Below are 140,597 nucleotides of genomic sequence, written 5' to 3'. Positions count from 1 at the left end.
CTAGACCGCGGATATAAGTCGATCGGTTTTCTGCTGTACGGTGCCCTCTACCGGAGTGGCGGCTAGGGTGTTCGTAATTATAATATTGATCTCTTTCTATAGAGCGTTTTTTAGCAGGAGTCGTTCCGGATACTTTAGGGGCGACTATAGGGTATCGAATACGGTCTCGATAGTGTAGTGATCCGACCTATACTCTATCCTAAGTATAGTATACTTAACTATAGAGTCTGCTAGGTTTTCCGAGGCTAGGACGAGGTCGATCGTAGACTCGTAATCCCTACTCTATCCTGCGCTATGCTATATCTTTATACCTCGTTTAAGTAGACTACTAAGTGTAAATATATTCATGAACTCGATAATTAGGTCCGCTTTACCCTACCTTACTAAAGATACGTCGTCTCCTCCCTAGAGTTAATCATAACGGTTGAAATCTCCTATAATTATGATCTCTAACGCTATACCTATATCCCGCCGTACCTCTGTGATCGCTTTGCGTAGGTAATCGTATATTTCGAGTAATGCCGTGGTATCTCCTCCCTCTACGTAGACTGATACTATAAATATTAGGCGCTCGGGGAGGCGGATAACCGCCGTGGTTAGATCCGGCGACTGGATCGATACTTACCCCGCTTCTATATCCCTATTAATCTAAAGTATACTTCGAATTACCTATCGGCCTTCCCTCTAGGTAGAGGGGACTAATTTTATCTATTTATGATATCCTATCGGGGTTATTAAAAGCCGGCCTTAGATTCTCCTCGCTTAGGGGTCTTAAATCGCTAGAGCTACTGCCCCCTAGGTTTCTTCGTCGTTTATTAAGCTATTATATACCGCGCCCTATTTCCTTATATTTAGTTAGACTATTCGGAGGGTTTTATTTATAACGTGACGGATAGAGTTTCCGGTAGTTTTTGCTATACGATTTATGTAGGCCTCTGTATAGGACGTACTTAAGAACCGCTTAGTCGTAGGTACTATAGCGATGGCCCTCCGTGGCGTATCTTGCGTACTTCTGGACGTTCTTATACTAGAACGCCTTATAGCTAATCTCCTAGTATTTATAGTATTATATCGGTCGTGGTCGATATTCGAAGGTGCTAGTTACGCTAGACTCTCCTCTAGCGTGAAAGAACCCGTCGGCTAGGAGCCTCCGTGCGTTAGTACCTTTAGTAAGGTAAACGACTATTGATCTATAGGCCTTCGCACTCTCCTTGCTACTAAGCTATACGATCTTAGCCACGGTAGCTTCGTTCTCCTCGCTAAAGGCTACCGTAGCTCCGGCTCGGATCTTATTATCTTTATCTAGTACTACGGCTTTGTTAACGCTATCGACTTTAATCGGGTAGAGCTTGTCCCGAAGTACCTGGGCTCCCGCACCGATCTTTGCTTCCGCCACTTTCTTGACTAACTGGTGTTCGGCTTTATCGCGATACGCTATTCTGATCCGGTTCGTGTTCTTCGGGTCTATAGTGACGGCGCGATAACGCTAGTGTATGTAGTCTTCTATCTTCCGGATCTCTGTCTCGATCGTCGCCCGGATTGGGCCTGCGGATATCCTCTCGTTTCTATTTTCTGTTATCCTCGAGGTATCAATTGTGTAATATAATGTGTCGGTGAACGTGGTCGGTGTTATGTTTAACGTTAAGAGCGTCCGTATGTTACTAGGGTGACTAAGTAGAGGAGTACGGGCGATATCTATATAGGACGGGGAACTAGTAGGAATAGAAGGGCTAATAGCATCGCGTAGGGATTGAATCTCGCGGAGGATCTTATCGTGGTTGTTCTGAGCGTATATCTCGGCGTGGGATTACGGTGTTAGGGGCCTATCCGTTAGGGTCTATAGCTCGTGTCGAACTTCGGTAAGGGCGGCGCTAAATTCATCTTTAACCTTTTAAAGCTCTTCCTTGTGTAATTCATCGCGTCGCCTGATCTCTCGCCTAAGTTTAATGAGTTCTTTCACGAGTGTGGCGGTGTTGAGGTCCTCACTCTCCGTCGCGGAGTCATCCGAAGTAACCGCGTTACGTTGAGTTGCTGGCTTGTCTTGCGTTTTCTTCCTCAGTTAAGAGCGTGTCGCTCTCTGGCCATTATCGATCTCTTGATCCCGAGCATAGTTACTCGGTGGTCTGGTAGTGCGTCTCGGCCTCGATAATCTTGGCGGTGACTCTTCGTGTTCGTCGCGGTCGGGCGGTTCAGGGGTTCGCGTTGCGGTCCGTCCCGCTATTATGCACAATCGATTCCGTCGCCACGTGGCACCGGTTTCGTATCTCCAAGTCGATCTTTAATGGCAGTACAGTCACGTTTGTTTACCGTATGTTGTACCAAAGATGGATACCTAGTATTATATAGTGTGTCCCGAAACTGGTATCACCACCTTTACTCTTTGATTGTTTCTCGAATCTTAATTACTGAGCTCCACTAATCCCAATTGGGAATTATTCCGAGTATCCTTGGCACTGGGGTCTGTATTGTTTCTTACACACCGTATCTACGATATGGTGGGGCCGTATACGCCCGTACTTTATTACGTCCGACAACTTTTTCCCCCCCCTCAAGAAGATGATCTCCTGGTACACGGAGACCTCAACCATCATTCTTAGTGGCCACGTCGGGATGGCACCAAACCTTGCCCCGTCAAAGCATGAGCTTATCTCTGATATAATCCGCAGTGGAGAGCTGTCTGTATCGCACATGGCACGGGCTGCTGGTTGCAACAGGAGAACCATCCCGAGAATCTCCTCTAATATAAGAATATTCGGCAGCGTCAAAGCCCCACCTAATAAGGGAGGTCGACCACGAAGTGTCACACCAGTTATGCTGGAAGCTCTATGTGAGCAACCTGATCGAGAAGCCTAACCGTTATCTCCATGAGATGGCAATCATTCTCTGGGACGAATTCGCTATCCAAGCAGCAACGTCGAGTATCAGCCGCGCTCTTGCGTCTAAAGGCTGGTCCAAAAAGAAGGCCCGAGAACGCAATAAAGATCTACGCGATGAATATTGTCACTTTATCTCCGATTTCCAATCGTACCATCTTGTCTATGTGGATGAGTCAGGCTGTGATAAATGAATAGGTTTTACTGTAGCCCAGTCAACGTCATCCATCACTCTGCTCCTCTCTTTCCTTGCCGCAGCTTCCATGTCACTCCTGACCGCTCCGTGGCGTCCTCAAAACGCTCCCAGAGTATGAGTTTCAGTCAAAAGCTTTGTTCCCACGCATCCTGCCTTGTGCGAAAAAGTGCAGTGGAAAACAAAGCTTGCTAGAAACCGGGGCGGGTCTGAATTAATCAGTGTTTCTTGGCGTCAGTGTTTCTTGGCGTCAGTGTTTCTTGGCGTCAGTGTTTCTTGGTATATGGTCCCAGATACAATGAAAGTGTGGGTGGTGACATCGACTATCATCTGACCGTACGCTAAATGTGAGGATTCAGATCAATTGAAATCATTATAGCTGTTTCTAGCCAGCTGGTGGCCCGCAGTTAGTGGTCATCCAGCACGTCAACATAATCTGAGACTGTTGAAGAGGATGAAGGTCTGGACCCGTATACAGCCAGATTTACATATTTGCCTCCGATGTCGTAACTAATCTAGAACAGCATAGCCAACATGAAGCCAAGTATTGATGTCACAATGACCGTCCTCTAGCCCCCAGCTACGGGGTAGTTTTGAACCAACACGTCACGGCTGGCAACCCGCTAGGCTATCTAGATGATGTAGAGCTCCTACCTTAAGGTTATATAAACTATTCACAATCACCCGGGATTCCACCAAAAAATTGAAACACCACAACAATATTAAAGTATAACAAGCCTCCACGGATTGAAACCAACCTTTTTCCCAACAAAACAGAAACAAAAATAATACGACGAACACCAAAGGAAACACAGTCAAATAATATTTTGAACTACACCCATCACTCGATCATCCTAGTACGATAAAAGGCACCCTGCACGTTGGCAACATGCATCCACTACGTCTTACGGTTCTGTTGATATATTTGGGAACCGTCATCGCTACACCGGTTAGTGAGGATCAAATTAATTGCAGTGAGGCTTTCCCAGAGGAATGGGAGCAGTGCCACAGAAAAAAGGTGGCAGATTTTGAGAATTGCGTTCACGGGACTGGTGGATGCTTCCCAATATGCCTGGAATGCACGAATGACCCTTCAGGTGAAACATGCCGCGATGTAACGAGCGGGGCATGTAGAGACGAGATGATACGGTGCATTGATAAGTGCAGTAGAAGGCAAATGAGGCAGCATGAATGCTGTGGCGAACATTATTCACGTCCAGACTCCACTATTACATGCCCATCCAACACAGCGGAGCAATGCTGCAAAAGGCGCTTTGAGCGTTGTCAACGTCTCTGATTCAAAGTCTCCGAAGTCATGGGAATGTGTCAGCTTCGAATACAGCTAATGCTGTCTCTGTTCATTGCATTTATCGGCAAATTCAACATTGCCGCCCCTACACAACAAAAAGTACGGCTCTCTAATTTGTCTCTTTTCATATTATGCACAATTTCTGTATTTAACCCAAACTGCTGAGTATCGTGGAAATTCAGAGTCAAGAATCCAATTGGTTGTTGCATTGTATAGGTCTTCGGTTATCCCTCGTCCACATTTACGGCCGTGGACTGAATAGGTGCGAGCCTAACTTCATTCTTCAAAGTCGCCCTCCACTTAATTAAATGGTGAGCAAGTGATGCCCTCTATTCTAGCTGAAGAGCCGTAGGTTCGTTTGCTGTTCCCGTTAACTCAGAATTCCTGGGGTAGCGACAAAAGATATCCCTTAAAATGAAGCACATAAGTCTGACCTTAAATCTAGCAAGTCTATGAACATAGGTGGATACCACTAGCTATTAATATCATCCTCAAAAGGTGGCTTTGAGGGCCTTCGTTGCTTGTTATTCGTGGAAGGCGACCAACTACAGGGGCACAGCCCGCTGATGGACCGCCCATACAGTAACAAAACCAATAGAACGTATTATAATCTGGGTATTATATGTATCACATTGTAATCTTGAAAGGTACAGGAAGATCAATAGTCCGGATATATTCCTAATATAGACTAGTGTGCTTAACTAATAGAGTTTGAGAAACAGTTAGTGAAAGTGGTGGCACCAATTTCGGGACCGACTCCGATAATCAGCAATGGACACCGAACTTGGAAGCTGTGCGAGCCTCAATACGATTCGCAATCACCACGGGCCGAGTTGACGCCACGTAACCACGTCGACCAACACAACGACACCCTCCCCCTCATCAACCTGCACCTACCACCTTGTGCCACAAATGGTGGACGCGCTTCAACTGCCGAAGATAGGATGTTGAACACTTGAAGAAGCGCCTTCAAGCCAGTCTACTAACCAAATCACTAACCCACCAGGATCCGTATGATATTGACAGCTGAGAGAGGACATATGTTGCAAGCATCCATGTATGGGCTCGAAGGAGACACGGCATATATATATTGGGATATGTATTGATAGATCAGTTTCAGTTGCCCTTTCGGCCTAGCCGCCGGGCGTTAATGAATTGTGTGTGTGTGTGTGTGTGTGTACTGGAGGGCTCATCACCTGTAGAATACGGCGTAAATAATAGACACCTAAGCTCCTTTTGTATTGATATTGGGCGAATGTAGTGGGTGTCTGGTAGAGACTCCGGTGTTCAAATTTGAATCCAAGGCACCCACTCCCGATTGCCGGATTAAAGCATGTTTCATTCGTCTGTTATCAGAGCAAGTCGTTCTCGCTCGCTGGCTGCAGCAAACGTTTTAACGGAGGCAAAGCTGTCGGGGCTGACAGATATCGAATTGATGCCAGCATTCACAAGGAATTTCGCAAACTCAGGATGGTCACTCGGTGCCTGTCCGCAGATGCCGATCGTGCAACCTCTCTTCCGAGCCACTGAGATGACCTGCGCGACCATCCATTTAACAGCCGCGTCTTGGTCGTTAAATAGGTCTGCCAGCTCCTCAGAGTCACGGTCAACACCAAGAGTTAACTGCGTCAAATCATTGGAGCCAATCGAGAAACCATCGAAGTACCGGGAAAACTCAGTAGCCAGGATGACGTTGGACGGAATCTCGCACATAACATAGACTTGCAGGCCGTTTTCACCACGCTTGAGCCCGTTGTCGGCCATAGTGCTAAGTACCTTTTCAGCCTCACCAATTGTCCGGCAGAAAGGAATCATTGGGATCGCATTATCGAAGCCCATATCCTCACGTAACCGCTTGATCGCGCGGCACTCTAGCGCGAAGCCCGCCTTGTACAGTGGTGAATAGTACCGAGATGCTCCACGAAAGCCAAGCATAGGGTTCTCCTCCTTTGGCTCGAACTCAAAGCCACCAATGAGACCGGAGTACTCGTTTGTCTTGAAGTCACTCATGCGGATGATAGCCGGCTTAGGGTAGACAGTGGCGCAAAGGGCCGCAAAACCGTGTGCCAGCTTGTCGACAAAGTAGTCAGGCTTGTGATTGTATCCAGCCGTCAATCTCATAATTTTCTCCTTGGCCTTTACATCCTTTAACCGATCAAAATGGACGAGCGCCATGGGGTGGACCTGGATAGCGTTGGTAACGACAAATTCCATACGAGCAAGTCCGATGCCATCTGCTGGAAGTCGCCACCAGCGGTAGGCCGCTGCTGGGTTGGAGAGATTGATCATGATTTTTGTATTGATCAACGGCAGCCCAGTAAGATCCAATGTCTGGGTAGTAATATTGGAGATGCCTTCGTAGACGAAGCCGTTATCACCCTCTGCACAGGAAACAGTTACGTCCTGACCGGTGTGTAGAATGTAGGTTGCATTGCCAGTGCCTACTACGGCAGGGAGGCCAAGTTCGCGGCTAACTATGGCAGCATGCGAAGTGCGCCCGCCGTGGTCGGTGACAATCGCCGCGGCCCGCTTCATGAGAGGTACCCAATCTGGGTCGGTCACTTTCGCCACTAAGATCGAACCGTCGATAAAATTGTCGATATCTTTTGCTGTTTCAATAATGCAGAGACGGCCTGAGACTGCCGCATCCCCGATCGAAAGGCCGGTGGTCAGGAGGCGGCCCTTCTTTCCAACCCTGTAAGTCTTCAAGGCACCCGCATCACGGCGTGAGTGTACGGTTTCCGGCCGAGCCTGGACGATGAACAGTTCATCCGTGATTCCATCCTTTGCCCATTCCATGTCCATGGGATAACCATAATGCTTTTCAATTATGCAGGCCCAGCGGCTTAGCTGGAGTATTTCCTGATCATCCAGCACAAATGCATCTCGCTCCGCTTTTGAGGTAGGTATGTTGCGCGTTGGCATATTTTCATCGCCATACACCATCTTCATTGACTTATCACCGCGCCTTTTCTCTATGATTGGGACCAGATTGATATCGTCCAGTAGAGGCTTGAAAATTTGGTATTCGTCAGGGTTGACAGTTCCTTGTACTACATTCTCCCCGAGCCCCCACGCTGCGTTGATGAGCACAACCTTGTCGAAGCCGCTTTCGGTATCAATGGAGAACATAACACCAGACCCGCTGGCATCGGAGCGGACCATATGCTGTACTCCAATCGAGAGTGCGACGCTCATGTGATCGAATCCTTTGGTCTGGCGATAGCTGATGGCACGGTCGGTGAAAAGAGAGGCATAACAACGCCGGCAAGCATTCAGAAGTGCATCAAACCCCGTGATGTTCAGAAAAGACTCCTGTTGGCCAGCAAAACTCGCATCAGGTAAGTCCTCTGCCGTCGCGCTCGAACGCACTGCAACGCTCAGGTCCTTGATTCCCACTTTGCCCGACAGCTCGCGATAGGCTCTTCCGATAGCAGTCGAGATATCGGCGGGCCAACTACCACGAAGGAATAAACTGCGCACTGCATGGCCAGTCTCAACCAAGGTCACCTTACCTGATTGCCATTCAGCAATCAACATGGCCACCTTGTCCCGGATCTCGTTGCTGTCAACGTATTGCCAATAAGCGTGCGAGGTGGTCGCAAAACCAGGTGGTACCGGGATCCCCTTCGTCCCAAGGGCACCGATCATCTCCCCAATGGAGGAGTTTTTGCCGCCAACCAAGGCAATATCATTGCTCCTAAGATGCTCGAACGGAAGGACCAGGTCCCCAGCACTAGCCTCACCTTTGATCTTTCCAACCTCAGCCATGGGTGTATTCAATGGCAAAGAGCCTATTTTGTGTATGGATAATGTTGGCAATGTTAAAAAGCATATGAATCAAGGGTGTTGTGCAAAATCAATTCATTCAGAAATAGCAAGAGCTATAAAGAAGGATCAGTGACGTCAGACGATGAGCATTTGAGACAAAGCAATGGTATTCATGAACTGTGGAGATGTTGAAATATGCGTTCAGTTGAAATGGAAGTGTGGCGGGTGCTCCATATATCTGAAGCTCCCACAAGTCCAAAGAGGTCTGATCTAGCCCACGATCCGACGACTCCGGGTGGCGACTTAGGTCAGATCATTATCACGAGACAGCGGAGACCACGCTGAGGTCGGTTCCTCCTGATCAAATGATCAAATACCGTACGATATATGGGATCTTATTTGGTTGGCGTTCATGGAATGAACCAGTAATTTGTCAAGTGGTGACAAGAAATTCCATGAAGATCGATGGCCGCGCACCTAAGTGATGTGATGACCGCCGGACATTGACCGTTTGGTCTCGGCCCGCTCCCTTTCAGTCTGTCTCGATCTCAATCACGGTAAAAAACTCCGATCGTCATGGTGGCAGGGTTCTTTGGTCGATCGTCGCTAATTCGTCGAGATCATTGCAAGTTCATGGTCTTCAAGACCCGCGAGAGAAAACCGAGAGTAGGGCCCGGTATTGCTCCTACGTTTCCGGGCCCGAAGAAGTACACTCGGTAAAGTGTGGTCAGCGAGAGAGCTTGCGAAGCATCTTAATGGTATGCTGGACACGGTGGCAGAGACGGACGTGCGTTGGGAATGCATGTGCTTAGACTTCTAATATTGTGGTTACCACTAGACATTGACATCTCCCATGGGACTAGTAAAAATTTAGTCCCACTCCCACGGGACCATGACCTTAGTCCCATCAATCCCACGGGACAAAGTCTCTTAGTTCGCCCATGGGAGTCCCGTGGGACTCCCATGAGTCCCGCCAAGCTTATATTTTTGCATAATTTTCCGGAATAGGATGGATAAAATGATGATTCATCCGAATTTTCACTGTTATTAAACAGTGTTTTAGTATACTACTTTAATATCTCCCTAAACTTAGCTATATTCCTAGGAAATTTTATGAAATCTAATTGTATATAGCTAATTAGGTATTAGAAATTAAAGATTCCTATCTTTTTTAAAATAATTTAATTACCGGATGGTTATTTTAGAAGATATAGCGGTAGATGAAGTATATGGAGTAGGAAATATATATTCTATGTAAGTACCGTAGCACTATCCCTAACGAGATCTCTTTATTTAATACGAATGCTGCTCTATTTAAAAAAAGCTAGCTAATTAGAAGTGTTTATAGTTATATACGCTATCTAATCTCTATCTTATATTTAAAACTAGTAGGTATATAATATAAGAGGGTGTAGAAATAGCAGTTTGAAATATAGGTGAAATATTTTTTATCTAATTTGAAAGTCGGGGGGCGTGGTCTGACCGAAAATCGATGGGACTATAAGGTCCTATAGGATTTCCTATGGAAGTATGGGAGTTTCCTACGGGATTAACTAATCGGAAGAGTGCCTACTATGGGTCTCCTTATCAACTATAATAGATTAACTGTATCTTTTAGCTGAATTTACCCTAGTTATTATTGAATTCCTCCGGTCGTAACTACTAATTCGCTATATAGTAAGTCCTTTCTCTTTCGATTCCCCTAGCTATACACTCTACTCTTCTTTAACTATGTCTTAATTTAGCTAATTTTCTAACGCTAGGCCTTCCTCTCTCTATTAGAGTGATCCTATAGACCCCCTTACCGATATCGAATTAGATAATAGCTCTTTTATAGTAAGGAGCTTATCTTATTAACGAACTTAATATCCTACGCTATCCTCTGAGTTTACACCTCCTCTTACTCTTCCTTCTACCCTTAAGCGGTTTGGTTCTGATTAGAAGAAGTCCTAGGTAAAATATACCGAAATAAATAAAAACGACTTTGTGATCTAGTAGTTATAGACTAAGGCTACGATAACGATAGGATCACGTTAAAAGAAGATGCGATAGGATACAAAGTACTCCGCTAAGATCTAGTAGCATTTTGACTAAGTAGCTAACTATATCACCGGCGAGGTAATAGTTATATACCGAAGATATAGAAAAACCATTCCACACCTAGGGCGAACTACGAACGGGACTAATTCTATAAATCGCTACTTTATAGCTAGAATATACATTTAAGCTATAAATAATATAGTAAGGTAGAAGATACTACACTAATCAATCGAATATATAGTAATACAAATATTCTACTAGTTAACTCTAGTAAACTAATAATCTACTCTTCTAATCTAGGCCGAAAATATATCACGTTCGAAGCTATCTTTTAGTGAGGAGTAATAGAAACGATATTAGGTTAGATTTATTACTAAATTAAACCTTCCTTTTTAAATCCTTACGCATAAAGGCCTTACCGACCTTATATTAATAGCTCGGCTAGCCACGTTAAACCCTACACTCCTTACCCCTCGAACTGCTCGACGTCGTCTTCGAAAGATCGTGTAAGAAGATTAGCATCGTATCCTATTAGACCTCCTACTAAATATAAAGCTTTTAATTACTCTTGATTATTAGATATCTCCCTTTTAATAGGCCTTTATGGCAATTACTGGTTACTTCCTCGACTAAAACTAGAAGTACCGGGAGATCCTTCTTAGCTTTGAACCCTTATATAGAAAGTACTCCGGTATTAATCTAAGCTAGGTTCTATTCGACTATCTATAAGAGTATTAGATTATAGATCGGGTGCTTACTATTACGACTAATAACGTATTGATTAACGACACTCTAGTTAGTAGTATATAGACGTTAATATAAGCCCTAGATCTTCTAAACTATATACTAATTATCCGAATTCCTTACTTAGCGTATATTATCTAACTTAGCCTAAAGGATCTCCTCACGATAATAAAGCTTAACCTAAAGAACGATAGTATAGATCGGTAGTGGTTAGCTAAACAGGATACGTCCCTAAAATACCTTCGAAAGCGAGGTATTATCTATACTCTTGTAAAAGTAAGTCTTACCTTATATCTATCAGTTAATCTTATCTTATAGAGATCTATCTACTTATTAATATTAGGTCCGTGGCCTAGCTATAGGTGTTAACGCTAGTTCTTAGCGCCGAGAAGCGTTTTTGAACCTTTAAAGTAAAGAACTAAAGCTTCTCCCTATCTAGGATATTAAAACGCGGTGGAATTTAACATTCCTTATACTTTAGCGCGCTAAGCGGCTCTTAAAGGCGTATGATAAGTACTATAGTGAGTATAACTATCCTTAGTTTAAACTAAACACGGAAGAGTGGCGGTAAGTTGACTACCTTCTTTGTATCACTCAACCCTTTTATTAGTAGATCACGGCTATCTCTAAGATCAAAGATATTATAATCTATTAGATCTTTAGAATCTACAATAAGCTGTTTGACTATTTTGACTTTTCTATCAGCTAACTAAAGCGGAAACGGGTTCCTTAGAAGGTAACTATGCGTGGGGCGCTCGAAGTAGGCCGTTAAAAGCTCTCTGACTATTATAGCCAGACTAACGCTTATAGTAATCTCTATGTAATTGGCACTATCCTTGCGCCGCGGTATAAGCTATAATTCTTCTCGAAGCGTGAATAGTCCGATAATAACTACTAATAGCGTAAGACCTACCGAGGCTATATGGAAAAATACCTCGAGCCCTACTAATAGCGCCAAAAGGAGATAGAGTAGTTATAGTTCAGCCGACCCTCTATCTAGCAGAAGGATGATATTGAACTGCTCTTAGATGATGATAACCCTTCCTGTTACGGTCAAGCGAAAAGATTATGAATCAATTCGGTACTGTTTAAACGAGGCAACTAAATCTAGAGAAAGAAGAAGAGAAGGAAGATTCTAATCCACCCAAAGGGATTGCCTTTATAGGGCCCTCCCTTTTCGGCAACTCCCATGCAAACACTTCTCGCCAGTTCGTTCGCAAGACTTTCCGCATCTACGAATCGTAACATTGCCCCCTTGTTTAAAAGGACCTGGCCCTCCAGGTCACGTGCATTCGGGTCTTCCTTTCTGAATCGACCAATCAGATCGCTTTGTTGTCATCTGGGTGATCTGGCTCAAAGCGATCGTTTAATGCAGCTTCAATCCATGCAGTCAATCGTACTGGCGGACCTGGCAGATCTGGGTACTTTCGGTGAAACTCCATCAGCTTTTCAGGCGCATTCTTGTAATCGCGCGCGTAGTACCAATTGTCATCGTCGTTGCCGATCCACTTCGCCTTGTACTGAAGCTTTCGGTAGTGTAGGCGCACTGCCACGATCTCATCGACTTCCCATTCAGGCTCGTCGTCAACGACTTCCGGGGGTTTCGGGTCTTGTAGTTGCCCAGGCAACGGTTCTGTTCGTGCCGCTAATCGGAGTTTCTCTGCCGAAAAAACTGGGTGCACACGAATCGATTCTGGGAGGTCTAGCTTGTACGCATTACCAACCTTCTCCACGATCATGTAAGGTCCACTCGCTTGGTCTGCAAGTTTCCTACCTGGTCGGTCTAGTTTCCAGTGCCTTGTCGTCACAAATACTCGGTCACCAACACCGAAATCCTCTGCCCTACGGTGCCGATTCGCCTGTTGACGCTGACGTTCCTGCGCATGTGTAGCTTTTCTCTGCGTATCTTCCCATATTTCCTGCATCCTGTTGGTGTAATCGCTTGCTTCTTCGTTCTGCGACTCGTTCCTTTGTCGAGGTACAATTTGACTAAGCCAGTCCAAGGCTTCCGCCGGTTTCCAATCAAAGGACACCCGGGGTTCATACCCTCGTTCAACAAAGAAGGGTGAGACTCCCGTCGTTTCCTGGGGTAAAGCTGCGAAAGCGAAGTCTATCATTGCAAGATAGTCTGACCAGTCGTCTTGGTAGTAACTCACGAAAGGTCGTAGTCGCTGTGCCATATACTGATTCACAATCTCGCTTTGACCGTCCGTCTGGGGGTGATGAGAAGTTGATAGTTTTCTTTCAATTCCGAGGATTCGACAGAACTCCTTCCAGAATCCTGATACAAACTGAGGCCCTCGGTCGGAAACAATCGACTCTGGCAATCCTACCCATCGATAGACATGGTCCACGAATAACCGGGCTGTTTCCTTTGCATCAACATCTTCGTGACAAGGTATCGAAATTGGCCGTTTGCTCAGTCTGTCCACAAAAACGCAGACGGTATCATATCCTCTGCGGTCTTTCGGGAACGAGCGGAAATCCATCGTGAGATGTTGCCACGGTCTTCCAGGGATCGGTAGGGGTTGTAGTAATCCTGGGGTTCGGTCTCTCCATGCCTTCGTCCGCTTACAGATTTGGCAGTTATCCACATATCGTTTCACGTCGTTAATCATCTCTGGCCAGTGGTATCTGGCTGTAAGCATACGCTTCGTCTTTTCGATTCCGGGATGAGCGATTGACGGTTGTCGGTGGATTTCATCTAGTAATCGTGCGCGTAGGTCGCCTTCGTCGGGAACTACAAGCTTCCCTTCATACAGCAGTAGTCCTTCTTCTATCGTCCATTTCTGATCAGAATGCACTAAGTCACGATATTCGAGAAGACTCTCGCTTGTGCGGTTCGCTGATATCACCCTTTCGACCACCGGGGATAACACCGTTCTTTTCAAAATCTCGGTGTGTCTCGGAGTCGCTGGACTAGCTCCGTTAGGAGCAAATGATCCCGTAAGTCCGCAGGAGACGGGGGTGAGCTCCACGGGCAGTGGATCATCTGGATGGGTACCCTGCTCTAGTACTTCTCGGGGTAACAGGATCTGTTCGGCTCGCTGGCCGGTCGGTCGGTCCTTTCGAGACAGTGCGTCGGCCACCACATTGCCCTTCCCTGGGCGGTAGCGGATTTGGAAGTGAAACCGTGAGAGGGACTCTCCCCAGCGTACTTGTCTTGCGTTCAGCATTCGAGTAGTCATAAAATACTGGAGGGATTGGTGATCAGTCCAGATATTAAATCGATCTGTACGTTGTAAGCCCTCCAGTTCGGCTCGCCACTCTTCCAGTGCGCGGATAATCGCCAGCATCTCCTTATCGTGGGTGTAGTAGCTCTGCTCCGTAGGATTCATGGTTTTTGAGAAATACGCCACTGGATGCCAACCGTCGTTCGCTCCCTTCTGCGAAAGAACAGCGCCTAAACAACCATCCGAGGCGTCGGTTTCGATCTGCGTGAGTGCGTAAGGGTCATAGTGTGCCAGTACGGGCGTGGTCGTCAGCATGTGCTTTAGCTTCTGAAAGGCTGCTTGGCACGCGTCGTCCCATTTAAACTGCACTTCCTTCCTGGTTAATCGGTGTAAAGGCCTGGAAATCTTACTGTAGTCCTTGATGAATCGACGGTAGAAGTTGCACATTCCTAAGAACGATTGCACGCCTCTGACTGTACTCGGCGACTGCCATGCGTCGATCACTTCAATCTTGGCAGGGTCCACGCGAATGCCGCTCGTTCCGATAATAAAGCCTAAGAACTTCGTCTCCATAGTGTGGAACTCACACTTCTGGATAGCTACCTGTAGGCCTGCAGCTCGCAATCTGGTTAGGACCTTTCTAACGTGCTCAACGTGCTGCTGCTCGTCACCCTCTGTGTAGATCAAGATATCATCGATAAACGCGGTGCAGAAGTCGTCCAGATAATCTCCGAGGGCATGGTTTATGTATCGTTGGAAGGTCGCGGGTCCATTCGTCAATCCGAAAGGCATCACTTTGTATTTATACGAACCATATCGAGTGCGGAAGGTCGTCAAATCTTCGGATTCCGGGTGCATCCGAATTCTGTGGAAACCCTGCTGGATATCCAACTTGGTAAACCGCTTTGCCCTCCCTACTCTTTGTAGTAGTTCGTCAATCAAAGGGATAGGGTAACGGTCTTTCCTAGTCAGTTCGTTTAACTTCCGGTAGTCCACGCAGAATCGGAGGCCTCCACCTGGTTTCATGGCCATTAGGATTGGTGAGGCGTACGGTGCTGTGGAGGGTACTATAAACCCTTTCGCGAGGTTTTGCGTGATGTAATCCTTAGCAAAGCGTAGTTCTTCTTCACTCATTTTGTACAAGGGACAGTAATTCAAGTAGACAGATCCGTCGAGTTCAATCCTGTGATCGGGACTACCTCTCAGTGGTGGCAAAGTATTTGAATCGATCTTAGAAAAGACATCGATAAACTGATGATAGGCAGTTGGGACACGCGCACGAATCTCCTCAGCTTCTAGTGCATGTTCTGGGCTCTGCTTCTCTTCGAGAATTCGATCAATCTGGGCTATCGAGGTTACGAACGTCTCTGTTCCTTCACGTTGCATATGACGGTGGAAGCCGACTCCTCCGATCGCTGCAATCTCGATACCTTTCCGGGGAAGATCGTCGACCTCAAGTCTCTTCTTCTGGGAAATAACTAACTCGTCTCGGAGAGATCGGTTCATCTTGCCCACTGAGTCTTCTTGGTGGGAGGCTCCATAGGTTGTTCGAATCGTTCTTCGGGATTCCTTCACGATCTGGGCTTCTATTAACTGGTCTCTCCGGTCTGCGTCCTTCTGGTGGAGATCGTTGACTAGTGGTCGCTTCAGGATCTGTCTCGGGATAGGTTTCACCATGCCAGTTTTTACCTGGTCTTGTAGCGAGGGCTGGTCTGGCCACAAAAGCCTTCGGTTCTTGCAATCAGGAAGTATCCCATAGGTTTCGAACCATATCCTTCCGAGAATCAGGTCATGGTTTCCAAGATCCGTCACCAACATGGTCTGACGTTGTTGTACGCGCTCATCAATCATCAACGAGAGTTTCACTGCGTGGGTAATCGGTTCTCGTAAGGATCCGTCAAACCCAGTGATCGGACACTCTCGGGGGAGTCTTCTGGTCCGTAGGCCTAGGCCATTAATCATTGTTTTCACAAGGTCGTAGTCGATAAAGATATACCCATCTGCTCCGGTATCTGCAAGGCAAGAAACGCTCACTGTTCGTCCATTGATAGCTACTCTAGCTTGAAAGGTTAAACTATCTTCTGCAGAGGACAACAGTTTCCGTAAATCCACCTTTGACACCATCGAACCTGGGATGGAGACTTGCCCCAGGTTTACTCTTTTCCCGAATCGCTATCGTTCTCTTCCGCGGCTTTCAGGTCGTCCGTCTTCTTCAAATTCGAATCCTTTCGCTTCGGTTCGGCGGCGGCGGCAGCAATTGTGGGGGTGGACTTCTTGGTGGGGCAGTTTCGAGAGATATGGCCCTGTTCGCGGCACACAAAGCAACGTCCTTCCTTTAGGAGGGTAGCCTTCTCCTTGTCATCAGGGCGGTTTGAGGGTTTCGAGTTCTGTGGGTCGCTTGAAGTACGATTCGAAGGGTTCGTACGGTTCGGGTTACGGTTACTTGCACGATTGGCGATCTGCTGCGAAATTAAACGGGCAGCAATCTGACACTTCTGCACGAACTCTTCAAGGGTAACAGAGCCTTGACCTGCATCAATCATCACCTGGTTCTGGAGGAGGGCAGGAAGCTTCCGGTACAGATCACGCTTTCGAAGATCCACAGGCTGTTCGGCCTCCTCCGCAAGGTAGGTAAATTCGGCCAGGAAATCACCGAAATCCTGCTTAGGCTCCATCTTTAGGGCGAGGTAATCGTCACGGGCAACTTGCTGATGGTTCGGGTCGTGGAAGACACTCTGTAGGTGGTCGAAAACGTCCTGCGCAGTTCGGTACGCGGCGGTAGCGTCTTCTTGCATTCGGGGGTTGATGTGTCGGAGTGCCTTTCCTTCGCAGCGACTACTCACGTACGCGAGCTGGTGGGCAGAAGTTGGATAGTGGTCCTCGTTCAATAGAAGCTTACGCTTCATCTCGGTCTTCCAATCCTTGAACTTCACATCCTTTCCGTCGTTGAACATGGGAGGATCAGGCATCTTGGTCGACTTCCTGTTACCAGCAGTAGAAGGGGTCACCGAGGCTTCTCGCAACACACGGTTATCGTCGGTTCGCATCATATTCATCACGGTCAACAGGCTATCACGCTCCTTCCGGAGGGTTTCAGTTTCAGTTCGCATTCGGGCGTACTCCTCCTCCACCTGCTGGTCACGGGCAACGGAATCCTCTCGTTCGGTCATTGAGACAATCTGCTCACGGAGGTCGACGATCTCTTCTTGGTGGTCGGCGGTCAGGGCAGCAATCTGGCCTTTCAGGTCTTCGATATCCTTCATGCGGTTGCACAAGACCTTCCATGCGGTCTCGGGGTCTTTCTGGATCCAACGGATCAGCTCGTCGGTATCGGTCACCTCGATCTTCTCAGCGTCGGGCTGCTCATCGAGGGTCAGGGATCTTCTGCCACCACGGCGGGGGCGTTCGGTCACGTTGCTAGCCATCTTGGTGCAACGGTTCTTCGTAGGTTCGTTCGGTTGAGTGGTGTAGTCACTAGGTAGCTAGAGAGCACGTATGTACGCGTCTCTTCGCTCAGCCAGTGACTAGAAGGAAAGATAAAGGGTGAGATTTAGTTGTATGTTACGGTCAAGCGAAAAGATTATGAATCAATTCGGTACTGTTTAAACGAGGCAACTAAATCTAGAGAAAGAAGAAGAGAAGGAAGATTCTAATCCACCCAAAGGGATTGCCTTTATAGGGCCCTCCCTTTTCGGCAACTCCCATGCAAACACTTCTCGCCAGTTCGTTCGCAAGACTTTCCGCATCTACGAATCGTAACACTTCCGAGCCCTCTTAGTCCTAAGAGAAACGGACTAGCCCTGTATTTAACAATAAGCTTATATATTATCTTAATAGTAGTATATTTCTTCCATTCGAATATCCGCTGATTTTTTATTCTAACGTTTCTTTAATAGGTATATTAAACAAGAATCCCTGTGATTTCTGGCGGGAGCATAAGCATTAATATCCTATACTCGTAAGTATGGCACGCGATATATTTACTATCCCTACTAGCGGGGCTAGTGTGGAGCGTCTTTTTAACTCTGCTCGCGACGTGTGCCACTATCGACGGGGTCGTCTTAGCGAGACCGCTATATAAGACCTTATGATATATCGCTATATCTCCGAATTTGATCTTGATATAATAGATCTTATAGGTGAATCCGATAAGGAGGAAGAGCCTACCGCCGAAGAGAGATAGTAAGTAGCGCTACGAAGAGAGGCAAAACTAGGCTAGTTTACCCCGGTTCTAATTAGTGATAATAAAGAGGATGAGGATGAAGACGAAGATGAAGACGAAGATAAAGATGAAGCTGAAGGTAAAGATGAGAGTGAAGATAAGATATATAAGGTAAACTCCGTTCCTTTCGACGCCTATATACTATCCGCTATATCCTAACGTAGCTAGCGAGCTCTGGGAAGGAGACGAAAGAGTGTGGATTCCTATAGGGAAGAAGATAAGACTGAACCTCAACTACCCCCTTTGCCATAGGATAAGGAGGGCTATAGTTAAATGCGGACGTCTGGAAGGACAAGGAAACGTCCAAGAAATTTAGATAACTACGACGTAATATACGAATAAACTTACATTTCCTATCTTTTATTGAATCTCTATCGAGGATCTATAGAGCTATCTAGAGTAATATAGTAAGTGCAATACTTAAAAATACTAGGAAAAGCGCACAATTTATGCAAGTGGCAGGATTTTAACTGTTTGCACTGTTTACAGTCCCGTGGGAAGTCCCATACTCCCATGGGAGTCCCACGGCCCTTCTAGTCCCGCCCATGGGACTAAAGCTTAGTCCCAACTCCCGTCCACGGCGGGAAGTCCCAGGTCCCACGGTGGGAGTCCCGTGGGAGATGTCAATGTCTAGTTACCACCAACCTAAAGACCGAGAGGACACGGATCAGCATGGTCTGCACATCATACTTATCTCCTCTGGCATTGCACGGGGTTCTAGGCAATAGTAAAGAGTTATCAAGGTCGGCATCAGGAAAGCCGATGGGAACGAGACACATACCTGCGACATGGCCGGTCCCCTTTTTGCATCGTTAAAATGGAGGGCAGGTTTCCACGGCGAGGGGCTCGTATCGGCTGGGCAGCGATAAGATCCCTATGGAATGGCGTTTTCTTCAATGAGCCTGAACGTCTTGTCATTTGGTTTGAGCTTGCTAAGCATGACAACGCAAGACTGGAATGGAATGAGCAATCAAGAGGAGGAGGGTTTCTTCCTACGGTGGTTTCACGGGTTTCAACTGTTACATATCGGTCAACGAGGTGCTCTGTCTGCCGTCCGCACAAAGGAAATTGGGGATTGATGAAAGAGGAAGAAAATTTTGATAATTTTAATAGGGGTCTTCAGATAGCGTCTGGCCCTGTCTAGTTCAGTCTTGTTCAGCGGAGGCTGAGAATTCCTGGCCTCATGAACCAGAATAATGCCTACTCAGGCCTGGCAAATCCTTGCGATAAGCTAGATGAGCAAAAGGTCTTGGGGTAGTAGAGATTATTTATAGACTTCTCGACCTGTCATGTCGCTCACATGCTTCGGTTGGCACCGATTTGACTGTCATGGCACTGGCGAATATTGAAATCTAATTGTGAGTGCGGCTGCCCAAACCTGAGGCCCGTTGGAAGTCATATTTCTGTTCAAATTCTACCAGGCTGAGCAACAGCTGAAATGCAAATTTTAGTTGGTCACGATAGTCACCGAGGGAGACTAAGACCATGCTGAGATAGTGATGTTGAGTCTTCGGCGACGGCACCATTTAAATCACTTCAAGGAGTGTTGAATGACGAAAAAGATTTTTCGTAGGCTTTTTATCTGAGACTTCAAAGTGCAACAAGATCTATTCAAACAACAATAGAATCCTCGGGGCTTCAGGCGTTATACCGTGATTTCTGTTCACGATTCCACGTTGACTCAACGATTACACGTCCGTGCACCGCAATTTGATCACTAAAATCACGGGATGGATCTGTCGACCTATCAGCGCGAATGTACGCACTTGTTGAGATTGACAGTGGAGCTGGAAACCTTGGCTGACCGAATCAACTTATGGAGGGTAGGTACTTGTGTTGGCCTTTTGAGTCCGCCTGAACTGTGGACCTATATCACGTTCAACTCATCACCAACACCACCACATACCTGGTGTAACCAACAAAGGGTTCCAGACCTCCAATATTTTGAGAAGATATTTTGGTTCGCGTTCCACTGCGCAGGCCGGCATCGTTGGAGCTTATGACTGTTGAGCCTGGTCAACAACGACGACCTAGAATTTCCAGATTTGTGTGTGGTCAAAATGGAACCAAAGAACACAAATGGAAGAATAAACTCCAAGCCGTCAAGGGCTCAGTTCTGAATGCCACTACTGGTCTCTAAATTGCCACAGTTTTCCCTACTAGTCAGAACCCGCCCTTTCTCACTACCATGATGAGCAAAGGCACTAGGTGCCGTGTGGGAACGGGCGATGGTATGGAGAAAGTGTCTGGGGAAAGTGTCTGGAGTAAGTTTTTGGAGTAAAGACTCGCCGCGATGTGTGGATTGAGCACTCCTTTATCAATCAGCCTCTGCTTCTGTACTAGTATGGACTTTTGTTCTTGCGGTATTTAGGCCTCGGAGCGCCCCTTAACGCTTCTTGTTGACGGTCGGGTTTACAACGACCGTGGACACACACAAACCCTTTACGATGAATACACACTCTGTTTGATTCTCTGTCCCTGATGACTTTTCTTTCTTCTGCGGTTTCTCAATACGATCTCTCGGTGTAGTGGTGATTACCCTCTCCTATCTCAACCCATCTCCTTGGTCAAGACTGTCGTCTGCCGCCTCCCTAGGCGGTGAGGACCGTGAATTTTCGCTAGATCAACCAACACCGACAATGCTGTAATGATCTCATCACAGGAAAGATAGGTGTTAGCACATAGGGCTTCCAGTGCACTGTTTATACGATTTCCTTCCTCTGCATACGAGATAGTCACAATGGTGGTTGGCAATATGGGTATAACCATGGATAATGGGGAGGATTTTATCGTGGGAAGTTTTGTTCATTGGAAGGTGGACCACCCTAACCCCGGGAGGGGGTAGGGTGGCGGCGTGGTCAGTGCCACGGGTAACTCCGTAATGGTTAAAATAATACACTAATTGAAACCACGCTAGTTGTCCAGAGGGACGGACGAGGATAGGTCAGATCCTGGTCACTATGCCTCCGCAAGAATCGTTGACGTCAACTCTCTGGTATCAAGGATGATAAATTGCAGAATGATGGGACAATTCTGACATCAAGCGACCTCGAGAATTACAAATTCATTTTCGTTGCAGTTTTGACTTAAGTGTGCGGATACTTCATACGATCGCAGCGAAACTTCTTTGCAGTCACAATGTTCCATGACCCCTATTCATTTCGTTGTCATGTCTCGCAAGCTCAGAAAAATCGTTTATTACCTCATGTGAACGGGAATCGTTGGTCCGGGCCTGTTTTCAGAGTAAGGATGCTACTTGTATAGATTCAGCGCATATTCTTCTTTTGTTCTATTGAAGTATAGGCACCAGAATACATATGCGGGGATTTCGGTTTACATCCCGACGGAGTCTGAGGCGCGAGTTGCAATCGCTCTTCGTGATGAGACATATCTGCTCGATTTTATTGAAAACACTTTTGATTCACCGGCGTCTCATACTTGTCAACAAATCATAGCTGGATTGAAAAAGTATAGCGATGTCCACTCGGAAAAGATTCTCGGGGCCGCACTTTCACGGTCCCTACATCAACGGATGCCTGCATTGTGCCGACAACTCTGGGCAGAGTTGGACATCATCCCTATCATTCTTGATGAAGAACCAGATATTAACGCTACCGCTAAGAGCATGACTCGAATTCACTTTGAAAGAAAACCTATTGATGAGCAAGCGGAGTCGCTTTCTAGAAAGTGCATCAGGTACGTATCTGACATTAGGCCTCGTTGGTCTCTTCGCAATTTCCAACATTGTATCAAGTTGACTAAAGAGCTACAGGTTTTTTGGACCAAACAATTTGCCATTGCTACATGTGGGCTTCCGCGGTAGAGTCGAAGTGGATTCTGATTTCCATATCCAACTAGCAGATAGAAATTCATTTCGGCGGACCGTTCGTCCCAAGACTTGGGCAGCGATCGACCATTACACCTCAGACCTGAAGCGTCGTGGTGTAAAAATAGCTTTTTTCAGTGCAACATCCCAAGGGGGTGGTGTTTCGCTCATGCGTCATGCACTTCTCCGTCTGGCACACGAACTGGAAATCGATATCAAGTGGTAGGGTTGAGCATGAAATGTTCGGGCGCAAGAAACTTATTAATGGACTTAGGTATGTTCCGAAGCCACGACCAGACGTTTTCCGCATCACGAAGGAGGACCAATCACAATATCTTACAAGGAGTCACTGCCCCGGATGAACGATTGAGTCGCGACAATCAGCAGCACTTGGTCAACTGGATCCAAGACAACGCTGAAAGATATTGGCTACAACGCGAGGGCCCCCTATGTCGGCCTTTAGATGGCGGTGCTGATGTCATCATCATTGATGATCCTCAGATGCCTGGTCTATTTCCAATTGCAAAGGGTATTGATCCACAGCGCCCGGTCATCTATCGAAGCCATATTCAAATGCGAAGCGATCTTATCGCAATTACGGGAGGGCCGCAGGCAGAAGTTTGGAACTATCTCTGGGAACAAATTCATGCTGCTGATATCTTCATAAGTCATCCTGTGGCCGACTTTGTGCCTAAAAATATCCCATCACACCGGGTTGGTTATATGCCTGCATGTACTGATTGGTAATCAAGGCTCTATATCCCCTGTTTAGATAACTTACTAATGTAAGAATAAGGCTTGATGGTCTCAACAAACAGATGCGAGATTGGGACGCCGCATTCTATGGGTGTCTGTTCAATCAATCATGCAGAGATGCGGAAATGCTTGTCATTGATTACCCTGCTGGTAAGTTATCGATGCTAGAGATGTAGGCAAAACTCTGCTGATAGTTTTACGGAGCAATACATCGTGCAGATTGATCCCGCCAAAGGGATAGTGGATGCCCTCGTGGCCTATGAGAAATTCTATAGCCAGATCTCTACTTTGCATCCCGAGATGAAGATTCCGAAGCTTGTGATATGTGGTCACGGGTCTATAGACGACCCCAACGGCTCTATAGTATATGATGCTGTTCTTCGGCATATGGAAAACTTTATGCCGCATCTCACGGCCATGATATGTGTTCTGCGATTAGGTCCCTCTGACTAGATATTGAATGCTCTTTTATCTAAGTCACGTATTGTGTTGCAACTATCATCACGAGAGGGTTTCGAGGTGACAGTTTCAGAAGCAGTGCACAAAGGCAAACCTATCATTGCTACTTGGGCAGGTGGGATCCCCCTACAGATCGATCATGAACGAAACCGGTAACTACCGTTGTTGGAGCATTCCCAAGGTATCGACCCCGTTAATTTCCTGTCTCTCGTTTCCTCTTGAATGATCGATATACTCATTTTGTGTCCGATATCAATATCCTCATTTTATTCCGTTGCTCTGATCTGCCCGTTCAGTCCTGGTATTTCAGTCCTCTCTGTCAGGTAATCTCTGTCTAGGGGTGGGAGTAACTGTGAATCCTACTCTGCCCCGGGAAATCCAACATGAGGCTGTTCCAACATCCAATACAGGACACTCACTCTAGCCGCACTCCTCAGTCTACAAATTGTCGCAACTGTTAGGCTAGAAAGTCGATCAAATATGTGTAGCTCAGCAATACGGTCGGAAGAGGAGCACAAGCATTGACCCAGGCTAGAGATGCGCGGTCTGCAAATTTTGTTAGTCAAAGATGATGCGACTTGCTACCAGATTGGCCGCAAATTTCTATATTCATTCTCTTGTGTTTTTGACACCTCTGTGGGTTTTCTCTCACCATCCTAGAAATCCACTCTTCAGGTCCGACTCGTACAAAATCCAGTTCTTTCTGCGTTGAGGTCCCACACGTCTTAGCGTCGCCGGAGGTCTTCTAGCGGTTATGTCGTAGCTCTCGCGGGATCCAGTGAAAGGCTGCAGGCTGTCTTAGCATACCCGGGGGGAGTCTCGCGATAGTCAGGGACACGAAGGAGGGATTTGTTCTCATACAGAATGTTGAATGTCCGAGTCCAAGAATGCGCCAGACGATGGCTCAATGGAGAGCAGAGGACTGTAAATCTGATGCATTGACCGCCATGATGAGGAAGAAGACGCAATTTTGATGGTTCGTGCCATCAGAGTTGAAAATGAATTTCTTCAATCTCGATTGCTTGAACGTGCATTTTGTTGGTACCCAAAACCCAACCTAGCCCAATCCAAAACCCGCGCGACTTTATTGGCGCTGAGAACATCGTTAATCGCTGATTTACTTTGTCAAATTTTCTTGATACAGCACAGTAAACTTGTGTCGGAACAATAAACGCCCGTATAGACTAAGATTGAAGCCCATGGAGAATGTTTGGTCGAGCGGTACTACCACCGGAAAGGGGACACGCCAAAAGGTGTTGCGCCGGCGAGTCCAAGATGACCATGAGGCGGTGTACGCGGAAGGTGCTGCATAATACTAGTTTTCATGCAGATGGCCGCAAAGTCCTTCAGTTCTGGGTCTGGGGCATGGGCAAGTATCATCTACGGTGGGAATGTCTCTTTATTCAATCCTCAGCCTCCCCTGCATCTGGTACATGGGTACTAGAAGGATAGGAGCTGGACCAGATTCGCCTCCGAACAATCTTCGAAACACGGGTTCTCGTTGATCGACCACGTATACGATGCATAGGGGGAATCCTATTAAGTACGCTGATAACACTCGGCCGGTCAAAAGCTCTGGGGAAATAGGTCGATAATTCATTCGCTAAAAGCTACTATTTGCATCATACTATCAGAAATTTTGAGCGATGATGATATGCGCGACTAATCAACCATGGACCGTTCATCCGGCCGACTAGGAAACACCATAGGTTCAATGGGACAATCCTCGGGTGGTTCGGGTGGGCGGAACGAGATTTTAACAGAACCGTTCAGAGCATGACTGAGGCTGCTAAAGGCCGAGACGAAGCTACGGAGGCAACCACATGGTAGGCGCGATCGCAGGGAGAATACGCCGTGTCAGTCCTGACGGATTCAATTTCCAGGTGGCCTATTATAGTTTGCCATCACCGCAAGTCTTCTGTGACCGAGGGATTCATTGGGCGGAAGGTTTTGGCGGTCTGGAACTGTTGGAAGGGAAAATGACCGATTCTCCTTAGAGGCCAATCTCACGGGGTTTACGCGGGGTGTGACGCCAAATGCGCGAACCTACGTCCGCAGTTGGAGCTTGCTCTCACCATATTCCTCAATGGATCAGACCATATCGTTTGCTGAATCGACGGGGTGCCGCCTAATATTACCCCGGCTTATGTGACTGGACAGGAAAGTAGCTTCATCCACAATGGTCTCGGGGAGTAAAAAAGAGGTCGCCATGTGATCGCACCTGCGGCTGGGAGACTAGGTCGGTCCGCGGCCTAGACCCCTACGGCGGACTATAGGGGTTACCCTGCCATAACTCCTAAATCGTCTTAGTCAGAAATTTTAAACCGGCAGAATCTCGATTTCGGCTATGCTTTACCACACACAATCTACCATACAGCCTTTCCCCTTCCTACATACACTCTAGAAAGCGATTTCCCCCTCTTAAGAACGATTGAAATTGATTCAAATTAACTGACCAATGAAATTACTAGAACCGAAATAGATACAATTTGCCGTTGAATTTGATGTTGAATTTGATGTTGAATCCTCCGAATCCTACCACTCAATCCTGCGACCGTGACCAAGATGGAGGGGTTGGTCCCGATGTCTACATACGCTCATGATCCTGCGATTTCAATTGATACCGCATTCGAGTCCTCGGCGGTGATACTATTGAACTAGTAGTCGAAGCAACTCGCCGGCGGCGGCGATTAATGGGTATAGCCTCATGGTTATCCTTATAGCCGTCTCGGCCAACTTCCTGGTTAACTTCCTGGTCAACTTCCTAGTCAACTTCCTGGTCAACTTCCTGGTCAACTTCCTAGCCAACTTCCTAGCCAGGTTCCTGGCTAGCTTCCTGGCTGATATCGTATGATTGTGACCGAAATCGAAAGAGCTCTGACGGAGAAGGAAGGTCAAAATCGTTAATACCTTCTTCTTTAACTCGCTGAGAACCCTGATAGGAAGGGCCTTGTGCTTCTTCTTTAATATGTACTCGATGAATCTTTGGCCGCCGAGGCTTACGGGTCTTTGGCTTTTGATCTTGCTTTATAGCTTGTTTAGGCTTCACAGTTTGTTCAGATCGTACGATGATAACGTTGACTTGGTGCTTAATCCCCTTTACTGCGAAACGCTTTATGATATCTTTACTATCCTGGCGGCTAGTATCATCATATAAGAAGAGAATCGGGCGCTGTTTCTTGATTAAGGTCATAAGCCTAAACTGATCGCTTTCCTGCCTCCGAAATGAGCAGATACTGAGGTTAAGGGCAGGAAGAAGGTCCTTCTCAATAAAATCCTCGAGACTCGGGATCGTACGTGGTATGAATATATGCGAAGCCGAGTGTAATTCCTTAAGGTTTTTTACCTCCGAGTAGTGCTAAATATAGAATGTAATCTCCACGAAGATTTGAGCTTCACTAATTAGGCGATTCTGCGAAGTACTAGTATGCGAAGATACCTTTGCCTTTGGCCAAGACCTAATTCGCTGTTGACTAGGTAAAATACCCTGAATTCGCTGCGTGCGGACTTCGCTAGTTGCCCCGGAAATACTAGTAAGTGCGCGAGAGCTCTTATTATCGTATTGATTTAGCTGTGGCTTTCTATGGACCTCGCTGAGGATGCTTAATGTGCGCTGTATCCTCTGGCTACTCGTCTGCCTACTCTGGAAGTAAGCAATCTGCGTATCTTAGAACCGGGAGGATTGTGTATACTGTGCTATTGAAGATTGAGTAATAGAAGAAGATTGAGAAGCTAGGGGGGATGGAGGTGGAGATAAACCTATTATATCGATAATCTCGATATATCCTCGAGGATATAAGGAAGGTATGATGAGTAGAGATATCAATTAAATTTAAGAGGGTTTTATATCTCTTTTATAATCGTTTTATAAGAGTATGCGGTAAAGAGAATTCCTCGTATCATTTTAATTTAGACTACTACCTAATTAGTATATATATCAGAAATACGAATCACACTACAGTAAACTCCCGTTTTCGGCACGGGCCTCCGTGCAACAGAATTCCGATGTGCCTAATGAAAGTGTGCCACTAATATCGCGCTAAACCTCATCTAGTAAGAACTAGTCTGTTTTTGGTCTAAAGTAGTCATCCACCCTTCTCTGCGTCCTCCCATTGATCTCGAATCGAGAAAAAAGATGAGCGATCCTCTCTATATCACGTAGATCTCTCTTAGTAATTCCCTCTTGGTGCTGGGCAAATTGAAGAGCTTTATGCATATATTTAATAGCTTCAACACGCGAGAGGATATCCAGCGGTGGTCCGAATATATATTCGTCCTGGTCGTCCTCGCTATCCTGAACCCTATTATCCCTACCTGTATTTTCTTCTGAAAAATGAACGATAATATTAGATAAATCAGGCTCTTCCACGTCGATGTTTTCTCCTGGAGGGTCTAGAAATTTATCTAATGCTATAACCTCTGTACCAGGAAGCCGGTCGGTCACCTCTGCGTATAAATTACCTAGTTGAAGGTCCTCAGACGGAGACGTATTCATCTTATTAGTGCTAGGACTAATAAGCGTGCTCTTGATAAAGCACTTCTGAATAGTCTTATCTAGAACGTCACGTCTCTAAGCCTAGGTGATCTAATGTAGTGTGTAATAGAGGCTTATTCTCTACGTAGGATCGACGCCACGGTCTATTATATTAACCATCTATGTTAACCATTTCTTCCGATAATGGTGCTTAAGGTTTCTGATGATACCCTGGTCTAATGGCTGGTAAACCGAGGTCGCGTTTGGTGGCAAAAAAACGACTTTAATATTAGACGGCGGTGGCGTATGTTTAAGCGCAGAGAGATACGCGCTAAAGTTATCGAGTAATAGCACGACTCGTCTTTGTGTGCTAATATGCCTATAAAACGAGCGGAACCATTCTTGCATAATATTACCGCGTATCTATGCGTTCTTGTTCTATCGCCAGATATATCTAAGTGCTAGGATATTGAGTTTTCGTAGAGCACGAGGCATCTTCGCAGTGCCTATTAACTATAGAGGCATTCGATCTAAACTAGTAGTATTGGTCGTTACTACGAGAGTAATCCTGGTCTTGTCTTTTTTATAACCAGGACTACCCTTACTCGATAGACCCCTATTTAGCATTCGACGCTAGAATAGACCTGTTTTATCTATATTATAGACATCGTTTAGCTGATATTAGTCGCAGATAGCCCGAATAGCTTCCATATCGGAATACATCGAAGCCGGAACCGATATAGATTCGCTATAGGAGGTATGATATCGGATCGAATAGCGCTGTTTGAACCGTGATAGCCACCCTTCAGAGAAAAGTGGCGGGTCGAGATCTTTATACTAGGGTATTTTCTTCTAATATTCGACGGCTTTGCTCTGAATTAATGGGCCTGTTATAGGAAAACCGGCATTCTCGTAACGCTACTGCTAGATATATAGGGCCTTATCTAATAGAGGCTGTCAACATGTGGATGTTGTGGGGTCACATGACGAAGGACCCACTCATATAACCCCTCTCTACATATAGATCTTCTTCTATAAAGATCTAACAGATTGATCCTCAACGATCTCGCATATGATTGCCTACCTAAGCAAGAGACTCTCAACACTCTGATTCTGTTGATTTATCATGTGATCCTTTGCTATGTTTCTTGTGATATAAATACTGCTATGTTTCCTAGTTAAATTGAATCAAGTTTATCATCCTTTGTGATCTCTCTTCTAGATCGGTGGTACTCTTCCATAATCGTGGTACTTCTCCTCCTTCATAGAAGTGCGCACGACCGATAGACTCATAACCGTGTATTCAGACACTACGTTGAGTATTTACCCTTATGCACACTCTCGTCTTGTGTGTATAATCACGACTTTATGGTCACCGCCTAGAGTCCGACAGAGGCCACCGAGATGCTAACGGGCGTTTATTCTGACCAGCTAAACTAGTATCAAGGTACTCGTATTTAGATAAAAGAATCTTAGAGACGGTCGCACGGTTAATATGACGATTAAATTAAGATAAAAACTACTTAGCGCATTCTCTCTAAGTAGGTTTAGGGCGTGTCTCCGATGCATAGATACGTAATGCTTTTTTCTGAGCATCGGATATGCCTTTGTTAGGTTGTTTTGGTATAGCTAGTTAAGCTAAAAGAGCGACCGAAGAAGGGGTAGAAGGGTTAGAAGGGGAAAAATCCTGCATTCTGATTGGTCGGTTTATATGACTAAGCAAAAATTGAAGAGAATTTTGTGTGCCAGACAAAAAGGTATGCCGGTTGGCCTCTTATATATAGGAAAACTCTAAGAAGTGGGTCCATCCAACAGATTTTGGTGCCTAATAAAAATATGTGCCTAACCTGGGAGTGCCGAAAACGGGAGTTTACTGTATATTATATACTATCTTACTATATACTATGTCGGACTCTAGGCGGTGACCATAAAGTCGTGATTATACACACAAGACGATAGTGTGCATAAGGATTGGTAAATACTCAATGTGGTATCTGAATACACGGTTATGAGTCTATCGGTCGTGCGTACTAGCAGAAGTACCACGATTGTGGAAGAGTATCACCGATCTAGAAGAGAGATCAAAAGGGATGATAAACTTGATTCAATTTAACTAGGAAACATAGCAGTATTTATATCACAAGAAACATAGCAAAGGATCACATGATAAATCAACAGAATCAGAGTGTTGAGAGTCTCTTGCTTAGGTAGGCAATCATATGCGAGATCGTTGAGGATCAATCTGTTAGATCTTGTCAAGATATGTAGGATTGGTATAGACTAGTATGCATATGGACGAATGAGAACTATCGGAATCATACAGAGAAGGTTGATTGATTGAAGAAAGGAAAAGGACTCGAACGAATGGGAAAAGGGGCAGGTTGAGCTGTCCCATGGCGGTGTAACCAGGTATTCAAGTGACCATACCGATGGTCAAGGGTTACCCGCATATTACATACAAATACATAGGAAATCTGGGATGGAAGTGACCAATCCGAGGTTACTATAATGAATCTCTCCACTTTTCCACGACACACCCCCTCAGCGGAAATCCCTTTGGAGTTTCGCTGGACCATCAGTTCAATCTCTCTAAGAGATATCCAATGTCCTCTATGCCTAGTTACCTCACAAATCTAGCATGCTTTTGACGAGGAAGAAGTTTGGTAAGACCGTCTACATCCATCTCTGCAGTAGGGACCCAATCCACTGGGATCCTACCGGCTTACACTTCTTGCCGAAGCCAATACTAATAGATGTCGATATGTCGAAGCTTAGTGCGTAGATGAGGTGCTTCCTTAGTCAATAAGGTGATCGTCTACTTGTTGTCACATTAAATTGAGACAGGGTGACCCGGGTTGAACATAACCCTCTAGAAAATCCGCTCCCACATACGCATGGATTTGCCAGCTTCGGAGATAGCCAGCAATTTAGCTTCGGTGGTACTCGTTGTAACGGTCTTTTGCTTCGCTGCCTTCTAATCCACCGGTCCGCCGAAGACTTTGCAAAGATATCCACCAGAGCTCTTTCGATCGTGATTATCCCCGAACGAGGCATCGCTGCAGAACTGTATACTAGGCAAATCACTAGTGCTTCTGCGAAAGTAGATAGCGCGGTCTCTAGTCTGGTACATAAAGGCGATCACCTATAAGATCGTATGTAGGTGGTCCGGCGAAGGATTAGATAGGAATTAAGCCAGATAGGAGGTTGCCTTAGTAACGTCCGGTCTGGTGATAGTGGTGGTATACTGCGCAGATCCTACCTTAGAGGAGTACTCTAATCGGTGTTCGTTGGTGGCTATTCCATTAAAGGGCTTAAGATTAGCGATATTAACCGGAGGAGCTTCGAGTCTTCTTTCTCTAGTTAGATAGTACTTATGCGTAATTACTAATAGGTAGGCATCCTGATATAGCCAAATTGCACCTATTTAACGGTCTCGGAGGATGCGGATACCAAGAAACCACTAAGCTTCGCCCATTGATCGAAGTTCCTACGCCTTATTAAGCCTTTTAGAGACTTCCGCTGCCTCTTTTCTCTGCGAAGCGTGGTTAAACATAATCAAATCGTCCACATAGAAGATTATAATAATCCCCTCTCTCACGAATAGGTATATATCCTTATATACTACCTAGAAGCCCAGTGTAGTGAGGACCCTCGAGGCTTCCTGTTGCTAGAGCCTCGGTGATTTGCGAAGACCGTACAGTGCTTTGAAAAGCTTCCAACACCTTGTTCTCCGGTTTTACGAGAATATCCTAGGAGGCAGTTCCACATACACTTTATTAGGAAGTTAGCTGTTTAAGAATATATTGACTGTATCCTATTAAGCAGTATCGAGGTTGAAGTGGGCAGCGAGGGCGAATACGAATCGAGCTGTTCGTATAGCCAGGGTTACTAAGTACTTCTCATCCAGAGAGACCCTCTCGAGGTCCCCTCTCACGCAGATTCGGGCCTTATGTTTAGAAAGAAGTCCATCACTGTTGAACTTATAGTTAAAGACCTATTTTAACGGTAAAATCTGCACTGATTGGTCCGTTAGTTTGTTAACTTCGACAAAGGCTTCCTTCTTACGTAGGGTCTCGATTTCTAACTCCGCAGCTTTCACAAAACTCTCGCAGTGCGGATGGTTTATTATCTCTGACCAGTGCTTTGGTTCTAGTGGTAGATCGTCCCTAGAAGACACTTCTTGAGACCTAGAGGAGCCTATTATAGTGTAAAACGCTAATAAAACGCCTTCATGAGTATCTTCTTCCTATCCACTATGTACCACGGCTGCTATTGTAGCGAGATGGGAGGTTCTCTTGCGAGCACGCTTGCTAGTGAGGATATTACTTTTAGAGAAATCTGCGTTAATATCTCTAGGTACGAGGTCGCCCCTCGCCCGGTAACCTGGCGGTGGTAGTGAATCAGTATCTAAATCGTCTTCAAGTTAACACTCTAGTTCAGAGCGTAGTTGATCCTTAGGACTCATCCTTGACAAATCCACCCCCTCAGCTAGGGTCTGAACGGCTATACCCCCTGACTCCGCCTCCCCCGGGAACGCTCCGGGGACCCCTTCAACATTCGATATAGGCTGAAATCCGCGTGCAGGCGATAACGCCGGCGTCGGTAGTTGTGGTATATTAAGTTTCAGAGAGGAGAGGGGTGCGCTTAGCGCCTCCCCTAGTCCCTGAATCTGGGGTCTTTCTGTCGTTCCTGTGTCGGTTACCACGGGTAACGGTTCCTCGTCTTCGGAGCTTTCAGTCTCGACTTTACCTCCCATGCCCACCCCCCAAGGGTCTATCTCGGGGATTTGAGCTATTTGAACAGGCGGTAATCCTTAGCCGTTATGGCGAATAGTCTCGTCGAATACTATATCTCTCTCTTCGCGTACTACGCCGATAGTTAGGAACCAGATCTGCCAGATATTGCTAGCTACATAACCAACCAGGTATCCCAATTAAGCCCGAGGCTCTATCTTATCCTTATGAGGGATCTTTCGCATACGTACCTATACGCCGTAACCGTATATACGGAGATTCGTAAGGTTTAGGCGTACTGGTGGCTCAGGATTCTTCGCTGATATTGCTTCTGACTAGGGTACCACAAGGTTGCCGTTCTGTAGTATCGTGGGTGTCCGATTCAAGATATACGCTACTGCCCGGATTACCCAGGGCTATAGTGTTTTCGGCAAATTAGTATCCGCAAGTAACGCCCTTGCGACAAGGATAATAACACCTCCCGCTCTCTCGATGAACCCGTTCTGTTCAGGAGTGCCCGCAACGCTTCGTTCCCATATAATCCCTTCTTGCGCGATGTAATCAACGAAGGCTTAATCTAGCGCCTTCTCTCTATCGCTTTTGAAGACTCGAATATCTATACCGAATTGGTTTCTGCAGAGGGCAAGGGCTTCTCGGATAGCCTTCACACAACCGTTCTTGTTCTTATGCGTGTGGGTTATATGAAAACGAATACCCTCGAGGTAGAGATGCGATAGCCACTTATCCCTATTAGAGGCTTCGTCTAACTGAATAAGGTCGAAGTGAATACGGCCAAACTTGCTATATATCTTCGATCTTTCTGCAGGACGACGGGAGACTTGCCTCTTTGCTTTAGTGGCGTGATAGGTAGCACACAATTCAGGATTTGATAGTGCGTTTTCCTTGGTAGCTTCCTGGATTTCAATGCTATCCACCATCTCTGTAAGCTTCTCTATACGCCTCTCGGCGATATGGCCAAATCTCCGGTGCTAGACCTTAGTCGTTGCGGTCTCACTTAGGGCTTTACCGGTAAAGGAGACCCCTTAGGTGGTAGAAGGGGCTGCCGCCCTCGCATCCTCTAAGATATAGAGATCGAGGAGTCTTATGTATCTTGCAATCTCCTTCCTACCCTTCATAACCCCTGGTAAGGCACTATTAAAGAAGAACCCTCTCTTAGCGATATCTGACACGGAAACTAGGTTAGTCTGGAAATTAGGCGTATACCAAACCTCTGGTAGAATTGCCCAGACAGATTGGCCAGTTTTCGCGGTCAAAAGGACCTTTGCCCTTCTAAATCTAATAGCGGGTGCGCTACCCTTACTTAATCTAATGAGTCGATGTGCTGGTTGGTAGGTCTCGAATCTCGTGCGGTTATTCGTGACGTTCACATTCGATCCAGAATCTAATATCTAACTATTCCTTAATAGATACGTGATAGCTACGTTTACTACTGCTAGAGAGACCGTAGCGGTATAGAAGGATATCGTCTCTATAGGGAGATCTGTATCGCCGCTAATAGCGAGATTGGCTGCACTACTAAACTCCGAGGCTCTCTGCTTCAGTTTCTCTAAGATATTATCCCTCTTAGACTGCGGAAGCTTCTGGACCCTGTTTCGAATAGCATCTAGGGTCTCTTGCTTAACTAGGTATCTCCACTTCCTTATAAGGATCTAATAGGTCTTTGGACCGTGACCTGCCTTCTGGCAGACTACGCAAGGCTTTCTTTTGGCTAATTGCCCTACTTGCGCTTGTGGTATATCGGCCTTTTTACCGTTAAGAGTGGCGTTGAAAGAGACACCGCTAGATTATACCTTCTCTTCCGGCCGATGGGCCCTATACTCGTTAAGGATACCCATAAAGGTGATTTCGAGCTCATGAGACCTAAGCTTGTTCTTCTAAAGGTCATAGAAGAATAGGTCGTTATCCCTAACAGAGCGTAAGAAGTCCTAAATAGGTGCCCGGTCCTTCTTGTATCGATCTGATTAATAATAGACGTCCGGTACGCCTGCTTCTCGAGCCTTATAGTATAATTTTGACCAGGTTGAGAGCTATTTAGCCTGGTCTATATTACCCTTCGGTTCGGTAATTATAGATCTCCAGGTCTCTCTCAATCTTAACTAACGGTCTTCCTCTCTAGTGGCAAATCGGCCCTTAAGAAGCTTTAATTACTCTCGAGGACTGCTGATACCGAGTATTAGTTTATTAACGTCCCGGTTAACTCGCTGGATAATTAATTAGTTGATTTTAGCTAGCCTTTCTTTGACCTTATCCCACTGCTTTTGCTTCTTCTTATACGCCGATACTAGGTAGGTTAGATGTGCCCTCTCGTCTGCCGAGAGGTCTAGCTAATTAGCTATACTTGGCCTTACCGTTTGGATATCCGGCGGTTAAAGCCCCTTTGGGATTGTTGATATCTCTTGATCTGAGAGGTCGGGGTCTATATACTGCCAGACTTCTTGAGCCTTAGCTGTAGCTTTTATATAACCCTTCTATACTCTCCATTGATCCTTGTGGCGGAGCTTGAGATCCTACTCCGTCCCGGTTAACGACAGTTTCTTGTCTTCCATGTTGGTCTTCCTAATATAACTACACGATCCTTCCGTCTTCTCGAGGGTCTTAGGGCGATTGAACGGTGCGGCCGACGGTTAATCTTGTAGGGGTCCTCGGGGGTTCGAAGAGGCAAGCTTGAGGAAGCGAATCGATAGATACTAGAGTAATTGGAATTGTTGATATCTGATTTAACCCAATCGTGCGATCGGGCTCATAACTGTTAAGATATGTAGGATTGGTATAGACTAGTATGTATATGGACGAATGAGAACTATCGGAATCATACAGAGAAGGTTGATTGATTGAAGAAAGGAAAAGGACTCGAACGAATGGGAAAAGGGGCAGGTTGAGCTGTCCTATGGCGGTGTAACCAGGTATTCAAGTGACTATACCGATGGTCAAGGGTTACCCGCATATTATATATAAATACATAGGAAATCTGGGATGGAAGTGACCAATCCGAGGTCACTGTAATGAATCTCTCCACTTTTCCACGACAGATCTTTATAGAAGAAGATCTATATGTAGAGAGGGGTTATATAAGTGGGTCCTTCGTCATGTGACCCCACAACATCCATATGTTGACACACCCCCTTAGTTCTCGATGTGAGAGCGGAATGAGAGTAAAGTGAGAACTGAATAAGAGAAAGGAGAAACAGAATAACTAGATAGGAGGTGGTATCTCCATATCTAGTTATCTGATGAATTTAGTATGCTGCTGCCTAGGTAGTAGGCCTCTGCATGGTGCGGTCTTGGTCCTTAGGTCGAGGACCGCGGACCGGACCGCACGGTCTTGCGGTCTCGAATTCGGGGGTTGAGACCGCACCATAGTGAACCGCGGTCCCTTGCGGTCTTCACCACGGTGAACCGCAATTGCATAATTCTACCAAGACCTTCTCTTTTCGGCTACATAAATTGATGATTCATCCCATTTAATTACTGTTATTAAACACTGTTTTGGTCCCTTCATAAACATTTACTGTATTTCAGCATCAGCCACTATGAAAACAGATGAAATATACTCGTATATAGAAAATCTACTATTTAAAATACCTAGACCTGCCAGTACTAGTATATTTCTAAGTTCTAATAGAGAGGTTTAGTAATAATTATTGCTGGCTAGGTGTATGAGGTAAGAAATATATATTTCGATATCAGTACCTGACCCTATCTTCATCTGAGACTTCTTCGTTGAGTGTACATAACCCCCTACATACAGCTAAAATAGGTATTAAGGGTATTATCAGAGAGCTTAGATTCTCTAGTTAACTATTTATCTTGAAATTCTATATTCTACTACTAATATATCATAATAATCTCTTTTCAAAATTGGTTTCTCTGATATGAAGTGTAGACTTAGAAAGAAAAGGAGGATTATACTATTATATGGGCCTTCTAGCGGTCCTTTTCGGTCCTGTGCGGTCCTCCTCATGGTTCTCTGCGGTCCTCTGCGGTCAATCATAGTATTTCCTACTAGCTGTCTATGCGGTCTTCTGCGGTCTTTGCAGCCCTCTATGCGGTCTATCGCGGTTTTTCCTGCGGTTCTATACGGTCTTCTGCGGTCTTCGTAGCCCTTATCCTATCGGATTGTAGTAAAGTGGAGCCTACTGCCTAATCACTATTACAATTCAATTTGATCTATCTAAATCATGCCTATAGCTTTCTCCTAGAGAAAATCCTTTATTTAGCTTTTTCTAGTAGACGGAAATATTTTAGCAGGTATCTCCTTAAGTCCTTTACCTCCCCCGTCCTATCCTATACTCATTTCGTCAAAATGTTACAGAGTCAGGCCTCCTCTCAGTTCTCTGATCAGTATCCCTCATCGGCTTTTGAGGATAATCCACGAGATACTTTCTCCTTCTTCACATCTGATGGGCTGTTTAACCTCGACGGGCGCGAAACGCCAACTTCTACTCCTAACGTGAACTTACTCCGACCGGCGATTCCTCCTGTTATCCCAGAAACACTCGAACGCGTTGGTCCTCCTAAAAGGAAAAACTATATCCTCTGGACAGAAATGGCGAATGAGGATTTCATCGTCTGGTGGTTAAAGACGGAGTATGGAAGTAAGATGAAACGGAATATCTTTGAGGGTAGACGCAATGCAGAATGTTGGGACCACTTCTACCAGGTCGCTACTATCCAGGATGGGTCTCCTAAGGTAATATGCAAGAATTGCGACCATATCCTTGCCCATCCTGCCGATAAGCGCCGGGGAACATCTACTATGAATAGGCATTATTCGCAAGTAGGTGCCTGTCGGAGAGGACCGACTCAGTCGCAAGATATTAGGAAGGCTATCAAGAACGGGGTATGGATAATCAGTCTACCTTTTTCTAATTATTACTAATCTTATAAAATACCCCTTCTAGGCATATCTATCGTCTCGTAAAGCATCATTTACGCCGCAAGCTTGGATGGAAAGGTTAATTACCTTTATTGCTGCCTCGCGGCTACCCTTCCAGCTTATTGAGCATCCTGAATTTCGCGCCCTTCTTGAGATGGCCCGGCTTGCTCCCTGCTTCCCCGAAATCCCAACTGCAACCACAGTCCGCCGTCATCTTCAAGAGATCGTGGAAGAACGCCAGTATACTCTTCTACAGAAGCTTCCTAATAGTGCTAAGCTCTCTATTGCATTAGATTGCTGGACCTCACCATTTCGCCAAGCTTTTATGGCAATAACGGGCTATTTCATTGACCAAGAGTGGAATTACCGAGAGCTCTTGCTTGGCTTTGAACCTCTACAGGGCTCACATACGGGGGCCTATCTAAGCACTGTCCTGCTTGACCTTCTTGAGAAGCATCGGATTACTGAGAGGGTGTTAACTATTACTACTGATAACGCATCTAATAACGGAACATTACTCGGTAGCCTTCAAGAGGTCGTCGAATCCCTACAGCTACCTAGTAGTATACCGGTTATTCGTATACCATGTATTGCACATGTTATACAGCTCAGTTTGAAGGAGCTCCTTGGTCAGATGGACGCGAACCCAGGAAACGAGAGGGAAGAGATTGAATGGACCGAGAAAGGGCATATAGCTCGGCAAGAGAATAGAAAGATCGTGGATACTCTGAACAAGGTCTAGCTCTCTCTAATCTCTTACTATTATCTCTCTTTCTTTACTAACTCGCACTATATTCTAGGTTCGGAAGGTAGCAGTCTACATCAACAAAAGTCCCCAGCGCCGCGAGAGCTTCATAAGGCTTCAGACGAAAGAGCCTAAGCTTATGCCTATACAAGATGTTCGGACACGATGGAATTCGACGTTCCTCATGCTCAGGCGTGCCCGGCGATTGCAGTCTGCCTTTGATGACTTCTGTGTCCAATTCAACCTCGCTGATGTAAAGATAGACAGAGATGAATGGCGACAAGTTGACTATCTTCTGTCAATCACTTATCCCTTCTTCAAATTCACTTCGTCTCTTTCGGCAACTACAGACGTGACTATCCATAACGTCTTTGGTATCTATAACGCCCTATTCACACATATTGATAAGGCGAAAGTGCAGCTAGCGCGAAAGAAGGTTGGTTGGAAGAGAGTGATGAAGTCCGCGCTTGACCGTGCGCGCGATAAGCTTACAGAGTATTATGGAAAGACTGATGATATTCCTGGTGATCTCTATGCAATTGCGACTATCCTAGGACCACGGAACAAGCTAGAGTTCTTCACAACATCTGAATGGGAACCTCACTGGGGGCCTCGCTATAAGCAGTCGCTAGAGGCTTACATTCAGCCTTACCGGCAGCGCTACGAAGAGGCACAGTCTACATCAACTCTCCAGCCCACAATTCAAGACGTCTCTGACATTGATATCCTTCTGAGACCTACTGTATCTCTTCAGTCAAACGTGACGGCTCCAGATGAGCTTACACGGTATCTTAGAAGTAGTAAGTTAATCTATATACCTCTTCTTATATACTCCTTCTCTTATACCACCCTCACTAGGTACTGTCGAAGCAACCCCTCTCGTTTTCTGGAAAGAACACCAAAATGAATATCCTATTCTGGCAAGCCTTGCTCGAGACATCCTTACAACACCAGCCAGTGGTTCTGGCGTTGAGCGGTTATTTAACTCTGCGCGTGATATCTGCCATTATCGCCGGGGCTCACTGAAACCGCAGACAATCAAGGAATTGATGTTGTTTATGTGTACAACAAAATTTGACGTGGAGTCAGAGCAGCTTGCCCTAGTTGATGAGTATCTTTCTACGCAAGAGAAGCAAGCAAAGAAAGAGCAGAAGGACGCCCAGAAGAAAGAGGAACAATTTGATCCAATTAGTGATAACGAGGAAGACCTATCCACTACTGAAGATTCTGCCGAAACTATCCAACTTCCTAGTGCGCGAGCGCTTGGAAAGAGAAGGGCTACCCCGGATCAGCTATTTGAACTTGACGATGATGATGATGAGGTTCCCCTGCCTGATAATAGCCACTTAGAAGAAGGGAGGACTACTCAGAGGCGTTCATCTGGGCGTGTTCCAAAGCGCTTGAGACAGGATGAGGATTTTGTATATCTTTAATAGAAACAAGAACCACATAAGCTATTCATAAGGAAATCAGTCAATCCTCGCTTTTTCGGTAGAAATCAACAGACACCAAACAAAGAATTATTCTTTACTCCTACCTCAGAATTATATAAAATTAAATATCATTTGAAAGCAGAATACTCAAAAATACAGGCGACTTCTACATAAATTATGCATACCTTGGGTCTAAGATGTTTTGCTTGTTTGCAGGACCGCAGGACCGCACCAAACCGCAGTGGTGCGGTCCCTAAAAATGTAGGACCGCCCAGCGGTCTCAAGGTCTGGGACCAAAGACCGCGCGGTGCGGTCTAATGCGGTCTTGGGTGCGGTCTTTCCGGTCCCGTGCAGAGGCCTACTAGGTAGGCACTTGGTGAGACCGTCTGCGGGCATATCGGTGGTTTTGACCTATTGGATAGATAGGCGCTTTGCCTGTACCTCTTGACGAATCTATAGGCGGTTGATATCTACGTGACGAAGTTTGGTCTGAAAGACTGATTTCTCGCGATTTAATAGGTCGACGGTCTGTTTGTTATCGTAATTTAACACTTCTGGTTGGTTAGTGTCGAATTTAATGAATGAGAAGAGACGTTTGATCCAGTATAGCTGTTTAGCTGTATGTGATATAGCTAGTAATTCGGCTTCTGTGGTTGATGTGGTAATCGTCTTCTGCTTGCGAGATTTCCACTCGATTGGACTACTAAACAATGAGAAGATGAAACCTTCTGATGACTTCCTATTAAGATTGTCGGCAAAGCTTATATCGGACGAAGCAGTGAAGATCTGGCTATCTGATTGGCTGCCACTAAAGTAGATAGCTAGATCTTTAGTCCTATATAGGTACGAAATCAGATGGTCGACAGTAGCTAGGTGCTTCTTATTATAGCGTGTGAGAGATTTAGCTAGTAGCTGATTGGCGAAAGCGGTGTCTGGTCTAGTCTATATAGTAGGGAAAAGGGTCGAACCACACTTCTGCTGGTATAGTTTAACGGTTGATTTGTTGATTTGACTAGTGATCGGATTAAGACGTTGATTGCTGACTAGTGGTGTATTAGGCGGTTTCCTGCCTAGGAGGTTAAATTTAGTAGCGATCTTTTTAATGTAGGCTGATTGGTTTAGCTAGGTCTTTCGTCGCTGTCGATCGCGTATAATTCGAATACCGATGAATTGGGTAAGTTCACTATAGTCCTTTATCTTAAAGCGCTATAAGAGAAGTTGCTTTATCTGGTAAGCGTGTAATCTCTTACTTCGGTGGTAGGTAGCCAGGAAATCGTTAACAAACACCATAATAACTATGCGATTATCAGTATAAAGCGCAGGGTCTTCAGGATAGCTTTTAAAGCCTAGTGAGAGAAGTATTTCTTTCACGTCGTCTTCCTATCTCTTATTAGCGATTCGAAGACTATATACTGCCTTATGTAGGCGTAGGACTATTGACTTTCGTCCTAGTCCTGGTGGGTATCGGTAGTATACTTCCTCTTTGAGATCACTGTTTAGGAAAGCGTTGACGGTATCTATCTGAAAGGTCTCTAGGTCAAAATGCGTGATGATTGCTATAAGCGTGCGAAAGGTCCTAGCAGTAAGCGTACTAGTACGTGGGTCTTCTAGTTCGTCTGGTGTCTGTGTATCTCCGCGTACGCATAGACGCGCTTTGAAGCGTGTGAGATAACCTGATTCGTTAGATTTATAGGCAAAGACCTATCTTATTGGTATAAGCTGGTGGCGTGGGCAATCTGATTGGTTGAGATCTTTGTAATTCGATTGGTGTGTGTATCTGACGAGATCTTTGTTGATAGGTTCGAATGTATGTATATCTAGAAGCTTGTTAAATTCGATTCGTATAGCTTGTCGGAATTGGCTTTTAAAAGGATGACTAGCTAATTGATGGTAGCTAGGTGGTGGCGGAGGAATTGATGAGATCGCAATCTTTGGTTGTTGGTATTGATTGGACGCGAAAGCTTGGAGATAGGTTGTGAGGGATAAGTGAGGGCGTTTTCTCTCACTTTTATTGTTGCTGGAGTCGGAATCTGACTGTGGTCGTTTAGTTGGTATATTGAGAGGTTTATAACTAGAAGGGTCGAAGTTTGTGTTGTTAATTAAGACGAAAGGGATTATATCCTCTGGTTCTGATTGGCTAGAACTTATCGATTCGTCGGATTTCGGTTTAAGCGGTGGTGTGATTGGTTGATCTCCGAGGATTTCGTCTGTTGGTATAGGTGTGGTATGATCGATGTTGATAGTAGGACTACTACTACTACTTCCACCCCCGAGATCTTGCTGTACCGGTTGGTTGAATGGGATATCTATATCTTCGAGGATTTGATTGATCTCTTCGTCGTTAAGAGTATTAATCTGTTGAGATAGATTAGTTTCCTCATAGATTTGGATGCGTTGATTCGGTAGCGAAGGATTGTAGGATTCTTCCTCGTTGAATTGGACGTCTCGTGCACGAATTACACGTCGTTTGTTAGGTATCTAGATGCGCTAGATGTTATAGGCTTCATAACCTACTAGATAGCTAATAGCAGCACGTAGTGCTAGCTTAGCTAGTCTAGGTAGCTTAGTAATGCGTACATAAGCTTTATATCTAAAGATTCGAATATGTGAGAGATCTGGCTTTGCCTGTAGCTAATGTGGTGCGTTTTCACCGAGGTAGGTAGTAAGCGCTTCGTGTGGGGATTGCTAATCTAGTGTGCGGTGAGGTAGGCGGTTTTGAATATAGACGGTAGTTCTAGCTGCTTTATGCTAGAGATAGCTTGGTAGGTTTGAATCGATAATTATCTGCCTAGCTATCTTTGAAATTAATGCGCTATAACGCTTAGCGTAGCCGTTTTGGTTAGGTTGGTAGGGCGGTGTGGTTTCTAGATAGATACCACGTGATTGTGCTTCTTGATCGAAGAATTCAGATAGAGATCTCTCGTTATCTGAATGGATAGTGAGGACGCGTAGGTTGAATTGGTGTTGTACGAAATCGATCTGGTCGTAGAGAGATTGGGTCGAATCGGTCTTGGTAGATAGATCTTCTGCTAGTTGGTATTTAGTGATAGGGTCCACAGAGTGAGATAGGTAGGTCGTTCTGCCTAAGGATGGTTCGAAGTGTATAAGATCCTAATGTAGAGATTCGAAAGGGCGATTGTATTGTATAGGTCGTCGAGAGATTTGACGATGCGAATTAGCTAGTTTACATGTCTCGTAGTGGTTGATAGGCGAAGATATATCTTTGATGGTGATGCCTGATGAGTGCTCTGGTAGATGAGATAGGACGTCCTTGCTAACGTGTCCTAGTCGTCTATGCCATAGGTCGATTGTCCTATCTAGGTGCTTCTTGGTGTGTGAAGATAGGGCAACCTTGCTGAATTGCTCAGTGATAGGTGTAACTTGATCGTGTGAGACAGAAGTAAGAGATAGGTGAGAGGTAGATGAAACGTGTGCGTGGTTAGTAGTAGGTCGGTCAGTGGTTGAATCGTCCTATCGAATTAGGTAGATGCCTGATTTCGCGTTGAGCTTCCGTCCTTCTCTTCTAGTAGGTACTCCTTGCCATTTAGATAGATGCCTGCGCTAGTAGCTCTTTCTGTAGAGATTAGGTTGATGTGGAATCCAGGATAATAGGTAACTTGTTTTAAAGGGAAAGTGGTTCCATCAAGAGATTCTGATGGTTTAATAGATAGTTCACTATAACTAAGGATGGTGGTTTCGGTGTTTCCAACCATGATAGAGGATATAACGGGCCTATAATTTGATAGTAGGTCCCTATTATTCGTGACATGAATTGATGCTCCGGTATCATAGTACTAGGTGTCGTTCTTCTTGGTAGGAATCCGGATAGTGCTTATTGTAACACTATCTTCCTTTCGAAAGAGAGTCTCGACCTGTTGTTTTGGTATATAGGTAGAGAAAGCGTCTCTAGCAGTCGAATTGGTCGAATTGGTCGAATTGGTCGGTTGGTAACGTCGAATTGCACGTTGATAGGCTACCTTGAATCCTCTAGATTTATCGCATCGCTTTTCAAATCGCTCTTGGACCTCTGGGTCAGGTTGCCACCCCCTAGGTCTTGCCTTAGGATTCATATAACGATATATCTCGAAATCGTGGTTGCTAGCGTTAGGTATACCCCTATAAGGGCACTTCCTTCTTCTGGTTGATTGTGTAGGTCCTTCTTCGTCTGATTCGTCAGGTTGACGTCCTTGGTAGGTCGTATGTGCGATAGGTCGTCTTCTACCACTGCTGATTGGTGTGGTAGGTGGTCGGTACTGATCGACGAATTGATTGACTAGTTCGGTTAGGGTAGGTTTCTTTAGACCCTGTAGGATCGTATTGTACTAGAAGGTGTAGAAGCCCTGGTCACTAGGTTGGATAGTGTCAACATGTGGATGTTGTGGGGTCACATGACGAAGGACCCACTCATATAACCCCTCTCTCATCTAGATCTTCTCTATAAGATCTATCGAATTGATCCTCAACGATCTTGCATTGAATTGCATACTCGCATTGAATTGCCTATCTAGGCAGGAGACTATCTAACACTCCAATACTCTATCCTTTCTTATGTGATCTTTTACCATGTTACTAAGATATAAATACTGCTATGTTTCCTAGCTAAATTGAATCAAGTTTATCATCCTTTGTGATCTCTCTTCTAGATCAGTGGTACTCTTCCACAATCGTGGTACTTCTCCTTCATAGAAGTGCGCACGACCGATAGACTCATAACCGTGTATTCAGACACTACGTTGAGTATTTACCCTTATGCACACTATCGTCTTGTGTGTATAACCACGACTTTATGGTCACCGCCTAGAGTCCGACAGATAGTCTCTAGGAAATCGTATACTGGAGATAGAGGATCTTGGAAGTAGGCAATTACTACTTTCTCGCCTTCCGATTGGCTAATTAGCCACTTTTGACCCTATATAGGTAGTTGAGATAATTTGGTTGGTGGAGCTTGTCGTTTTAGCTTATCCTAATCGCGTAGGATTTGACGATTCTTCGATTGGTCGGATAGGGTAAAGGTAGCATGTAGTTTAACTATAGCTTCGTGTGCTGATAGGCTATTGACGATTTGACGTCCTTCTGGTGTGAGAGAGGATCGAATACCTTGCTTGAGAGATTTAATGGATCGTAGGTAGCGAAAGTAGTCTGATCTTGACGATTCGTATTCACTTAGTAGTATCTTATAGATAGCTAATTGGTCAGACGTAAGGTCGATGAGCCTGAGTGGCTGTTTAGGAAGATTAGATGTGTATGTGTTGGTAGGGTTTCTGATCACATCAGATATCTGTGGTTTAACTGGTTCCTGAGGCGGGGTAATCGGTGCGGATTGGTCCGGATCGGTATATTTCCACACATTATTAGCTAGTGCGTGGTCTTTGACCGCAGTGATCTATGGAACCTAGTGTGCGTGAGATTTTAGTGGGTAGTGAAGCTAGGTGGCTTGTTGCGTGGTTGAATCTATCGCTTCTGTGTGGGAAGTGAAGCGATAGTGAGAGTAAAGTAAAGGAAGATTGAATTGAATTGGTTAAGTGGTTAGAGCAGAGGCGTCGGGCTTATAACTGTCGGACTCTAGGCGGTGACTATAAAGTCGTGATTATACACACAAGACGATAGTGTGTATAAGGATTGGTAAATACTCAATGTGGTATCTGAATACACGGTTATGAGTCTATTGGTCGTGCGTACTAGCAGAAGTACCACGATTGTGGAAGAGTACTACCGATCTAGAAGAGAGATCAAAAGGGATGATAAACTTGATTCAATTTAACTAGGAAACATAGCAGTATTTATATCACAAGAAACATAGTAAAGGATCACATGATAAATCAACAGAATCAGAGTGTTGAGAGTCTCTTGCTTAGGTAGGTAATTATATGCGAGATCGTTGAGGATCAATCTGTTAGATCTTTATAGAAGAAGATCTATATGTAGAGAGGGGTTATATGAGTGGGTCCTTCGTCATGTGACCCCACAACATCCATATGTTGATATACTATATATATTTTATACTACTACCTTTCTTGCCAGTTCTCCCAATTTCCCTATATTAGCCGCTCGCAGATTTGAAGAATTAGCGAATTACCTGATTACCCATATAAGATTGCCCGCTACCTAAGCTTAATATAGATTAATTTATATAGCTAAGCTAAATCGTCCCTCGGCGGAGGATTTAAGGGGTTAAAACCTATCTCCGCTAGCTAATACATACACTTAGACTGCGGCATGGTTTTGGTTGCGGTTTTAGGTTGAAGACCAAACCCAAAAACCTGCGGTTGCGGTTAGCAAGGTGAAAACCGTAACTAAACCCGTAAATTTGCGGTTAACCAAAACCACAGTGCGGTTAACCAACGGTTAACCGTAAATACATAATTTTTGAAGATCCTCCCTATTCTAGTAGTCTCGTGATCTTTATGTAGCTATCTAATTATGCATTTTTACACCATATTTTGGTTCTTACAGGTAGATTATGTTATAGTAAACTCCCGTTTTCGGCACTCCTAGGTTAGGCATACATTTTTATTAGGTACTAAAATCTGTTAGATAGACCCACTTCTTAGAGTTTTCCTATATATAAGAGGCTAACCGGCATACCTTTTTGTCTGGCACACAAAATTCTCTTTAATTTTTGCTTAGTCATATAAACCGACTAATTAGAATGCAGGATTTTTCCCCTTCTAACCCTTCCATCCCTTCTTCGGTCGCTCTTTTAGCTAAACTAGCTATACTAAAACAACCTAATAAAGGCATATCCGATACTCAGAAAAAAGTATTACGTATCTATGTATCGGAGACACGCCCTAAACCTACTCAGAGAGAATGCGCTGAGTGGTTTTTATCTCAATTTAATCGTTATATTAACCGTGCGACCGTCTCCAAGATTCTTTTATCTAAATACGAGTACCTTAATACTGGTTTAGCTGGTCAGAATAAACGCCCGTTAGCATCTCGGTGGCCTCTATTAGATGAGGCCCTATATATCTGGTAGTAGCGTTACGAGAATGCCGGTTTTCCTATAATAGGCCCATTGATTCAGAGTAAAGCCGTCGAATATTGGAAGAAAATACCCTAGTATAAAGATCTCGACCCGCCACTTTTCTCTGAAGGGTGGCTATCACGGTTTAAATAGCGCTATTCGATCCGATATTATACCTCCTATAGCGAATCTGTATCGGTTCTGGCTTCGATGTATTCCGACATGGAAGCTATTCGGGCTATCTACGACTAATATTAGCTAAACGATATCTATAATATAGATGAAATAGGTCTATTCTGGCGTTGAATGCTAAATGGGGGTCTATCGAGTAAGGGTAGTCCTGGTTATAAAAAAGATAAGACTAGGATTACTCTCGTAGTAACGACTAATGCTACTGGTTGTTACGGACCTTAAGAGGCGCGGGGGCCGTAGTTATTTGAGGATAACGGAGGACTAATCATCCTACGGGCGCTAGGGATTAGCGTTGTCACGTGCGTTTCGGTATACTTGGGTAAGCCCCGGTAGGGCCCCAAGGCAGATACTCTGGGTAGAAGCCAGAAACGGCCTACGGCTAACCGTCACAATTAATACCTGCTTACTTCATTTGACGGTTAGCGCGACGTAGGAAACGGCCGCCATTTTACTAACACCTAGACTACACCCTAAGTGTAAGAACCCGGTAAACCCACACGTGACGCTAAGGATATACTCCTAAGGAGTCGAGGAGGAGTAGATCTACCCCCGGGGTAGATCTACCACGAATATACTCCCTAGGAGTAGGAAGGGCTAGATATATAAGGACACTCATTTGGCACTATGTATTTGGTTCTTCGCGATTAATCATTTAAGTTACTAGGATAGCACCTTTTATACATTATTACTTGGTTACTACCTTTAGTACTTTGTACTTTATAGTTCACCTTTAAGATAACCTAACCTATAAGTAGGGGATTCACTTAGTGGTAACACTTAGTGATTGACTTACTTGGCGCGTACTTCTGGCACGTTCTGTAAGATACTTAATAGGATCTATCCCGTAGTAAGGCCTCGCGAGGTAACGGTACGATTGAGAGATACTCTTGGAATCCGAAGTCAGGATTTAGGTAAGTATAACCCGTTAAGTAACCTAACTTCACAGTGACTAGTCGGCTACGCGTAACATATTAATCGCCCTGTCTTTGAACCGTGAAGCAAAGTCATTATAGTATGTAACGATAGTATTCTATGAGGAAAGACCCCTCGCCCTCTAGCGGCACGAGAGGACGACTGGGAGGACGAGTAGGAGAGAAAGATCTAGGCGCTTTAGGAAACTATCAAGAGACTTGAAAGTAACCTGAATACCCTAGGAGGTAACTATAACGAATATGTAGTAAGCGTGAAGGACTATATAGAGCAACTCTATGCCTAGGTCGTCGCTTCTGTACTAGCGACTGCTATCGGAGCACCGAAACTTCTAAAGGCTAAGACCTTTAACGGTACCCGAAGTAAGCTACGAGGGTTCCTTACTTAGATAGATATCTATATCGACGTTAATAAGGGACGCCTTATTACCGAAGGAAGTAAAGTCATCTTCGTGTTAGCCTACCTTAGAGGGTAGGTATGGGATTAGCTTGAACCCTACATTAGAGAATACTACGAAAAGGTTAACACCGAATGGTCTACTACCACTTAAGCTATCTTTAGTAGCTACACCACGTTTAGATAATACCTAGAACGAACTTTCGGTGACATTAACGCTAAGAAAATAGCTGAACGAAAGCTAAAACGTATTCGATAAACCGGATTAGTATCGACCTACACGGCCGAATTTATATAACTTGTAGCGATACTATAATAGGAAGACTACGCTTTGATTCCGTACTACGACCACGGACTTAAGCTATATATCAAAGATGAACTTGCACGGATCGACCGACCTAACACTATAGAAAAACTTATCGATATAGCGGTACGGATTGATAACCGTCTGTATGACCGATAAATGGAGAAAAGAGAAATTGAAGGATAGCGCCGAGGTACTAGCCGGCTATTATACTATCGCTACGATAAACGACTAAATAGACCTAGTAGGGATAGCGATCCCTATAGACCACGACTAATAGAGCTCGACGTAGCGAGGCTCCTAACCGAAGAAGAAAAACGACGAAAAGATAATAACTTATGCTTTAAATATAGAAAAGCAGGACATCGGGCGCGTGAGTGCCACAATCGGCGTAATAACGCAAAGCTATAGGCGCGTGAGCGTAACGGACGCAATAACGTAAAGCTATAATAGCTACGGGCAACTCGAGACGAGGTACGACCCTAATAACTTAGGGCCACTCACGACGGAGCAGAGCGCCTAAAGGAAGCTATTACTAAGGCTACTCTAGATAAGTATAAGCACCTAAAGGACTAGGTCACTAAGTAGGCTACCGAGAAGCCACTAGTTAGGAAAGGACCTAAGGTTAAATAACTAATCTAAGACGAAGTCGACGAACTATTAGCTAAATAGATAACTTTGAGTCTAGAGTAAATCGATAAGCTACGGCAACGATTAAAGGGAAAAACCACGGACACCTTCGAAAGTAACGACGAATACCGCGGCCTGAATAGCGTAGAGCACGCGACGGAGTTTCCCGAGATTGATTAGGAAAATATTGAGAGTCAAGGGTGGACCTAGTACGGTCCCTAGAATACCACCGACTCCTAGGAACTATCCGACGATTCCTAGGAGTGGGGCGTAGGGATCCTAAAGACACCAATCGAGACATAAGGAACCCTGGAGATCCTAGAAACTCCACCCCAGCTCCCAGAAACGGATACTACTATATAGCCTCAGAAGAAACCCTAGAAGGCGGAAGTGATTACAGACATCAACCGTATATAGAATAAACTCCACGGCTTATTCAGGAATCATAAGGGAGACATCGGTAATAAGATCGACCGAACACTCGAACTCACCGACTAACTATACGAACTACACAAACTAAAACCTGAAATTAAGGATAGGTTTTGCCTATATTAGCAGACTTAGTGTTCGTGCTAAGGATACGCCCGACACCCAGATCACCGACTAAGATCTACGACCGGATGTTACGACGATAACTACACAATACACTATTAAGGAAAGATCGATAGAAGCCTAGAACCTAAGCCGCTACGATAGGAAAAGAAACCTAATTAGAGCCTAGAATACGCGGGACTCTAGTATAGAGACCGGAGGATAAATAACGAACAATACCTTATAGCTATAGCGTAGGGCTTACATTTAAAGATCACTGCTAATATCGCGTTTCGACCAACTAGAGTGATGATCGACTCGGGTACAGTAGGAAACTTTATAGGCACACGATATAAGTAATAACATAAGATCTAAGGCGTAGAGAAGCCGCGATCTACACCTATTATTAGACTTAACGGAGAGAGCCTAGGGCTAGGGATCACGCACGAAAGTGGTATGCTACTAGTGGTTATCGGTGACTATTTTGAAGTTATTAACTTCGATATAACACTACTCGGAGAATATAACGTAGTACTCGGAGTACTATGGTTAAGGAAGTATAATCTAACTATTAATTAGCGGATAGAAAGCATCGTTTTCGATAGCTGCTCGTGTCGACAGACTAGCGAGGTATAGACCGGAAGAATTAAGCGAGCAACGCTAAAGAGATCTAGCTCGGGGGAAGTAGGTGCTTATAAAGACCCCCACGAAGGAAAACTTAAGGGGAGTTTTCGGCTAGGAGGTAGGCCTAACAAACGAACGAGCGATATTAGAGATATCGCCACCACGGAATAACGACTAGATATAATAGACGAGGAACTAAGTAAATATGTTCTTGTCTAAGACGACGCGACGACCCTCTATATAATAGGATCACTAGAGAAGGAGTATAAGATTCCTGAGGAATACATAGAATTCTAGGATATATTTACGCCACTACCGGACGGTGAGCTACTAGAGTATGGTCTATTCGACTATAAAATTAAGATTAAGGATAACTAGGAACTAAAGTTTATGCTAATTTACCTACTATCGCAGAAAGAGTTAGTGATACTAAAGGAATATATCGAGGATAACCTTAAGAAGGGAAATATTTAACACTCGAAATCGTTAGTAGGATACCTAATCCTGTTTGTACCTAAGAAGGGAGGAGAACTTAGGATATACGTTGACTACCGATAACTTAACGATATCACTATTAAGGACCGGTATCTATTGCCGTTAATTAACGAAATCTAAGATATTATTTAGGGAGCGAAATACTTTAGTAAATACGATATTACTAACGCCTATAACCGACTTAGGATCAAGGAGGGGGACGAATGGAAAACGGTATTTAGGACTAAATTCGGACACTTCGAATATAAGGTTATACTATTCGGACTCACTAACGTACCGGTATCGTTTTAACGATTCATTTTTTACGTTTTAAACGGACACCTCGATAAGTTCGTTATCGCGTACCTCGATGATATCCTCGTGTTCTTAAAAACCGAAGAAGAGCATATTTAATATAATAAGTTAGTGCTATAGCGGTTAAGGGAAGCAAAGGTTACACTCAAACTTAAGAAATATAAATTCTACGTCTAGAACACTAGTTTTCTCGGATACACTATTAGTCCCGACGGACTCGGAATAGAAGAAGATAAGGTTAGAAGCATCCTTAAATAGCTAACACTAATATACGTTAAGGACGTATAAAGCTTTCTTGGACTCGCTAACTACTATCGGAAACTAATACCGTAATACTCGAAGTATACGGCCGGACTCTACCGATTTACTAAAAAGGGAATACCGTTTAAATGGGACGACGAGACGGAAAAGTCGTTTACCGCACTTAAAGAAATGTATAATAAACTAGCCGGATAGGTAATCGTTGTAACGTTTAACTACGACTCACCGATCATTATCGAAACCGACGTATTAGACTTCGCGCTCGGAGTATAGCTTATATAACTAGGAAAGGACGGCAAGCTTAGACCTATCGCTTTCTGGTCTCGTAAGATGATCCTAGCAGAGCTTAACTACGACGTCTATAATAAGGAATTACTAGCTATAGTATCGGCGTTCTAAACATAGAGGGCATACTTAGAAGGAGTAAAGCATACTGTGACGGTTAGGACGGACCACTATAACCTAATATACTTCACCACGACGAAGAAACTCACTCGACGATAAGCTAGATACGCAGAAACACTAGCCGAATACGATTTCAAGATCGTACACTGTAAGGGAACTAAGAACGCAGTGGCGGACGCGCTAAGTCGACGACCGGACTACGAACTAGGAACTAAGGAGGTAGTACCCGCGATCCTAACCACGGATTAGGAAGGGAATATCGTTTATAACCATCAAATACTCGTAGTAACTAGCGAATTACAAAACGACGAATAGATCGAAAGGATTCGAGAAGCAACTACTAATAACGAATCTATGCAGAAGATCCTAGGCAATAGCACTACACTAACTAGGGACGGCTTAGTCTATATCTATAGCCTAGTGTACGTTCCTAGGAACCTTTAAAACGAAATCATTAAATTACATCACGACGAAACAACATAAGGACACTACGGAATTAAGAAAACCATCGAGAAAATTACACGAAATTATTATATCCTAGCACTACATAGAAAAGTCAAGAAATATATCTAATAATACGATTTATATTAACGAAACAAGGCATCACGATATGCACTATACGGGGAAATGGAACTGGCGGAAGTACTAAAGCGACTATAGGAATAGATCATAATGGACTTTATCACGAAATTACCTATCTCGGAAGGGAACGATATAATTATAGTAGTCGTCGACCGACTAACTAAATACGTATATATAATCCCGATAACGGAAAACATCGACGCGTAGTAAATAGCGTAAATACTACTTCGATAAGTATTTATTTATTATGGAACACCGAGCAAAATCACCTCAGATAGGGATAAGCTGTTCACATCTAATATATAGCAATCACTAGCGGATTAACTCGGTATTAAGTATAGACTCTCTACCGCGTATTACCCGTAGACTAACGGATAAACAGAAAGGGTCAACTAGACCTTGGAGTAATATCTTCGACACTACGTGAACTTCTAATAAAATGATTGGATAGGATTACTACTAATAGCATAATTTGTATATAATAATACGATGCATTCGGTAACAAAAGAAACACCATTCTTCGCAAATTACGGATTTAATCCTACTATTATCGGAGAACTAATAGGGAAATAACCACTCGCAGAGTTATCAAGACTACTGGCGAACGGGTTAAAGTAACTTCACCTTTAACTTTCGCGAGATATCGAGTTTCTGAATATACGCATGAAATTCTATTACGACTAATCGCGCTAGGAGGCGCCGGACTTTTAAAGGGGGAGAAAGTTTACCTTTTGCGACGTAACATTCGCACCAGACGATCTAGCGCGAAACTCGACCACCTTAAATTAGGACCATTTGAAATTGCAGAAAAAACAGGACCGCTTAATTATCGTCTAAAGCTACCTGATAGCATGCGACGTATTCATACAACGTTTCATATCTCATTATTGGAAAAAGCACCTAAGAACGCCGAAGTCGCTACCAATGTGGAAATAGAAGAAGAAACGGAAAATGAGTACGAGGTCGAACGAATCCTGGGAATGAACAAGATCAGCGGAAAGCCTTACTACCTAGTGAAATGGAAGGGATACGATACCTCGGAAAACACATGGGAACCTATCGAGAACCTGACGGGCTGCCACCAGCTGGTTCGGCAGTACTACTAACGCCAGCCACGGAGAAGTTCAGGTCGCCCCAGAACGACGGCGATATCGGATTCATCTCCAATATCTGGGTCAGAGTAGGATTCTCTGACGTGGCGGCAAGAGCGCGAGCATCCTCGGCATCAGCAAGACGATCCAGCTCCGCAAGATCCTTAGCACTAAGAGGATCCTCCTCATCTAACTGAGCCATTATATCTGAGTCATGATTTAACATCCGACCACTTCGATCTTTTAAGAATTGTTGCTACTTCTACAAGCGAAGGACCTTCGCCATCGTTTCGTTCATTTTCATCGAATATTCCAGCCACTGCTTCTGAGCCTTCTCGAGGTCAGCAGCTACCTTCTTCTCATCGCGCAGCACGGCATCCCACTCGGCGTTACTGTGAAGCTTTCGTTCGCATTTACGACCGCGACGAGTACACTCGGCACAGTTCCGGTTCTTGGATGCCATCACACAATCAACGTAATGAGAAGAACAATAATTGTACGGGAAGTCGACGATGGAACCGTGTTGGAGAATGGAATTATATTGACGTAACCTATTTTGTTTGCGAGTTTTATTATCAATAGGCATGTTGCAAGGGGGACATAGCCGGTGGAAAAATCAGAAAAAGAAGAAAAATATGTACTTACCTAAGGGGGGAGACTAACGTTTAAATCCTTTGAGGATAAAGGATAAGGAAGGAGGGGATGATGTTACGGACCTTAAGAGGCGCGGGGGCCGTAGTTATTTGAGGACAACGGAGGACTAATCATCCTACGGGCGCTAGGGATTAGCGTTGTCACGTGCGTTTCGGTATACTTGGGTAAGCCCCGGCAGGGCCCCAAGGCAGACACTCTGGGCAGAAGCCAGAAACGGCCTACGGCTAACCGTCACAATCAATACCTGCTTACTTCATTTGACGGTTAGCGCGACGCAGGAAACGGCCGCCATTTTACCAACACCCAGACTACACCCCAAGTGCAAGAACCCGGTAAACCTACACGTGACGCTAAGGATATACTCCTAAGGAGTCGAGGAGGAGTAGATCTACCCCCGGGGTAGATCTACCACGAATATACTCCCTAGGAGTAGGAAGGGCTAGATATATAAGGATACTTATTTGGCACTATATATTTAGTTCTTCGCGATCAATCATTTAAGTTACTAGGATAGTACCTTTTATATATTGTTACTTGGTTACTACCTTTAGTACTTTGCACTTCACAGTTCACCTTCAAGACAACCTAACCTATAAGTAGGGGATTCACTCAGTGGTAACACTTAGTGATTGACTTACTTAGCGCGCACTTCTGGCACGTTCTGCAAGATACTCAACAGGATCCATCCCGCAGTAAGGCCTCGCGAGGCAACGGTACGATTGAGAGATACTCTTGGAATCCGAAGTCAGGATTCAGGCAAGTATAACCCGTTAAGCAACCTAACTTCACAGTGACCAGTCGGCTACGCGTAATACTGGTTTAGATCGAATACCTCTATGGTTAATAGGCACTGCGAAGATGCCTCGTGCTCTACGAAAACTTAATATCCTAGTACTTGGATGTGTCTGGCGATGGAACAAGAACGTATGGATGCGCGGTAATGTTATGTAAGAATGGTTCCGCTCGTTTTATAGGTATATTGGCACACAAAGACGAGTCGTGCTATTGCTCGATAACTTTAGCGCGTATCTCTCTGCGCTTGAATATACGCCACCGCCGTCTAATATTAAAGTCGTTTTTTTGCCACTAAACGCGACCTCGGTTTACTAGCTATTAGACTAGGGTATCATCAGAAACCTTAAGCACTATTATCGGAAGAAATGGTTGATATGGATAGTTAATATGATAGACCGCGGCGTCGATCCTACGTAGAGAATAAGCCTCTATTACACACTACATTGGATTACCTAGGCTTGGAGACGTGACGTCCTAGATGAGACTATTTAGAAGTGCTTTATCAAGAGTACGCTTATTAGTCCTAGCACTAATGAGATGAATACGTCTCCGTCTGAGGACCTTTAACTAGGTGATTTATACGTAGAGGTGACCGACCGGCTTCCTGGTATAGAGGTTATGGTATTAGATGAATTTCTAGACCCTCTAGGAGAAAACATCGACGTGTAAGAGCCTGATTTATCTGATATTATCGTTTATTTTTCAGAAGAAAATATAGGTAGGGATAATGGGGTTCAGGATAGCGAGGACGACTAGGACGAATATATATTCGGACCACCGCTAGATATCCTCTCGCGTGTTGAAGCTATTGAATATATGTATAAAGCTCTTTAATTTGCCTAGCACTAAGAGGGAATTACTGAGAGAGATCTACGTGATATAGAGAGGATCGCTTATCTTTTTTCTCGATTCGAGATTAATGGGAGGAAGCAGAGAAGGGTGGATGACTACTTTAGACTAAAAACAGACTAGTTCTTACTAGATGAGGTTTAGCGCGATATTAGTGGCACACTTTCATTAGGCACATCGGAATTCTGTTGCACGGAGGCCCGTGCCGAAAACGGGAGTTTACTGTAATACTATTGATTATCTTTGGAAAGTTTTTGAAATCGAATTGTATTCAAGTCTGACCAAGTATATTAAATGACTATTAATGTTAGATTTATCCAGAATGTTAAGTGAGTAGTGATATATATGTGGTTATGGATACTTTTGAGACTTAGTCGGCTTTGCTGCGGAAATATATAGTTACACTTCTGAGGGAGTTGTTCTGTATTCTGAATAAACTGACATTTGAACATCGATTTCTGCTAATTTACCCCTAAAGATAATTCATTCTAGATATATTATAGAGTTCGCTAAAATGTAGTTTTTGATGATTTCTAATTGAAAATGACTCTATAAAAAATAGAAGTAAAGAATAAGTTTTAATTAAAAAAGCATATAGTTATTTTGCGGTTAGTTTACGGTCTTTGCGGTTACTTAGCGGTTATCCATTAGTTAACTAGGAGATAACCGCACGAATAGATAGTAGGATCCAATTAGCTTATAGGATCAACTAGCAAACTATAATTACTTTTGATATCTATTGATTCCCCCCGGTCGTAACTCATCCCTTCTCATCCCAAAGTGAATCCCTAGTAAGTTTTCCTTTTCCTCTCTACTAGACCCCTACTCCTTAGGCCTTTCCTTATTATAGCTTATTCCTAAGTGTCTGGTTTTACCGATCAGTTTTCTGAGGCTAACTTTCTACAGTCAGACGATCTACCTACCCTTAGTAATACCTGCCGAACAGCCACTTCGGTTGCCTAACAGCTAGTACCATCCTCGTTAAAACGCGTTAGCCCTCGGTTTCACCAGGTCTAGATACTTTACGATACAGATCCTGAGATAGAGTAATCCCGTTTATAATTTACGGAATGGTGGCTACAGACCGAGTTTGGAATAAAGGAGGATACTAGAGCTTCGATCGGCTAGGATAATAAAAAAAGATTAAATGTTTAGGATGAATTTGACTAAGTTGCAAACGAAAAGACTAGCGAGCTAAAGATCATATATAAGCGCTGCTATACTACCCTGACTTATCCCTAGTTACGCCGCGGGGGAATAAGCCTAATGAATACGCATCTTAAAAGTACTACTTATAAGCCTAGGCTGCAAAGACGAGGAATTAATTAGCTACTACTCTAATCGGTTAGTTTAAATATTATCCTAATTATCTACCACTATTTACTAACTCTCTTCTTATTTAGCCCTAGAATCGATCGCCACAGTCCTTCTCTAAAGATCTTCTTATCTATTATCTTCTCTAGCTTATCACTATTACCCGACTCCTATTCTGTATACTTAAGCGTCCTGAGTTACAATAACTTTATGATATTATTTAACTAGCTCCTTCTAAGATTAAACTACCCTCTGCTCGGTCTATTCGTCGTCGGCTAGACCTAGAGATTTAATAAGGATAACAGAGTATGCTCGATAATTTACCGTAGGGAAGTAGACTCTTAATTGTATTAGACTACTAGATATCACCCTTTTCCTAAGTATTTATAGTAATCACTGGCTATTTCGTCGATAATAACTGGGAGTATCGTGAGGTCCTTCTTGGATTTGAGCCACTTTATGGTTTATATACTAGAAGCAATTTAAGTTCCGTCGTTATTAATATTCTTAAGGAGTACTAGATCACCGATCGGATATTATCTATCACGACGGATAATATAACGAACAATAATACTATAATTAATAGTATCTAAGAAGAGATTAAGGTATAAGGAATTGGTAATATAGGGATCTTTCGGATTCTATGTCTCGCCTATATAATTTAGCTGAGTCTTAATTAATTACTAGGTAAAATGAAGGTAGTACCTATTAATAATGAGACTGAGATTGAGTGGTTAGATAAGCGTATATACTTAATATATCCTAAGCGTATAAATAGAGAGATAGTTGATACTCTAAACAAGGTAACTCTTCCTTTATCTCTTTTACTATAAGATCACTAATCTCTCACTCTGTCTAGATTCGGAACCTTACTATCTTTATTAATGTAAGCCTATAGCGCCGCGAAGCCTTTTTAGGCCTTCAGACCGAAGAGCCTTATCTACTCCCTATTCAGGATATCCGTATATAATGGAATTCTACCTTTCTAATGCTCGGCCGTGTAAAGCGACTATAGGAGACCTTTAGACGATACTATTAAACCTATAGATACCCCTAATTCTAACTTAATAAAGAGGAGTGGCGCTAGGTCGACTACCTTCTTTATATTACCTAGCCGTTCTTTAAATTCACTACTACTCTTTCAAAGTTAAAGGATATCACTATTCATCTTATCTTTAGTATCTATAATAATCTCTTTAGTCACCTTAAGGCCTCAGAAGAGTAGATTCGCCGGAAGAGGATTCCCTAGAAGTAAACTATGCTTTAAGCACTTTAAGCAGCAAGGGAAAAGCTCTTAGAGTACTATAAGATGACTAACCATGAGTACTACGGTGATATTTACGTAATTACAATAATCCTGGTACCTTCGAAGAAGCTTCGCTTCTTTAAAACTAAGGATTGGTAAGGTGATATTAACTACGCTAGACGATATCGTGGTCGATTAGAAGAGGAATTCTGGCGTTATAAGAGACGGCTTTTAGATAATAATAGCCACCTATTACCTAGGGCTTTAGCTATTTCACTTAATACTGTGGATGAGATTAAGATACTTTGTGACTCCTAGAATACTCTCTAACCGGAAGAGCCCTAAGGGAATAATAATGACGAGCTTGATCGCTATCTTGCTAAAGGTGAGCCCCTACCTATCCACAAAGAAACTTCGAGTAATTAAACTAATAAGCTAGGACTGATATCTTAACATCCTCGTATGTTCTGGAAGGAATATCAATAAGAGTTTCTAATACTTGTAGCCCTTACACGGGATATCTTATCTATTCCTGCTAGTGGTGCTAGTATAGAGCGTCTGTTTAATTACGCGCGTGATATCTATTATTATCGACGTGGGCAATTAAAATCGGAGACAGTCAAAGCGCTGATGCTTTATATGTGCGTAACAAAATTCGAGGTTGAACAGAAGGAGATTGATTTTACTAAAGAGCTTATTTCGGTTGGAGAGTCGGCTCTTCTTGAATAGGAGAGAGGCTCACTACCACCTCTCCCTTCTCTAGATCCTATTAGTGATAGCGAGGAGGCCGAAGATGAAGATATAGTGACTGAGATCCCCTCTTAGCTGCTACAGCCTTAGGCTCTGAGTGAAGATACTGGAACTAAAAGGCCTCGAAGTAGAAGTACTCAATCCCAGGAGAATGAAGTCATACCTGAATCGGCTGATCTAGAGAATACATAACGACCTAGCCGCGTACGGAAGAAGACTAGGATGCCAGAAGGATTTGAAATTGGAACCCTATGAGTGTATAATAAATCAAAGAAGTGCACTATTATGTTAAATGAATCATTTACAAAAGAAAGGTTGATTTTGGTAAGATACTCTATACTGACTAGATACTAGAAAAATACCACAAAGACTGCATAAAAATCATCTGACCAAAAGGTTACGAGGCTTGGCCTGTTTGCTATATTTATCTAACCATTGGTTAACCAAAACCGCATTGCGGTCTTGAATTGAAGACCGCAACTAAACCGCAAAAATTTGCGGTCTTGATCCGAAGACCAAAACCAAATGGTTTTGGATATGGTTGCGGTTAACCATGGTCTTTGCGGTTAGTGCCGCAGTCTAATTCTAGTAGTTAACTGAACTATATTCCGACGTAGACCTCAGAACAAGTCGTGATTTTCTAGTTCCGGTCCAGGTTGAGAATCGCCAAGACCGGGTTCGGTTCCAACTCTTTTGAGGCCACGATCCGGTTCCAACTTCTGTAGTAAGTTGTCGGAACTCTTACCGGACCTGGAGGTCCGGTTTGAACCTGCAGGTTTCTCAAACAGTGCAAACTTGGGGAAGCTCGTGGTATGCATTGATTGTGCAGTTTTGCTCTGTATTTTTGAGTATTCATCTTACGTCAATTAAGAATAGCATCGATAGAATCCAGATCAATAGTAATAACTAGTTTACAATGAGTGTTTAATGAGGGGACGAATTACTTTTGTTGGTAACGCGATAACCAACATATACCCAGCAAGACCAAGATACGCCCCTGAATGTGTTGAGTTTCAGCAGTCTTCAATGCCACTAAGGCTTTGATAGCTATCTGGCTATCCCTGAAATGCACTAAACCCTATATGGTAACGTGGACAGTTTTTGAGGAGTAAGTGTATACTCATCAATGCACGTTTCCCCGACCGTCCGCCGGGCACCGTGAAGGGCCAAGGAAGGGGTTATGCAAATGCGGCCTAAATGTTCGTACAGATACGAGACCCGCGAAAGAGCACAAATCCAACTTTTATCACTCTGCAGACTCATTACAACTGGGGGATACTGTAATAACCTCCTTCAATTAACCAGCTACTTTTTCGGATATGGCCAGGTCCAACTCCGAATATATTCGGGATCGACACCGCTGTTGTAAGTTTCCATCTTCGCTGCAAGCTGGATATTGATCAGCTTTTCTCGGACATGAGATGTCGTGTTCCTTGGAAAGTCGATTAAATCGATCGTATCGATAGCCAGGCTGTATCTATCCGTCCGGTTGCGCATGGCTAAGGCGAAAGGAGTGTCAATGTTACCTTTCTCTCTATAACCCCGGACATGCAAGTTATTCTGCCCAGGCCGTTTGTATGTTAGACGGTGAATGAGCCAAGGGTATGAGTGGAAGTTGAAGATAATAGGTTTGTCTTCAGTGAAGATTGCCTTCCACTGTTGGTCGGATATGCCATGAGGGTGGTTTGTCTCTGAAATCAACCGGAAGAGATCCATTACGTTAACGAAGCGAATTTTTAGATCCGAGAGGTGTTCGCGCAGAATAGCTGTGGCGGCCAAAGCTTCATGTGTCGGTACATCACCACAACATGCAATTACCACGTGGGGATCCTGGCCCTGGTAGTTGCTGGCCCAGTCCCAGATTCCTAGGCCCTTTGTGCAGTGCACAATGGCCTTGTCCATCCCAAGATATTGGAGATGATCCTGTTTGTCAGCGACGATGACATTGACATAGTTGACACTGCGGAGGCAATGGTCCGTAACTGAAAGGAGGGTGTTCCCATCTGGTGGTAGGTAGATTCTCACCACTTCCGGGCTCTTGTTGGCCACAACATCTAGAAATCCAGGGTCCTGGTGAGTAAAGCCATTATGGTCTTGTCTCCAGACAGTGGCGGTGATCAATATATTGAGAGACGCGACCTTTGCACGCCATTCTACCTCAAGACACCTTTCAATCCACTTGCAGTGCTGGTTTACCATGGAATCGATGACGTGGACGAAAGCTTCGTAAGTATTGAGCAGCCCGTGTCTTCCGGAGAGAATGTATCCTTCCAACCACCCTTCACAAGTGTGCTCACTGAGCATCTCCATCACACGGCCTTCAGTGGCTAAGTTTCCTCCGTCTTTGTCCGCTTCAAAGTACTCCCCCCATCCAGACCTTCTTACCTGCCTTATAAATTTCTGATAGCTTATTGGACTCGGTTTCATCAGGACCAAAGACCCGGAAACTAGTCATGTTCTTGGAAATAGTATCCCGAAGAAATTTCGACATGTTCACCATGTTTCCTCGGATGGAAACACCCTGATCGATGTCACGCAAGGCATAACCTCGGAAATCCGGCAAATTCAGTGGTCTGCGAAGAAGACCGCCGTTGCCAGTTGGATTAGCACTCATCCGCGATGTTCCCCTTGGGGGAAGCGCCTTCAATTGAGGAGCCAGCTTTCCATCTTTGTCAAAGAGCTCTTCCGGCTTGTAGCTCTTCATCCATGTCTCCAGCAGCTTCAAGTGTTTTGGATTTGTAGCGACATCGGTAATTGGGATCTGATGTGCGCGCCAGAAACCCTCCAAGAGCCTGCCGTCGACCTTCCTTGGAGCGGTCCACCCCTTAGGAGTACGGAGAACTATCATCGGCCAGCGTGGTCGGAACGCCCCTATGAATTTCCGAGCTTCCTCCTGGTACTTCTTGATGTCCAGGACACATTTTTCAAGTGTAGCGGCCATGGCCTGGTGCATGCTGTCCAAATCGCTTCCTTCTATGAAAAATGGTGTCCATCCGTAACCAACGAGCAATGATGACAATTCATCGTGGCTAATCCGTGCAAGAATTGTCGGGTTTTTGATCTTGTATCCGTTGAGATGGAGAACAGGAAGGACCGCTCCATCGGTACATGGGTTAAGGAATTTGGTGCTGTGCCAGCTAGTCGCAAGGGGGCCCGTCTCCGCCTCACCATCACCCACCACTGTCAGGGTTATGAGGTTGGGATGGTCGAAGACTGTCCCGAAAGCGTGCGAGATAGAATATCCCAATTCACCACCCTCATGAATACTCCCGGGAGTCTCAGGGGTCGCATGGCTGCCAATACCGCCTGGAAATGAGAACTGCCTAAAGAACCTTTGCATCCCCTGTATATCTTCACTTTTATCGGGATAGACCTCAGAGTAGACACCCTCAAGATACGACTGCGATAGGATTGCGGGAGCATCGTGTCCAGGACCGGATACGAAAAGTACATCGAGGTCGTACTTTTTAATCAGACGATTCATATGAATCCACGTAAAGGATTGCCCGGCATCCGATCCCCAGTGGCCTAGGAGCCGAGCTTTAACATGTTCCAGTTTGAGAGGCTCCTTGAGTAATGGATTGTCACGAAGGTAGAGCATGCCCAGGCATAGGTACATACTGGCCTGGAAGTATGCGTTCATCTTCACAACATCTTCAGGGTCAAGAGGCTCTCCGCTTACTGTCGAACGAGCATGTCCATAGGCGGAGATGCTATTGTTGCCACCTTCATTTCCAGTCGATGCCATTATTTGTAGTCTCAGTGGCTATAATTTTTTTCCAGAGGAGGGCCTGCTAAATGAGTCTGTTGTTTGTCGTATAAAGAGCTTTGATGATCATAGAATAGGTGTCAATCGCGAAGGCACGGTTTCTTCGATCCAAATTGAGAGACCTGATTTAAAAAGAATTTCGTGCTATCAATACCAATTCCCTTGAGTGAAGGGGTGAAGGGTGCGAATAATACATAGTAGCAGTGAGCAAATGATCTATATTATGATTCTCACCCTCCGAGAAGAGACGATGATATTTTCGAACCGTGGTTTACTACAGTTGCCCCAGCCGAATGCAGATGGTCTACGCATCATCTGCCACGACGGCACCGAGGTGAAAAAGAAGAGTACCAGCCATAAACCCCCACTCTTGCCAAATCATAAATCTCTGAAACTGAGACAGCGTGGACTACACCAATTTCTTATTTATTCTTTTTTTGGCATATTAAATACCGGAGAGGGGTAGAGGTGTGTGGCATTTTCACTTTATACCCCTCCTCTCTATAGGTAGTTTCTACCCAGGATGGAAATTGCCCAGGACTTTGGTGTTCCTCGGGGTATGAATTACAATTCACCTACGTTTTTGATGTGGTCGTACTCTTCCATCTGGCTCCTATAGTCCGTCGTAGTCGTCCAAATTTAGTGTTTTACTTCCTTTACGCCGGGACACCGGATCAAAGCATGGGCCCGGAAAACAGACTTCGCACCGGAGAAGACTGAGCTCATCCACATCACCAGGAAAAGAAAGAACAGTGCCAAGGTCAGCTTGTCATGGGCGACAAGACCATCACATCGTCAGCAACCGCCACGCTCTTGGTGTGATCTTCGACCACAAGCTACGGTGGAAAGAACAAGTACAGGAGGCAGTACAAAAAGGAACCCGATTCGTTACTGCCATATTTCTTGATGGTTGAGCGCTGCTTGCTGGCCCTGCTAACTTGCCACGACGGGCCGGAATGGGCACGGATAGCAGATGGGAACGGGGCGAAGTGGCATCGAATTTTAGCGAGAAGGCAGGCGAGGAGCTCATATTGGGCATCTCGATCACCGATTCCCGCTCTCGACGCAGGGCATAGCAGGTTGGTGGGCCAGTTCCTCGCCCCCTGCCAATTCAAATATTGATTGATTTTGAGCGATCCAAGCGAACGAGACATGCCAAACCAGTCGTCTCTAAGCAGGTATATTATCAATCTTCAATCATTTTTCTCCGAGACCCTGCAATGCACACAATCAAAACTCTACCCGATAGATTCGCGAAGTCACAGTCCATGCGGATCGAGGTTGGATGAGATATCAACTGGAAAGAGGGGTGTATTTGCCCGTATTCAATCTGGTTAAAAATGGGCACGGGAGGTGTTGGCCCCGGGGGAGGGGGAAAAGAGCGTATCCCAAGGAGGACCCCGGACGATGGAAGAAATGACCGAGTTAACCGACGCAGCCGAGGATTGAATAAAATGGTCGATTCTTTCGGGATGGACCGGATTTCTGCTAATGGCACGCAGTCGACAAGAGGCAAATGGGAAATCTTCCCTGTTAAGAGATTCGGACCATGGACAAGAAGGAAATTGTTGCATCCACCTCGATAAGGGGTCTAGGTCCAGCGTGGTTTCTTACAGTACATCGGCTGGTAAGTGGACTGAGCTTCCAATACCACGGAACACCGTTAAAATATAGCCGCGACATGATGTCATTGTAATGTAATATTCAGCGTGCCGTTGCCCAATAAGGAGACTGCGTTGATAGAGGGAAGGCAAGGGGAAAAGGCAAAGGCGAGGGAAAGAATGGACAATGGCCATGCGCTAAGAAAGTGTCTAGCACACTCAACATACAAAATTGCCAGGGTAATCATCATAGCGAGGGTCCCTAAAAATGTAATTTTTGAAAGGGGCCGATTATATTCCATTGATAGAGCAAAGCAAAAGTAAATCTTTTTCATGTCTCATCTTATGAGGCGCACCCCTCAACTGGCCGCCATATATTTTGACCGTTGCAAAATATTCCATATCATCTCATAATACGAAATATTCAAGAGCCAAGGCGGTGATCCGATGAATTAACGCTTCTCATAACGATTCGCCATGTCTTTATTATGGCGTTTGACATATTTTGATTTGGATTTAGGGTCCCATTCGCCACCCTCGGTATTGGGCCCTTCACGGTGCATTTTGAGGCTGCAGTATTCATCATGTTCTTTAGCTCCGTCTGTTGCCCTAGGCTGTGAAAGTTCTAAAGTATCAGATATTTCGTCAGCAACAATAAAAAAATACAATTAGATAATATCCATGATGCATTAACCAATAAGTAGAGGTACTATTACCTTTGCTGTTTGAATAATCTTCGTTTGAATCGGCGTCCGGCGGCCTTTCGGTATCGTTCTCACGAGGTTCTGCCTTGTTCGCAAGATGCTTGGCTTGAATAAAGATAGCCATTCCTACAGGGTGGGCCATATTGTGTTGACAGCAAGAAAAGATCAAAAGGCTTGTTCGTGTGCATCGTGTAAGACTCATTTGATATAGGCTCTGCATTGTGACAAGCTGGACAACAGCATACTGCCGACATACGGATACATCAAATCCGGGTTCTTGAGGAACTTAGGGGGAACGGTTCGTGTAATGAAAATCAACTCTCGGTCTGAACAGGCTGGGGACGGAGAAGGTAGACACTGTTGTGATATGAGGCTGGTGCAGATCGCAGCAGTTTATGATATGTAGAACTGGCAGAATGAGCGAAATTCGACAGGAACTATAGCCGCAGTGGCCTCGAGAAACAATTCCTTCGGTCTTCTAGGAAAAAACGCTCCTGATAGAATGAGATCAAAAGTATGGCTGCCAGCACGGACCAGAACACTAGAATGAAGCCTGGGCCATAAGATACGGTCTCTTGAAATAGCCTGGCATCATATCTATTCGAGGCCCTTGTATTTTGATGGGCAAATTGTTCTTCTTCTTCCACGCCGGGTAAGGATTCATCGTGTGGGTGTGAAACGAAAACGAAAAGTTATATAAGTTTAGGCCCTCCGAGGTTCTGAGATTATGAATCCAGGCATCTGAAGTACAAATAGTTAGGCTTGCCTGGCTTTATTGAGTGAGTGAGTGTCTGCTTGCGTAAACCTAGGGCTGTTAGGTTCTGAGAAAGTTCCATCTACTTTGATCGAATCATCAATTATTCTAATAATCGTTGCAATAAAGAATGGTACAGCATCGCCCTCAGATAACCGCATCGGCAGTTTTTTTTAAATTTCATGGAAAGCCCATGCGGCATTGCGGGTAATGATCCTGAAGTCAACAGCCTGACGCCCTCGTTTCTGGAATTTTTGTCTGGAATTTTTGTCCCCATTTAAACTAGACTGTCTCTTTGCATCAAGGGCATCAATGACTTTTGACACAGTGGGCAGCTATTATGACCGGCCAGAAGCCGTCCTTCGAGGCACTGATCATGGAATACATGACGACATGGAAGGGGATGGATTAGCTGTAAGTTGGAGACCAACTCAAGGCAAATTGCACTGTTTGATCGCTTTGTTAGTGTAAAATGTCCTCTTTGGTGTGATATAGGATTTACCAGTTGAACAAGCCATCGAAGGCTCTTAAGCGATCCTGTTCCGTTTGCACGGACTTCCACCAGGCCATGAACGGCTTTTTAGGCGCTATCTGCTCGAATAGCCTTAGTCTGCGCGCAATAGGCTCATTGATGGGGACATGGTAGATAGTTTGTAAGCGAGCGCCCGAAACTAGAGTGGCCAGGTCGCAGCCGCAGTAAACAGCTCTGTTGCTATTGAGTTAATCTTTTGAAGCTTTATTGGAGTGAGTGAAACAATATACTTACAAAATGATTAAAAAAACGTATAAAAAGGTAAAGGCGCATATGATGGGCAAGAACCGAGTTACATCTTTCCTCGAATCGGGGTTTGATTCATTCATAATTGGTTTTCCAGTTTTCCTTGGCTCACTTTACGATTATCACCATTGAGCGATATTAGTTCTTCTTGGTAGTATATACTAGCTCACTTGGCGGTTCATGCGATATTATAATTAAATTCGGCGAAAGTTGCGGAACCAACAAATAGACCGCGTTCTAGCCAAGTGTGGTACCGCTGGTACAGGATGGATATTCAAGGATCAGCCCACATTATGACTAGGAACATGACGACAATATCAGCAAGAATTATGAGGCAATATAGACAAGCTTATTGGATATTTCACTTACAGTAGCCAGACAGTCGCATGTCGCTCGAACGTCAGGTGATACCAACTTTCATCGACTAATACGTACTTTGCAAAATATAATGCCGCTGTTCATATTTCTGAATCAATATGAGCTCAATAAACCCGAGCTGCTGCATAGCGCAGAAGGTAATCCGTGCAAGTTTTTTAACATTCCTACTAAAATTATATACCAGCAAGCAAGCCAAACACGTGAGGGAGCAGTTTCCGCTTAATGGGGGATCTGTTTAGGGATTCCCATCAACTTATAGACCGCAATCCCCCCCCCCAAAACACGTTATATTCCATGCTGAACGTAGTACCATTGAATTGACCAACAAGAGCCAGGTTTGTGATCGTGGGAGGGATCACTTCCGGGCGGTTTTGAGGAATTATTGGCAAAAATGGAGATGTTGCTAGGAGCAGCAAGGGACGGTAGTTATTGTAGATAGGTGCGACGATTATAGTTAAATAAAAGCCACTGAAAAGTAATTTTGGGTACAAGATCATCCTGCTCCCACCAGTTTGATATTCCATCATTTCATTCTGACTACACTTACTGACCTAAAATCACGGTAACATAGAAAGTGAGAGTTAAAATCAAACATCCAATATTCCCCGTACAGTACATGGCAGCGAAGAGTGAATACATCACGACACTTTTCCTCATACTACCATATGAAAGATCTCCAAAAGAACATTCTTGCTTATTTTCGGGGGCTCCTTGGGCCGGCCCATTAGTTGGGACACCGCCGTCTGCGCTCCTCGGATGCTGTACTCCACGCTGAAGGTGGTATCATCGGGAATTTCAACATACTGCCCGATGAAGGCGATATTCGTTGTGTCATGCGGGATCACACTTGGACGATCGTGAAGAACCCGTGTCAATAGCATTGAGGTTCCCAGGGGAACGAAACAGGGAATTGTCGTAGCCAATGCGACAAGTGGTTCAACGGGGAACTTCAGATGAGAAAGCAGCTCAACGAGAATCTCTACGCCGGAGCATTGTTCCATCGGCTTTTTAACATATGTCCCGATTTTTTCTGGACGTAGTCCGTATCCCCAAATCACGTCAACAATGTCTGGCTGCGTCGCGAAAACAGGCTGGTGAGGAATGCTAATGTTCAAACACCAGGGGCTTCCTACAATGGTGAGTAGGGAACCCGTACCCGGTTTGCCCTTAGTGAGCCGCGAGTAATACTTCATGAAGTCCGATTCCCGAAAAGTGACGGTGAAGGTCTCGATTTTCGTCTCATGCGTCCTCGTGATGAAATTAGAAGGATTACCAAATTTGGTCGACTGCTCGGCGAGTTTATTCCAAAGAGACCACTCCCCATCATTTACACTCTCCGTTGACACCTCCTGAGGAGGCTCTTTGTTAGACCCTATCTGCATCCCGGTAGAGATCGACCCTAACGTCACGATAACAATGTCAGAGGGATCTATCGTGATAAGTTCCTCTCTTCCGTTCTCAACCAACATAATCTCCGAGATAGTTGTTGGATCGCTAGAAGGATACGACTTGAGATCGGTGACCATTGCATGGAACCGGAAGTCAACTCCTTGGTCTTTTAAGAATTTAGTGATGGGGATTATCAAGGTCTCATAAAGGCTGAATCTTATTCTCTCCAGTTCAGGAACATCACTGCGAGTCTGCAACTTAGGCAAGTATTTGGCTAGAAGTCTGCGAAACTCGGTTGCACTATGCCATGGCTGGAGGAAAAAACTAAAGGCGAGTCAGTGCCAAGGAAAACAATTTGTGAAAAAGACCTAAGGTGCTCACGTAGTCGACCACAGCGCCCAGAATTCCGTCCCGAAGAAGGATTCGTCAAATACCTCATTGATCTTCTTTGAGTCGGACGCCCTTTCACGGTCCAGAAGAAATACAATGAGCTCCATCCGACACTTCGCCCCAATCTGCATCCGATGCACGTCAACTTCGGGCGACTGTTCTCCCTCGCCTGGCCTAAGTGCGCGAATTTTTTCTTTGTTGTCTGGTCCCCCAGATACCTCACAATCTTTGATGGTATCCAGGACAGTCTTTTCTGGATTGTCTGGGCTAGGAACCATCGCGAGGAGCTCCTCGACACACTCTTCATGGAAGTACGGCTGTGCGCCCGTGTGAAGGACATAGCCATCGCTTGGGTTACCGGAGATCTCTTCCATCGCTCCACCACAGCCCTTATGTATGTCGAGGATATGAACTTGAGGTGCCGGGACTTGGGCCTGCTTGATCAGATGTACCGCGGCTGTCATGGAAGCGATCCCGCTTCCAATAAGCCAAGCCTGTACATCTTTAGGATCTCGGCTACGGGCCATTATTTGTCTGTCGACGTTGTCGCGGATTCGCAACGTTGAGTTTCGTCGTTTGAAATTTCCTTTTTGCCCAAAGCGTGGGCGAGTGTCCAAAAGGCTTATATATAGGTAAGAAAACCAATCAATGGCGTCAGGCCGTCGACCGTCTGGCTAGCCGTATTAGATTTCACATGACAGCTGCCTGACCGAATCATTTAGAGGACTACCAAGTTTTAATCCTCTGGTTTTCAAGGTGAATGACGTAAGTCCTCGTTTTTAGAAATCCTTTGAATCCTCGGGTACCAATATCGTCGACCAACATCTTAATTGTCGTCTCAGATGACCTGGCTCTGAAAGTATGCGCACATCACATGCACCATCAGCCGCTTCATCACCCTTGTATCACCAATTCAACAGGTATGAGATCAGTCTGATGTCAACTGGGATTATAGTACAGGATTAAGACCAGGTGAACTAACTATTGTGGATGATCTAGAACCAGAAGGACTTTCCTCGGGTTCTTAACAGTGTCAAAAAGCCCCTAGTGAGATCGCATTGGGCGGCAGTCCTAGCCAGGCTGAACAACCAGGACAGAAAATTCCTGAACGTGCAGTGAAGCATGAAGAGAAGTTTTCTCGTTCCCGACTGAACTTGAAAGCAAAGCTCTCCGGGTTTAAGGTCTTTGAAAATGAGGGTCAAGTGTATCACGAAAACGAAGGTATTGGGTCGCTCAAATGTCTTGAAAATGGCCTAATTTAATTCTTGGTTACAAGCGAGTGCAGGTGGTCGATGCTCATGGGAAGATGCCTAAGGAACCGAGTCCTAGGGCTTAAGTAACTAGTTAACTAAATATTCCACCTCCCTGATTCCAATGGCTTTTTCTTCCTCCATACCAAACAAAAAACACCGTTGTTCTATATGTACTCGTTTCCTCCTCTTTCATCCGCGCACAGCTATTCCGTCCACTTGAATCATCGATCAAGGTCTCTTGTGTTTCACGTCTATATGGCCTTTACCGACATAGAACATGTTGATATGGCCGGGGTGCCGGAATGCATCGAGTAACATCTGAGCCTCTTCCTCTTGGCACTGGCGTGTGGCCATCACACGATACGTCTCGGGATGACCCACTTGCAGTGATGACAACACCCCGAATATCACGGGCGGTAGCCCGCCGATATGTGTCCCGCGGGAATTCCTGTCGCAGTATTAGCACTGAAGCATATTTTCGAGCTCACACAGGAACTGGGCGATAGCCAGGAATATTTAGAGACAATGTAGCAGTCATTTCTTAGGTTTCGGTGTCTCACAAGCAATATATCGATGATGACAGATGAATCGAGAGCCAGACCGCAAAAATATGAGACTGGGTGGAAAATACCCTTCTCTCCAACAGCCCACAATTTTATATGTAACTAGGGACAGTCCCAAATAGTGAGCCGTCTTCTCGGTACAAATGAGAAGCGTGTCTGGAAGAATACAATCCGTTTCATCAATTTTCAGCGAGATAATGAGCTTGAACTCCTTGAAACACCTTCACTTAACCTTTCTCGGAAATTATTTTTAATTGAGCACCATTATGTTTAAAACATCGCAGGAAGAATGCACACCAATTGACTTTCCATTTTGACGCCTTGTATAACATAAGAAGATTTTTATTACCTATTCCTACTTGATGCTTCCTAAATGATTGAACTTCCAAACTCTTATTCAATAAACATATACAGCTACAACAAGATATATTAAGGCGGAAACTAAACATATACATGATAAGGAGGTAATGCAAAGAGGATTCGGCCTCTATAGTCCTCCATCACTGAAAATGATCCTGGAAAAGATATGATTGCATTGATATGATCATGACGATTGCCATCTTGTTGCATGCTGCTCATCAATATTACAGAAGCCTAGAGCTATTTAGACGACAAACTAGAAGCAAACAGAACACTTCGCCTGGCCGTCCAAATTTAAGCGACGGGGCTCCACGGCATCGGGACAAGAATTCGGCTTTGCATGCTTTGGGTGAGGTGAGCAGTCTTGTAAACTGTCTCAGCCCAGCCATCACGGCTCCATGCATGCTCACGGCAGACCTTACGCTGCTCTAGATTAGCGAACTGCCAGAGTTGATGTACCGTGTTCAAGTCGCCAATCTGCACAAACCATGCACCCACGCCCTCAATAACCTCACGACGTGCCGAGAGACTGCGACGCCAGTGTAACTCCCATTCCAGGAGGTTTCCCGGATAAAGAGTGTATGAGCGAAGCTCAAACAGTCCACCGAGACGGCGAGGTGGGGTCGTATGCCAGAAAGAGAATTCTTGCATCAGGGATGTCTTCTCGCCTTTGATAAGGCTCCTGAGTTTGCGGTCGAACTCACGGAACCCTGCGTGTTCTGATATTTTGTGAAGGGAGGAGTGGTAACCTTCGTACCGCTGGTATTCCCAGATATGGACTGTTCAAGGAGGAAGTGATCAGCCCTCGTAATATATTTCTCCATTTGAGTAGTTGACTTAGAACTTACTAAACGTATCACTGTCGCCTACTTGCGTCCGCCAACTGCCCACCAAGTTGACGCAGTTCTCCTGAATCCTCGCCATGCGGGGGTACCACTGGCCCACCAGATCCGCATATTCATCGACCTTATCGGGCTTGACTTCGTGCATGACAAGGGAGTGGACGTACTTACCACGCGCCAGGACTTGTGAGAAGGAGCGCGCCAATTCCTTGTCAAATTCGTGGCATTTATCGGTGCCGTAGATGAGTGAGGATAGAGGACTGCGTTTGGAGACGGCTTCTTGATTCTGATCTACACCTAAAGGGGTGCATAACGAGTAAGCCCAGTCCCTTCTAGTAACCTTCTCGATGGAATAAAAGTAGATCGGGTTCAATCATGACGGTCACAACCGACGAGCGTACTGCTCACTCGCAGAACAATGGAAGTGCTCTCACTTCGGCGGGGGAGATTATTTAGAGGAAGAGGCGAAAGCATTGACAAACTGACTCTCTTGCTGTTGGTTTCTCAAACGAACAAGGTCCTCACGAAACTCCTTCTGTCGTCTGATGAACTCCTCGGTAGATTCCAATGTGATGTCTCTGATGGAGGGACAAAAATAGGAAACGGCTAACGAGCTAAATGATCTTAACGGTGAGGTGGCTGGACGGGCAGCGCGTGAAGCCAGCATGATCACGCTTGAAATCACAATAAGCCACAATGGGCAGCTTCCAGAGCCCGAATTGATCTAAAGGCTTCAACCAGAGACTCGGAAGACCCGGAAGCATAGATAACCGATTGTGGTGAAGGATCAAATGGCGGAGAGTATGTGCGGTGATACAGTGTAAGAAATGTTGCTGGATACAGTATAAGCAGAATGAAGAGGGTAGGGGAGCTAGGGAGCTATTATTAGTGGGGATTAGGTTTGAGAAGAAGAGACAATAATATGAGGGAGTTAAAGATGAAGTAGGCCATGATCTGGCGTGCTAGCACCAAGTAGATCGCCGGATAGTATCGCAATGTGCCAGTAATTACTAGCCACAGAATTTCCACCAGCAGTACCAGTCTTTCGCGCTGATCGAGCCTATGAAGAAGCTAGAATCTGTGCGGGAAAGAGCTTTTCCAAGGTCTGTGAATGGCTCTGGTTGGTACGACTTGTGTCAAATGACTTCCTCACTACCATGTGGGAAATTATGACGTGGCTGAAGTGTACACAATATCCGGCTCGCTACTGGCTCTACATACTACAAAAGAGCGATGGGCTTCGAGAATGATGCTCCTCGGATCCTTTGAGCGGGGGATCCTTTGGGCAGGAGACACAAGGTGCTACTTTATGCGGAAAACTCACAAGAATCGCTTGAAAAAGATATGCCGCTATTTATGACGAAAAGTGGAGATGTCTAGAATACCCATTATCGCGATCTATTACCAATCGCCAAGTCTAGAATGAGAGATAGCCATGGATCAGTATACACCCTCGGCATGCTTAAGAGCTAATAGTCAAATGTATGACGTCGATGCCGCAGATTTGACACCGAAAGCGATTGAGCAGTGATAAGAAATGAGAGACTGCCTCCAAGAATAGGCAGATCGTTCTTATTGCTTCATTTTTACGAAGAGTGTATTGTTGTGATTTGAGCCCGGTGCAGATCAGTAATGAAACCGCACTATCGGAATTACAGTACCTACCTAGGCTATCATGAGCCACTCGGCGGACCGGATGTCCAGCTGTACAAGCGGAACGTCAACAGTGCCCTGCAAAATGTTCCACTGACTTCGCAAATAATTGGCCTTGAATCCCGAGTCGAAGCCCGCCGCAAGTCGATTTTCGGCCTCCACCGCCATCATCTGCAGGTCCGAGACACCCTCAACAAATCCGACCAGGCAGCTCGGCCCATGTCCCCCTCCATGCCCGAGCAGGGAATTTTCAACAACCCCGAAAAGGGTTGCCTGCTCGGCCCAAGCCCCGAATGAGAAGCTCGCGTCTACTGGATTACTGGCGAGTGTGTACACAGTCACCTCCGCGGAGGCGAGCCCGGGGTTTCTTTGATAATCCAGCAGCAGTCCCTTCGACGCTAAGAAATGCCAAACGGCGAATGACCTCTATGCCGAGACATGGGGCTGCAATGCCACAGGAGTCCGGCCTTGTAGCGGAATAATATTTTATTGTTGTATCTTGCAGCAATGCATTCAAATATCTTAGCGATTTGTATTTTATTTGCATCATTCGTATCGCTGAAGGACCGGCACCTCAATGGCCGCCCCTCCATTCCAACTTCCTGACAATTCCCAGGTCGTTACACCCAGGTTGCGCCTAATCCCTTCCAATGAAGCTCTTGTTATTCATGCACAGATCGCATGATAGGCGAGATATCCTTTATAAACAAATTTGCCTGTGAAATATCTATCCAGACTCGTTAAAAAGCACCGTCCCGGTCCTATCCGTTCAAAGCGGTCAGCCAATAATGTCCCAGCCTGTTCAATGTGTTGTACCTACCTTCAAGTTGGAGCAATTCTTGTAGTTCGTGCAATTTACCATGTTGGAGCAATTTACCATGTTGGAGCAATTTACCATGTTGGAGCAATTTACCATGTTGGAGCAATTTACCATGTTGGAGCAATTTTGGCACTTGCTGCAGTTCGTCATGTTGGAAGACTGCTCGCATTCCTCGCAGTTGCTGCAGTTACTACAGAATGAACAGTTGATACAGTCCGTACTGTTGTGATATGAGGTTGCTGCAGATCAGGAATCAAGCCGAACCATCGGAATTAACTCCGTGGTGTCTATACAGAAGACCAAGTTGATTTCCAATCAACTTGGCTACACGTTGTATATATAGCCTCATCTTTCCCCAAAGAGTAAAAAAAAACAATTCATACCTCTGAACTACAACACGTACAATCGGAGCACTAAAGTTTGTAGTAAGCATTACTCAGAAAGCGTGACTTAATGATGTGAGGAGAAATGAACCTAGATGGCGTAAAAACATACATTATGGCATCCTGTGGAGCGACTTTCAGCATTGCCGGCTTTTGTTAAAACTTGTAGGCTCACCTTTGCAGTTATGACAGTTGCTGTTGTTCCTATTCCCATCGTCGCCTCTGGGGAAGACAATTCATTGGCAATTAGACCTATTGAGGAAGAACATCGCGGCCATTGGAGAACGCGGGGAGGGTCTCTTAGCTCACTCATTGCGCAATGAAGCGTAGTGATCATGCGTCATGATCGCAATGGTCTTGAGCATTGGTGAGCATGGGGAATTATATGCGCGTTACAAAATGAGATTCGGTCATCATGACGTAGACAAGAAAATAATATATGGCAAATCTCTTACGGGTTAGTGGACTTTTTTGCTAAGACATTCAGTGTCCCCATAGGGGGTGCATCTATCCCCCTCCAGCGATAATTCTCCGACCGCACTGCCTGCCTTCGCCACCGCCCCGCGTCCACCCTCGCACAGCTCACGGAGCTGTGTCACCTGTCGCCGCCATAAAGTCTGTTGCAACAAGCGCACGCCATGCGCCAATTGTACAAAAGCCGGTATCGACTGTATCTTTCCCCCACCAGGTAGGTTATAATTATGTGACGAACTGAAGAAGCGGTAGGATACCACTAGGACCATTCAGCATCGGCCTATTCATCGTTCACCCAATTTCCTCCTAGTATGATGTCATAACACGCCATAGTTCAAAAATAAAGACTCCTGAGATCGCACAACCGACCTTGACACCCTTGATCAATCATCTGATTCTATTGGACATGCTCAGTACTAGCCAGTACATCAATAGATTACCCATATCTCTTTGACGATGGAGAGGCGCTTTGTCTAGGGAAGCATCGGTTAGCACTTTGCAATAAGTCTTGTCTCAACCACTGAACTCAATGTTTCAATTGAGCACTAGTCAGCACTAGTCAACACTCCAAACTGGAGCCGAGATCCCCGTATGATTATCTCGCGGGATACGAGCACATCTTCGCGTCCAAAGTAGCCCCGAAAACAGTTTCCGGATCGGATATTTCCTCCGACAATGGCTTGACCGGGCTGGTAGAGTGCACTAGTACATCATATCCGGACAATAATAAATTTTGGAACCTCGTCTCTCGCTCAGAAATGAAACTGAGCGAAGCAGGTACTTTGCGGGTCTTGAAGAAACAAATAGCGACATCAAAAAGCAATGCAGATAGCACAGTTCTGCTCCGTAGCGATACTGTAGCAGAAAACAACCAGAAAAAAAAGAGCTGTCAAAATGGGCAGATCCGTCACTGCGTATAGGCACTCACATACATGCAACTCAGACCTCGATCTGGCGTGGAACCCTAACAAAAGAAAAAGGGAAAAAAAGACGACGATGACGTAAACATCATTTAACGTTTGATCGGCGAAACACACTGCCATAATCAGTGAATATATTTGAATGAGGTGGCCGCTGTTGTGCCACCTCGTAGCGATAAAGTACAGACCCATGTTGATGAATGTTGAAACACGTCGTCGGCGCTTTTCTGCGGACCGCCGGGAGTGTTGAAACGGTACCAACAGTGAGGAAGGGTTTTCAGATACTCAACCATCAAGAAAAAGCCGTGATGCCTCCGAATACTGCGTTAGATCACTGGTTAAATGTTGAACCAGGTGAAATCTGAGGGTCAGCGGTGTTGAGACCCTCGCAATTCGCAAGGATTGTTACATCGACTCGAGAGTACGGGTTGGATGCAATGCTATAGGTACCCGAACTCTCGCCAGCAGAACGGTAGTTCTCAAGCATTACCTTGTGATCCTGGAGCAAAGAATATCGAAGACTTTTCGACTTCGCCAGCTACTCTCCTCCAGTACGGACTGACCCACCCCGAACTTTCTTGTAGTTGTGATCGAACTGACCTGTTGTATCGCCCCTAGTCCGACTATGCTCGACACTGAGATCTATTAACGGTAGGTAAGTTTAGTTGCCCGATCATTTGAGACCATGCTAATGTGGAATATGTTTAATATCAGTTCCGTCTCGGCTATTCATCTCGGAATTCAATCAACGGACCTCGAATGGTCTCGATAGTAAACTCAGGTTGCGAAGACAGTGAGTTATGAAGGGCCTCATAAGCCACCTACTGATGGTTTATCATAGATCGAAACCATCTACTACCAAGCCGACTTGACCAGACTAGAATGGCGCACGCAGCAGTAGCTGGCAAAGTAAGCTTCGATCACTATGGCAGTTTCGAGAGTAGTTAGCCTGTGCTGACGACTCTCGGTCTAGGAAGCCGATTGTTTTACCATGAGCCAGCCCATGTCTGGTAAGTTACCCTAGTCATAGCCACTGACTATTCCCAAGGCCAGGTGTTGCATTTTGGGTCTCGGCACAGAGGCTATCTGTTTGTGGCTTTCTAATATTCGGAATATGCGCTGATATATCTTTCTCGTCGCAGTTAAAGTGTCAAAATCACAGCCCACACGGCCGAGCCGGATTCCCCATCGTCCTTGAAACTAAGCCAGGTGCACCAACCTGATGGACCATTGACTCCCAGTAAGCTTGCGCCTTCGTTGTTTCTAAGGACATGGTCGAAACGGCCACTTCGCCTGCTGTATTAGCAGGCCCAATTCAGGAAGGGTTGATACCCTCCGGTTAGGCATACGGTAACATTCCAAAATGTTTTCATCTCTCCGGCATTACCCTGTCCGATCAAAGGTTAACTGTCAGTGTATTAGGAACTTGCCGTATTCCAACGGCTATGAACCTCTTGTCCCAAGTCCGATCCGAGGCCTCGTCGGCAGCCATGACCCGGTCCCAGGCTAGACCGAGCGAGCCATCGCAGCCTCCGACGATAACGAAGAGAAGTCTAGCATCGACGACCGAGAGAGACCACGGTTTTTATAAAACAGAATCAGCCAATAATGCATCAAATTACCGACCTAGCTGAGGCCAGCTCTGTCAAGCCCTGATTGCAGCTGAGCAAGCGACAAGCTAAGCCGCAGCACTGGATCTACCAGGTCTCTCGCCGCGAGAGCAGTCGTTTTCAGGTCATTTCCTAGTTTACCCTGGGCCAAATACCATGAATCTCTCCTCCAGTGATAAATTGTCTTAACATGGTTGAAGCTTTGCCTGGCGTACCACCAGCAAAGACGAAACAGTTATTCATTGGCAGATATGGCCCACATCCATTCCCTGCGGCACGGAGTGATCCCGGGCCCTTTGACGTGTGATCGAGCTGACGCCTGCTACATCGTCTCTAGTTTGCCTATGCTGATGCCAGACTACATTGACGACAAGTCTGTACCACCCTCATTCACCGGAAGTCATGCTGATATGGAGAGGCAGTGAAACACAACACTGATAACGTCGCACTAACCGTCCCATCGTGTAAGCGGGTATTGTTCGTGACGGTTAGCCGCAGGCCGTTTCTTGCTCCCCTCCGTAATTCCTTCCTCAGGGCCTTCGTGATGGAACGCAGGTTTAGTAAGCCATGGTGCACCCAATAGGAAATCGCAATGAGTCTGAATTACTATGAAGCCCCTAGCTGGCAATTTGGATGGGCAATTACATGACTAATACTGGCGGGCCTATAGTATCTCCGTATACCGGTATCCACTAATCCTGCTGCTCCGTCACTTCGGGGCGTGCCTGAGTATACCGAAACGCACGTGAGGACGCTAGGCACTAGCGTCCGTGGAATGATTGGTTCCCGGCTGCCCCTCAAATAGCTGCGGCCCCCGCGCCTCTTTGAGGTCCGTAACACTCAAGTGGGCTGAAACGGCCTAAAAGTGGCCTGAAAGTAGCCTGAACGTGGCCTAATAGTGGCCTGACGGCTAAGGCTACCCGCGGCCGGCACCCCATCAAAATTAATTCATCAACCACAAATCCTTAAGAATTCAACCCTTCTAGTTAGAAATCTTGAAATCTAATTTGACAGAAAGATAGTTCAGATCCTTCTCATAAATAATCTAAAAGACCCGATCGAATTATTCCAAGATTTGACCTACTTAGGGGGGGGGGGGGGGCAGAAAATCTCGGTCCCCCCCCCCCCGCCAAGACTTTTTTAACTATGGGTCCCCCCCCGGGACATCACGCGAATAGTATTAGGGATAATACTGAGTGATCCACTTTCTTTTGCTGTTGTATGGTAATTTAGTGTCTTGGTATTACGGTTGGCGGGGCCCCCGTAGATCTTCGCTGTGGCATTTCATCCCGCCCCATAACACCCGTTCTTTCCTTCATCAACTCAGTCATCTCGAATTAGTTCCGCTTGCTCCTATCTCGTTGCGTATTCATCCAAGAGAATACTTATCCTATAATATCTCAGCTTGCTCCGATAGGTATGCTATGGCCCCTATAATGGGAAACCTCCCGACGGGTTATGTAGTTAAACGAATTAAGGCGTCTCTTACGCACCCACCATATTTTACATACTTTACAGTACATTCCAGGCCGCTAGATAATATACTATGGATTGTGACACGAAGCTAATAGATAATGGCTTAGGATGCGAGGATGGTGCTGATCTACTAAGGGAAACCAATCCTGAGTATATTGAATCAATTTGAAAAGACAAAAAGTGCGGATGAAGCGACGATCTATTAGTGTCCTTGCTTATAATTATAAAACGTAAACAGGGGTGGGAAAGTCCCGCTTCTCTGCCGACATTCCTCCTGTACAAAGAAAGAAATCACGGCACAATTGAAAATAGACTATTTCGTCGTATTTTACTACAGTACCCCACTGACCTCAACATAATATATTAATCCCTTATCCCAGTGAACTCGACCCAAGCCTCCTTTTTCTCTTAAAAGACTTGACGCAAATTTCCTTGGACCATGTTGTTGTTAAAAGTCTAGCTCTTCCCCATTGACCACTGATCTAGTTCTCTGCATAGACCGAAGATGTAATGCCATGATCTGCTTCCATTGAAATGTATATCCTATATCTATACAGATTGTCAAGTCCAGAAGATGACTGGAGGAGATAAACGCAGTCAAGGCCGATTCGCCTTCTAAAGCCCACCTCCAGGACTGAGGTTCAAATTTCCAATCGTCACAGATTTGACGTTCTGGTACTCAGCCAGGCCATACTTACTTCCCTCAATCCCCAAGCCACTTTCTTTGATTCCTCCGAAGGGCGTCTCAACAGCACTGATATAGCCTGTATTGACACCAATCATTCCACACTCAAGTTGACCGGCCACCCGGAACACGCGTTCCAGGCTCTCGCTGAAGAAGTATCCCGCCAACCCGAACTCTGTAGCATTTGCCTTCTGAACGACTTCTTTCTCGCTACTGAATGAGAAAATCGCCGCCAGAGGTCCAAAAGTCTCTTCAGAGCTGACTGCCATATCTGCGGTCACGTTGGTGAGGATGGTGGGCTCATAGAAGTATCCGTCTTGCAAATTCCTCGGCTGTCGGCCTCCTGTTCGGAGGATCGCCCCCTTCACTATGGCATCCTGGACATGGGACTGAACCTTTTCGACGGCAGCCTTATTGACCAGGGGTCCTTGGGTCGTTCCAACGTCAATACCGCGTCCGAGTTTCAGTGCTTGCACTTTGTTCACCAGTCTGCTGGTAAAATCCTCCAACACGCGTTCATGCACAAACATCCGATTGGCGCACTATTGTTTCAAGTGGAAACTCATTAGTAAATGGCGCCCCAGATGTCAGAGCAGACAAAATTCAACATACTCACCACACAAGTCTGACCAGAGGAGCGGAACTTGCACACCAAAGCTCCATCAACAGCCTTGTCCAAATCGGCATCCTCGAAAACAATGAACGGTGCATTCCCCCCAAGCCCCATGCTAACCTTCTTCAAAGTCCCAGCCGCCAACTCAGTCAACATCTTCCCAACATTCGTCGACCCAGTAAAGCTGATTTTCCGCACATCCGGATGAGTAGCAAGTTCCAAAGACGCACTTCGATCTTTCGTTGGAACAACCTGTATACAAGATGGGGGTACACCCGCTTGAACGGCCAATCTTGCCAGAGCAAGAGCAGTAAACGGGGTTTCGCTGGGAGGCTTGATTACCACTGCGCATCCTGCTGCCAGGGCAGGTGCAACCTTGCGCGTGATCATGGCGGCTGGGAAATTCCACGGAGTGATGATCCCACATACACCAACGGGTTCTTTTAGTGTCAAAACCGTTCGATCATGTTTGGCGGAAGGGATGACGTGTCCGTATGAGCGGACGGCCTCCTCGGCGAACCAGAGGATGAAGGAGGAGGCGTAGGATATTTCGCCTTTTGCTTCTTTCAAGGTCTTGCCATTTTCAAGGGAAAGGATCAGAGCGACTACGGATAAATGTCAATTTACTGCACGCTAGAAGTGAAGAATTCGACTTACGATCATTGAGGTTCTCCTGTAGTAAATGATACCACGCTCGAAGGATATCCGCCCTTTCTGCTGCGGTAGTCGTTTCATAATACACTCGGCAGCCGTTAGAAGCACTTTCAATAGCCTCGATAAAGTCTTCACGAGAGAAATCCGAGCAGAAGTATAGAACTGTGCCAGTGGAGGGTTCATAGACGGGGAAGTTCTTCCCGTCTTTGGTAGTTCGCCAGGTTCCTGCAATTAATCCCCGGGACTCGAGTAGGGAGGGATTGTCCAGGGTGACAGGAAAGCTATCATTGCTCCCCATATTGTTGGAAGGGTGCTACCTTGTTGCTTTAGTCTGTGAGGCTTTTAAGATTGAGTGAGGCTCAAAAATGAAGTTCTGTGCTTGAGGACGCAGAGCAGCGGCGCCTGCACATCGAACTTATATAACATCTGATCACATAAGGGTATACAAGTGGTGAGATCAATTCAATGAGTAGCCTCTCTTGGTTGTCTATGGCTGGGTCATCTTGCTACTAATCAGCACATCTGACAGTGTCTAGATGAAACTCAGGGCATTGTGCCCGATTAGGCAATGTCGGCGAGAGATAACGGGGAGTTCACGTCTCGTCGCCATTTTACGTATTTACCATTAGCTGCTGAATCTCTATACTGTACTCTCGTCCGAGATCCTTGCTGTTCAATCCGACTCGCTAACTGATCGGCCCAGCGAAGAAAATGCCGCACCGAGTCGAATCGAATTCCGATATAAGAATACAAGAGTTACTCGCTTGGAGGAGTCTGTCCAAATGCAGTATTCGAACCGAAGACTTCGATGCGCAGAACCCCGCGTTTGAATTCTCCATTGGCGCGGAGACTTGGTTTAGCGGAGGCTGCCTTGAATTATTGGATCGTCATACCTAGGTAGTTATGAGGCCAGGCACTAGCGAAATACCCGCACATTTTGACCATCCATATTATCTTTTGACTCGTTTGTTTTTGACTCATCTCGTTGCCCAACAAATGGAATTATGTATTCACGTCACGATATATGGTCTAAACCCCAATGGACTGCTCCTCGTACCGCAACATGCGGTGTGTATCATGACAAATTCGCTCTTACCCAAAGCAGCACGTTAATATGGCGATCACCAGCCTTTTCTGTTGAGATTAGGCACCAGGATTTTCAACATCCGAAGGACCTCAGTTATACTAGGAGCTCACGCGTATTTCAACCCCCCTGAGCGCCCCCATTGCATGTAATTAATCAATCAATCACTATTCAATTCAATCAAATCTCCCCTTTTGATTCCGGTGCTCTGATAGCCCTCCAAGTACTCCATAGCTGACACATTGTTGATATATGGTTCTGGGCATTGATAACTTTCCCAGCTTAATCCATTGCTTTATCCTCCTTCTGTAGATTCAAATTGCTCAAATACTACGCTACAACGTAACTGAGGAGCGTAGAGGACGACCAAGAGAGAAATGGATTGTCTACCACCAAAACTGTTAATAGCTTTTGGATGTGAAGTTTGCTTTACAAATCAACCCATGAGAGTTCAGGTTTTTGCAAGTTCAAGGACTATACCGCCATATCTGAGTATTGATTCTTCGAGTATGTGTGGATAACTGTACAGGATATGGCAATTTCTCATTGAGACACATGAGGCTCTCGATCCTTCGCATATCGGCCAGCATGTAATCCGCCTGTGATCAGAATGTCGCTGCCAGAGATGTAAGATGACGACTCGCACAGGAGGAAGTTAACTGCCCCTGTCAGATCACGAGTCTCTCCCATCCGACCGAGGGGAGGCTCATAGCTGAAGCGCGAGGCAAGCTCTGGGTTCTCAACTGTGACCTTTCCGGTCATGCTTGTTCTGATATACCTATGCGATGGGAATATTTATTAGTATCTTTCTACAGCGAATCTGATCGAATGAACAACTTACCCGGGAGAAATAGTATTGACTCGGATCCCCATCGGTCCCAGTTCCACCGTGAGAGCATGCGACAATGCTTTGACAGCACCTTTCGATGCAGTGTATGCAGAGATCGGCAGTGCAGGTGAGCTCAGGTGAGCTGCTACCGAGGCAATCATCACAATGCTGCCTCCACTTCTTTGCAGTCTCATTTGTTTGGCTGCGAGCTGGGCCGTCATGAAAGTTCCCACCACCTATATTCAACGTCAACCCTCGATATACAGGGTATGAATGCTGCAGAGAAAACTGACGTTAATCATTTGTGTTGTCACTGCATCGTCCCACTTGTAGTCGAGGAAATCTGTCATGACCATGACTCCAGCAGCTGTCACACTTAATAGGCAGTCTGTTAGTTGAAGGCTGGTGTATATGAACAGAAAGCTACTGACCAGCCATCAATGTGACCAAAGTCACGGACAACCTCATTGAATGTCTGCTCAAGTTTGTCCTTGTCGCTGACATCGGTCCTGATTTATCGGTCAGTTTGGCAACTTCAGCAAGGACTGTTCTCGCGCAGAACATGAACATACCGATAATACTTCGCTCTAACTCCGAAAAAATTCGCGAGTTTCACCAGGTCGCAAGATGAGCCTTCTGCTATATCCAAAATAGCAACGTCGCCTCCAGCCTCCGCAATGCTTTGGGCCAAGTCCTGCCCAATACCGGCCGCACCTCCTGGAACGTTTTGTTAGTGTTCTATGCAATCAAGATAGATGAAGAGCGCACGGTGAGCTCTAACCTGTGACGACAGTGACCTTGCCTCGCAGGCGGGGTGAAGTAGCATCCGTGCCATTGGTATGATCTGCCAAACAAGGCAAGCCGTTTTGAAATTGCAATGAAGGTGACATTGTTATGCTGGTCGCGCAGATTTACCCAAGAACAGTAGTCAGGTTGAACAGTCAGTATATCGTGTGCCGATGACTCGAATTAATAGAAAGCGACATCAAGGTTAGGGAAATTTTCGACGATTACCGAGGGACCATTCCATTCGGGTATGACAGCACAGGCAGCCTTCCCAATCCAGTGACGGTATTCGCTTCCTCCCAGACATCGCGGGGTACATCGTGAGGTACTTCTATGACATACTCAAGGCTCAGCCTGCCTGGTCTTCGCTGTCTTGGGATCCCCCTCCTCTCTTCATGCGGTACGCGTCGCGACCTTCCTAAATAGGAAATGGGACCGATGTGGGCAGACTTAGGGTTATCCAGGACTAACATTCGATATGTAACCAAGATCTTACCAAGCAATCTTGGCCAAGCAGGTTGATTACAAGCTTAATGGGGGAAGGAAAGCTAGTTGTGCGACCCCCACGGGGATGGCTTCTTGGGTGAAAATCTGCAAGTCTCTCCTTAAATTTCAACCCGAGCCGGAGAGTTGATACAAAGGCCACAACCTGCTATTGAGGTGCTAGTTTACAGTCATTTGATTTGGAACAACTCAAGTCTCCAAAGGAATCACCGTGAGGATGACTAGCACTCAGAAACACGCGCTTGTTGTCGGTGCATCTGGAATTACCGGGTATGGTCTTCTCCAAAATCTGCTGTCCTATCCGACTGCGGACTACTGGACGAGTATCACCGGTATCACCAGCCGGCCCATTGACAAGGCACAGGCGCTGCTTCCAGACGAAGTCCGTCTACGCCTGGTCTCGGGTCTCAACCTGAACACCCCCCACGAGGAGGCTGTGGTCGCATTTCTCAAGGCAATCCCTCAAATTGAGCTGGTGAGTGCATGTGAAATCTTGCGCCAGGTATACTATCACTAACCTACCTGAGCTATGATAGATTACTCACGTCTATTTCGCTGCTTATTCCGTCAAAGACTGTGAGAACCTGCAAGACATCAAGCGTCTCAACACCAGGCTGCTTTCGAACCTGATCGAAGCAGTCGATGCTTGCTGCCCCAACCTCCAGTTCGTCACGCTTCAAACCGGAGGAAAGTACTACGGAGTCCAATTCCCAAAGGACGTCATTCTCAACCCGCCTTTCAAAGAGAGCTTTCCTCGGATCCCGCAGCCGCTCGCGAACGAAATCTTCTACTATGCACAAATCGACCTGATGACCAAGCGAAGCAAGGGAAAGTCTTGGAAATGGGCTGACATCCGACCCGACGCTATCGTTGGCTTCGTGCCCCAGAACAATGCCATGGGAATTGCGCAGGCTCTCGCGGTGTTCCTTTCGCTCTACCGATACGTTCATGGAGATGGAGCGAAGGTGCCATTCCCGGGTGGCTTGGCGAGTTTCAAAGCCAAACACACGGATACAAGCCAGGATATTCTGACTTGCTTCACAATCTTTGTCAGTTTAAATGCCCAAAAGATGAATGGTCACGCATACAACATCGGTTGCTCAGATGAATGTACATCGTGGGAGTCCAAGTGGAGTGGCATTTGCGAGTATTTTGGGCTTGAAGGAGTGTCGCCTCAGCCTGATCACACTTTCAGCGTATCTCGTTGGATCGAAGATCACCGTGCCCATTGTCAGCGATGGGTTGAGGAATTCCAGTTGAGGGAGGGTGCATTTGAGGGCACGAGCTGGGATTTCCTAGAATCGCTGGTGGCGGAGTCGGACTTTGATCGTCAGTATGATCTGAGCGCTGCTCGGAGCCTTGGATTCAATGAAACCATTGATACTGTCGACAGCTATTACAAAGCATTTGACAGATACAGACAGGCCAAGATTATCCCTTGAGCCATTGACTTCTGTTTTTTGCAAAGGAGGGTATCAGTGTTGTGATATAGATCTGTACAATTGTTCATATGCAAGTGTTGAAGTTCTATATACAAAATTGGAGTTGAACTGTCAATAATCAAAAAAATACGTGTGAAAGGGCCTCCTTTCGTCTCAGACACTAGATTTCAATCCTCGTCGAGGTAGAGTATCAAGCTCTGGCAAGTCCGAAGGCATGGATTCACTTACTCTCGGTGATTGCTGCTTCCGTAAAGCGCCCACTCCTTTTATTCCAATTAACATTAAGTTTCTACGTAGGCTTACTGGAAATAGAATCATGTCATGCCTTGTGCAGTGCTCACGACTTAGCCAATTTGCCGGATTGCGGCTGAAATCTGAAATTAAGCCCAGAATTGAGAGAGTCGCCAAATTCGATGATCAGCTCAAAGTTTCAAGATCGAGTTAGTATTGATGTAGAGTAGGATAAAAAAATCACAATTTATTGTTGTAGTAAGTACATCTTTCATCTTAATCTATCTATATCTCAACCAGACTTGGGGAAAGATTACAAGAGTGCCCACGCCTGTTGCCTAGCATCCCTGCCATCCAGCTTCTTCAAGTAAAGTGCCACCTTGTCAGCAATAGATATCGCATCAAGGCCAAATCGGTCATAGTTGCTTTCTCTCGACGCAGAGTATCCAAAGCCTCTCATTCCAATGCTGGCGGTGGCATATCGGGGCCAAGCAAGAGGAACGAATTCCTCTGCACTCACGATAGGAGAGCGGTTGATTGGGAAGACGGAGACTTGGTACTCCCTAGATTGCTTACTGAATATGTCCAAAGAAGGCGCTGAGACTATCCGAGAAGTGATACCTCGCTGTTTGAGAATCTCGGCAGCGGCAACCACGTAGTGAAGTTCGGAGCCGCAACTGACGAGGGTCACATTAGCTCCGACCCGTTCGCAGATCACGTATGCACCTTTTGCTGTATGTTCACGGCTAGTAGATGGCACAGGACCGACAGCATCACGGGCAATCGAAATGAACGACGGCGAATGTCTCTCTCCAAGGGCATATTGATAAGCGCCGATGAGCTCCTCCCTGTAGATATCAGTGGTCAGCGTTTCCGTAGTGGCAAGTATCATTGTATCCCAAAATCAGCTGTCACTCACGCATCACAGGGTCGGATATATGTCAGATTTGGCATCGCTCTGAACAGTGAATCGAGTTCCACTGGCTGGTGGGTTGGTCCATTTTGCCCTTCTTGGAAAGAGTCGTGTGTTCCAATATGGATCACTTGCAGGTTACTCAATGCGCCCATTCGCACGGCCGGGGCAGCCTGTGTAGTTGAAAATATGTTAACGGGGAAATTTGAATGAGACTGTAGAGCTGTAGAGAACCACTTACGTAGAGATAGAACATGAAGAACGTTGAAGTGACAGGAAGGAAGGTGCCGGGGTGAAACGCAGCTAAACCATTCGCAACGGCAGCCATCGCGTGTTCTCGAATGCCATGTCGAATATATCTACCAGTAAAGCTCTATCGATCTGTCAGTTGACCCATATATTGCGACCACCTCGGCGTAACTCACTGTTGCAGGATGGAAGACATCCGCTGCTGAGTATTTAAATTTGTTTGAATTCATGAGATCCGCACCGCCACCGCTTAGAGCAGGATTCGCCTGCCACAAAAGTTCCAAGATCTCTCCATTCGACTCTCTGGTTGCCAGGCCTTGGAACCTGAAGCTGTCCAAACCATCCAATGTGGCAGCCCAATCCCCAAATGACCCTTCTATGCGGGCCGCCAAACGCTCCCCATCCAGGGGGTATTTTGACTTGTACCTGGTAAGGCGATCGTTCCATTCCCGCTGCTGACGGCTCCCGTACGTTTTACGTTCCCGGAAAAATTCCAACATGTTAGGAGGAACGACACGGGTGGATTTGGGATCAATTCCGGCGAGAACCTTCGATCTGGCGATACTTTCCCGATCGAAGGGACCGTGATGAGCCTTAGCAGTTCCCGCAAATGCAGTGTCTGTCCCGATCACAGTGCGAATGTTGATAAACACTGGTTTTCCACGGCAGACACGAGCCAAGTGTAAGGCAGCCACAATGGCTTTGACATCATATCTTCCATCGTAGACCCCAATCACTTCCCAGCCAGAGGCACGCATTTTCGCATTGGTATCCTCCGTGTTAATCCAATCCAGGGGTCCGTCGCACGTCACCTGGTTGTTGTCGTAGAGGAGGACTAAGTTATCTAGCTGTAGGCTTCCTGCTAGTGAGATCGCTAAGTAGTTCCAAAAGCAATTAGCGAATGCAATTCAAAAAGTCTCACTCGAAGATTGATGAACGAACCTTCCAGGGCAACTCCTTCCATGAGACATCCATCTCCCGTCATACAGTATATCTGGGATTGGAGAACCTCGATATCAGGCTTGTTGAAATTGGCAGCCAAGTTTTTAGAAGCAATCGCAAGCCCCACAGCAGTCGCTATCCCCTGTCCCAATGGGCCAGTCGTGACTTCTACCGCGGGACATTCGATCTCGGGGTGGGCATGAGACAAAGTGGTGAATCCATTCAGCTTCGCAGATCCATATCCCTTCAGCTCGTCCATCGTCCAGGCATCGTATCCCACAAGGTAGTTCATCGCGTACAAGAACATGCTGGCATGTCCTGCGCGATCAAATGTGATTAGTTTCTCGTGCATAGAAGGAATAGCTAATGGCCTTCATCAGTCTCACCATTAGACAAGACAAACCGATCCCGGTCGAACCAGTTCGGGTCATTGGGATTGTATCGCATAGCGTATTTCCACAAGGCTACACCAATAGCTGCCATTCCCACCGCTGAGCCACCGTGGCCCCCGCCATTTTGCATCGTCATGTCAAAGACAAGGTTTCGAATTGCGAGGACGGCATAGTCGTCATCTGTTTCTGGCTTCCATGTTGGCTTCCGCAGTATCTCATCACATTTCGAGCCTCGCTCGCTATCATCCAAATGAGGCGCCATTGTATCGTTGTTCTGACTATTCAAGGTCGAGAGATTGTCTATATCGAAAGTGAATAGAAAGATATTGACCAACAGCCATCGCGACCACGTTCAGCAGCTGACATTTATCCCCAATAGTCAGACAGTCACTTCCATGTCCATATGATGTTCAACAAAGCTAATGAGCATGAGTCTTGCACTCAGGCCCACAATTGCGGAGAGTCCTGGCGCGGAGTAGGGCACGGCTAAATTTCCCGATTGGGTATGTCGTATCGACCCTCCTGGAGGTCAAGTGGGATCAATTCACCTTAGCCAGATCTGTCTCCTGTGAGCTCGACTGGTTTGATGCACCTGGGTGTGAAAACCATGCCAAGAAGAAACACCTTCTAGCCACTTCCTTTTAAATCGTCTTCGCCCCTCCATTTGGCTGGAGACTCGCCATGGGCCGTGGAACGACTGCCCTCATGCCACAGTCACCATATTTGAAGGCTTTTCCTGTCGCGTGTTCGTTCCTCATAGTTTCCAGGCCAAACTTTATTTCGTATTGGACAGCTAGAGGTCTCAGGAAATCCTAACCGACAAATCCAAGGACGTTGATTTAAGAGCCACCTAGGTGGTTACCCCAGCCTTAGGTAATGATTACGGATAATAGGTTGATCCGTTCCGTATTCTATTAGATTGGCTTCGTAGGATTCTTGTCTCAATACTATCCACAGTGTCTATCTTTGCCAGTAATTTCAATTAAGTGACTATCCTGTGCTCCATAAAAATATTGAGAACCACTCTCGTGACTATGAGGACTCGAACTGGCTGGTAAGGTTAATACCATCCATATCCGACGGAGTGCTGACATATCCATATCAGCGTCACCTGTCGGTCTCGGCACTTGAAATGTAGGTCCTTTCTAACGCATCATGCATATTTTCAATAATGTACGGCGATGACTGACTCATATACCAGGCGACGAGACTAAACCAATATGCAACCGCTGCAAGCGCGGAAAGCGAGAATGTGTCCAGGCCGACCCGGCCGCCAACTTTCGATATGTTTTCACAACCGCTGCAGGGGTCAAACCCCTAGCAGCCTCCCAGAAGAAGACTCGGCCAGTCAGGCATTCTACGTTGATTACTGATGATCGCGATACGACTGCTCATAGCCCCGGGGACAATTTAGAAACAGCTTCATCTCCCGGTGTCTTAGAACAAGATGTCTATCCATACATACCTCACGATGAAGAGCAATTGGATTCAGCCAGCCAGCCACCACTTCAAGCAGAGCTATCGCCAGAGATGTCAGATAATGCCATTTTAGATCCCACCCTCTCTGCGGTCACCTGTGAACCCATGCACATCCGTAGTGTTGCAGACTCGACAAGCTACCATGGGCCCTCGCCACAGAGCAATAACAGCGTCAGTATCGCGGGGACGATGACAGGGACAGGTGTTTCAGAATTATATGCACGTTCTCGGGAAGATGCCGGTCTGAGGTGCCGTGAAGAAGCAGCGCTTCTCAAATTCTTCAAGGAGCATTGGGTCCCGGGCGTATGCATCCCCGGTCTAAGGTTTCCTGTCGCACACCGACTAATAACGGTTCGATAGGAATAGCTCGACTCACAAGATGCGAATCATCAGTTTGCGCTGGAGGTACACCAGCGTGCACCGAGAACTCCGGTTCTACTGAACGCGATTCTGGCAGTCGCATCACTTCACCAGAGCAGACTTTCCGGTTCTTCGATTGTGGTTGCAGAGCAGTACCACGAGGAATGCGTGAAACTGATTCTTGGCATGCTCAACCAGGCAGATGGACCAATTGATGATATACTCCTGGCCACCACTGTAATTCTGCGCGTTTACGAGCAAATGAATGGTCTGTGATTTTGCTTTAACACCATCAATTCAATTTAGTCCTCGGACAGCTGACACTGAGCCTTTGCAGGATCATTCAACGATGAAGAGTGTCACTTACTAGGAGCCTCCGCTCTAGCTTCGGCACCAGCGGCTACCAGCGGCCGCCTCTGGAAGGCAGCCTTCTGGGTCTATCTCCGTCAAGACATCTACATGGCGATTTTGGGCCAGCGACCTATCAAAACAGATCTAACAATCTGCACGACATGGGCAAATGAGGAACCAACCAATGATTACGAATGGAGCCAAGCCATTATGCTCATTGTCGCCGATATAATTGGCTTTTGTTTTTCCACGCTGTGGGATGATCCAGCAGAGAGATGGGCATCCCTACGTGAAAGATTGGATAATTGGGCATTCTCCCGGCCTGCGTCTTTTGAACCGTATTACTATAATGAGAGGAACATGGCTGCTGGGAGGTGCTTCCCTGACTTTTGGCTTTTCGAACAATGCCATGGTGAGTAATCCACTCATGTTGTAAGCATTCGGCAATTCATTGATATGGCTGCTCTGCAGTTACGGCGATTATCTACTACCACATGGGCTATGCGCTTCTCCTTATTTACGACCCAAACCACGCAATGGGCATCAATGCCCGACGTCAACAAAAGGTACTTGAGGTATGTATACTTGAAATGATTGTTCCCATACTCAGTTCTAAATGGCACTTACTCACCCTGCTCCCATTCAACACAGGTCCAAGTAGCCCATCATGCTCATATAATATGTGGAATCTGTTTATCGAATCCCACAAGCGAGACACGTCGAACGGCTTGCTATGCAATGTTCCTCTGTTGCCGTTATATAACAAACCCCATGGAGCAGCTGGCTATTCTCGATATGCTAGAGCAAGCCGAGATAGAAGATCAATGGCCCACAGCACGGATATCCCAAGTATTGAAGGAGGAGTGGGACATCCTCGGCTGATGACAGGAGAAGAAGGGCAGTTATTCCTCGGGTTTGGTAGCGGAGGATGTTGCGATGATCATTATGGATCAGGTCTTGTATGCTCGTCAACTACCCACAAAATAGAACCATTTTGCCTGAGAGGTATCGGCCGAGCTTTCCTAGTCCCTTTCGCTTGGAAATCAAGACTTCGGCGCTTCATCTAGCTGGTCTTCTGTGGAAAGTGTCCCGAGTCAGTGCTACGTGAAATTAGCACCAGCGGAATGACCCATGAGGGTGGATTACGGCGGACGATACGCGCCATTTTTCATAACCCCTTCCGCCCCTACTACCGCCCCCATAAGTAGACTAGCCTAGCAGGCCCTTGTCACCGCCATCAACTATCCTATATAACTAAGCAATCACCCAATGCTTCTCCATCACCATCGAATGCTCCTCCATCGCCATCGAATGCTCCTCCATCATCATTAAATAATCCTCCATTGATCTCTTCTATTATTACTACTATATACTATGCCTCGGCCTCCTGTCAATCTTGATCCTTACCAGGAGGAAATTACTAGGCTTGTTCATACGAATTCTACTAATGAGGATATCTGTGCTTTCTTGCTAAATACATATGGTATTAGGATCTCTCCTGTTACTATACATCGGCGGCGAAATGCATGGGGTCTTCATACTCCACGGGCTTACTACCAAAAGGATAGTCCTAATGAGATCAATCGCAATCAGATAGTATATAACCTTCTTCAGCTATCGTTAGATACGAAGGAAATCCTTCGTCTCTTACAAAAGATGGGGATACCATCATCTGAACGTTCTCTTTGTCGTATACGGCAGAAGCTTGGTGTTAAGCTACGTGTTGACAATGCTGCTGAGCGAGCCTCTCAGGAAAGACTTATTGAGAGGATTCTTACTGCAGAGGATCAGATTGGAGATATTGAAGGATATGGCCGACGTTACCAGCAAATTCACCTGCGTAGCCAGGGAGTTTTCATCGCAAGGTAAGTAAGTATTATATGGTCGTGTCAATCGGTCATATGGTCATGTCAATCGGTCATATGGTTATATCAATCGGTCATATGGTCATGTCAATCGGTCATATGGTCATGTCAATCGGTCATATGGTCATATCAATTGGTCATATGGTTATATTCGTTACTAATGATTCTAATAGAGATCGTGCCTACGAAATCTACCGAACTATCAACCCAGATGGAATTGATGACCGCCGGTCTGGCTTTCAACGCCGACGAGGTGCCTATATATGCGATGGGCCTAATGCAATCTGGCATCTTGATGGCTATATGAAATTAGAACCTTTTGGTATTGAAATCTACGCAGCAATTGATGGCCACTCTCGATATGTTATATGGATATATATTGGGATATCTGCACGTACTGCAGTAAGTGTCCTTCGGCAGTATCTTGATTGTGTGAAATCGAATGGGTATATACCACGAAAGCTTCGGGTTGATCTTGGTAGTGAGACGGTATTAATTGGCGATGCCCATGTTGCTCTACGAGAATCATTGAATGCTCCCCCATCACCATTGAATGCTCCTCCATCACCATCGAATGCTCCTCCATCACCATCGAATGCTCCTCCATCACCATCGAATACTCCTCCACTTCCATCGGATACTCCTCTATCATCATTAGTTTCTCGATTTCGAAACTACTTTATCTACGGGCGCAGTATTGACAATCAGCGTATTGAATCCTGGTGGGGGCAGCTTGCACAGTTAAGTATCTTCGTCTATCATGAGTATTTTAATATACTCTTAGGCGATGGAATCTATTCAAAGCAATGCATTCCTGAGTAGGTAAGTAGAGGTATACTATCGACAATTTTACCTAGTAATCCCTACTAAAAAATGTCTAGATAGTACTTCTTGCCATCTACATGCCTATTCTACGATCTCGCGTTCAATCATACGTGAGCAGTATATGGAATGTACACCCGATTCGTAAACAGCCTAAGCGGCCACATATCGTTTCTGGTAAACCAATAATGAATTACTACTATCCTACCGAAGATACTCCTGATTGCAAGGAATCTTTTGACCCTTCTCTTCTCCAGAGGTATGTTTCTATTCTATGGTCAATTCCTTCTATTCTATGGTCAATTCCTTCTATTCTATGGTTAATTCCTTCTATTCTATGGTTAATTCCTTCTATTCTATGGTCAATTCATCGTATACTATGATTAATTTATCTTATACTATTAGGCTCCAGGAGGATGTGGCAGAATGGGATCCTACTGAATACCTTCCGCCTTCTACACTAGATTGGTGCCGTCTACAAATGGTAGAAATTGGCCAGCAAGAAGTGGGCGAGCCGTTTGACCCTGAAGACCCTCTCATTCAGCTTCTAGGTGATAGAAAGCAGCCATATCGGAAGGTATATGAGACTATGCGTGCGAGGGCCCTTCTACACTACCAATCAGGTACTTTGCCTATATTAGCACTAAGTATGAAACCTACCGGTGCATTCTCATGGGGTCCGAGCGGTCAATGGCATCAGGGCGCATAAGCCTCCGAACTCTTTTAGGATTAGAAGACGGCAGAGCATATTCTATCTTCTCTCGGGCATATTCTCTCTTCCATCGTACATATTCTCTCTTCGATCGAACATATTGTGTCTTCTATTCACTATCTTCCTCTATCTACTAGGATGGCATCTGAACCATCTATCCCCCTCGCTGCTCTATAGGCTACTCTTAAACAGCTATTAGAGACTATATTAGCAACTACAGATCCTTCTTCATCTACATCATCATCAACAAGAACACCAACAGCTACACCAACACCATTATCATCATCGATATCAGATATTTCGACATCAGCTTCGTATATTCCGGCATCGGCTTCGCGTATTCCAGTATCGGCTTCGCATATTCCAGCATCGGCTTCGCGTGTACCATCACAGCTTAATTCTCGTTTTGAATTGCTTTCTGGTACTGCTAGCCAGGTTCGCAGTGCTTATATTGGACGCCCACAGGCAACTATACCACCACTACTACCACTAGAAGATAGGCTGCGGCAGCATCCGCGAAAATCCAAATCCGCTCCGCATCCGCTCCGCAGATTGCGGATATGGATACGATTCTGATATCCAACTATCCGCGCGGATTGGATGCGGAGTTAGGCTTCAGAAAGTTGGATATCCGCGGATATCTAGCGGATTCGAAAACAGTACAAACATGCCAAGTCTCGCGATCTGATTAGGCATACACATCTTATGCAGATTTTAAGGTAATATTCTGTACTACCAGTATTATATATTATCGAATTAATTACATGTTCGCGATACAGAAATTATTTCTAATAGTATATCGAATTAGTTCACTGTTTAACTGCTTTATTTAGCGTATTATATAGTTATACTATGGCTTCCCCATCTCGAATCCGTCTGGTAACCTTAGCTTCTTCCGAATCCTTCCTGTCCGGGTCTGTGTACTATCGAATGCTGTTTCCTCTAGTAGGGCACTATTATCTAGATCTAAACTATCTATAGGCTGCTTTAAGGAGTAAGAGATCGCTAGTTCATCTATATCATTATCGGAATCCTCCTCTTGTAGCTCCTCTTAGCATCCTTCCTCTTTATTGTCACTAATCGGTTCTATAAACTTAAGTGATGGTGGAGATAGACGGCTCTGATTAAGCATAGTAGCTTCACTAGATAAGAGATACTCCTTAATTATCTCGATCTCTGCCTATTTTAGCTTAAATTTAGAGGAAAAGTGATGAAGTATTAGACCCTTAATTATGTCTAGCCTTAGCTACCCACGGCGATAATAGTAGATATCACGAGTATAATTAAATAAACGCTCTACTCCTACTCCGCTAGCAGGAATCGAGAGAATATCTCGTGCTATTCTAGTAAGCACTAGGAATTCCTGCTTATATTCTTTCTAGTAAACACGTGGGTTTCCCTTACTAAGCCCTAATCTTTTTATTAGATATAGTAGATAGATTAAATAAATAAGAGGCTTACCTTTCGATAGATATCGCGTAACCTTATCTTACCGGCCATTAAATTTATTAGTGGGGAGCGTGGTTTGTTGTGAGTTATAAAGTATTATAAGCTCTTTATCCTCTATATTATTAATCTTCTCTAAGGTATCTAGTTAGTGAGCTTCCCTCTAAGCTTGTTTCTGATAAGTTATAAACTTATTTCGAAATATGTCTTGATACTACCTTATGAAATTAATATCACTACCTCTCTAATCCTTATTATCAAAGTATCGTAGCTTCTTTGATGGGTATAGAATTGTTGCTAATGCATAGGTTGTACTATATATACTATTATCGGTTCTACTGTAATATTTAGAGAGCTTTTTCTGTGCTAGCTAAAGTGCCCGAAGCATGCTTTTCTTCTAGTATACACGCTTATATCTTAACTTCTTCTTAGCCTCTTTAAGGTGGGTAAAGAGTCTGTTATAGATGCTAAAGATATGGTGTACTATATAGTCCCTAGTCTTTGATAAGACATTAGTAAAGTTAAAGAAAGGCTTAGTAATTAACAGAAGATACTTAACCTGGTGCTACTCCTTATCGTTAAGCTTAAACTGAGTATATTGATTTATAGTATAATACTTATTAAAGCAAGATTGAAGCTTTCGCGTACGGGTAAGTATCAAGAAAGTTAAGTTCTAGCGTGTGCGTATATCTTGAATTAGAACAATCTTTAGCTCCTTTTTTTGTAGCCCTAGGAATGCCTCACGGCGTTATAGGCTTGTATTAATAAATACTATAAACCCTCGGACCTATAGTAGTGATTAGTTAAATTTATTGAAAGGGAATAGAATTAAAGAGACCTTTTTAAGGGTATTTACGATTAAACGAGTAGAACACTTTGTCTGGAGATCTAAATTTCGCTTACTTAACTACTCCGATTCGGCTTTATTATTCTCGGGTACGGCCTTTAGCTTTCTAAGGAGCTCTTGTAGGTAGAGCTGGATTATATGAGTAATATAGGGTACTCGAAAGATCGAGCTACTAGATTAAAGAAGGGACTAGACTGTCTCCTGGATACTAATTATTATGGTATTATTGTTTGTAGTATTATCAGTCGTGATTAACAATACTCGGTCGGTAATCTTATAGTGTTATAGAATCTGAATAATAGTATTACTTAGATTACTACTAGTATGTGATCTATAGAGATGCTTAAACCTAAGTAGTACTTTATGATAGTTCTAATCTTGATTAATAAAATAACTAGTGATTACTATAAATGCTTGTTTAAATAGAGATGTCCAGTAATCAAGCGTAATTGAGATTCGGTATCTATCTGGGAGTTTATTGAGTATCTCTCGCTGCTAGACTTCCACCGATGTATTAAGAAGTCGTCGTATTGTTCGGGTAGAGGGAATATTAAGCTTTGAGTCTGTAATCCGAGCGTAATTAAGAAGACTTCTGAAACTAGTATGCTCGATGATCCGAAATGGAAGCCGGGCTATAGTTATAAATTTAAGAATCTTTTGTTGAAAGGTAGACTAATCGAATAAGGAAGATATCTGCGTATACGGCTAAAGATATATGAAGTGTAAGTAAGGCTTCCTAACTTAAAGGGCCTAGCTCTAAGGGAAAGATAGACTATATTCTGTAGAAGTTAATTAATGCCCTGCTTCTTTGAGCCCGAAGGCTTCGTATATATAATGCTTTTTATATGTATCTTTATCGGAGACGTTCCTGCCCGACGATGACTTGGATGAATAAGAATAGCCTGGTAGCGCCTATATATCACCTTAGGCTCACTAGTCTTCTTATATATAACTTGATTAAAGCAGTCCTAAATATTAGATGTCTTTTGCTTGCTTTACCACTGGATTAACTTCTGTAAGTCCTCCTTCTTACCGAATTCTGTCTTTAGTCACTACTTAACAAAACTCTTCCGGGAACTCTCTATATTAGGGTCGGTTAGGTTATCGTTAAAGAGGATCTAATGCTTTTGGAGGTGCTTGCCGATACGACGAAGTGATTCCGGTGCACGAATAGTATAACGGTGTCGTATAGGCGGAAGAGAGTAATTAGAAAATGAGGTTATAGTACGACCTGCTTGGCTTGGGAAGTTAAGGAAGTCGTCCGATTGTAGGATATCTGGATCTATAAAAGACTTAGTATATTGAGATACTGGATATTAACTATCTGAGTGCTAGGATCGAGGTATAGTGGTAAGGTAAGGGAGGAAGTAAGGTATAGGATATAACTAGAGAAATAAGAAATACAGAATTCGAATACTTACTAAAGTGACTAGGCTAGAAAGATTAGGGGGATGCTTAACTATTAGGTGTAGCTTGCGCGACCGTGACTTAGATACGACTAGAATATGAAATATCGATATATTATATTCCCTATCTAAGTATAGAGAATAACTAATGAGGTAGTCTAGTAGAATATTCTATCTAGGTCTCTGATTGGATTAGAAGATTCAAGTTGATATTAAATTGGATATTTATTAGATGTTTGTTGATATCCGCTGGATATCCAATAAATATCTAACTAATATCCGTATGAGAGCGAATTCAAAATTATGAAGTCTAACAATTCTAATAAATCTACTATGTTTTTAATATATCTTTATATTATAATCTACTGATTAAATTATATTTCCTAATTCTTTAAGCTTTAAAGATTTTATACTCTGGAAGATTTAGTTATATTATAGCAAATTAAGCGTTTTCATCTTTTAATGGTCTTCTTCTATAGAATCTACACTAACTTTCACACACTAAAATATATATCTCTAACATCAACCAAAATAACGAGAACCGCTACTTTAATGAAATCAAAATTACCACTACCCACTATATCCCTTAGGAATTAATTTATTATAAATAGCTAAGAGAATAGAATCTCTTCTTAAATGTATTCATATTTTATATTCTTTTAACTAGTAGCTTATATATAAGATGGTAATTCTACCATAAACAACCATAACATACTGATATATCTGTAATGTGATTGGAAAAAGAGTGCTTAGTCAGCTGTATAAGGGTCACATGAAGTGCCAAAATAAGTTAAATTAGCGAATTTTATGCTAGTGCGGATAATTGTTGGATTTTGCGGACATCCGTTGGATGTCGGCGGATATCCAACAGTTGGATGCGGATGTCGAAGTGGTATCCAACGTCCGCAATCTGCGGATGCGGATATGACTTTGACATCCAACGGAGCGGATTTGCCGCAGCCTACTAGAAGAGGTAACAATTAATGCATCCTTCTATTTGTTAATAGATGGTGAGGATATTACACTAATCAAAGGTAATATACTATCTTCTCTCTATCATATACTTCTATATTCTTACTATATACTTCTTTAGGTGCACATATCTCTACCAATATAATTCCTTCGGTGGAATGGCTTACTATGGGTAGTTTTGCATACTCTCTGGTACAAAAACTAGGTTACCTACCTATTGAATTCGAATTCAACCACGACGATGAGGCATTCCTAGCTAGGACGGTTACACAGTATACAAAGAAAGGACCATTAGAAGCGCAGTATCTCCTACTAACTAGTCCATCTGGGTCTACTAGGTGGACTTCTGGTCAGTTATGCCGATTGGTCAACTAGGAGAAGGGGGCAAGGATCTTCCATGTTATTATAAAACGATCAAAAGACACCGTGGAAAGGATGACATATGGACTACCATCTCGGTCTACGATATCAATTGAAAGACAGCTAGCAGCTATGGAAGACTCAGCGAGCATCATGGAAGACCCGGTGAGCATTATGGAAGACCCGGTCCCTATTATAGAGGACCTACCACGAAGCAAGCGAAGACGTGCTACACCACCAGTGACACGGAGGAACTTACGTCGGCGACTACAAGGATGACGGAGACTATATATTTAAACTAGAGGAGGGAATTACTACTGTCGGCAATTCATGTACTTAATAATCATATAGTTTAAGTCATCGCTTTATAATATTAGTCCTTAATAACGATAGAAGAGCATTCGATGGTGATGGAGGAGTATTCGATGGTGATGGAGGAGTATTCGATGGTGATGGACTTAGAAGTTTAGATGTAATTCTGCCGTTTTTCTGCCAGTTCTATCTATAGGTTTTGAAAAATGGCAAGGGGTTATGAAAAATGGCGTCTATCGGCCGCCGTAGGTGGATATTCTTGGCGCCTTTTCCATATTCGGCACCTCGAAACGATGTCTCCTGTAAGTAGTCATTTTCTACGGAACAAACCTCACAAGGTTTTGGCTGATCGAATCGAGCGTGGACAGTGGTGGCCTTGGCTTACCGAACTCAGTCGAAGGATTCACATACTTTCTTCCTTCAGACTTTGCCCCAGATCCCATAGCGACTCCACAATCCGGGGTAAGCTATGAATTTACGTCCGACAAGTATACCGATGAATATAAGAACCGAAGGATGGATTGATATCCAAGAGAAGGGATAAGAATTTATTGTTGCTCATCACTACAGACTTCAGTAATCGTTGCCAGCATGGGGTATTTTTTCGGGGCTCGTGGAAGCATGCTCGCTGGAGCAATGTCTTCAGCCTCATCAATTGCATTTCTCCTCGTTGGATGGGATCAAGGTAAGAAATTGAATATTCCTCGCTATACAGTGGACATCTCAACTAATGGCCGATATCCAGGAGTGCTTGGTGGTGTACTTTCAGGGAAATTGTTTCTTTCGACCCTGGGAAATCCTAGTGCGAGCGAACTGGGAACCATCACTGCTGTGGTAGGCAAACGTATTATCCAATGACACGACAAAGTCCGCTCCATACCTAACTGTCTACTCCAGTATGATCTGGGTTGCTTAGGTGGCAGTCTGATGACGATGTTCTATGGCGAGAAACTCGGACGACGATGGTCCACGATGATTGGTCTGAGTATTGTTATAGTGGGAGCCATATTGCAAACCTGTACTTTGTAAGTTGATCCGTCGGAGCGTGCATGAGGAGGATTCGAGCGACTGACATACTATTTTTGCAACTGAACAGTTCAGGCGGACAAATGATAGCAGGTCGCATCATCGCAGGTGTTGGAAACGGCATCTCCACAGCGACAGTCCCGAGTAAGTTGAACTATACACTTTCTACTACTGGGAGAGAGAGAGACTAAGAAGTATCTAGCTTGGAACTCTGAAATTGTTGGTTCTCATAACAGGTCAGAACCGGATGTTGAATCCAATTTGTTGCTTTGTCCGACTAACCCTACGCCAGAGGCCGCTTGAATGCCATCTCAGGTTCTATGATCGGGGTAAGATACAATTGCCTCTCATTTTTACTGAATCTAGAATGTTCATTGACTCTCAATCTTCTTCACTGTTGCAGCTTGGCATTTGCTTGAGTTATTGGTTTGATTATGGGGTAAGTACGCTCTTCTACCGAGATACCGCGGCAGGGCAGCTGTACTGACTATCTGTAGATGGCATACACCAGTGGCTCCATACAGTGGCGCTTGCCGATTGCCATCCAACTACTCTTCGCGGGTGCCACATTATTCATGGTGAGATCTCAGTCGTTCAGCCGATGTGCTATTATATATCGGGTCGCGTAACCCCTAACTCTGTGTGACATAGGCAATCTTTCTCCCAGAGTCACCTCGGTGGCTGATCACCCAAGGACGAGTGGATGAAGCAACGGATGTTCTTGCTTGCTTGGAATCAAAAACTTCAACTCCCGAGACCCCCGCTGTTGTAGCCAAGTGCCAGGATATTCAGCTTGCTTTGAATGCAGAGCAAGCACTGGGACCGTTGAAGTGGGCTGAATTGTGGGAGAACAAGGTCACTGGTAACAGGAAGTATGTTCATCTCTGAAAACTCTTCTCTGTTTTCATCTTTGCTGACCATTCTATCTGTAGACGCCTCATCCTAGCATGCGGAATCATGGTCTTTCAACAGATGTCCGGGATCAACGCCTTGGTGTATTACATACCATATCTCTTGGCAAACTCCGTCGGACTTGCTGCAAACATGGCTCTTCTGATCTCGGGCTTAGTTGGTGTAGTCTTCGTCGTCTTCTCTGCCTACGCATTCTTCTTCATCGATAGATGGGGCAGACGAAAGCCCTTCATCATCACAAGTCTTGTTCAAAGCCTGAGCATGACTTTGGTGGCTATTCTTCTATCTCTCAACAATACAAATGCCAGCAAGGCGTCAGTCGTTTTCTTCTTCCTCTACATGGCGTGAGTCCCCAAGAATTCAATTCATTCAACCCAATCTGACAAAACTTTCAGTGCATTTGGAGCCTGCTACTTGGGTGTCCCTTGGAGTTACGCTCCTGAACTACTTCCCCTCAGGAATCGCGCCCGTGGCTGTGCGATAGCATCCGCCGTGAACTGGACATGTAATTTTGCCATTGTGGAGTTTGTTCCGTCGGCGATTACAAATATCTCCTGGCGCACATACATCATCTTCGCGGTGTTGAACTTCACTTGGGCTCCATTGCTGTACCTCTTCTATCCAGAAACTGCACGCCTGACCATGGAGGAGATTGACAATTTGTTTGTGAAAGAGCCTATCCAGCTGCATACTCTGACAACCCATGCGAGCGACGATAGCGAGAATCAAGATGGCAAAGTCGCGATTGAGCTTGAGGAGAGAACTTGAGCGTCGTGTTACTGGGGAAGAGAATCATACCGGCTGCTTGGAATTCACTAGATCGGGGACATTTGGAATGGTGTGGTATGCGGAGTCAGTTTTGGAGTTGATGTAAATTAGATTCATATTAGATTCAGATACAGTCTATATAGATTGAGCATTGCGATTCACCGCGCAGAAGGAACTCTCATATCAGAATATAAGTATAACTCGTGATAACGAGGACGTTGTTATTTCAATTGTGATATCGTCTTTTACATGTACCACGAGGACCAAACATCCGTAGTCGATGGAGACATTAGCTCGTTTATGCCAATGTCGTATTTCTTCCAGGAAAACAAGGGTACTGTGAGTGATGGAACCTCTACTTGAGATCTCATAGAGCTGCAAATCCTTAGTTGATAGTTGAGTGGTCATCTACAACATATGTTAGATGGGTAAGGCTTAAGCAGCCTCTGAGGATGTTGAACTATCTAACTTCAGCACAATTCGATAATTTCACTTGATTCACTTGTACATTTAGCGCGTAAAAAGAAGGAAAACACAGAAGCCAAGCCACTCTACTCAGGAGTGATAACGATATAACGTCTATAAGGCAAATGGAAATCATAGACAGACGGATTAAAAAAGGAAAACACACGTTTTTCTAACCAATTATCTAACAAAATGATCAATAGCCCAAGAAGACATTCACAAATGATCCAGCAGCACCAAGGACGTTGCTCACTGTCGTCGCCACAATGGTGTTCTGCGAATTCAGCAACAGAATGAGCCCCAACAAGGCGTAGACTTGGGGGCTGGTCGTCACAACCAAGCGTTTGAGCCGATGCAAAACCCACCATCGCGAATGAGGCATCTTGATAAAGACATTCCACTGCGGCTGCACTGACTGCTTCCAAAATGTCGACGCATATCCGGGCCACGAAGCAGAGTTCCGACCGTTGCTGTTAATATACCAGTTTGAACATCCTGCCTCGAAGACTCCCCCTCGCAATTGGGCATGGATACCATTCACCCACTGGTTCTCGACAGTCTGTTTCACCTCCAGTGTCGATATGCGACGATCAATCAAAGGGGCAATCAACGTTCTGGCAATATAGGCGACCTGTACCTCAGCTGCAAAGAGGACGGAGTTGTGGGCTGGGAAGGTATTCGGTCCAAATCTGCTGGATGATTAGAGCGAATGTTTCCACCTACGCAATGAACTACTCACAAGGTTGCAAAATTTGGGAATCCATGTACATAGGTGCCCATGTAAGCTTGGGCTCCTCGATTCTCCTTCCATTGCTGGAAGAGACTGCGCCCATTTCGTCCGTAGACTTCCATTGGCACTAGGAATTGTTGGACCTCAAAGCCTGTTGCGAGAACAATGACGTCAAACTCGGTTCTCACACCATCGGTACTAGTAATGCCTGTCTGGTCGATTGACTCGATTCCATGGGGCGCTAGCTCAACCTTAGGGTTGTGAAGAGTCTCCAAATAATCAGGATCAAAGATTCGACGCTTGCACCCTATATCCAATCAACAGATGTCTTGAAGATATTAAGCATGCAAACATACCTAGCGGAAAGTCCGGAACAAGGAAATGATGGTATTTCGCAGGCGCCGTAGAGTATATGTAGTCTCGTGCATGGACTTCTGCTTTGGCTCGCAGATTTTCAGCTTCCACTGTGGACCCGTAGGCTGCGACCATCCGATCGCTGGCGAGGAAGATGCGAAGTCTGATAAAGCGCTCCAGGAGAGGAATATAGCGGAAGCACCACTTTTCCAACGCCGTGAAACTCCGATTCGGACGCTCATGATACCACTGCGCGCTGCGGGCATACTGTTTGACAAATGCAACATCGTTGGCGACCTCAGGAACCACTTGCACTGCACTGCATCCGTTGCCTATGATGGCCATCCGCTTGCCTCGATAGTCATAGCTGTGGTTCCAGCGAGCGGTATGGAAGATCTCACCCTGGAAGGTTTCCATTCCCGGGAACTTGGTGTCTCGGGGTTTGGAAATACCTCCCACGGCTGAGATGAAGACCTTGGCGGTTCTGGTATACTCGAGATTGGTTAAAAGATCTCGGAGGTGGACTTCCCAGAACCCCTTTTCGTTCCAATTTGCAGAAATACATTCAATGTGGAAGTGCATGTGCTTGCGCAAGTCGAATTTGTCCACGGTGGACTCCATGTCTGATTCGCGTTGGGTCAGAATATTGTTTCAAATCGCGTTTTTGCCAGCACAGGAACTTTATTTAGACTCACATTGTAAGATCTCCGAGCCTTCACATAGCTCCTTAGACCAGTTGGGATTCAGGTTGAAAGAGAAGGAGTACAAGATTGTGGGCACGTCACAGCCTCTGAATAATGGTCAATGAACCTGAACTGTGCCCCCGTGGACTGCTACTCACACTCCAGGATATGTGTTTGACCTCCATACACCACCCGGTCCATCCGTCTTCTCGTATATCTGACCAAAGTTAGATATGGGTCTGTAATTCCCCTCGATCTGGAGTGAGGCTCTTACGGTGAAGTCATTTAATCCCAACTTGTGCTTCAAAGTATGCGACAGCGCAATGCTAGAAGGGCCAGCGCCGACAATTATGACTTCTGCGTCCAACATCTTGCCGCATCGAAGGATATGGTCACTTCTGTATGATCTCGAAAAACGTTTGACGAGTTTGGGGGATTCGAGATCACTGCAACAGTATGACCTTAAGTACCGCTCACCATCTAGTCCCAATGGCACATACCCCAACCAATGTTGACCTATTAGGTGAAGCTGATAATTCAACCTGGCTTGCGACTAGTGATCCAACAGTTGACTGCCTTCCCCAGTTCCCCACAGTCCAGGTCCGCTCCAGGTAATATTCGCAAATCCACATCGCGTCAATTCCCTAGTTTGGGAGAGACTCTCGGTCTCACAGCTTACAGCTTGCGTCTTCTGGGCACCGACCACGATGGACGTAGCCTACCTACCTTAGGAGTCAATCAGATTTCCAGAGATCAGTCGTGACTCCTTATGAGGTTTGAGAAGCGAGCGGAATCACTTTCCGAAGTTGGAAAACATGACACGAACTGAAACGAGCGACTTCATTCCTGTCCGAATACAGGCATCGAGTCGAGGTGGCGAAATTGCAATAGGATTTAGACTTCCGTGGAGTTGCTTGGCGATCTTTAGGTCAGTTGTATGATCTTTACGAAATTCCCGATTGATAGACTTCTTTTTTCTCTCTTATTAGCAGCGCTTTTGGTACATTTAATCGTGATTTGTGCCGCCTTCTTAGCCACGAATGAGGAATGCGATGGGGTGTAGACGGGGATCTGAGCTGGCCCTACAACATACATGTAGTTGGTAAAATATTTTTGTCCAAGCCGTGTTTCAATAAATGTCCTTCTCGTAGCTCTTGTGAAACCAAATGGTCTTGTGCTGAATGTCTGCAAAGATAATGGTCAGTTTGTAAACATTGAAACAAAATTAGCATCCAATTGCCACTATACCTAGGAGCTAGGTTGTAATGAATAAGGGGTAACTATGTGACTTTACAACAGGGTTATTTCAGTGAACACAGAAGAGTCTTTTTGATATCATTCACGGTACCTGGGTACTACATAGGGCTGGCTGTGTTTGAAAATTGAGGCTCTTCCATTGTTGTTACTCTTGAACTATATGGAGTTATTGGTGACATGCCGTGGAGATAATGAAGACACCGAAAAGATCAATATTGAATATGGCCACCACGCTACTTCGTCACTTCATAGAGAAAAGATCTACTGGAACTCCTGAGCAACAGCTGCAATCACCTCATCGTAGTGCTTGTGGAAATCAGCATCATCTCTGGTTGGCTTCCATCCCAGCTTTCTGCTCAAATCGGCGCGGGATCGCGAACTTGAATGACATTAATAACCATTTGACCGACTTGTAGACTCCAAGACGAGATACTTACTTGCTAGCCAATGTGACCTCCAGAAGATCTTCCTTGCCTCCAGCAATGTGGGCGGCCTCGGCGAGGGAAACTTCCTTGACCTCGTTCGTGGGCACCAAGCCCAGAGCGTACAAGGCCTCGGCAATGCCACGAGACACATCCAGCCAGGTGTGCTCGCCTGTCTCAGCAAAGAAGATGCCTTTGCGTCCGGAAGGAATATCCTCGCGACCAGCCAAAATGCCTTCGAGAAGCAGAGTGTACAAGGGAGCGAGATCAAGAATGTGGACATGGTTCCAAATTCCATCCCCCTTTCCAATCACAATTGCCTGTTTTCTCTTGATAGCCTCACGTGCAAGGTTGGGAACCTGTTGGGAAATTGTCGCAACAGGGCCACTGCCTTCGCCGTAGATGGTCGGCGGCACAACAATGCAAGTGGGGACGTTAAGCTTCTCCCCGGTTTCAATCACAACGATATCAGTGATACGTTGGCCGTAAGGACCGCGGCCCTTCTCGTACGCATAGATATCATCAGTTGCATCAGAGTAGATGCGACGGTCAACGAACTTTCCAGAAATGTGTTGATCGCCGAGAATGGAGGTTCCGGAAGTGTGGATGTAGTTCACCGCACGTCCAGTACGTTCCTTTCGCTCTGCTAGACCTTGGACAATGGCGGCAGCAGCCTTGTCATTACTAGCTGATGCCGAATTGATGACGACATCATGTTCGCTGGCGGCCTTCTTGACGATGTCCAAATCATCTAAGCTCTTGAAGAAGATAGATTCAACGCCTCTGGCCTTGAGCTTTGAGGCATGCTCTTGGTTGCGGACAAGCGCAGACAAAGAATACTGGGATGCATTCTTCGAGTTCTGCAAGTCCGTGAGGATGCTTCCGCCGCTGTCATATTGTTAGCACAATGAAAGTCCGATGCCAATGGTGTTATGCCCACATATAACCGGTAGCTCCGAGGATCAGGATCTTTGTTTGAGACATTGCGAATGAGAGAGTATTTAGATCGATAATTGAGTGGTTTTTGACAATCAAAGAGCTGCTTTCACGACTACTCAGAGAGTCCTTGGTGAATTGAAGTTCTGATGGATCATCCTGGCTACAGGTCAAGTAGCACTGGTTTTATATTGCTCGCCTGCTTTGAAATCAAAGACGATAGAAATTTTAAAATCGTCTTTCAGTTTCTCTGAGACTTCCCAGGGAAGGTCCAATCGTCAGATTAATAATGGAAAACGTCATGTAAATGATTAGTAATGGCCTGTGTGGACCTTTTCAGGGTCTCGGGGAGGCCGATATTACCTCTTTGAGGGTATCGTGTCGATGTCTCAATAGGGCTAATGACCTAGACCCACAAAGCTAGTTCGGTGGGGCCTAGATCCAACGATGGACGCCGAGTTTAAACCTTAATCGCCATATCTACAGGGCAATAGAGTAAAGACCATACGAGAAGTCAAGGTATCATGCATGAGCATTTCCCCGTGGGGATTCCAAATACTCTCTGTGACATGCACATTTGAGTTCGAAGAATGCGGGGGAAACAAGTGAAAGGATGCTAGCTTCCTAGCATTGAATGAATATACAGTGATTTAGGATATTAAGTGGACTATAAAAGCAGCGCGATTGCTTCGTGTTGACAAAAGACAACACCTATATCTGAGAGACGGCAAAACTCATCTACTATACAGATAGAACTCTTCCAAGCAAACCGGACATCATGTCTATTTTCAAAGAGGCCAAAGGCCGAACGCTATACCGCATGATGAGTATATCCTCTTCTCTTGTAAGCATTCCTCGTAGATAATATCCTGCTTCGAACAAGACATGCAAGTTGACAAGACTATCAGGCGTTCTGTATGTATGGATACGACTCCGGCGTTCTCGGTGGACTCCAAGAGACGGATGCATACTTGAAAGCACTACAGGTTTGTCTCCTTTTACTGAATTTCTCCAGCAGCACCTTGACAGATCCCTTCTTAGTACCCCAAGGGGTCGTATATCATACCTATGATTGCTTCCTCCTACACCCTGGCAGCAGCGGTGGGCTCACTGACTGTGATGATGTTTGGAATGGTGCTTGGACGCCGATATTGCATTGTCCTTGGTAACGTTTGCGCCATTATCGGTGCAGTTCTCCAAGCATCTTCTTGGTCTGTACCTCAGATGATTGCAGGGCGTGTGGTTTGTGTGCGTAACCCTCAGTCATATATCTTGCAAGTGAAAGTACTAAACTGAGCACAGGGATTCGGTCTGGGGGTACGTTTCGGCCTCATCTTTCGCATGACGCTAGGAGAATCTGACCCGAGCTTCAGTACATCTCATGCACCGTGCCGACTTATATGGTAAGCTCACTTTGGTTTAAAAGAAGCCTTGGCCTGTACTAATATCTTTGCCTTGCAGGTCGAGATGAGTATAGATCCAAAAGCGCGTGGACCAGAAGTCGCCATTCAATGCGCCGTCCTTATCTCAGGCATTGCGCTCGCGTACTGGGTTGACTTTAGCTTCACCCGCATGGACAATCAAATTTCCTGGGTAAATCACGCATTATCGTTGACAGTATTATGCTAATATTTAGGTCCAGAGAATTCCCATTGGTCTCCAGGCAGCTTTCGCAACAATGTCGGTCTCTGGAATGCTTCTGCTCCCAGATACACCTCGATGGTATTACGCGACAAAGCGAACAGAAGAGGGCGATAATGTTCTTGCCCGTCTACATGGGCTACCGCTGGATGACGATCGAGTACAGGCGCAGAAAGAAGAAATCCAAGCATCGATCAGACTTGAAGAAAGTGAAAAGTCCAAGTTCAACATGAGTCTACTCCTGTGGGACACAACCGATCTTCGAAGCGGGCGACGTATTCGTATCGCGTTTCTGATGTTATCAATCAAGCAGATGATGGGTAAGATCAAGTGACAGCAACGTTTGCAGACTCACTTCTTACTGATGATACTAATCTATTCTAGGAATCAACATGATGGTCTACTATAGTCCTACAATATTTGCCCAAGTTGGCTTATCGCCCTTTCTCTCGCAACTGCTCGCCGCAGTTATGATGACTATTTACGCCTTTGGAACATATCTCCTACCAAGCACTATCGAGCGGTTGGGGCGCAGATCTATTCTCTTATGGTCGGCGATAGCTTGTACCATCTTGATGCTCATATTTGTCGTTACGATTGGATTGGAGAATGGCACCCTCGCCACTCAGTGTACAGCAGTCGCAGCCGTGATCTCGTTCATGTTTGTGTTTGGATATAGTTGGATTGGCATCACGTGGCTTTACACTGCTGAGGTTTGTTCTCATCAATCTCGTCTTCGTTGCTTTACCTGTTGACAAGAGCTGACCACATACTGTTTGTTTAGATCGCTCCTTTGAAGTACAGACATGTTGGCGCCGCTGCCGGCGCATTTGGAGAATGGACTTTCTCCTTCTTCGCCGTATTCGGAGGTGGAACTGCAATCACGAACTTTGGCTGGAAAATCTATATATGGCAGCTTCTGTCCTGCGCAACGGCTGTAGTCTTTATATACTTTATGTGCCCTGAGGTATGTTGATCAAGTCGCAGCGATCAGATTCTAAGTACCTGGCTTACATTGTTCGCAGACAAATGGCAAGACGCTCGAGGAGATTGATCTTTTGTTCGCCGTTGATTCCGTTCGGGACACCATCCTTGCTGATCAGATTATACACGGTCACAAGGGCGAAGCCACTAGTGAAAGGATAGAGCGGGTGGCCTAGGCGATTACTCAAGCGTCACTTACTGGATCTATGTTAGAGTACATATCGGGTGGGTCATTAGATGATTGAATCTAGAGTCGGGAGTGTGTTCATTCGTGGAGGCATGCTATCTGTCACTGATCCACATATCATATGTTTTACCAGCACATTGTCTGATCCCGGTGATGATTGAGCGGTTTGTCCTTGTCTTTGCAGTGCCAGCAATGCGCCATGAACCATGGGAACACAATATAGCCAATATGACCACATCATTTGTCAAAAAGGTAGATCCTTTACCTTAACCAAGAATACGAATAGACCTCGACACGGCCCGCCCATGGGCCGAAGATCTCAGCCCACGGCCCGTCCATGGGCCGCCCACCTGGGCTGCGCCTATAACCCGCCCGCCCGATGGGCTATGTGGGCAGCCCATGGGCGGCCCAAACAGCCCATTTTCTGCTTCTTCTGCATGATTAGGATGGATAAATCGCTGATTAAGCTTGCAATATTAACTACTGTTTTTTATCTTTGTTTTGGCCCTTTCATAGACACCGGGTCTTGCTTCCCCTTTAGATTAATGAAATTTTACAAAATGCCTTTATTAAGTGATTTTCTAGTGTGTGATTGAGCATTTTTGTAGTTCATAAGAGATTAATAAGGGGATGTTGCTAATCAAAATCTAAGTATGGAATAGAGACCTATACTGAATGCGAAAATATATACTTCTAATATGTAGTCTCGATACCATAATCTTCTAATTATTCATTATATATCAAATTTAGGAAACTTACTATAATTCTATACTCTCTCTAGCCTTTTTGTATTTAGTTTGATATGATTTAAGTCTTGATTCCTAATCCCTCTTCGTTATAGTGTAAAAGTGAAATAAATGCGTCAAAAGAGTGGTTTGTGGATGAAGTGTTTTGCGGGGGGTATCGCCCTCAATAAAATTTTTGGGCTTCTAGGCGGCCTATAGGCGGCCCATAAACCGCTCATTCTTACTGATCTAATAGAAATTATACGGATATTCGGGTAGCTTCCGATAATATATGATTAGCTATACTTCTACTAATGAAACTAGCTAAACCCCTGCTATAGTGCTTGAGATGATATATTAACTGCTCTCTGAAACCGTCCTTAGGGACGAATAAATAGATTCTGACTATTAACTCCTCTATACTAAAGGTATCTATATCTTCCTAAGTCTCCTCTCACTCCCTTCCTAAATACTATTATCTATCGTAGTACCTTAGTTATCTAATATGGATTCCTTATCTCTCTATTAGGGTGATGATCTAGATTAACTATCTTCTTTTCTACCTAGTGACGCTCTTCGTTCTTCACTAGAGCCTTCCGGAAGCTATTAGACTCTTCCCTCGACGGGTACTCCTAGCCTCGCCTTACCGGATTCGATCTCTTATACTCTATAACGTGTTAGCGACCGGAGGAAAACCTAGGTACTTTATATAGAGATGATAAGTGCTAAATTTCTTAACTAGTGGTTTAATATATAGTTTGGAGTAGCCGACGATAAGAAGAAGATGCATTAGGATAGACGGGGCTATTATTCAGAGATATAGGTCTATTTCGAGTAAGTAGCCTATTATATTATAGGAGAGCTAAAGGTGATGTGTAAGAGATATGAAAAGATTCTTGATTATCTAAACCATACCTTAAATAGAATAAACGCGCTTCGAAGGTATTTAAAAACAGAGTTATACCGGAAAGGGAGATAAGTAGTTAAATAGCTAAGTATATAGCGGTTAATAGAGTAAGCGGTATTAACTCCTACTAAAATAAGATAATAGGCTATAAGGGAGCTAACTACCTTTTCTATAAGGCTCGAGATTCCCCTCTAGTTATATCCTCTTTTACCGAGGAAGCTTAGTAGTAAGAGATTATTAGTATAATCACCACTCTTCGCCTTCCTTTTTAAATAATTAAGCACCCGTAATTTCAAAAGCTTCTTCGTATAACGTAGTTAGTACCCTCGCTTCCTACCTTTCCTTATGCTAAAAGTATCTAGCGTCGTATACGAGAGATTGTGAAGGAGAGATAGACCTATCTTCTTACGAAGCTTCCGCTAAAGGTAAAGCTCTTACTCGCGCTAGATTACTAGACTTCTCCCTTTTAGTAGGCGTTTATAGCTACTACTAGCTATTTTATTAATAAAGACTAGAACTATCGGGAAATTCTACTTAGATTTAAATCTCTATATAAGAGGTATACTAGCGCTAATCTTGGCTCGGTGCTATTTAGTTTACTCTAGTAGTACTAGATACCGGAACGGGTGATTACTATTACGACTAATAATACATCTAATAATAGTAAAATAATGTTAACTATCTAGGATTCACTATAATCCTTAGATATAAATCATGGAGCTACTATTATTCGTATTCCCTATATTACCTACGTTATCTAGCTAAGTTTGAAGTAGCTATTTAGTTATATAAAGGCTAACCCGAAGAATGAGACGAGAGAGATAATTTAGTCGGAAGAATAAGCCTAGTCGGCTCGTCGAAAGGCCTAAAAGCGAGATATCGCGAATATACTACGTAAGGTTTGGATTTATTTAGCTACTAAATTAACCCCTTCCTTTATTATCTACTAACTATTCTTTTAGATTCGAGACCTCGCAGTTTTTATTAATATAAGCCCTTAGCGACGGGAGTCTTTTTTGAATATTCAGACCGAACTACTGAAGTTAGTGCCGATTTAAGATATCCGAACACGCTAGAATTCGACCTTCTTAATACTTCGACGGGCTAAAAGGCTCTAATCTACGTTCGATTAGTTCTGTACTGAGTATAGGTATCCTAATCTCTAAATTAACTAAGAGGAATAGCGCTAGATCGAATATCTCCTCTAGATTATATAGCCTTTCTTCAAATTCACTACTACGCTTTCTAAAACTAAGGATGTTACTATTCATAGCGTTTTTAGTATATATAATAAGCTTTTTGATAACCTAGAATTATCTATTCGCTAGCTTCGGCGGAAAAAGGTTCCTTAGAAGTAATAGATGCTTTAAGCTCTTGAATCTACCGAAACTAAGCTACGAGAATACTATACCTTAATAGACGATAAAGATCTCGGTAATATCTATATAATTAGGACTATTCTTGCCCCGTAGTATAAGCTATAGTTCTTTTTAATACCCGACTAGTAGGATCTAGATAGGGATTTCACTACCTAGTACCGCTAAAGCCTTAAGTCCCGTCTTAATAACTATAAAGAAGGCCTTACTAGCTCGTAGTCTCTCTTAAAGGCCAAGAAATCAGTATAGATATAGAGCTTGATATCTTGCTTATATAAGATACCGAGAGGATATAACCTAGCGAGCGTGATAAACTTAGAGAGTATCTAAGAGGAGGTAGATATCTATCACCTTATCCTCTCTGGTCTACCTAACCTTTTTCTAATACGTCCTATAATAGGAACTATCTTAATTAGCCCTCGGTAGTTTTAGAGAGACTATTAACATGAATTTCCTACACTTATAAGTCTAGTACGGGACGTTCTCTCTATCCCTACTACTAGCGCTAGTGTTAAGCGGTTATTTAACTTAGCACGCGATATCTGCCACTACCGTAGGGGCTTATTAAATGTAATAACTATATAAGATCTTATGATATTTATGTATACTACTAGATTTGAAGTGGAGGAGTAGCAGCTTGCTTTCATCCGAGAACTGGCGACCGAGCAAGAGCTTAAATTAGCGGAAGAAGAAACGGATACCTGGTAACCGAGTGAGAATCTTGATCTAATCAGTGATAACGAAGAGGATAAGTCTCTTTTCGCTTCTGTTAAGTCTTCTATTGAGATACGAAGCCAAACATCGCTTAGGAAGAGACGAAGGATAGATATAAATGAGGGACCTGGGCCTAAGGACTACTAGGTTAAGGCTAGTGTTGAGGATAAGGACGAGGAGGAGGATATAGTCCCATTACCTTATGAAAGTAGTGTACGGTAGCGTGTCTCTGGTAGAGTTCGAGTCCCATCTATACGGCTCTAAGGATATATTAAAAGGGTAATATACAAGTGTGTAGTAGAGCAACCAAAAATTCATGTAAACCTGACTTGCTTTTCTCTTCATAATCAATAGAACTCATCAATATATTCAAATTGAGGGTAATCTAAATACCAAAAATACTAAGAAATGCAAGTAGGAATGGCATAATTTATGCAGCTCACGGGGATTTCTATTTTGGTTCATTTTTGGGCCAATGGGCCGTGTCGAGGTCTACCACAGGCTGTTTCCGTGTATAGCCTCACCAGGATAGATCCTATGGATTGCGCATGGTGTGGGTATAAAAGGGAGTGAACAGATGAACACTATTCATGATTCTGGAGTTATTCGCCAGGCAAAGTGGCAACATTGGAGTATCACAGAACATATCAAACTGGACTTGTGGGAATGAGAAGGTTATGCCACTTTTGAAACATGTTTTTCGGATCGTAGTGCTTCTTGAGATCCTGCAGGCGGGGCAGATTGTCCCCAAAAAGCTCTTGGGCATTGGCTTCGTGTCCTAGAAGCGTGTCAGCGGGAAACTGCCCCAGGATGTCCAAGGAGCTTGCTCGTACCAGCGTAGTTGGCATAGAGGCCCACCCCGTGTCCTGCAACGCCAGCGACTCCGGCGCGCTCTCGGATCTTGCGCACCAGCGCACGGTCCAAACTCGTAATTTTAGCGTCCAGTTCCGGGTCATGCCAACGGAAGACGGTCGCAACGTTGTGATACGGGCCCCGGTTCGCATATGCCGTCGCGCCGACGGGCACCTGTATAACGCGGGCATACGGCAGCAGCTCAAAGGCAACTACGCTGCCTTCGACGCGCGGGTAAGATTGCATGATCCGGTCAAAATCCTCGTAGATCTCAAGCACGATCTGGGGTTCAAGAGGCAGACTGATCGTCGTGCCGCTCATCCGCTTACGGGCGCCCGGAGCGGCAAGCTGCCCCAGGATAGTGTTCATCTCCGGATATGGCATCTCGTGCGTCTCATTCTGTATAGGCCCTAGGGCTAGCAGCGGCGCAAAGAAGGCCTCAGCAGCGGCGCGCGGCCCATTATAGAACAGCAAGGCGACAATCACCGTCGACAGCAGGGCAGGCGGGCGGGTGGTGAAGCCGAAGAACAGGCCCTCGTCACCCGTTGCCTTCTCATCAAACTGGTTCGCAAACTTGACTACGGCGTTCAGCTGGTCAATGGGCAAGTAGAGCAAACCGCCGAAGATGGGCGAGCGCTGGCGGTGAGCACGTAGAACAAACTCGGTGGCCACACCGAAACTCTGGCCAGCACCCCGCACCGCCCAAAATAGGTCCGGATGCTCGGCTACGGACGCGTTCACGACGCGGCCATCGGAGAGCACCATCCTGACGCTGATCAGGTTGTCGATGACCAGACCGTGGCGCCCCGTAAGCCAGCCGAAGCCGCCGCCCAATGTCGTCCCCCCGACACCCGCAGCGCTCGTCGTGCAGCCGACAACGGCTAGCCCCTCGCGCTCGGCCGCCTGGTCGACCTCTGCCCAGGTTGCGCCCCCTGGACGGCCACGGTTGCCGACACTGGATCAACCAGAACCTTACGCATTGCTGAAAGGTTGATCACGATGCCACCGTGGGTCGAGGACGCGCCACTCGTGCTGTAACCACCACCCTGGACCACAAAGGGGATGTAGTGGACGGTCGCGAAGGTGACGGTTAGTGCGACCTCGTGGGACGATGTGGCCATCACGACCGCACCCTAGGGCGAGATGCAGGTTAGCATAGCACAGGCGTAGATAAGTAGAAATTTCTTAGGGGTGGTTGGAGGAAGAGCAACGTAGGGTGGCCTACAGCTTCTTTCTCGCAAGCCTCGCTCCATCGGCTGATAAGCTCTGGATAGCCTTCATCCTCAGGAGTGACGACTATCGCCTGAGTATCCTTGAGCACCTGTCGCAGCTGTACGGCACGCTTGTACGACAGGAAGGGCATGGTGAGTGACTGTTGGTCGAAGGAATGTACAGATGTTCGTGGCGCGGAGAAGAGACCCTACAGGCCTTATACCAATCGAACCACCACCGCTTGAAGAGCAGCCTCGCCTAGGGGCCGATCAGCAGATCGTTAGTCACACTTTGAACCCAGCCATTGTGAGCGTCAGCCAGCGGTAGCGACGTGGCAACAAAGCCCGGATTGGAGTGGATTTCGTAAATCTAGACTGGTCCGGGAAACCACAATCGAGCAAGTTGTCACACGACTTCGACCATGACGAGACTGTTAATTACTGTGATATATCTTTTTTTACTAAATCTAGCACAACCAGCACCCTAACTTTATTCGGCTGCCGTGTCGACACCTGGTATATCATTAATAGTAGCCAGAATGATAAGATGGTTATTGCAGGAGCCAAGCCGAAAACGGCAATTCTTCGCCTTCACGTCTGCCCTTCCTAACTCCGCCAGTATTACTGCCGGCCTGAAGCGTTACCTTGTCAACAATAAGCCACATAATGTTTATGGTCATAATGATGACCTCCTTATCGCGACGGTCTTGTTATCCCGCTGTAGTATTTGAGCAAAGATTCCGGGTCGAATGCCGACAACATCATCTTTTGTAATTATGCTTCAGATATGTCTGACATGATTATATTTCTGAAGATTAAGACTGTGAAATACCTAGGTCTGACAAATCCTTTTACCAAAGGATCCATCATTCTTCCGCATCCCTATGGATCTCACCACCGCTTTTCCGTTTCAACATTTGTCAATCCGAGAAAGGGTGGTGAGCGGAAGGCACATATTTGAGATCTCACGAGGGCCGTAAGACTAGTGATTTATCAAGTTAATGAGTTCATTGAGATCTTGCTCCTTAAATTTCCCGTTGTTTAAGTTTTTGACTTCCAATTTGAGGTGATGGTTCGCGGTTAGTAATCGTACATTCAGGGTAATCGTCTCCGAAATTCTCATGCCCCAACTTCCTTTTCCTATGAAGGAACAGTTTGTGAGGCTCCGCCCATCAAGATAGTGACCGTTTCTTTCCTGTCGGAGATGGGCCTGACTGGCCTGCTGATCACCGATTTCTCAACTCTGTTGCATCACGAGCAAATCAGGCGACGTCATACTACTGCCGTAAGGCTTACGAACTGTGTTTATTTGAGAGACATTCTGAGCGGAGATTCGAAGTGCGAGAGCTAATGAATTAAAAATCTCGTGATTTTAGTATCCTGGCGTCTGTCAATAATTAAAGATAGACATATTTACATCAATTTAGGATGTCATGAATTCAAAGCGGGTATCGGCTAAGCGTTCTAAGGAACTATGGCCTATCTATTCAGTGCTGCCGCTGCCTCGGCAGCATTTCAAGGTAGCCAGCGCATCATCGCGGGGAATATACAACTCAACCGGCTTCAAGCATGTTAGCAACGTTCACCTCCGCCGTGTTCCCATGAATATACCAACCCGGAGGCTAACATCAGGGCAGAATTCGTTGTCGGAGAACAACTTGTTGAGCTCATTTCTCATTCTGATGCGGGTACCCTTCATATTTCTCGTTAGCACCAAAGACTTCGGGGATGCGTGCATAGTCCCAGGGCTGGACGTTATACCGTTCATTCCGTCTGTGAATGTAGCGATCAACGGTGTAGCCCTCATTGCAGATAACGAAACTAAAACACTGTAGTCAATACAGGACTACTCATAACTGCTTAGCGCAGGAATGGACGCCTCCCCGTCAAAACTTACCATCATTAATCAACATCGGGAATCACCTTCGGTCACATTTGGAAGAAATTTGGTATACAGAGTTATGCAGACAGTCAGGAAGGAGAAAAGTGCGAAGCAAATGTATAATAAGAAGACTACTGCAATCTAGAGAAAGCTTTTAGCGCTGTGAGGCGACATAAGTTGGAATAATTTTTCTCACCTTGTCTCCATTGTCCCACTGTGTCTGCCACAGAGGTTGTAGCATGAATACGAGGAGACCGACAACATAAGACACTATTGCATAGCAGATGAGCATGATTGGCGACTGCAGTACGAACATATAAATCCAGTTTACTGCACGCTCTTGTTCGTGCCTGATGACCTGGAGGAGGTTCGACACACCCTGCGTGCATGTTTCGCATGTGTCGATAAATATCCCGAGGTAGAAGGCGATCAGAACCGCAAAAACACTCCATATTAACGTCCCGTACCAAAATGCCAGTACTGTCCAGTGCGAGAGAGATGCCGCTGTCCAGTTTATCGAGCTTATCGCCACGGATGCGAGAATGGTTCCCTGCAGGGCTAAGTATTCAGTATCCGTATACTTGCATCGGAACTACAACTTACAACAATGGTCACCGTGCTGTACTCAGTCTTTCTATTCTTCCGCCAGAGATTCATGATAGCCACTCTTTCCGGGCAATGTTCGGGCATTAGTAAGATCTGATGAACGGCGACCTTCCAGTTCTGCCAAGGAGCCGTTAATATATAGCAAACTGTCTGTAGTGACTTCATGATGCCTGTCATCGTTGTGGTTTACAATTGGTAAGCGGATGTACGTCGTATGGTTACGGGAACTCTCTAGGCTTTTAGAAGGACAGCAGGGTTATAAAGTAAGAAGAATAGCGCTCTGTCAGTGGTATTACGTGAATATCCAGTTTAATATGTCGAGAAAAGAGTGGGCTCATTCATTATAGTGACATGAGATTGGCCCAGATGAGTCCCACCTTTTCGATTTTGTTTGCATGTGATATGTCGGTAACATTCGGGTACCAGTATTGTAACTCGAATACTCTGTTCCACAGCCATGGGACAGCTGTCGGAGCAAGCTGAGATAGTAATGGCTAGTAATTCCATTAGGCGAATGAGATAGAGGGAAACCAACATTCGTGCGGAAAGGTTTTTAATTCGTTTAATGAAATAACAAGATGTCATGGGAGAGGTTGAAATACCCCATAGATGGCTAAGGGGTACACAGTGTTACGACAACCGTAATGCCAAGTGTACCAAATTACTATACAAAACACAAGGAAAAGTGGGTCACTCAGTACAGTACAGTAGCAGAACACCCCCAGCCCCACTTCACTGACCGCCTGTAGCATATTCTACCGCCTACTAAAATCGCGTAGTAAGAAAACACGCAAGAATGCGTGCAACGCGATGTGGGTAAGATTATATTAACCCTCGAATCCTACACATCTTTTTATACCTTTTATCTCTATATTATAGCCGATCTAATAAAACAAGAAGATAATCCACCTAATAAGAAATAAGTTAAACCTGCTGAAGTTGCTGATTCTGAATTTCTATACATAGTACATAATAAATATAAACCATAACTTTGTAATTCTATAGATAAAAAGATAGATACTAAATCACTACTTGATATTAATATATTTACACACAACCATTAGAATTAAAATTAAAGAAAAAAAGAAATGTGTTAAGTATGATAATATATCATATTAATAATAAGAGGAATCATAAAATAATGTTGTACAAAATAATTGAACTTATTATTAATCATATTGAATAACTTGTATACATTATATTACCTATACTAGCTATATGTGTAGGTTCTATTAATGAACTATCTCATCCATTACTACTTGCAACGGTTGCATTATGTCGTGGAAAAGTGGAGAGTTTCATTACAGTGACCTCGGATTGGTCCATTTCCTTCCCAGATTTTGTATGTGTTTGTATGTAATATGCGGGTAACCTTTCGACATCGGTATGGTCACTCGAATACCCGGTTACACCGCCATGGGACAGCTCAACCTGCCCCTTTTCCATTCGTTCGAGTCCTTTCCTTTCTTCAATCAATCAACCTTGTCTGTATGATTCCGATAGTTCTCATTCGTCCATATGCATACTAGCCTATACCAATTCAACCGGTTTTGATATCAGCTCAAACCTTAATTGGACACAGATTTACATTACGTCCCCCACTCCAGAATATCACAGACACGCGCCGCCCTCAGGATCCAATTCCAGCACGTTGTCAGACTATTGCTCTGATACCAAGGCAGAGTTTCCTTCAATACCGCCCTCTTCATTCTTGGCTCTCGGTTAGATAGCAGGTCTTGATTCAATAGGCCATCGGAAAATAATTTGAGTAGCGAGTTTTACTCGGGAGATTGACAGCGCTTCGAGTCTCCTAGGAACCAATAATAAAGCCCAAAGGAGGCAAGAGTGGCAGAACGAGCCTGGAGGTCTATATAAACATTGGCCGACCCAACCTCTATCCTACACGATATCTAACTAACTATTCAACTATCGAGCAAGCCTTGCTTTTGAGTTACCTCAATCTTTCTTCCTTTGTTCAAGCTCCCTCCATCCACCTCGATATTGATCTTTATCTAAGTGTGATCAAGTTCTTTTGAGCCTACTGTACATCTGAGCCTGGTTTCCTGCAATGACCATGAAAAACAATCCAGATCGTACAACCATTGGCCTTGAGTTTGCCCGTTTGAAAGACATCAGAGAAATATCTCTCAACAATGATCTAGTGACATTTGTCGAAGAGTCCTACGCGTCACTCCAGTCGCGAGGAATCCCTGTACAACTGGATCGCTTCAAAAGGTCCCTTCTTCATTACGCTGCCATGGGGGACTGCATAAACCTCCTTCTTTACCTCCTACACAGTGAGCCTGAGATTGATTCTCGCGATCAGTGGGGGCGGACACCCCTCTCCTGGGCTGCAGAGTACGGCTCACTGGACGTTGTGAGAAGTTTAATAGACCAAGGAGCAGATGTCAATGCAATGGATTATGAGGGGGCCACACCATTGACATGGCTGCTATACGCTGGCAGTTTCGAACCTTTTGAAAAGTGGGCCGCTACAGAAGCATACCTGAGAGAGAGAGGCGCAAGGGAAGAGATGATGAGCAGTATCTAGCGAGTCTCAGTTCGGATTTTGACTTAGTCTGGCTTGCTCCGATACATTCGCCTACGGATTTAATGCTCTCAAGAACATGGAGGAATGGAATACTATATTTTACCAACACCTGAATCAGGTTCCGGGTTTCTTCAGGAGGGCATCTTCAGTATGGGCATCTTCAGGATGAGCATCTTCAGCCAGGTTTGCGAACCACAAAGCGGAAAAGCTAGGTCAATGGGTTTTTGTACCGCCGAAAATAGCTTTTGTCACCAGAGAATCAGCTAGATCATGTTAGTAATCGACCCTGGAGATAGCAAATAAGGCCTAAACGACCGGGATAGGGCCGTATAGCTACTAATACAAATTGTACTACAATGAGACCGTTCAATGGAATACAGTAAACTCCCGTTTTCGGCACGGGCCTCCGTGCAACAGAATTCCGATGTGCCTAATGAAAGTGTGCCACTAATATCGCGCTAAACCTCATCTAGTAAGAACTAGTCTGTTTTTGGTCTAAAGTAGTTATCCACCCTTCTCTGCTTCCTCCCATTGATCTCGAATCGAGAAAAAAGATGAGCGATCCTCTCTATATCACGTAGATCTCTCTTAGTAATTCCCTCTTGGTGCTGGGCAAATTGAAGAGCTTTATGTATATATTTAATAGCTTCAACACGCGAGAGGATATCTAGCGGTGGTCCGAATATATATTCGTCCTGGTCGTTCTCGCTATCCTGAACCCTATTATCCCTACCTGTATTTTCTTCTGAAAAATGAACGATAATATCAGATAAATTAGGCTCTTCTACGTCGATGTTTTCTCCTAGAGGGTCTAGAAATTTATCTAATACTATAACCTCTATACTAGGAAGCCGGTCGGTTACCTCTGCGTATAAATCACCTAGTTGAAGGTCCTTAGACGGAGACGTATTTATCTTATTAGTGCTAGGACTAATAAGCGTGCTCTTAATAAAGCACTTCTAAATAGTCTTATCTAGAACGTCACGTCTCTAAGCCTAGGTAATCTAATATAGTGTGTAATAGAGGCTTATTCTCTGCGTAGGATCGACGCCGCGGTCTATTATATTAACTATCTGTTGGCCAGAAAAGTGGGTTATTATACTATTAGGCTAAAAACGTACTTAAGCACAGTATTCTGGCTTTATCTAGATATATAACTATAGGTCGTCGTTCAGGGACCGTATACCCCCCATATACTCAGGCTGACACTATCTATATTAACTATTTCTTCCGATAATGGTGCTTAAGGTTTCTGATGATACCCTGGTCTAATGGCTGGTAAATCGAGGTCGCGTTTGGTGGTAAAAAAACGACTTTAATATTAGACGGCGGTAGCGTATATTTAAGCGTAGAGAGATGCGCACTAAAGTTATCGAGTAATAGCACGACTCGTCTTTGTGTGCTAATATACCTATAAAATGAGCGGAACTATTCTTGTATAACATTACCGCGTATCTATACGTTCTTGTTCTATCGCTAGATATATCTAAGTGCTAGGATATTAAGTTTTCGTAGAGCATGAGGTATCTTCGTAGTGCCTATTAACTATAGAGGTATTCGATCTGAACTAGTAGTATTGGTCGTTACTGCGAGAGTAATCCTAGTCTTGTCTTTTTTATAACTAGGACTACCCTTACTCGATAGACCCCTATTTAGCATTCGACGCCAGAATAGACCTATTTTATCTATATTATAGATATCGTTTAGCTAATATTAGTCGCAGATAGCCCGAATAGCTTCTATGTCGGAATATATCGAAGCCGGAACCGATACAGATTCGCTATAGGAGGTATGATATCGGATCGAATGGCGCTGTTTGAACCGTGATAGCCACCCTTTAGAGAAAAGTGGTGGGTCGAGATCTTTATACTAGGGTATTTTCTTCCAATATTCGACGGCTTTGCTCTGAATTAATGGGCCTATTATAGGAAAACCGGTATTCTCGTGACGCTGCTGCTAGATATATAGGGCCTTATCTAATAGAGGCTACCGAGATGCTAACGGGCGTTTATTCTAACTAGCTAAACTAGTATTAAGGTACTCGTATTTGGATGAAAGAATCTTGGAGACGGTCGCACGGTTGATATGACGATTAAATTGAGATGAAAACCACTTAGCGTATTCTCTCTAAGTAGGTTTAGGGCGTGTCTCCGATGCATAGATACGTAATGCTTTTTTCTGAGCATCGGATATGCCTTTGTTGGGTTGTTTTGGTATAGCTAGTTTAGCTGAAAGAGCGACCGAAGAAGGGGTGGAAGGGTTGGAAGGGGAAAAATCCTGCATTCTGATTAGTCGGTTTATATGACTAAGCAAAAATTGAAGAGAATTTTGTGTGCCAGACAAAAAGGTGTGCCGGTTGGCCTCTTATATATGGGAAAACTCTAAGAAGTGGGTCTATCTAACAGATTTTGGTGCCTAATAAAAATGTGTGCCTAACCTGGGAGTGCCGAAAACGGGAGTTTACTGTACTGTATTTGAATCAAGAAGCGTGTATTGACAAAGCTTGCTATCATCTGGGACCGGTCTATGAATTTTGATTGTTGATTAGGCACGAGAAGTACATACAGTGCTCGGGGTTCGACCTGTTCTGCAATCCACCGAAACTGTACAGTAGAAGAAACTACAATGGTACTGTAACTATAGCAAATATAGTTGATACAAACTCTACAAAACGAGGAATAGTTTACTAATTGATCGTACCCACAATTGACAATGGCTCCCTTCACGTAGTCTGACTTGATTGGTGGTAGAAAATATGAATGTCTTCGCCACTGCTGGCTGGTCATCTTTACAGCTGGAGATTACGAAGTTCTCTCAGCTTATGGCTCTTCTGGATACGAAGGTCACTGCACAACAACTGCATCACCTCCAAGTGGTTTCCGTGGATGGCCCACCACAATGGGCGCCTTCCGAGGTCGTCGATGTGGCTGGGATCTATATGAGGATGGCTTAGTAGCAAACTAACAATTTCACGATGCCCAGCGGCAGCAGCGAAGGTGAGTGCTGACCACTTCTGAGGCCCTAGGTGGTTGACTGCTACACGGTCGCCCTGACCTAAGAGCAGTCGAACGATTGATTCATGCTGCCCAACGATAGCCACCTGAAGCGGACTGGTTCCCGTAGGGCCCGCTTGATTGACATTAATCACATTCCAGCACAGGAGCTCAGTGACTATGTTTGCGTTCCCTGAACGGCATGCTTCCCACATTGGAGAAATTGAAGCTTTATGAACGTCCGGGATAGAGAAGTTAGGATGACGTAGCATATGCTTCACAATGCTTCCACACCCTCTTCTAATTGCAGTTGCCAATGGTTTATCGAACTCTGATCGCTTGAGAAGTCTACGTTCGACTTCTGCAGAATGATATGTGCTACATCATTGCCGGAGCTCTCAATCACACGCCAAAGAGGGGCCCGACCCTGAGTATCCCGAGCATTGATGTCGACTCTGGCGGAGTCCAATTAAAAAATAGCTATTCTTCAATTTATCAGCAACTGTTTCACGAATCGTAGTCACCACCAGAGTCGAGCGCCCCCGCAAGGATGAGGACCAGTGGATGTTGGAGGTCGGCAGAATTGATGGTCAGCCAGAATGCAGGCATACCTTCGCGAATAATCAGTCCTCGGATCTCAGCAGGTATTTGCAGTTTCTGAAAGAATGACCCGGCACGTGAATGCCGATAGCTGTGATATTCTTTAGTAGCCGTCGAACAATAGGGTCATTTATGGATTGGCCAGCTGCGAGTTCCCTGGCTGCATCTTGTAGCTGTACGGTACTAAGGGACTTAATATCGCGCGTTACCGAACTCTAGTGAGACCATTTTATGAGGAGATTATTGCCAAGAAATGATTCGAAGCTGGATCACGTCGTACATCAGGTACATAAATTTTCCGTGACGGGCAAACCAAATTCCTGCTCCTCCCACTCGACACAGGCTCTTTCTAGCTTCTCCCCGGTCGAGTCTGGTCGTTCGCATTGCCCGCTTTTTCATTGCCAGCTGATTCGAGTTATAGACTGTTTTTTCATCATAGCCCTTCCAATTAGATTCAGAGTTTACTTCAGTACCTCCAGAGGACGAGTATCCCGACTTAAACAACAATGGAACGTTGTGCGCTACTCCTGCTATCCTAAGTAATCGAATCGCCAAAGATTATCATTGAATGTAATCTTTCCTGGGGCAATTACCATATCTCGCCACCACGGTCGATCTCTTTACTTTAGGAAGACTGATGTCCAGGTTCAGCAGGCGTTGTACTGCTAGCTCAGCACTGCGTACGCCGTACTCCAAACTAAGTGTTGACTCTCCATCAATCTCAACATACTGACCGATCAGAGCGATGTTTGTCGTGTTAGCCGGAATGAAGCTTGGCCGGTCTTCATCGCTGCGTGTCAGCAGGGGCGACAAGCCTAAAGGCAGCAGACGAGAATTCACAGTAACTTTTTCGACGATGTCATCAAATGGTATATTAAGTTGCCAGAGCAGCTCCGCAAGAATTTCATCACCACTGCAAGCACACATAGGCTTTTTGACCAGATTCCCATTCTCTTTTGGCGTAAGGGCATATCCGATCAGAGCACATGTATCTTCTTCTTGAGATGTGTCAGGTTGTGATTGCGATTGCGGGAAAACGAGTTTTATTGACCAGTTACTGCAAGCGACCGATATCAAATGCCCATCATGGCCCTGACTGTGATTCACTTGCTCACAGATCAGCTTATATTCTAGCGGTGGGATCAGGACCGTGAATGTTTCGAGTAGCGATTCGGAAATATGCGTGCAAAAAGCGGATGGGTTGCCGAATTTAGAAGATGCCTTTGCTAATCGGAACCAAAGAGACCAGTCGCAGTTGAGTAGGGTTTCTGCGTCTGCCGGAATTCTTGACGGCGGAAGTCCACTGCTTCCGCATATTGAACCGGAGATCGGCGAACCAAGCTTGACGAAAACGATGTCATATTTTGCAACTGGCAGCAAGACAGGTTTGCCATTCTCTGAGGCTTCGATTCCACAGACGGTGCGTGGCTCCGTGTCTGGACTGAAACTTAAATCAAGTACCGATAAGCCAGTAGAAAAGACTACCCCTTGTTCCCTTAACAACCCTTGAAGCGTTCGATAAATAGAGGGCTCTGAGGCGAGCTGTAGTGGACTGGCTGTTTGGATGTTACTGTGCTGTACGTGATCAAAGTACTCGCAAAGGTGCCGATGAAATTCCATTGCACTGTGTTCTCGTCGAAGCCCGAAACTTTTTTTTGGTTATAACCCGTCGGAAAAGTCTCCCAAAGACGCTCACCACGCCCAAGATGACTTACTTCGAGGAAAATAGCTCCCAAATATCCGAACCGAAGAAGGAATCATCGAACACGTTTTCAATAGTCTCACCTGAATAATTAGACTCCTGTTGTAGCATGAAGACGATGATCATCTTTCGATCTCCAGGTTTAAGATAAGAGCCAAAAGAGTTCTGGCTCTGATTCTCCGATCGACTATGTGCTTTGTTAAGGATTTGTGTCGGGTACGCCGGGTCATGTTGTATGAGTACATCTTGTCTTTCGAGATACCTGGATAACTTGTGATAATCTTTCCATAAATGGCCTTTCATTTTCGAGAGAAGGTCATGCAGACAGCGATCCTGACAAAGGGAAGGAGAGTCTTCGCTGAATAACCTATCACCCACGAGATTACAATTCCCGCTGGCGTCGGCGGCTTTGATCTGAGAATTTTTGTCTAAGACGCGAATTTGCGCCCCAGATAGATCAGCCTCGTCGATGAGATAGAAGGCAGCCACCAAAGGCTCAAAACCACTTCCTATTAGCCAAGCTTTAGGAAGTTGTTGAATTGCAGAAGGCATTATGGTGGAATTCCTCAAGGACGAGACGATGTTGGAGAGGTAAGTGGTAATGAAACTCAGATTCCACTGGGCTTCGTCCGTCCTGCGCGGAGTTAAATGCAAGAGATGCCTCCGGCCCTTAAAAAGTAACCGACCGCAGGAACCACCCGCAGCCGTATGGTATTGTTCCCAGAATATAATGTGTTGGGCTGTCACACCATTTCTATTACGCAGAGTTATTTTAGACTTGTACGTAGTGATTCGCTTTTGGAGGTACGGTCCTCTGCACCGGGGATTGCTTCTATCGAACTGAATGTTTCAGACCTTTATTTCAGAACAGCTGATAGCTGCTTCAGTGAGAAGCCTACGAAATTAGCAATTAGCTACACACAATAGCCGTTGTACATCACAATGGTTGCGAATTTCATATAAAGACTTCAGGCTAATTGTCGATTCTGGGAGAACTGTTGCTATGATTTCATACCAAATAAAGAATGTACACTACTGTAGATCGATCACGCGTGAGCGGAATATGTCGAGACATTGGAGCGGTAACTTACCGCCTAGACAGGGGGTTATACTGAGTGACCCACTTTCCTTTGCGTTTTGTATAGTAATTAGGTATTATTGGCATTACGGTTGTCGTACATTACACCGTGTACCTTAAGCCACTCATGGGGTATTTCAACCCGCCCCATGATATTCGTTCTTTCTTCAGTCAATCAACCTTTGCATCCAAAATTGGTTCCGCTTGGCTCTATCCTCGATCTCATTCAACTACTAGGATTACTAGCCATTAGTGTCTTAGCTTGCTCCGACAGAATACGCTACTATGACATACCCGAGTCAAGAGTGCTTGACCGCTTACGTGTGTCACCCGCTCCAAGAGGGCTTTGTGGGGTCACCAGAACTGCCTTCCGCTCGTAATGGGTAACTGGTCAGGCTTTAAAGAATCTAGACCCGCCTAGACCTACGGAAGAGTGGTCTACGCCGTACCGAAGACATAAAAATGGGCCGATAACACGATCACGGACTAGGTGTTGCCTTTACCACCAAGCGCGCGATTTGACGGCCATACCTAAAGTAATATCCGTGCCCTTCGGTCACACCCACAGCGCTTCCCGCTGTAAAGCGGTGGGTGGGCCAAAGGGCAAGGCTAGATCGTAAGCCTTCTCGCATCCTATAGGCTAGAAGTGATCACAGGTGTTTTAGACTAGAACATCACATGTTGCGATACGCCACCGGGAGGTGTTGAGTCATGTTCGGTCATAATCAATTACCGGGAAGGGCGGCATGGAACGTATTCTCACACAGTCGATCCAGATGAACTTTTTTTCGGCCGAATAATCATGTCACCTGACAACCCTATCGTAGTATATACGGAGAAATTAGTCCTTGAAACATGCGGCTAGAGCAAGGAAGATTAATCATGAACGAAAAAGGCCGCGATGATAGTGATATCGATCAGCCTCTGGTGTTATACGGTATTGTTCTATGTGTTGTTGCCCTTATAATTTTGTAAATATAATCATTTCCTCAGATTACACTGCATCAAAGGGCTAATTTTTACTTAATAATAGAACCTTCTACAATGTCTATTTCTTGTGCATTGCCGTACCGTCTGAAATATGCGCTACCTGCCGACTTCCTGCCAGTGAATGCGAGTCTCGGAAATTGAAAACTTTTGACCATGCAGCACCCAAACAGCCACTTACGCTTTGGTGGAAATCCTTACAAACAAAGAGAGATAACGTAAGAGAACAAGAGGTATTCAACTGGTAAATTATATGTGATACCAGGAGGGTCTGCAGCATCGAACTTACCGGTGTTCATAGTACAATTTGTCTCAATGTGATTTCTGGAAGACAGTTAATTCATCCGCTTCCATGTCACCATGTATTCCACGATCGATGTCTCGAAGCATGGGTCTTGGCCGAGCATAACACATGCCCAATATGTCACTTATCGTTCTTACGAGCCGATTGTATAGTGTAATTTGATATAGTTCTATCAATCTCGAGGGTGATGAGAAACCTTTCTAGCAGATTTAGGGCCGGTACGACGACGAAATTTTAACGGGTAGTCCAGGAAATTTATGCTATTGCTATTGAGGGCCTACTGCAGGTATTAGATGCAGAACGAACGGTGGTTATCAAACCAAGAGCAAAACTCCAACTGCGGACGTAGGTTCGGGGAATTGCTACGGACACAGCAGCTTTTGCTATTCGCACAGCAATTAACGCAATTCACGGCCGAGCGGCACACCCCACCGAAAATCGCGTCTTCCTACCTACATACCAACTTCAACCACCTACTATGCCACCAATTTGCACTGAATCTTCGAAAAAATCGGCCAACCAGAATGGCAGAATCCTTTTGGCCCTTTTCGATATAAAAGATGACCGCATAAAATCTCTTCGCGCAGCAGCGAAGCTATACGATATACCCTACCCAAGTCTCGCTGCTCGCGCGAGTGGGAGAACAGCACGCGTTGATTAGCGCCCAAATGGCCATTAATTGACCCTAAGAAGAGGATTCGCTTGTTCAACGGATCCTCTCTATGGATTCGGGTAGAGCAGCGTCTAGGCCCTCTACTGTACGAGAAATGGCCAATATCCTTCTTGCAGCGCGTGGATCAACCCCACCATTAACCGTTGGCGTTAATTGGGCATCATCCTTTACTAGCCGTTGTGATGAGCTTCGTACACGCTCCTCGACGCGTTACGATTACCAGCGCGTCATAAATGAAGACCCTAAATCCGCGTGGTTTGCGACCGTACAGCGGGTTATCGAAGAGAACGGTATACAACCGGAGCATAGCTACAACTTTGACGAGACAGGCTTTGCCATGGGCCTTATATCTTCGCAGAAGGTATTTACACGCGCTGAATACTACGGTCGGAGATCTCTTTTACAACCAGGAAATCGTGAATGGGTTACTGCGATCGAAGCAATCTGGGCAGATGGCTATTCGCTACCGCCATGTGTGATTTTTAAAGGCAAAGTTGCAATCGCTGGTTGGTTCAATAATCTACCACGAGATTGGCGATTTGTGGTCTCAGATAACGGCTGGACTACCGATGAGATTGGCCTACGCTGGCTAGAAAAGCACTTTATCCCACACACGAATTAGCGCGTACAAGGTCGGTTTCGGCTATTAATTCTTGACGGTCATGGCAGCCACCTTACGCCCCAATTCGACCGAATATGCGCAGAACACGATATTATACCTCTTTGTATGCCTGCGCATTTATCGCATCTACTACAGTCACTGGATGTTGGCTGTTTTGCAGTGCTTAAGCGCGCGTACAGTCGCTTAGCAAGCGATCTTGCGCGTAGAGGATATAAACATATCGATAAGTTCGATTTCTTAGAAGACTAACAACGCGCGCGGCTAGAAGCCTTCCAATCAGCCAATCCTGCTATTCAAAACAGCTTTGCAGCTAGTGGTTTGGTACCATTAAATGCCGAGAGACTGCTACATAAGCTTAATATCTCTCTACGAAATCCGTCACCACCACCAAGCCGGCCAAGGAGCAGTTCTAGCCAATTCACACCAAAAACGCCTAAAGCTGTCACTCAGCTATTCAAGCAAGCTTCTCTATTAGAGACTCTACTAGACCGGCGGTCGCATAGCCCTCCGAGACCAATCAAAACTGTGGTAGATCAGATCATCAAGGGTAGCTATCTATCCTTACAAGGCGCTGCATTACTCACGCAAGAGAACGCCAATCTACGCGCAGCTAATCAGAAGATCGTCAAAAGGCGTAATAGGTCGCATAAGAAGATACCCTGCGAAGAGGGTTTGACTGTCGAAGAGGGCCTACAGCTTATTGAGCAGCTAAATCAGCCGGTAGAAGCTGATGGGGTAGTTTCGCATACGCAGGGCGAATTGCGTAGTCAGGTAAATCCACCACCTACTAGGGCCCCGCCTAGGTGTAGTGGGTGCAGGGAGATTGGTCACAGGATTAACGTATGTAAAAATCGCTATGTCTAGTTGATTTAATGGGTGTTAGTTGAGATAATCGATTTTGAAATTTTCTAATGGGAATAGGTGTTCCGAATGGATGTGGCCGTATAAGAGAGTGGAGCTCTTCGTCCCAGACCATTCGGAAAGCGGCTTCGCTTTTCGCTCTGCCATTTCTGATAATGTGACAGGAAGGAAGAATACGGGCAACTCCTCTCTTGCACGACAAGCGACATGACTAACTTATTGCGGGGTGTAAATGCCTCTTTTCGGCACGATCATAAAGATACGTGAAGTGTGGCTTGCCAACGGTACTCACCCCCGCTCGATATGCCAGCTCGACCTGTACCCGGTATGCCGTCTTCAGGGGACTAAAGACACCCACATCGCACGGCTGCAGATTGTGAGACGTATGAGAAAGGAGACGACATAGGATGATGCGGTTCGCAAAGCAGAATTCCATGACCTCCGGAGACTCGTGGGTGCCGAAATCGTCGCAGATTAAGAGTCGTGGCCGACCGCCCGCTCGGTCTCGAGTCTGGCGGATCGAACACATGTTCTACCCAGTATAGACTGAGTTTAGCCTGGATTGGAGCACGCAAAATGCCATCCGGGGGTGGCGTGAGTGGTCCACAAACTGCGATGGGTGGCAGCCGGCCAGATAATGAGAGGATGTAGGAACCGACCATCGGCGGAGATACATTCAATCGCCGTGACTAGCGTCCGCTTCACCGTAGTCCCTCAATCCTTTCTCATATCATCCTTGCTGACGAGCACTCTAACAGAGTTGAGAACGCTGAAAAGGACTCCTGTCTCGCCCATATTATAAGATTCTTCGGGAGAATGGCCAGATCGGCCAGCTCTCAGCCAATGATGGTAAACCAGTGTCTGAATTTGTCTTCAATCTGCCAGCCATATCGCTTCCAATCGATCGCTCGCAGCCGTAGCGCTTTTAACTGCGGGTGGCGCAGGTAAAAACCCTGCGGCCAATTCTTTTCCGGAGGCCGGATCTCAAGGCCGGAATCTGTGATTTGGAAAATCGAGGATCATTGGCGCACGATGACTAGAGCGAGCGATCCAAGAAACTTGACCGGAAACGGATAGCCGTTGTCCGACAACCGTAACACGTACTCTACTAGCGCTTGCTCCTCTTGCGGGGTGAGGTGCTGCTGATTAGCGGCTTTATCGGCAATAAAAGGCTTGTTATCGGCCCGGCGCCACAAGGTAGATGCGGGGATCCCGGTCGATCTCGATCAGGTTGCGCACGATGTCCGCCTCTGACGTTGATGGGCGCGAGACATCGAGAGCAATTTTCGGCACAGTATGCTGTAAGGCATCTACTGCTTAAAATGAAGCCGTTCAGACCGTGAGGGGGCGTAGGAGTAAATATTGCGAATTATACGGATATCGGCAAGTAAGGGAATTCCAGTACATGTTACAATATCTTATACTATTAGTAAAATTATTTTCAACTTGTAACTTAAATGAGATCGTTCTTGAATCAACTTTCACCGGCCAGACTCGGCGAGTTCTATCAAAATCTTCAGAAGGCTAAAACCTATAGAATCTCTACACGAAGTTTCACCGCACTATGAATAACGATATCCGGGAATGCTGAACTTACCTTACTCATGGATTCTTGATGACTGTTGATGTTTTGAATCGCCGTCATGTCGAACAATCACAGTTGATTCCTGCAAGTCTGGCGACAATGGTGATGCTGTATCCATAATCTCCCTTAATAACCCGCGGTTTTGGCCGTTGAAAAAAAGTCACGATTTGAACACCGTTATTTGAGCATAGTTGCTGGCATATTGTGTAATTATGATAACAAAAAATGTATGACTATCTATATCAACAGCCTTTAAACTACAGAGCGGGCAAATAAGCTGCAGGACTTAGAATTGACCTCAAATAGCCCGTTTGTTGACCGTTGAACACTAAGAGGAAAATTGAATATTGCCAGCTGAGCAAAAGTAAACAGCCTAGAGCATAAGTTGATGGGGCGGTTAGTTTGATAAAATTAGACGTAATATTTAGCCGTTGACCGTCAACAGCCGAGCAAATACAGGTACGTTTATCTAGGCAAATTTCATCATTTAACGGTTTTCACCAGGATCGTTTAACGAGATGCAAGTTAAACGGTGGTTTGTGGTGCTTTTGGTGGAACCCCGCACCTTACTGCCTTAAGCATCGGTCACGTGGAGTTCAGGGTCTACGGGAACCCCCGAGGAACAGGAAAATGAAGAACGGAAATTTTTTTTCGAAATCGCCCTGGAGGCGGGCTGGCTCACGTAAACCTTTTCTCACAAGGAGCTAACCCTAAAGTGGCTAGCCATGAGCTAAACCAGATCTGATCGTTATTCGAATACAGCACGTGATGTTAGGGTATGACTTGTACATTGGAGTGAGGCCATACAATCAATGGCCATATCTGCTAACAGCAAGGTTATCTTTTCACCTGCGACAAACCAAACCATTCAGCAGTAGATAACTGCTGCCGACATCTCAGGTGAAGGTATTAGCAGGTACTGTTCGCCGTTTGGCCATACAGATAGCGAGCTCCAGCGTGCGACAAACGCACAGGTCATCGACAATATTTAGATGTCCGCCATTTTTGTTTCCTGACATTAACCTCTAGAGATATGAAGTCCGTCGTCTCTCACTTTGCGAATTTACATTCCTGGGTCTATGCCTGGAGTCGTTCGCCTGGTAGCTTCTTCACTCGCTATCACACACACTCCTCTGGTTTATTACTCGCTAGTGAATCAGTGATAGAGCAAAGGAAATTCGGAGAGCACAATTATGTTGGCTGGGATTAAACACCAATGAGTTTCAGCTATCAGTTGGCTAGACACAACTATAACAACTGTATCGCCCAGTCTTGGGCATAAGTATAATATGTATTTGATCTTTGATTGGAGAAGTTGCGGAGGCCACGCCCGGTATGAAGCTTGATTGAACAATTGCATTTCTCTTTTGATGAAGGAAGAACATTGAGGAGGGTATGTCTGACAGCTTAAGGAAAGTCCCGACTGCAAGAGCTTCTTATTGGCTAGCTGATGCAATGTGACAGCATTATTCTGAAAATCTGGTTTATCAGAAATCATGTGATTGGTTGCGAAAAAGGCCCGGACATTAATTACTTGGGACAACTTCATCTAGGCTCTTGGGCCAGTTCCACTGAATTCTCCCAGTCTTCAGCAGACGAACTGCTTGGCAATAAATACGCGAAAAGTTGAGAATGCCTAGCTTGGATTGTTTTTGGCGTCTGAAGTAGCTTAATTACAGTACCTTTCTCCGCACCTTGATCATGTAGAATTGTGGCGAGGCAACGTCTGCGGCCGGCCCCACTCTACTAACCCAAAAAGGTCCAGCGCAGAACCGTTCTACTGCTCCGACAATTCTTGGTCGGACAAGGATGACAGTGTATGGAGCATTCAATTAGGAAAGGATTGTTTTGATCTAAGTGATGGACCCGGTTAAGCAATCCTTCCAGTTCGCTGAGGGTAGTTCAATGGTACGTACGGACGCTTTCGTTCGGTATCATCCGATAGTACATACAAAAACAGCCTGAACTAACTATATTTAACTAACGAAGATCAAAGCACGCGCCGAATCATTAAGGTTGTAATCTCCTCCTGCGGAATTCTACATTTGTTATTTGTTATTATTCAATACGCCCGCTATTTTGCGAGGGCTGGAATGTCAACGCCAAATTTTCGGTGGGTGCCATCCACAGGGTCAACAGACCGACTCGCCTCGGCCGCGTTACCTCAACGGCGGGAGACCGCAATGAGTTTCGTTCGTTTCAAGGACGCGTTCACATAGCACAATTCATCCCTCAAGAATTGTGTCATTTACACACATCTGATATGGATACCAACATTCATTATATTGTAGTAGAATTATAAAAGTTGAGGGAAGGTGTGATTCTTGGTTGAGGAATCAGACTTGCTCGCCGCTGATAAGATGTATTGTTCAATATTGCTTTTTCTACGGCGGATAGTTCGTATTCACGGAGGATATAAATCGCCCACCCGATCAGGGGTCATTCAAAACCTTGAGTCTCCAATAATCAATTTTTGCTGCCTACGTTCGCGCATTGTCTTCGCATCCAAACCTCTTCTTAACAAAACCCACTAACGGTACATGCTCTTTGGCCTTAGAGGCTAATCCATTCGTTTGTGAGTCCAGGAGTGATTGCGGTTGGCCTATCACCGGCGAAAGGGCGCACTGGTTGGTTGAAGTCTGTTGAAGATTTGATCTGTCATATCCACGACTGGAAAGCTCGTGTGCAAAGCAATAAATAGTATGAACAAATTTGAGATATTTTAGTGCAAACCAGCCGTTTACAGTTATCTTCATTGAAGATATGTTAGAATTGGGGTAAACTGAGAGCCTTTCGTGCTGTAGCGGGGTTGGTCATCGGTTGGTCATCATTTCACCAACGCTGTCCTTCGGCAGGGTGTTGAACAACCAGAGAGATTGTGTGGTTCCTTGGTGGACCGACCTTTTAATCTCACTACGTGGATGGATAGAGAGCAATTGTAATTTCATTTTTTTTAAATGCTCTTCTGAAGAATTGATAGCTAGTAGCCAGTATCGGGTCTCGTTTCTATTTGGATCCCCGTCCGCACTCGGAGTGAATTCCCGACGTATCGTTGGGGCGCCGCTCGAGCCCCTCGTAGAGGGCTGATGCTTCCATTACCGGACCCACTGCCAAAGCTATCTATGGCGTATTATGCAGCCGTTAAATGCGCTAACTTAACCACTGAGCAGGTCCGCCGTGCTGACACAATTCCCCTCCTGGTTTCTTTCATAATGGAGGTTGCGCGCCATGCCCCTTTCTGTGAATATTTGGGGATCTTCATCGCCACCAACTATTACCCAGGATCTGGACTCTTCATCAAAAATTCATTCATACCCAAACCCCCAAACCCTTCTCTCACGGTTGTAGGCCATGTTCATAGCAAAATCCTGGAAGCATTTCTATCTTCATCCTCTCTGTAAAGGTAGAAGTTTGCCAACCTTTACTGAGACGCTCTTGCCCCGTCTCTCCTTCCCCTGCGAGACCTCTCAATATCAACTGCCCCTGTACCTGTTTGTTCTAATATGTGTAACTCTGCTAATATGGATGCGCTCTCTCCCGACAAGATGGAGCGCTTCCAGAAGTTGTCCGTTGACTTTGAGCCCGATTTGCATGTAAGGGAACCGTGATCATCAATAAAGATGCGAGCTGACCCACTCATCCCCCAGGACCCTCTGGTGTTAACTAAGCAGTTGAGTACAGTAACAGAATTGCGCTAGGCTATGCTAACGCAGATCCCACTCTTGCTACCAAGGCCAGTGTAAATGCCGTTCCACAGCTTACCGCTACACAGACCCTGTCGACTCTGACTCTTTAACTAGATACTTGCTGTTACCTATCCTATGAACCGCATTATGAAGAGCGATGGGAACTGCGGTTGGAGGGGTGTGTGCTCCACCGCCATTTGGGAATGGGGTAGTCCTCTAATTCTATTCAGCAGTGGCCTTTGGATATTTTGAATCTCTTTTTACTCTCCGGGATCCCACACACTTGCGGCATGAGCTGATCCGGATCAAGTCTCTTAGCTTGCTTCTGGATCAAGTTGGTCAGCCGGAACAGCTGTACGGGGTCTTCGTGGACGCTACCGCAGATATATTTGAGCGAACCTTCGCAGCCATCCAGAATGGCGAGCGGAATGAAGCTTTCCTGGTCAATGCCTTTAATGAGGAGTATAAATCGAATGCCGTGCTCACCTATTTTAGGGTAGGTTTAGGTAATTTGTCTTATCGCTTTCTCCACACTGACAGCAAATCAGCTTTTGACCAGCGCATGGATGAAGCTCAATCCTCTCAGCTACCATAGTTTCCTGTCTTTGCCGCTAGAGCAGTACTGTGCCACCCACATAGAAACTGTCCGGACTGAGATCGACGAAGTTGGACTGCAGGCCCTGGTGGATGTAGTCATCGAGGGAGCTGGATTCGGAGTCGAGGTTCTCCGCCTCGACCGAGGCGAGGCCGACGTATTAACGCGGGACCAGCTCTCGCCGAGCCGGCCTAGCGGTATAACTATCAGTCTGCTGTACCGACCGTGGGTGTCTTCTATCTTCTCCAAGCTTTCGAATATCTAACCACGCATCTAGGGGCCACTATGACCTCCTCTATCCTGCTGATCAGACCGTACACATCAGCCCTGTGGTGAATTACCAATACGCGATGTCATCCAACTATTCACCATGGGACCAGAGTGCTCTCCCATTGGACCTCGACTCGCACTTGATGTCCATTCCCAACTTGACGGCAGACTCTGTGTTCGGAGCAGGCTCTCCCATGTCCCCTATGGCCTCCGTCTCCCCTGCCGCAGCGAGTCCGTTCCGTGTCTCGTCCGCACAGGAGATGATGTATCAGTCCCCCACGCAGAGCCTTCCACCGATTCTGCCGATTCCTGTTCCTTCCTCAATGCCTACCAGGCCATCTGTCGCACCACCCCTGATGATTGCACTACCGAGTCAGTCATCAGATGGGCTGCAAATCCGGTTGAATCCGCTGGTCATGCAGCCCAACTTGAGTCATTCGCTGCTCTTGAGTACGCCTTTCAAGAAGTGAGTATTTTATCTTAGCTGAAAATACGTTTTCCACTAAGAATTTGGCGATTGACAAGATTCAGCTCGCCATACAACCAGGCTCATTTCCGGAATTCCAACTTTGAGCCGATTCAGTGGGAGCCGCGTAATCCAGGACGATGATGTTATTAATGATCCAGGTAAAAGCACAGCTATTGGAGCCAGCTCCGCAGACCTCTGTTCTATTATTTCTTTTTTCTTAACTAGCTACTTTGTCTTGGGGTGTATAAGGCCAAGTGTGCTGACATCTGTTATTCAGCTTCTTGGGTAGGAGGATTCAAGATGTAGAACCAAGGAAACTACGATTACTTCTTTCAATACCTCTTATCACTAGCTACCAGCCATGAGTCCCATTCGATCTCAAAATCTAACTTGACTGTACCGGCGGAACCGGCCGAAACTGACGAACCACCCCGGTTCTTAATAAGCATTCATCAACTCCTTTAAATGCGCTCACGGACAAAGGCTGCGGGAAAGAGGCGGTATCCCGAGCTGCTATTAGAGATGATGTAAATTAGGAATTATCCATTGCATTTTGTGATTTTGATTACGAAGGAAATTATATCAGGCCTCTCCAAAAGCACAATGTAAATGATGATCATTCTGACACCGAGATAATGATAGTATGAGAGGCTACTGACATCTGAGGTTCTACTAAGAAGTATAGATGAAGATATATTGCTTTGTGGTCATGCCAGAGGGTACGCGAATTCGGGTTGAAATATTCTGTGTAATGTTCGGCGTACCGAAGAGATATAGTTTGTAAGATGGCTAGCAAGAGTGAGACTCAGGAGCAAATGATAAGGACAATTTGACCGTCTAATTCCGTCATCCTTGATCCACTACCATCGAAAAGAAAACGGCAGAGGCTCGACACCGACCACAGGAGTCTACCACATTCATCACACTGCTGTCAAGTTTTGGCGGGTGGTAAACGAGAAGATTGGTGTATGAATCCACGAGAAAAGAGTGACCGGTATTTAAACAGGAGTTGACAATTTCCTGGCTGTGGTATTTATAATATTATCATTCAAAAAAGGGAAGTCCCCTTGGGCGAAAGAGACAAAAGAGGCTTCAAAACAACATGAGGGCTTTCAATGAAATTTGTTCGGCTTGTTGGATTTTAGCTCCTTGCTGTAGCAATTCCCTTTCAGTGACCGAAATCTCATATAACAATGGAGAGAACTCTTCATGTTCTGAACGGGCGATAATATCCGACTCAGCTCTGCAGTCTTGGATAGAGACTTGAGGACTTTCCCTTTCGGGGAAAACGTATGGCATCAGACTCTGTAGCATGGTGGAATGGCCAACTAAGATGCGAAGGTCGCAGTCCCGTTTAGATAAAATCATCTCGAGCTTTTTCTCACATTTGCTGTACATTTCAGCTTTACCAGTGTCCATATCTCTGATTAGATCAATCTGAGTGTTGAAATTATGGGTCTGAGACATACCTTTGAACCATTTTGCGCCGCTTTTCGGGGTTCTTATTACGCTTGCAATTAGATGGTAAGTGGCAAGTTTGCCCCAAAAAGCCCGTGCTGGGATAAAAAACATATACAGAATAGAGAGGGCCGGGACCGTTACAAAATTTGGTAGAAGGATCAACACAAACTGTGGTACTTTGTTGTTGATGTGGACCTGCAGCCTGTAAAGGAGCAGGCAAGTGTGACTTTCCAAGATAATAGTCAAAAGCTCACGGAGAACGGGGGATTCGAACCTTCGAAAGCTGGGGCCACCTCCAATAAGAATCCAACTGATGGCCATGTGACCAAGTTAAAAAAATTCGAATTACTTCGGGAATATCGTAGCGCTTTAAACGGGGGATTCGACTAGACCCCAAAACCGCCGGTCGGATCTCGACCCCAGAACGTGAACCCACCCAGGAAATTGAATATGAATGTTATATACAGTATCAAGTATTCACTCAAATATACTATACAATATTGATCGTGCTATGCAGCAATCTCTTTGCCCATGGGTTCAATATGGCGAGATCTCGACCGGACTCAGCTCACATCAGGTGACGTACGCTTTGCCTCTTTATGGAAAATGACACAAATCATTTCGTTTGCGTAGATTGAAAATAAGTGGAACCAGGGACCAAGAACCAATATAAAAGTAGTCCCAGGTACTAAATGCGCGGGTCGTTTACCCAACCAATTACATGACTTCTAGTACCAAACTCTCTAGAAAATTACTGCTGTGTCCAGTCAGCCCCGCTAATAGTGTTTCCACTTGGAATCCATTCCGTTATCATGAAATCCCAACCCACTTCTGTAGCTGGTTTATGTGGACTTCTGATATTTTCCTTTCTGGCTGGTATTCAATGGCATTTATTTCCGGCGAATAGAAAATCTAACCGTATGCGGATGCAGTAATTAGAGAGCGAGCGTCGTTCAAGGTCCTACCCATGTATTCATTGTCTTTCAGAACCATCAGAGACCCAATAAAGAAATAAATCCCCGAAGCCGCCCTAGTATAATGCATGATGCGGTAATATCAAGGTAGGTAATAAAATCCTGTGCTGCAGCAGCTATTCTGGTAGATAATATTCATCTTTTTTCATTCCGTTAGTATCCTTTCCCAGAAATGCCTTGGGGCTATGGGGTATGCTTGGCCTGCGTCAGGAAAACATCGCAAGGTCCTTTTTGCTCTGATATATGCCGTTATTTCTTGATGGACCGGGTGCATCTTCATTTACGTCGGCACCTCACCCTGCCAAAGGGTTCGGTATCTCTTGCGCTCAAGTCCGAGCCACTATTTTGATGGGATCGATATTCCCAAAAGAATATATTTCAACTCTGGAGGGGTGCCAAACAGAAGGAGAGATCTCACTTCGGACCGATATGTCAAGAGAGCAGCAAAATATCTTGAAGCCTTACGAGCTTTCTTTTGATCAAGTTCGATTAATGAGAAGACAAAATGCTTCTTTGATTTCTTTGGACTATGCAATTTGATTGGAGTGGTAAGCGAAGGCATTCCGGGTTTCAAACCGATGATTGTCAATAAGGCAGGGGCATAAGGACTTGTATTGACTAGAAATTACAACCTTTTCAACTCCACCACCGTTATTTTCACTTCTATTACGTATAGGGTAGTTCAAATTTTTAAGTTCTTGCTGAAGGAATGCCTAGTATGTGGAGATTTGAAACTAGGAGAAGAAAAGAATATGCAAATTAATTATATATGAATATCTCCAAGCTTCAAGGCCATCAAATACGCCGTCGGTTTTAAGTGTTATAATCCAATTTGAAACCCTATACGCAAGCTACGAGTATTGTGTCCCGACATGTTCTGATTAATCCTTGTGGCTGTTCCAAACTTCCTAAACGGTCAACTTTCGGCCTGATCTGATAAGGCCTGTCGTGGCCTGTTCGCCGTTCGTGGCGTTAAACTGCCCTCTTGGCGTGACTATATTGAATTCCCACATAAGGCGACCAAAGGCTTTTTGCGGTTTGTTGCGTCTCCGCTAGACACCGCGAGAACGCTGGCAAACTAGTTGGGATATGAGGCATTTGCCGCTCAGAAACGAAGTCGCTTAAAGGAACAATCCCTGCACGATCTTTGGAAGACCAAGTTCATTTCCAATTAACTTGTACTTCATGTTGTATTAGCGCTCAATTAATGGAAAGAC

General features: G+C 45.2%; 29 protein-coding genes across 29 annotated transcripts; 14 read left to right on the top strand and 15 right to left on the bottom strand.

Moving 5' to 3' along the window:
- Nucleotides 1-5,713: 5,713 nt before the first annotated feature.
- Nucleotides 5,714-8,146, bottom strand: N7496_005743 (phosphoenolpyruvate synthase; the record flags this gene model as incomplete). The annotated part of the gene is made up of 1 exon (XM_056698672.1): nt 5,714-8,146. The coding sequence occupies one exon, from the start codon at nt 8,144-8,146 to the stop codon at nt 5,714-5,716; it is 2,433 nt and encodes an 810-aa protein (XP_056557197.1).
- Nucleotides 8,147-21,857: 13,711 nt separating this feature from the next.
- Nucleotides 21,858-23,360, top strand: N7496_005742 (uncharacterized protein; the record flags this gene model as incomplete). Its single annotated transcript, XM_056698671.1, has 4 exons — nt 21,858-22,021; nt 22,098-22,373; nt 22,439-22,865; nt 23,127-23,360. 4 exons carry the CDS (start codon nt 21,858-21,860, stop codon nt 23,358-23,360), a joined length of 1,101 nt encoding a protein of 366 aa, XP_056557196.1.
- Nucleotides 23,361-32,653: 9,293 nt separating this feature from the next.
- On the bottom strand, nt 32,654-33,511 carry N7496_005741 (uncharacterized protein; the record flags this gene model as incomplete). Its single annotated transcript, XM_056698670.1, has 4 exons — nt 32,654-32,748; nt 32,825-32,871; nt 33,027-33,144; nt 33,196-33,511. 4 exons carry the CDS (start codon nt 33,509-33,511, stop codon nt 32,654-32,656), a joined length of 576 nt encoding a protein of 191 aa, XP_056557195.1.
- Nucleotides 33,512-36,897: 3,386 nt separating this feature from the next.
- On the top strand, nt 36,898-39,648 carry N7496_005740 (uncharacterized protein; the record flags this gene model as incomplete). Its single annotated transcript, XM_056698669.1, has 4 exons — nt 36,898-37,434; nt 37,496-38,206; nt 38,271-39,015; nt 39,074-39,648. 4 exons carry the CDS (start codon nt 36,898-36,900, stop codon nt 39,646-39,648), a joined length of 2,568 nt encoding a protein of 855 aa, XP_056557194.1.
- Nucleotides 39,649-57,654: 18,006 nt separating this feature from the next.
- N7496_005739 (uncharacterized protein) lies at nt 57,655-57,932 on the top strand (the record flags this gene model as incomplete). Its single annotated transcript, XM_056698668.1, is given in 3 exon segments — nt 57,655-57,765; nt 57,822-57,848; nt 57,861-57,932. 3 exon segments carry the CDS (start codon nt 57,655-57,657, stop codon nt 57,930-57,932), a joined length of 210 nt encoding a protein of 69 aa, XP_056557193.1.
- Nucleotides 57,933-58,563: 631 nt separating this feature from the next.
- Nucleotides 58,564-59,150, top strand: N7496_005738 (uncharacterized protein; the record flags this gene model as incomplete). Its single annotated transcript, XM_056698667.1, has 4 exons — nt 58,564-58,626; nt 58,698-58,910; nt 58,938-59,012; nt 59,049-59,150. The coding sequence occupies 4 exons, from the start codon at nt 58,564-58,566 to the stop codon at nt 59,148-59,150; spliced, it is 453 nt and encodes a 150-aa protein (XP_056557192.1).
- Nucleotides 59,151-60,263: 1,113 nt separating this feature from the next.
- N7496_005737 (phosphoketolase family protein) lies at nt 60,264-62,706 on the bottom strand (the record flags this gene model as incomplete). The annotated part of the gene is made up of 2 exons (XM_056698666.1): nt 60,264-61,285; nt 61,344-62,706. The coding sequence occupies 2 exons, from the start codon at nt 62,704-62,706 to the stop codon at nt 60,264-60,266; spliced, it is 2,385 nt and encodes a 794-aa protein (XP_056557191.1).
- Nucleotides 62,707-64,780: 2,074 nt separating this feature from the next.
- N7496_005736 (uncharacterized protein) lies at nt 64,781-65,174 on the bottom strand (the record flags this gene model as incomplete). Its single annotated transcript, XM_056698665.1, has 2 exons — nt 64,781-64,953; nt 65,045-65,174. 2 exons carry the CDS (start codon nt 65,172-65,174, stop codon nt 64,781-64,783), a joined length of 303 nt encoding a protein of 100 aa, XP_056557190.1.
- Nucleotides 65,175-67,595: 2,421 nt separating this feature from the next.
- Nucleotides 67,596-69,248, bottom strand: N7496_005735 (oleate hydratase; the record flags this gene model as incomplete). The annotated part of the gene is made up of 2 exons (XM_056698664.1): nt 67,596-68,655; nt 68,713-69,248. The coding sequence occupies 2 exons, from the start codon at nt 69,246-69,248 to the stop codon at nt 67,596-67,598; spliced, it is 1,596 nt and encodes a 531-aa protein (XP_056557189.1).
- A 1,943-nt stretch (nt 69,249-71,191) lies between these two features.
- N7496_005734 (uncharacterized protein) lies at nt 71,192-72,406 on the bottom strand (the record flags this gene model as incomplete). Its single annotated transcript, XM_056698663.1, has 3 exons — nt 71,192-71,676; nt 71,746-72,036; nt 72,226-72,406. 3 exons carry the CDS (start codon nt 72,404-72,406, stop codon nt 71,192-71,194), a joined length of 957 nt encoding a protein of 318 aa, XP_056557188.1.
- A 965-nt stretch (nt 72,407-73,371) lies between these two features.
- On the top strand, nt 73,372-73,689 carry N7496_005733 (uncharacterized protein; the record flags this gene model as incomplete). Its single annotated transcript, XM_056698662.1, has 1 exon — nt 73,372-73,689. The coding sequence occupies one exon, from the start codon at nt 73,372-73,374 to the stop codon at nt 73,687-73,689; it is 318 nt and encodes a 105-aa protein (XP_056557187.1).
- Nucleotides 73,690-79,690: 6,001 nt separating this feature from the next.
- On the bottom strand, nt 79,691-81,325 carry N7496_005732 (NAD-dependent succinate-semialdehyde dehydrogenase; the record flags this gene model as incomplete). Its single annotated transcript, XM_056698661.1, has 3 exons — nt 79,691-80,302; nt 80,377-80,978; nt 81,031-81,325. 3 exons carry the CDS (start codon nt 81,323-81,325, stop codon nt 79,691-79,693), a joined length of 1,509 nt encoding a protein of 502 aa, XP_056557186.1.
- A 1,329-nt stretch (nt 81,326-82,654) lies between these two features.
- N7496_005731 (uncharacterized protein) lies at nt 82,655-83,830 on the bottom strand (the record flags this gene model as incomplete). The annotated part of the gene is made up of 6 exons (XM_056698660.1): nt 82,655-82,889; nt 82,953-83,176; nt 83,234-83,315; nt 83,372-83,449; nt 83,513-83,657; nt 83,722-83,830. 6 exons carry the CDS (start codon nt 83,828-83,830, stop codon nt 82,655-82,657), a joined length of 873 nt encoding a protein of 290 aa, XP_056557185.1.
- A 617-nt stretch (nt 83,831-84,447) lies between these two features.
- Nucleotides 84,448-85,672, top strand: N7496_005730 (SDR family oxidoreductase; the record flags this gene model as incomplete). Its single annotated transcript, XM_056698659.1, has 2 exons — nt 84,448-84,705; nt 84,767-85,672. The coding sequence occupies 2 exons, from the start codon at nt 84,448-84,450 to the stop codon at nt 85,670-85,672; spliced, it is 1,164 nt and encodes a 387-aa protein (XP_056557184.1).
- Nucleotides 85,673-86,216: 544 nt separating this feature from the next.
- Nucleotides 86,217-88,661, bottom strand: N7496_005729 (Transketolase; the record flags this gene model as incomplete). The annotated part of the gene is made up of 6 exons (XM_056698658.1): nt 86,217-86,751; nt 86,823-86,989; nt 87,058-87,189; nt 87,242-87,939; nt 88,008-88,325; nt 88,394-88,661. The coding sequence occupies 6 exons, from the start codon at nt 88,659-88,661 to the stop codon at nt 86,217-86,219; spliced, it is 2,118 nt and encodes a 705-aa protein (XP_056557183.1).
- Nucleotides 88,662-89,433: 772 nt separating this feature from the next.
- Nucleotides 89,434-91,471, top strand: N7496_005728 (uncharacterized protein; the record flags this gene model as incomplete). Its single annotated transcript, XM_056698657.1, has 7 exons — nt 89,434-89,453; nt 89,505-89,533; nt 89,601-90,181; nt 90,245-90,506; nt 90,576-91,001; nt 91,061-91,164; nt 91,370-91,471. 7 exons carry the CDS (start codon nt 89,434-89,436, stop codon nt 91,469-91,471), a joined length of 1,524 nt encoding a protein of 507 aa, XP_056557182.1.
- Nucleotides 91,472-91,963: 492 nt separating this feature from the next.
- Nucleotides 91,964-93,276, top strand: N7496_005727 (uncharacterized protein; the record flags this gene model as incomplete). The annotated part of the gene is made up of 2 exons (XM_056698656.1): nt 91,964-92,454; nt 92,628-93,276. The coding sequence occupies 2 exons, from the start codon at nt 91,964-91,966 to the stop codon at nt 93,274-93,276; spliced, it is 1,140 nt and encodes a 379-aa protein (XP_056557181.1).
- Nucleotides 93,277-93,356: 80 nt separating this feature from the next.
- On the top strand, nt 93,357-93,985 carry N7496_005726 (uncharacterized protein; the record flags this gene model as incomplete). Its single annotated transcript, XM_056698655.1, has 2 exons — nt 93,357-93,535; nt 93,682-93,985. The coding sequence occupies 2 exons, from the start codon at nt 93,357-93,359 to the stop codon at nt 93,983-93,985; spliced, it is 483 nt and encodes a 160-aa protein (XP_056557180.1).
- Nucleotides 93,986-94,838: 853 nt separating this feature from the next.
- On the bottom strand, nt 94,839-95,120 carry N7496_005725 (uncharacterized protein; the record flags this gene model as incomplete). Its single annotated transcript, XM_056698654.1, has 2 exons — nt 94,839-95,038; nt 95,066-95,120. 2 exons carry the CDS (start codon nt 95,118-95,120, stop codon nt 94,839-94,841), a joined length of 255 nt encoding a protein of 84 aa, XP_056557179.1.
- Nucleotides 95,121-99,922: 4,802 nt separating this feature from the next.
- N7496_005724 (general substrate transporter) lies at nt 99,923-102,037 on the top strand (the record flags this gene model as incomplete). Its single annotated transcript, XM_056698653.1, has 11 exons — nt 99,923-100,016; nt 100,077-100,165; nt 100,229-100,356; nt 100,428-100,501; nt 100,560-100,593; nt 100,650-100,686; nt 100,761-100,796; nt 100,855-100,935; nt 101,009-101,229; nt 101,290-101,613; nt 101,665-102,037. 11 exons carry the CDS (start codon nt 99,923-99,925, stop codon nt 102,035-102,037), a joined length of 1,491 nt encoding a protein of 496 aa, XP_056557178.1.
- Nucleotides 102,038-102,698: 661 nt separating this feature from the next.
- On the bottom strand, nt 102,699-104,639 carry N7496_005723 (flavin-containing monooxygenase; the record flags this gene model as incomplete). The annotated part of the gene is made up of 6 exons (XM_056698652.1): nt 102,699-103,191; nt 103,242-103,539; nt 103,589-104,209; nt 104,282-104,376; nt 104,428-104,486; nt 104,544-104,639. 6 exons carry the CDS (start codon nt 104,637-104,639, stop codon nt 102,699-102,701), a joined length of 1,662 nt encoding a protein of 553 aa, XP_056557177.1.
- A 1,148-nt stretch (nt 104,640-105,787) lies between these two features.
- On the bottom strand, nt 105,788-106,932 carry N7496_005722 (uncharacterized protein; the record flags this gene model as incomplete). The annotated part of the gene is made up of 3 exons (XM_056698651.1): nt 105,788-105,905; nt 105,964-106,836; nt 106,889-106,932. The coding sequence occupies 3 exons, from the start codon at nt 106,930-106,932 to the stop codon at nt 105,788-105,790; spliced, it is 1,035 nt and encodes a 344-aa protein (XP_056557176.1).
- Nucleotides 106,933-107,662: 730 nt separating this feature from the next.
- N7496_005721 (uncharacterized protein) lies at nt 107,663-109,685 on the top strand (the record flags this gene model as incomplete). The annotated part of the gene is made up of 10 exons (XM_056698650.1): nt 107,663-107,728; nt 107,793-107,870; nt 107,926-108,126; nt 108,187-108,201; nt 108,258-108,287; nt 108,346-108,477; nt 108,527-108,845; nt 108,910-109,238; nt 109,310-109,492; nt 109,551-109,685. The coding sequence occupies 10 exons, from the start codon at nt 107,663-107,665 to the stop codon at nt 109,683-109,685; spliced, it is 1,488 nt and encodes a 495-aa protein (XP_056557175.1).
- Nucleotides 109,686-114,065: 4,380 nt separating this feature from the next.
- N7496_005720 (FAD-binding oxidoreductase) lies at nt 114,066-115,633 on the bottom strand (the record flags this gene model as incomplete). Its single annotated transcript, XM_056698649.1, has 4 exons — nt 114,066-114,196; nt 114,252-115,202; nt 115,247-115,403; nt 115,496-115,633. The coding sequence occupies 4 exons, from the start codon at nt 115,631-115,633 to the stop codon at nt 114,066-114,068; spliced, it is 1,377 nt and encodes a 458-aa protein (XP_056557174.1).
- Nucleotides 115,634-117,148: 1,515 nt separating this feature from the next.
- Nucleotides 117,149-117,655, bottom strand: N7496_005719 (uncharacterized protein; the record flags this gene model as incomplete). The annotated part of the gene is made up of 2 exons (XM_056698648.1): nt 117,149-117,310; nt 117,560-117,655. 2 exons carry the CDS (start codon nt 117,653-117,655, stop codon nt 117,149-117,151), a joined length of 258 nt encoding a protein of 85 aa, XP_056557173.1.
- Nucleotides 117,656-120,037: 2,382 nt separating this feature from the next.
- Nucleotides 120,038-120,520, top strand: N7496_005718 (ankyrin repeat domain-containing protein; the record flags this gene model as incomplete). The annotated part of the gene is made up of 1 exon (XM_056698647.1): nt 120,038-120,520. The coding sequence occupies one exon, from the start codon at nt 120,038-120,040 to the stop codon at nt 120,518-120,520; it is 483 nt and encodes a 160-aa protein (XP_056557172.1).
- Nucleotides 120,521-123,275: 2,755 nt separating this feature from the next.
- On the top strand, nt 123,276-123,473 carry N7496_005717 (uncharacterized protein; the record flags this gene model as incomplete). The annotated part of the gene is made up of 1 exon (XM_056698646.1): nt 123,276-123,473. One exon carries the CDS (start codon nt 123,276-123,278, stop codon nt 123,471-123,473), a length of 198 nt encoding a protein of 65 aa, XP_056557171.1.
- A 1,201-nt stretch (nt 123,474-124,674) lies between these two features.
- Nucleotides 124,675-125,941, bottom strand: N7496_005716 (uncharacterized protein; the record flags this gene model as incomplete). Its single annotated transcript, XM_056698645.1, has 2 exons — nt 124,675-125,554; nt 125,829-125,941. The coding sequence occupies 2 exons, from the start codon at nt 125,939-125,941 to the stop codon at nt 124,675-124,677; spliced, it is 993 nt and encodes a 330-aa protein (XP_056557170.1).
- A 9,505-nt stretch (nt 125,942-135,446) lies between these two features.
- Nucleotides 135,447-137,086, top strand: N7496_005715 (OTU family ubiquitin thioesterase; the record flags this gene model as incomplete). The annotated part of the gene is made up of 6 exons (XM_056698644.1): nt 135,447-135,518; nt 135,726-135,789; nt 135,842-136,107; nt 136,160-136,431; nt 136,484-136,942; nt 137,008-137,086. The coding sequence occupies 6 exons, from the start codon at nt 135,447-135,449 to the stop codon at nt 137,084-137,086; spliced, it is 1,212 nt and encodes a 403-aa protein (XP_056557169.1).
- Nucleotides 137,087-140,597: the final 3,511 nt, after the last annotated feature.

The sequence above is a fragment of the Penicillium cataractarum genome, assembly GCF_028827025.1.
Source record: "Penicillium cataractarum strain IBT 29864 chromosome Unknown utg000004l, whole genome shotgun sequence".
NCBI classification, from domain to species: Eukaryota; Fungi; Ascomycota; class Eurotiomycetes; order Eurotiales; family Aspergillaceae; genus Penicillium; species Penicillium cataractarum.
The sequence above is the reverse complement of the archived record's forward strand: the minus strand, read 5'-3'. Positions and strand labels throughout refer to the sequence as shown.